Here is a 119,687-nt window from a genome sequence, read left to right on the forward strand (position 1 = left end):
AACTCTCTCCTACATCTGAATGATCTATATAATAATTTTTTTAATGATCATTTAGACTTTGACTTTTAGTGAAAGATAAGGTAACTTTGACTTATATATATATGTAAGCAAAAATCAAAACCCAAAATCGCAAATGTGAAATGCCCAAATCCCTAATTCCCTATCAAAGCAATTTGAAAGGCATAAGCAGCAACGCTGCCACCGGCCACCACCCATCGTCACTGTCGGCATTCGGTATCAATCACCACCCACCGTCACCGTCGCTCGTCGACATCATCTCTTCTCGTTTGCTAACTCGGCTTGGCATTAACTTTGCTCGATTGCTCTATCTCCAGTGCGGCTGTGATAGTGGGTCGTTCGTGCAGCCCCCTCTGGCACCGTCAGTGCCATCGTCTCCAACTCTGCATCGCCACTTCCTCAATTCTCTATAGCCTCTCTAACACATAACTCTACATCAGACATGCATTCTATGAAATATGTCCATACAATTTCTGAGGCGGGTAGATGAGGGATAAATATTAAAGAAAAACTTGAAAGAAAAAGAATAGTTGTGGGCTTAGAAGCCCAGATAAAAAAACCCGAACCGGAGACATGCTGAGCTTGAGTCTAGCTTGCACATGCAAAAGTCGGGTTCTGCCCGGGTCCGAGCATTTGTTTTGTCATCCGATTCGGTCCCAAGCAGCACCAAACCCAGACCGGACCCAGGGTTTTGCCAAGCCTATATGTGAATTAATTAATATTCATCTGAACATTAATAAATTATTGAAATAATAAGCAATAACAAAATTCATTCCTAGGGTATGATCAGAGACTTGTCACAAAACACAAAAGCAATTATAAAGAATTGCATATTTGTCAAACCAAAACACTTCAAAATAAACTAATGCTTCACAAGCTCACTGTCCAGACTAAGCTTTTATTCTATGAATCAATTAAACTTCATCTCAACATCAGCAGTAAAATAATAAGAAATAAGAACATAATTCATTCTTAATATGATCAGAAACAATAGGCGACAACAATAAATTTAAATCAAATTATAATATAATTGGCATTCCAGTAGAAATTAATTTTGAACATTCATTTTCTTAAGCTAAAACACACTCAGCCTTTACAAGTGACAGAAGCACGCCAAAAAATTTACAATAAAGCAACTATTTTTTATAGTATGTTGCTGTAATTAACCCAAGAAAGGCATTTATGACCTATTTTTTGCATTAGTGTAAAAATCTCTACCTTTTAACAAAATTTGAATAAAAAAACACTTAAACCTATATGTTAGGTGAGCAAGAGCTGATACACCATATGTTGATGCTTAGGTATTGCAAAGGCGTGCATCATCTGATTCCCGCAAAAAAAAAAAAAAAATGGGGTTAGATAATGTGCTTTGTCTTCTTATATATTCTTAACTCTATATTCTAGAATCTGTTAGATGCTTTAAGTTTAATGACCAGTATTCATTACTAATTCAAATGACGTACAATCATATTGTAATTAGAATAGAACTATAAAATTAAGATTATTTAATCACTCCATATATTTCTAGCATTAATATTACCATTATCATGGGCAGATGACTGTGTTTGGCTCATTATATTGCTTATATCTGAACTAGTCTGAGCAATCGATGCCTAGCAAAATAAAAATTATTAATTACTTCAGTGATCAGCTGTAATTTTAAGTTAAAATTAAGATTAATTTTAGTAAATTGTTTTACCTTTTTTGTAGCTTTTTTCTTCTCATAACCACTCGTTGTCCTTAAGCAAGTTCTCTTATTATGTCTCAAGTGGTCACAACGAGAGCACCTGACACTTGACCTTCTCTTAAATGTTGAAAAATCTATCTTTCCTTCTCTTAATTTAAGGTCTACCAACTGTTTTTATAGTTGTTGGTGGCTGCAAATTATCATGAAGTATAAGTGGCTACATTTTCTCATCAAGAACTGGTTTAAATTGATGTTTATACGTCCTAATGAAAGTTGTCGTTTTAATATATAGATGTACATAGTCTTCCACAAGATATCTCTTTGCATCTATGCAACAGAAGACATGTTTACAGAGAAGTCCAGAAATGCACTACAATCACATTTCTTCCTCAACAGATCAACAACATTGTTTTTTGTCACATCTTCAAGTATCTCGAATGTCTCATTATGCCAAAAAAATGATAGAGAAAGACATTGTTTTTACTCTTCTCTCAATAATCTTCATTCTCACAACTTGTGGAAGCTCACTATTTCATCCAAGGGCTAGTTCATGCCTTTTATGAATCAAATGCATGGTTTTCCATTGTATCTCCTCAAGCATCCTCACTATTGGAAAACTTCTGTAATTGTTAATCCAATTGTTGAAGGATTCAATCATGTTATTAGTAACATGGCTGCATTTGGTGTAAGGGGGGAACAAATGTTTTGCCCAACACACAGTGAGAATTTTCATCAACCATTCATAGCTATCCAAAGTTATAGTCTTCAATTCTTCTATGTGGGAATTAAAGTCAGCAGTGTTAGAACTCTACATACTCTCTACAACAGTACCTCTTCAATGATAAAGAGAACACTCTATCTAAGGTATTAAGGACACATTTTTCCCTATCACTCATAAAGCAAAAACTTTCACCACCATTGCAGCCCACTTGATCTTATAATTTATCCATAAAATACTACTATGACTCATTATTCTCAAACTCAACCATACACAAAATTAAAGGATAAATCCCATAATTTGCGTCAATGCTCATAGCTGTTAGGAGTACACCTCTATATAGTCTTTTTAAGTAGCAGCCATTAACCTCAATGAATGACCTATACCCTTCAACAAATCCCCTTCTAATACTATTAATACTATTAATACTATCTATACAAAAGAAGAACCTCTTAAATGTGGGAAATTGAGCACCACCAAGCCAATCCTTTTTAAGAGAGGCAATGAAACCAGGATTAGAGTTTAATAAGGCATGCATGTATCTAAACAACTTACTGTAACTAGTCTTATGATCTTCACCAAGTAACTCAAGTGCTTTCTTTTTAGCCCTATATAACCTTTAATTGTTGCATTCAATTCCATACCTCTACATCAAAACAGCCACAAATAACAGAAATTTTCAAGTCAGGATTGGGTTTGAATATATGCAAATGTGGCTGTTATCTAATCTAAAGTTGCCTCATAATTGTCATCAACTCTAGGACATGTGTGCTCTAGGTAGTAAGTCTTAATCTGGAATGACCTTCGGTTCTAATTAGGACTTGTATGGATCTTCATGTGCAATTTAGTGTTTCACACACACATGTTATTATTTTCTTCTCATTTTTCAACATTTTCAATCCGAATCCATTCCTAATTGCGAACACCTTCAAAACTTTTGTAAACTCCGACATATTAACAAACAACTGCCCTAGTCTCAATATTATCTCATCGTTAACATAACTGAACTCAAAGCCACCATCACTTTTTTCATTTCTATTACATGCTCGTTCTTCGAAAATATCATCATCCAACTCATCTCCATAATTATCCTCATATTCGTAGTCTTTAAGATCATCACAACTGTTACATTTATCTCCAAAAGCATCATTTGGATCAAAGCCACTTGGATTAGAGCCATTAGCCTCATAATCATCTTCAAATTCATCTGAAAATGCCTCAGAACAATTTTCATTCTCTTCGTTTCCAATTTCCACATCATTGTTCAACTATTGTGTGCACTTATCTACCGAGATTTCATTTTTCATTCAAATATAGGACAACCTCTGTTGTTATTTCACTTGGTTGGACTATTAAAGAAAAAGGTGGTAAAGAGTCTTCATCAGGCTTGACCACAAATCTTACCCAACTATGCCCCTTAACTATGGAGCTGTTCAAATGCCTCTAGCAAGTCTTTGTCAGTTAGTAATGCTTGCTGCTCAGTCTGCCATGGAAACATCACTTGAACTCTTATCTCATTCCCATCCCTAATAGGGTGACCCCAACAAATATCCCTAATATCATCTCACATTTTGTGCAGGCTATATTGCTATGAAATAGCAAGACCAACTGCAAAAACTTCACCATCTATCACTGCCTCAATGTCAAAGTATATCGAGCTACATAAACAATGACAAAAGTAATTAGCCGTAGTCAATGCCATTTACTCCATCAACAATCTTAAAAATAATTCATTTACTCCATCAACAATTTTAAAAATAACTTCACAAAAAAAATTAGAAAATGCATGAGCTATGACATTATTGAGAAACAAGTTCCTTGTAACCTCTGCAACTAATTTTTGACAAATATCTTAAGTGCAACTTATAAAAACAGTAGCCATTCATCATTTTATTAGCATGAACTATAAACTATTACCTACAAAAAAAAATTCACTAACCATTCTCGGTAGTAACAACTTTGCATTTCCAGCAACAAGTTTGTTTTTTTTTTAATATGATGAGCAAAGCAAGTCAAATTTAGCAGGCACTCAGATCCACACTTTCCTATCTCCTAAAAAATCAACTCTATTATGTATTTTACCTAAAAAAATTTAGTGATTTTTAACTTATTTTGATAACTATTGCAAATTTTTAGAACATTACACATTCTTATCAATTAATTAGAGCAAAACCCAGCACCTATTGAACAAAATGCAAGACAAAAATTAAACCAAAATTAAGCTTCAAGTTTCGATGGAAATACACACCTCGTATGCTCTTCAATGACCGATTGCTCAAACGTCGGCCGTCGACAGAATTTACTTCTTAACATGCTTGATCTTAGAGAGGTTATTTCTTACTATATCACAAGCTTATTTGAGCTGAATCAAGTGGATATTATGTGTTTTCAAGTGAAGCCGATGAGAAGAAGTGGAGATGGGTCGCTACCCCCCAGTTTTCACACGGTTCCATGTTTTGCATCATTGTGCATCATCCAAAATGCACAATGATTTTTCTCACTTAGTCACTGGACATTTTGGATGCACAGTGACTTATTGAAACAGTCAACAAATTCTTTATAGTTAAAAAAATTTAAATTATTGCAATTACATTTATATCCTTAACTATCAAACGACACTCTAATGCTTATATACCTTAGGGGTGCTATGTGTCAATATATCTCAACATTCTCTCTAAGTGTAGCAGGTACAAACCTCGGGGAGGTATCCAAAATTTTCCCTTCAATAATTTTTCGTTGGGCCATGAACGCGTACAGATCTTGACACCTCGGGCCTTAACGAACACAAACAAACGAACTCTGCTGTAATCCTCCAGCGCCACGTCTTCCTCTTCAAGCCTTCCCCACTCAATCCATCAATCAGAAACCGAACCCTAGGAGGACTGACTACTGACTCAACGACTCAAAATCAAAACTGCATCATTTATTCAAAACCCTAAGCGCCGTTTGCATTTTTGAATGCTGGGAATTCCCTTCCGAAATTCGGTTCTTCACTTTTATACGATTCCATTGAAATGGGCGCCAGTCGAAAGCTTCAAGGCGAGATCGATCGAGTGTTGAAGAAAGTGCAAGAAGGCGTCGACGTCTTCGATAGCATCTGGAACAAGGTATTTGTACGCTTATTATACGCACACTTATCCATATCAATAGCAAGCATGAATAAAGGCTGTAAAATTTATCGAAAATTTAAACAATTGTCCTTGCATATTGCTAAATCAATTTTGAGCGGCTTTTATGTTTCATTTTTCAACAATGTATACGTATTGCATTGCTTATTGATGTGTAAAAAGTTATGAATAAAAGAAATTGTGTGTGCATGTGTAAAGTGATTGATTTGACTCTAGTTACTTGTTTCTCTCTTTTCTTTACTGCTTGCACATTCATAAATGATTTGGAATATGTACAAGCTTTTGTTAACTTGTCTGCACAATCTGAGAATTTTAGGCTAGTTGAATTGGATTCCTTACTTTTCTTTGCCTTGTCCTATTAATTGTCTTTTTGGGGAAATTATAAATGGTGTTGTTTTGCATCTTTGAATTTTCTAAAATTCTCTTGTTGAATTTGACTTAGTTTTTGTCATTTAAACTTTGAATTAAGTTTATTCTTTTTATTTTTCTTTCAATGTTCTCTTTTTGGCATTTATAGGATATTGGCAATGCGTTGCTCTTAATTTTTATTTCTGTCAATTTGTTTCTGCGCATGATTTGGTTTTTTTGGTTTTAGGTTTATGATACAGACAATGCGAACCAGAAGGAGAAGTTTGAGGCTGACTTGAAGAAGGAAATCAAGAAGCTGCAGAGGTACCGAGACCAGATCAAGACATGGATTCAGTCAAGTGAGATCAAGGACAAGAAGGTTAGTCTCAGTCTTTTTCATCATGCTTTCCTCCAGTCTCAGTCTTTTTCATCATGCTTTCCTCCATCTTCCATTTGCGTGACTGCATAGTTTTGAGATCAAGAGATGTGCTATTGTCTGGGAATTATTAATTTTAATTGTTTTGGCTTGGTTAAATTCTGCTCATGCATGCTCAAGTACCGTAACCGCATTATTTTAATTAATCTAGTACTTTTGAACTTTAGCTGTGCTGCCATTTTTTGTTTTTGTCTTTGACTAGTATTTTAACTATAAAATTGTGTAGCTTAGATGTGTTTTTGGTACATCAAACTTGAAACATTCCTCAAAACTAAGGAAAACATCATGTGTTACTTATACAGTTTTGCCTCACATGTCTTTGTACGACAGTTGATTTATGCTTCTAGGGAAATAGACAACAGGATTGGTCATGAAAGTATTTTAGTAAGGGAAAGCTATTAAATATATGTCTTATGATTCTACCACAGTTGTTGATGACTTAATTTTACATTGTTGAAATCAATATATTTGCTTTCATGTATTGGTCTAAGGCTTTAATAATTTATCATTGTGTTGTGTGCAACTCCTTGTTGCATAGCTTTATGAGGTTAATAGTTGAGTGAACTGGGTAGTTTGACCTGTGCTTTAATATTATGTTTCTATAAACAACATATACACACTCGAAGAGTGAATGGTGCATCCATCTACATAGGCTTTATGATGCCAAGGATTTTTAGTGTTTTCATTTTTTTCCCTATTTATTTTGTACCTTGGCATGATTCATTTTAAGATCGACTAAAGAGAATAAATGTTTGTGTCACATCTGGTATCCGATGTCTGCTATAGATTTTTCAATTTCTTTAATAGTTGTATTGATTTAGCATATTAGCTATTTTATGGAGTTGGGGTCGGCAGTTAATCTTTTTCTTTTGGTATATGTTGACATAGGTCAGTGCCTCTTATGAGCAGGCTCTGGTGGATGCTCGGAAGCTTATTGAGCGTGAAATGGAAAGATTTAAGATATGTGAAAAGGAGACTAAGACAAAAGCATTTTCTAAAGAAGGATTGGGACAACAACCCAAAACTGTAAGTTTTGCACGCTATGTTCTCTCTCTCTGCTTCTTTTTTAAGAAATTTAACCGGTCAGCCTTGGGCAGATTCATGGTGTTTTGTACAACTCATCCAAAATTAAAGATTCTTTTTTCTTTTTTCTGTTATGAGATTTTTGCTCTGTCTGAAATTTTAGAGGAAGAGAGTGAAGGTCTGGTTTAAAAAAGGTTTTTCTTCCATGCTTATCATACTGCAGTGAAGCTGGCTTCTAATGGCTGTCTCTACTAGAAGAAAATCCTTGCTGTACTGCCCTAGAGAGCATTCTGACAGCTTTTCATGGAATTTGCACTTACCATTTTGCTGTTTTCCTTGTTATCCTCTATTGTCATCTTGCACACCTTGTACATTGCTATACCTTGCTGTTAAATTGATAATTATTTTTTCTAAGAGTATGCTTTGTAATTTCAGTAATCATTTTAGAATGCTTTTGTAATCAAATTACTTATTACACCAGTTTTTTGTTGTAAAATCCTTTTTTAATTTATGAAGGATCCAAAGGAGAAGGCCAAATCAGAGACGAGGGATTGGCTGAACAACTTGGTATGGAACCAGCCCTTTTGCTTCACTTTTATGTCTCTTGTTTCTGTGCTAAACAATGGGTTTAACGTAGTGCAGTTGCATATGCAGAAATTTGTTTTTTAGTAGTACTAATCGTTTGGCTTGTGCCTGATTTAGCTTTTATTGGAAACTTATTTATGCTTCTCCTATGTTGTGCATTTGGGTTGCAGCTGATTTTGTTTTTTCTTTTCATTATTATCCTTTTATACTAAGTGCATTATCATTTGGCATAAAGTGAGAAAGTTATCAAGTAGGCTGATGATCAAGATATTTAGCGAGTGGCACTTAGGGTGTTATTGTCATTCTGTTTCTATGTGCTCTCTCTTTTTGCTTTTTACTTTGTTTCCAATGTCAAGGCTATTAAATCATTGTATAATGCGTTTGTTGCTATTTGATATTGTAACGACGTTTTATTTGATTGAATTAACTGTGCCTTATTTTTCTTTTTCTTTTTTGCAAGAAAAAAAATTGAAATCTCATTACTTCTTAGTATTTAAATTGCTCTATTGTAGTTAGCTATATAACAAGTTCTGTTCTTGAGTAGGTTTCAGAGTTGGAATCCCAGATTGATAGTTTTGAAGCAGAGCTGGAAGGGCTAACTGTGAAGAAAGGAAAGACAAGGCCACCGAGATTGGTCAGACAAAATGGAAAATCATATCCTTTAAAATGACATAATTTCTGTTCACTAATTTGTTGACAATGTCCCACTTTTGTTCTTCAGACGCATTTAGAGACTTCGATTACTCGGCACAAGGCTCACATTATGAAGTTGGAGTTGATCTTGAGGCTACTAGACAATGATGAATTGAGTCCTGAGCAAGTCAATGATGTCAAAGACTTATTGGAAGATTATGTGGAACGTAATCAGGTTTTTATCACTCAAAATTTTATCACATCCTTTTTGCAGCTGCATGTTTTAGTTGCAATATTGAGGAGTTGCAACATTGAGGAGGATCTCTGTAATGAATCTTCAAAATTAATAAATTTTTTAGTTTCTTCTGAAAAGAAAAATATTGGCAAGAATCTGCCTACCATCTCATTTATCTTTTCATTGTTTCTTTTATTTGAATGAGAGGCTATTTACGTGCTAACTTCTGGGTCACTTATAGAAGCTTTGTACTTTCTATATTCTTTCTTGTAGGATGATTTTGAAGAATTTAGTGATGTTGATGAGCTTTACCACTTATTACCCCTGGACAAGGTGGAATCTCTTGAAGATTTGGTTACAATTGGTCCTCCTGGTCTTGTCAAGGTGAAGTCTTTCTGCCATTTCATGTGTACTTTCTAGTTCTTGTATCATGTCAAAGGTTGAAAAATAGCCTTTTTTTTTTAATAAGAAACTATGAGTATTTGTATTAATAAAAAATGGACAAAATACACTTTATTAGTGGACCAGGTATCCATCCAAAATCAATCAAAGCTATGCAAAACAGTATCAATTCCCAAAAGCCTGATTCAAGCCACAAGAGACTGCCTGACCCTATACAAAAATGAGCAGAATACACTCTAAAGCCCTAAAAATCCCCTTTAAATAATGTAGTAATGGACCAGGTTTAAAAATAATTGTTGGTTTTGGAATTTTAAGAATGTTACTCCTCATTGCCATAGGTATGTGGTAAAAGTTTGGAAACCCTGTCAGTGTTTGCACTTCTTGTTGGATGTGGCCTGTCACTGATATTTTGCGCAATCTATGTCAATTCTATGATTCTTTCTTTTTTGCCCCAATTCAGCGACTCAGAAGAGATGACATGTCCAATAAAAGTTTACCACTTACCTTGCAAAAATTGGTTTGAAGAAAGTTTATACTCGATTATCAATTTCCTTGTGGAAAATGTTTTGCTCTTTCTGGGTTCTTGCTATCTGTCTGTGCATTATCGTGCTTCATTTACTACCCTTTAATGAAATATTCTGATAAATATTTCTATCATATCATTGATGCTTCATCTTTTATATTACTGATTGTTCTGGGTATTGTCTTTTTTTGTAAACAGTGCCTTGTTGCTTGATGAATTAACTGATAGGTCTTGGCATATATAAAACGCATTGGGCTACTTTAGTGCAGTATTGGCTTTTAGGTTCATCATTAGGCTTGCTGTGATAAAATAAGAGTTGAGATGGAGCGAAAGAGCAACTTATTTCTAATTAGCCCAACCATTCAACAACAATTATAAAATGGTCTCAATTTGTAAAACTAGGATCAATTCACTAATTTGTCTGTGATTTTGTTTACTTAGGGCTTTGAATATTCATGCATATCATCCAGCTATAATATACTTTTGCCTCTGCAATTGTGGCTCACTTCCTTTCTATGCTTCCTACATGTAAAGGGGGTGAAAAAAATTCTCGGGTAGCTAGCAGTGACTGACTTGATTTTCTGAGCTTTGGGATTCTATTGTGTTCATCTCCCATGATATTTAGCAAATTAAGTCGTCATTCTTCCATTTTAATTTATATGAAAATTTGTAGTAAATAAAATTTAACTTGTTGGCAGGGTGCACCGGCTCTTAGCTTGAAGGCTTCGTTGGCAGCATCAGCATCTCAAATGCCTGTAGTTTTTCATTTTAGTTTGTTTGCTTTTAATGTTATTTGGATTAGCATTATTATGGTGATTTGTGTTTTGAACTTTGGATCTGTCAAAGAAATTGAAAAGGCGATAGAGCATGAGGCCACAGTCCATCTCTATTTTATTTGATTTGTTACCAATTTAAGGATTCTTGATTCCTAAGTGACTGCTGCCTGTGGAACTTTTGGTCCATTGTCCCTTGTTTATTTTCCCCCCAAAAAAATCATGCTAAGGACGGCTTATTGAGTTAAGAGGTTTGATGAAACCAGACTAACATGGTTAGTGTTTTAAATGCCTCCAAATTAAAGAGACCCTTTTCTTAATTTTGTATTATCTGACTTTTTATCTGTGGGGAGTGGCTTGTGTGAGGATCATTCTGTTTATTATTTCCTTGCTGTTATTTGGTTTTTGACTTGTTACATTACATTTTAAGGCAGCATGGCTGTTTTATTGATTATTATTGGTTCTGGAAGTTTTCATTTGATTGAAACGCTTTTTATTTTTATTTTTGGGGTTCTGGGGGTGGGGTTGGAGTTGAATCTTTTCCTCTTCTTTTAAACTTGGACTTCGACAGATGGATTGTTTCAGTTCTAATTTATACTGCAACTTGTTTAACTTATGTTTTTATGCTTCATTAAATTGTTTTTTTCCCTTTCATGTCGCTGTCATGTGTAACATGGTATCTGGTTTCCTTTCTAGGCTACCGTCATTTCCACGCATCAGCAAGTTACCTCTGTCCAGGAGCAAGGCGAAGATACAGCTTCCCAGGATAGCAATTCAGATGTAGCTGCTAGAACTCCCCCAGCAAAAAGCAGTGGAGTTGGTTCTACTGCATCAACACCAGCTGTTGGTCCGGCAACTCCTCTTTCGATCAATGTTCCAGCACAGACTTTGTCCAATGCATCAAACACTTCACCAGTCCTTCCAGGTTCAAGTTCTGTAAGAGGTGTCTTTGATAATACAGGTCCCATTAGTTCCTCACCTCCTGTAAATCTGACAAGTTCTACAAAGGAGGAAGATGTTGGAAACTTCCCTGGTCGTAGATCATCTCCATCTCTCACAGATGTAAGGGTCATGGGTAGAGGTGGTCTCTCCAGCCAACCATCATCTAGCATCCCTCTTAGTTCTGCCACTGCAGTTCCAAGCAATGGTAACATTGGTGCAGTTCCTTTAGCCTCAGATGTGGCAAAGAGAAATATTTTGGGAGCTGATGAGAGACTTGGGAGTAGTGGCATGGTACAGTCTCTGGTTTCCCCACTTAGTAACCGAATGATCTTGTCTCAGGCTGCCAAAGGTAATGATGGAACCGGATCAATTGATTCTAATAATGCTGGAGAGACTGTGGCTATGGCTGGCAGGGTTTTTACCCCTTCTATGGGCATGCAGTGGAGAACTGGAAATTCGTTCCAAAACCAGAATGAACCGGTTTGTCACTTTTTACTGTCTTATTTTGTTCTTTAATATGCAGTTCTGTGTTTGCTATTACATGTACGTGCATCTGCATCTGTGCTCTATAGTAGAAGATGTTCTTTCAACTTTTTCTGGAATCCTTGTAACTCTTGAATATTTCTGAGTTCATAATACTATTGCTTCAGCTGACCTTAACGTAGGATTAATTGGGAATACAATTAGTAGAAACAAGTGGTACTTGTAGAAGTTTGAATCTGTGGAAAATTGAGTTACTAGGCTTCTAAGGTTTTGTAAAAAGAATTAAAGTGAAGTCTATGTAACAATCAGTTAGCACGCTACTAAGATCTTGTAGAAAGAAGTGAAGTAATACCTTTATATGATCAAGTTTGCATAACAGTGAGTTAGCAGGCTGCTAAGATCTTCTAGTGTTTAGTATTGCGGATTCTATTGGGTATTCCTCTGCCTTGAAAGAATATTTTAAATTTGAAAAATGGATAGCTGAAATGCTGGGGATTGAATTAAGATATTTGAAGTTCACATATCGCCATCCATTTTGGTTTACAGATTAGATGAGTTGCGCCTTTGGCATGGAGATCTTTTTTATAGATTTTAAAAGTTTCTTTCCACTGGTCCTGGTTTTTGTGAACATCTTGCTCAATTTTTGTAGTCCCCATATTGATTTCTAATATATTTCAAGTTTCATTTCTTTTTTAAAAAAAGAAAAAAAGAAGTCTTCTAGCCCTTACAATTGGATGATGATAATCTGGAATTTGGTAGAATAGCAGGGTCATGAACCTATAAATGTTCTTAGTTAAAACTTTCTTGATGAACATTATTGTTACTTTTGTTCATTAAACAGCATCCGGTTGTTCACACGTACGCAAAATAATAGAGGAATTGACCATGAGTTAGAATCCAAATTGGATGATAGATGTGTGCCTATTTGAATGTTGCATACACATCCTATCAAATTTTAGAAATGTCACCAGTTAATGTGTCTGCTGGTTGTAAAATTTGAACCATGTGTTACTTTTTCTTTTTTTCAATGAACTGTTTCAGGATCTTAACACAAGAGTTAGTTGAAGATGATTTAGAGTTCTATTTGGAAGTTAGATTGCGTCACCCAAACACTAGCTGTCAAATTTTGGAAATGTGATCAGTTAATGTGTGTTGGTTGTATAATTTGTAGCATATGTGTGCTGTGCATGCTTGAATAGATTAATAGGTTTTCTGTAAATAGTTCATCATTTTCTGTATGCTCTTATTGTATTACTGATAATACATGAAAATACATAAATTATTTTCATTATTGTTATTATTATTTCAAAGAAGCAAGAGAACTTCTATCAAAGTCAAACAAGATTTACAGAAATGCTGTGTAAATTGTCCACAAAAATAAGGACAATCTGTCCTATATATCCCAAAAGGAGGGAAAATAAGACTTAGCAAAAAGTATAACTCAGTTTGAAACTGTGCGTCTATCAAGAGGCACTATTTTATTGTTGGAAGTTAAATTTATGTTTTTTTCAGGGGCAGTTTCGTGGAAGAACTGAAATTGCGCCTGATCAGAGGGAGAAGTTTTTGCAACGACTCCAACAAGTGCAGCAACAAGGTCACAGCAATCTTCTTGGCATGCCTCTTGGAGGAAATAAGCAATTTTCTTCCCAACAGAACCCACTTTTGCAGCAGGTGCGCTTTTGTGCTAGAGATTTTTAGTTGTTTGCCCTGCTTGCTTTGATACAGTCAGTCTAATGAAAAATTGATTGCCAGTAGCATTTTTAGATAGTGAATTTTGTGACATTAATTTGGGATTTTGAACCATACCTTTATAAGTAGTTAGTCCATATCGTGCATGTTATTTCTTATTGTGAGTTGTTGTGAAGCTGGAATGGATCTCATTGTGTTAATGGCAATGGCTCCAACATCACTATCTTCGACATGCAACTGTTGTTGCATGTTGCGTTTGGCAGTATAGGTGCTTTAGACTATTATACTCTCGAATAACCTTGATCTGTACCTGTTATTCTACAAGCATACACAAATTTGAAACTAATTTTTTATGATGTTATGATTTTTTAGTACATCTCCCTTACTTTTTGCTCCTATACCACTCTTGTTAGGAAGAACCCTGAGAGGAAATTTCTAAAAGTCCTTGATTTGGATCGATTATTCTGTTGGTATATGCATATTCTGTAAATGCTGACACAGGTCTAGTCACTTTGTTTATCGTAAATATTCTGGATCAGCAATGAAGTTAGAGTAAATATCTCTGCTCATAGAAATAAACTGAACTCTTAGTCAGAAAGAAGTGTATCTCAAAGTTTACAACACATTTATTTATTTATTTATTTTTACGGTTGCATGAGGTAAATTGAGATGTATGGATAAAAGATAATGATAAATTTAACTTCTTCATTGGGTTATGACTCTCTATGCTTACAATAGTTCTGCTTCATCCCCTGCATTACTTGTTCATTGGTGTCACAGCGCTTTGTTGACCAGTACAATGATTGCTAATTGTTGTATATGCATTTTTTTTTTTTAATCTGCTGGTGCTTAATCTGTTTACATTAAGATATCCACAAGCTAATTCTATTATATCAGATGTGTTATGATTAAAATAATTGTGTGGTACTAAATGATGTAGGGTTACTTTAAACAGTATAAGAAAGCTGAGAAACTGTAATTTTTATGTTGGTGTTGTACGTAGGGGTATGTAATTTATTTGTGCTGTTTTTGAGACGGTCCTTCCATATACACTTTCCTCTGATTTTATAAATTTTATAATTTGTTTAGCAATGATATACAAGTACTTTTTTTTCTTTTTTTTTTCCCTTGTTTTCCATGCGATATTGTATTTGTACAGTTTAATTCTCAAGGCTCATCCATCTCTGCACAAGCTGGTCTAGGACTTGGGGTTCAGGCACCAGGTATGAATTCTGTTACATCTGCCAGCTTGCAACAGCAGCCAAATCCTATCCACCAACAATCTAGTCAGCAGACGTTGATGTCAGGTGGCCAGAAAGATGCTGGTATTTTCTTTCTGGCTTTTCATCATCTTCTATATTCTTCCTCCAGTCTTTGCTTAAAACTACAAATAGACTATGTCCTTTCTTTCTGGATACACTGCTTATTGGATCTTGGAATCTTGGAGACACCTGTACATCTGTTTAACTGAGTTATGCTGTTGTCATAACATCCCCTCTTTATTTGTATTTTCAATTATATCCACTACTTTTCTGCACCCACCTTGTCTTCTTTATCCTTAATAACAAGGTAAGGCTCAAGTTGACACAAATATTACTACCGAGGTACAAAGTTTATCTTTTGAGAAAAATTCTAAAGTGTTAGGAAGTTATCCATTGTTAAATTTGAGTGAATTTGGCGTGAACCAGGGAACGTGAAAGATTTATAAAAGTATGAGAAGCGTGATAGATAGCTTGCTTGAACTGATATTACTTTAGAAACTTAATTGTGTTTGCTTGTTTGTGTATGATGCAGATGTTAGCCATTTGAAAGTAGAGGAGCCACAGCAACCGCAGAATTTACCTGAGGAGTCAACTCCAGAATCTGCTTCTAGTCCTGGGCTCGGCAAGAATCTTATTCATGAGGACGATCTGAAAGCTCCGTATGCAATTGATTCTTCTGTATGTTCATTGACTCTTATTCGTTGTATACTGTTCTGTCTTTACTTAACGATATTTATCGCAACCGGCATGAGCATTGATTGAATTTCGTGTTTTGTGCTGCCTAGCTGATCGTATTTTTCGGTCCATTTGTAAAATTTAGGGCTTGTTTGGTTTAGTTTTCAGATATAATTCCTTGTTTCTGACATGGATTTTTCAATTCCGGAAAAAGCTTTAAAATTATTATATTCTGTGCGTTTTCAACTATCAGAATTACAACTCAAATTTTTGGACTTTTCAGATCGTGAACCAATTGCCACCTTAACCTTAGCCACATTTTTAGAATCTGCTGTCTAATTCAAAAATGTAACATACAATTGTCATAAGATGCTATTTATTTTTCCTAGAACTTTGTTATTATGCTGACTGTAATTGCCTGATGATGAAATATGCCAGATTTGTTTGTTAAATATTTCGGAGCACCCGTTTAGGATGCATCTATTTGCACTGGATTATAAGCTGTTTAACATATTATTATAGCTGTTTGTTTTGGACACAATTCTGGTGTATTGATTAGACGACAGTTTCATGTAAATATTGACAGTTTCATGTAAATATTGTCTTAAATGTGGAATAATCAAAGTTTCTCGTAAACACTTCTTTACTGCAGACGGGAGTATCTGCCTCTTTGACAGAGCCTGCTCAAGTTGTCAGGGACACCGATCTTTCTCCTGGACAACCCTTACAATCCAGTCAGCCTTCCGGTGGCCTCGGTGTTATTGGCCGGCGAAGTGTTTCTGATCTTGGTGCCATTGGTGATAGCCTGAGTGGAGCAACTGTGAGTTCCGGCGGCATGCATGATCAGATGTACAATATGCAGATGCTTGAATCTGCATTTTATAAACTTCCACAGCCAAAGGATTCAGAACGCGCCAGGAGCTACATTCCAGTATGATGCATAGTTTATTCAGTTCATTGAATTTTTTGACTTTGGACTCTGTCTATTATGTGTGGGGTTGAACAATTATAATTTGTTTGTCTTGTACAGAGACACCCTGCTGTAACACCTCCTAGCTATCCTCAAGTCCAGGCACCCATTGTGAGTAACCCTGCTTTCTGGGAACGATTGTCTCTGGACAGCTACGGTACCGATACACTGTTCTTTGCATTTTACTACCAGCAGGTGATTTTTCTTGTTACCTTTCTATGATGTTATTCCTATTTATGCCATGCATTTTTCTTTGATATAATTTAACTAGCGTGTTCTCACATCAACTGTTATACACCAGAATACTTACCAACAATATTTGGCCGCTAAAGAGCTAAAGAAACAATCTTGGAGATACCACAGAAAATACAACACATGGTTCCAACGGCATGAGGAGCCTAAAGTTGCCAATGATGAATTCGAACAGGGAACTTATGTGTACTTTGACTTTCATATCGCCAATGATGATCTCCAACATGGATGGTAAGCTGGATTTGGTATTTTATAATATAGTCAGTTTTTAAATGCGTCTAAATTCTGTTGGTTGGTTGCATGCATGATTTATAGTTGTATGCTTGTTAACTGCCATAATTGGACAGACAGGAAGTGACAGTGAGAATTGTCTTAATAGTTTTGGTTGCAAAACTAATTTGATGGTAATCGTAATCAATCAATATTGGTTTGCAGGTGTCAAAGGATCAAGACCGAGTTCACTTTTGAGTATAACTACCTTGAAGATGAGCTTATTGTATAGCGACTGAGTAGAAGATGCTATAAGATTGACCATGGCCAGCAATAGAATTTGCAGCTGTACAATTTGTATTGATTACACTGTTCCATAATGGTCTATGAATTGTTAGGCTGTGTTTCATATCCAGCTTTTACATGTTAATTGAAGAGACTTTCCTTTTACCATATGACTACTGAAGAATATCAATGCATTTTCTCTTTCCAAACGTAATTAAGTGCTTGCTTTTTAATTGTGCTTGCATAAAAAGAATTTTGTAAAGTTGAGATGAACATAGCAAATCGAGATTATTCGTTAGTCATTAGCAGTAACAATAAACTTAATTTGTTATTGGTGGTTTATAAAATTATAAGTGATTGTGCATATTTGTAATTTACTTTACTCGTACCAAAGATGAAATCAAAGATTATTTAATGGTGCAAGTGTCAAAAATCTAACCGAGAGTCAAATGTTTCAGGGGTGTGTTTATTTGTCAACCACTCAACGTGATGCGTTGTAGCTACTAGCTAAGAGATGAAGCCATTTCTTATTAAACCCAAATTTTAGTTATGAGACAAGTCTAGCTGATTACTTAAAGAGCTTGTAATAAGTAAAATCACTAAACAATGAAATGAGAGAGTTGTTAAAGCATTATGTCTTTCGAAATTGGTGAAATCAAGGTATCAACGACATAACCATGTGGAGTTAAATTAGAAGCGGACAACCTTTCATTTTTTTTTTCTTTTTTTCCCTCTAAAGTAGGAAGAAAAAACTGTGGGTGTGGCACACCCATCAATTTGGACATCCTTGTGTAATTTACAATTAATTGCCATCATTGTATCTTCTTTAAACAACATCCTTTGATCACAAGGGTTGTTATTAAAAAAAATTAAAAATTTAAAACCGTTCATGTTAAGCAATCGGCTTCCTATGAATCCTTCCTAGAAAGTTCATGAAATTTGACTCTACAATTGGTTGGTACAAAAACTCTAGCCCACAGTCCTTTTCGGGGGGAAACAAAAATACAAATCCTTGTTTAAAATGCAATTTGTGCATTCCTTTATTCAAAATTAGACAAACATTAATAAATAAATCTGGAATATTGATATGGTCATAGACATGCAAGCCTCCTTTTCCCCCTACTTGCACAGGAAAAATAAGAAAATTAAGTTGTTACTACATCCCAAATCGACCCATTAAACATTATTTGAAGAGGATTCTATCAAATTACTTCTTTTAACCAAAAGATAACTTAACATTTTAAGTGGAGTAGGATCGATCGAATGTTTATTTACTGGATGTTGGTAAGATTCATAACAATGTGACTTGCATCAACCTAAGAATTGTTAATAAACAATAAATTGATAACTTCTAATTAAATGATTATGACATTAAATTTTTGTTGCAATTAATTTGCAGAGGAAAGTTTTATGCACTGTTTACTGAACAATAATAGGAATCAGAATGAAGGAATTAGAATCAATAAAGTACTTATTTGCTCAAATTGAAGCTGAGAATGAGAATAAGTTGCATGGGACCTATAAAAAATTTGGATTGATTGTTGGGATTCTATTTCTTCATTACATAATTAAAAAGAAATTAAAAATACTAATGGACAGCAAAACAGAAAAAGCAAAGAGATGATGTCTCTATCAAACAACAAACCCTACAACTAATTCCTTATAAAATTAGCCACAACCAAATATCACATTATTATTGAATGATATTATTCTTTATTTCTTTTCTCATTTATAGGTATCTAAAAGCCATCCTCCTTTCAAATAAAATCATTTTTAATTTATGGTTTCGATTTATTATTCTAAGTCAGAATGTTCTATAACATAGAATGTCATAACAATTACAAATAATACTCCCAACATCCAAATTTAATATTTAATTAGTGTGGAGAAGTTTTATTAAAAAACACCTTCTTATTGTAATCCCAAAGATGAATGACTTGCCAACTTTATGCACCATAAAAATTCAACCGGTGATAAAAAGAAGGGTTTTCCTATGAACTTAAATGATCACAAATTTTTTTGTTTTAATATTACAAATTTTCAATTATTAATAGTTTTTTGGCAACCCTTTTCAGGATAAAAATCAGATGACCTGGAAATCATATACACACTTTTGAATTTTGATACCGCTGTGGAAGTTGATGTGGAAGCTAGTCAGAAACTTATCCAAACAAGTGGGGAATGTTTGAAAGAAAACTTGTGTGAAAATCAATTAATGGGAAAAGAAAAATTTTATAATCCCAGTTAAAGTGGATCAAATCAATAATGTATATTTAAGATTTAATTACAATTACGTTTTTATTTATTAATTATCCACGTAAAGTTTATTTCAAAAAGAACACTTTGATTCGAACTGAATTCAAGGCACTTCATTTTAGAATTTCATGTACTTTTTTCATTTCCAAAGCAGGATTTCCAGTCATAACACATCAATAACTTCAAGAAAAGAACTAAAGGAACTTAAGTAAAATAGTGCAATAAATTCAAAAGAATAATAATGACTCATAAAAATTTGTATGGAGTCCTATAATCTCAAAACTCAATTGACCAACCAAGAAGAAGTTGAATTATCAAAAATAAGATGTGGGGAATGAGAGGAAGTTGTGGATAGCTTTTATGGGTCGTTGTAGTGGAGGTCATGCACACTTGCTTATCTTCAGAGTTTGGATTAATTCGGCACTTTCGTCATATGCTTAGTTTCACGACATCTTCTATCTTATTTTCTCGAGAAAGTGACGCATCACCAATCGCCATGTCGGCATTTGCACTTCTACTAAAATTTGGGGAGTCATGAAGTAGCAGTTTAATATAATCACATGCTATATATGATTGAGAAGTAAATGCAACAAAAAAATATGCAATCGCGTTTGAGTTGTGTCACACATAATTCGCACACTTCAATTTCCAAGTTGCTTCTCAATATTTCGAAGAGAAGGTCAAGGACCTTTCTGATTAAATGAAATAAATCAATTCCTTTGTCTGAGAAATTGTAACAAAAAAGGGGATCCGAACGTTATTGATCCTTCAAAAGTTTACAACAGCTGCCAAAATATTGAAACACACGTCAGTTGCCTGCCACCTGTTCAGTCGGTTCTCAATCTCAAAAATGCTGAGTTCATCCAATCCAATCCGAGCAGATCTTGTCGGCGACCGACCGCTTTGAAAAGTGATTTTAAAAATTGACATTAAAGCTATTTAACTTAAAACTTGAATTAATTTAAAAATATCAAATAGTAATACACCAAGGCCCCCCAATTCTAAGTAACAGAGATATTACTTATTAAAACAAATAATGAAATAACACCTATCAACTTTAGGAACTCGAAATAATATAATGAAAATGTACCCATGTATTCATATATAATGTTTTGATTCTTTTGATTATATAATTTTTTTCTTTTGAAAAAAATACAAAAAGCTGAAACTAGATCAAACACTTTATAGTGATTCGACATAGGCCATTGTGCACAAGGCAACATGGGTTGTCAGAGAATGGGCAACGTCATCAAATGTGAGATTTTCATAGCTAATTTTTTTTATTATTTTTATTATTATTTCCCTTCATTTACAAGTAAAATTTGTGTAAAGTCAAAATATTGTAAGAGAGGAATTAAAAGGGAATTTTTCAGGTACCTTCCTCCAACTCTAATTTATTGCAAGTTAAGCAACGTGTTTCATTTAATATTCGTTTACCTCTTGTGCTGTTACAAATACAAAAACCGCGCCATGGCCTTCTGTTAATACGCGTTATTGGTCATTATTCTATTCCTTTTTCTGTAGAGACCATCAACGTCTGCAGCACTTTTGTCAAAATCTAGCCGTTAAAGACCTCTGAAAATCCTCTGTTTTGGTTTCACAGCGCTGATCACTCATCAAATTTTGGCTCCACTTTTTATCGTTTTGTCATTTAATCATTGGCCTTGAGAATCTTCTCTCTCTCGCTCTTGTTTTGTCGTCCCTTCAGATTCAACCCCACTTTTTGAAAAAATAAAAACAAGTAAATTCTCTCATATTTTTTTCTGTATTCCTCATATGATCTCCCCTGTTTCAGCACACGTTTCCATCTTTTGTTGCCTACCGTGCCATTTAGTTTATATTTTGGTTCTTGATTCAAAACCCATCTTCTGAAACTGCTCAATACTCAAATTTGTTAACTCAAATTCGTTTCACAAATTTTTGTGTTCCAAAGGAATAAAAATACTTTTCTTTTTGAGGATGCTGTCTCTGCTCTGCTTCCGTTCCTCCTCTGTCTTAAACCTCTAACTTTTAACGCGTATTTGTGTCTTTGACAACTTACGATTTTATTTTTCTTACTCTCTCCCAAATCTTTGAAAAGATACGAAATACAAAGCAAAATATTGGATTTTTTGTTTTCGTTTGATATTTCGTTGGTTTCTGTTTTCTATTTTTTCTCATCCTCTGTTAGAGGATCTCTTATTTTTCGCTTATCTCTCGTACCCACCTTGCAAAAGCCGTTGCTTTTCCCTCTATTTTTCTGAAGCTCTATCCTTTTCTGTTTAGTATTCACTTGTGCAGAAAACCCACCTAACAAAAACATTTTTTTCCCGGGAAATAAACAATCACAATAATGAGTAATCCCCTGATTCTTAATTTGTTGTTGCTCTTTGTTATTTTGGGGTCTTGCGTTAATGGTCTTGGTGTCAACTGGGGCACTCAGACTACTCACCAGTTGCCTCCAAAAACGATAGTTCAAATGTTAAAGGATAATGGCATATCAAAAGTGAAGCTTTTTGATGCACATCAAGGCACCATGATTGCCCTTGCTGGGTCTGACATTGAAGTCATGGTTGCTATTCCTAATAAAGACCTTCTTGATATGAATAGTTATGATAGAGCCAAACAGTGGGTCAAGAGGAATGTCACTAGATACAATTTCAAAGGCGGTGTTAGCATCAAGTAAGTCGATTTTTTTTCTTTTTTTTTTTTTGGATGAATTGATGATTCTTGAATTTGTGTTCTTAAGCGTGCTATTGTTGAAATTCATGAGTTGATGACGCATTAGAATTGTATATTCATTGAAAACTATGATGATTTTGTTTGTTGATTTGAAAATTTTGCTTTTGTGGAGGATTTGATATGAAGCAAGCCTTTTATTTTTCCTTATATAATATTATGCACGTATTTGAATGCTAATAATTCTAATGCCTTACTGTAGGCTTCTTTTTGTTACAGAGAAGTTGACATAGAGATTAGACGCAGATGCTATTCTCTTACTCAATTTGTACTTTTTGATCGAAACTAGCAATAAGATTGGTTTGTCTTAATTTTTATTACTAGATTCTCTGTTAGCGTTAATCCAATTTTGAGGCAATACTTGATGCTTCAGAAGTTCATACAATTGTATTGTGATAGTATGAGAAGTCACATTAGATGGATTCTTTCTCTTCCTTTTTACCCTTTCTGAAATTCAGGTTTTTTTTTGCTAATCAGCCATAGAATCATAGACACAAAAGATTCCACTTCTGTACCGTACATTGAGTTCATCATTACTGTGTATTGATTTTGGTGAGCAGCTAGGAGTTTTTTTTTGTTAGTTAATTTCCAATTTTTGAATCTGACAGTAGATGGCAGTTTAAGAATTTTTATTAGCAAAATTAATCACTGATCTGGTGTGCACTGAATGGATGCCTGTGACCTTGCTTTAAAATTGTGCCTATTTTTTTTTATTTTTCTTTAACTTTTCCTTGCAACTCTGATTTCAGTCTTTTCTATAGATCATAGCACATTCTGATATCTTTAAAGAAAAGGAAAGAAAATTAGGAAACTTAAGAGAAACAAACTCCAATTTGTTAAAGGTATCAACCTTTTAATTTCTTTTCCCATAGGTAATCAACTGTCAGTTGGGGTATTAGATTCCTTATGTCAAGCTTTTTCTGAGGGTTCTTTCTTCTGGAAAGACAAAGTAATGGCAAGTGGAATATTGTTCACTTTAGAATGCTGACTGCTGCTAAGGTCAGTTACGGGAAAGATATGTATATACTTCACTTATATTTTTTACGAAAAATAGAAAATAATATTCAGCTGAAAGTTGTGGGATATTTTTGATGGATTGTTTACAGTTTATCTCTTCTCGCCAAGCCAATTTGCTGGCTGCTGGAGTAATTTAAAGGAGTGAAATACATGAGGAGTTTCCTTATTCAGCCTCTGATTCTTTTGCTTATGTCCCTTTCATTTTGTGCCTTTTCATCTGTGACTGATTTGTTAGACCTCAACCAAGGATTTATCTATGCCTTTTTAAGGGAAAGCTGATTACGAATTGGAAAGGTTGTTCTTCTGTTTTGTGTGTTAAACACTAACCAAGAAATCTTCTATTTATTTTGAAATGTTACACATAAGTAAAAGAAATGCTGTTAACTAGATTCTCCTTACCCTATGGTCGAATGAATTAACTGATTCTTGTTCACAGTGTTATCGTAAGAAACCATTGTTGAACGATGGACCTGGGAACTTTTTATTGCTTAAGAAAACCTTTGTTGTCAGTAGTGAAAGGAACAAGATTCCAGGCTTGTCTTTGAAAGTGCTAATTATTACAAGATAGAAATATTGTATTATGGTTGTACTTCTAGTTTACTTGTGAAAATAAGGAATATGCTTGATTTATATCACAGTTGCAATAGTTGTTCTTATTCTCAAGACACTTGGTTGAAAAATTTATATTCCTCTATGAAATCATGATTCTTTTGTTGTTTCTATTAATTTCTTAACTTCTTTCTTGGTAAATTAATGGTTACAGTACCCGCATTAAGTGCACAATCTCATTTGTTAATTTCTTTTTTGAAATTTTTGGACAGATACGTTGCAGTTGGGAACGAGCCTTTTCTCAAAGCCTACAACGGCTCATTCTTAAACACCACCTTCCCTGCACTTCAGAACATTCAAAATGCTCTCAATGAAGCTGGGGTTGGAGACTCTATAAAGGCCACTGTGCCGTTGAATGCTGATGTCTATGAATCCCCAGAAAACAATCCTTATCCATCGTTTGGAAGATTCCGAACTGATATCCTTGGACAAATGACCCAGATTGTTGAGTTTCTGGCTAAAAACAATGCACCTTTCACTGTAAACATCTATCCTTTCCTAAGTCTTTATGGAAACGATGACTTCCCTTTTAACTATGCTTTCTTTGATGGGGGTACTCCCATTGTTGATAGCGGAACTGGGATTCAATACACAAATGTTTTTGACGCCAATTTTGACACTTTGGTTTCGGCTCTGAAAGCTGTTGGCCATGGAGACATGCCTATGATTGTAGGAGAGGTGGGTTGGCCAACTGATGGGGACAAGAATGCGAATAATGGTAATGCTTATAGATTCTACAATGGACTTTTACCAAAACTTGCAGCCAATAAAGGCACTCCACTGCGGCCTGGATATATTGAAGTGTACTTGTTTGGGTTAGTTGATGAGGATGCAAAGAGTATTGATCCTGGATATTTTGAGCGTCACTGGGGAATCTTTAGATATGACGGACAGCCTAAATTCACAATGGATCTTTCAGGTCAGGGTCAAAACAAAATGCTTATAGGTGCAAGTGGTGTGAAGTATATGCCAAGCCAATGGTGTATGCTTAATCCGGATGCCAAGGATATGAGCAAACTTGTTGATAACATAAAGTATGCTTGCACCTGGTCAGATTGCACAGCACTTGGATATGGCTCTTCTTGTAATAACTTGGATGCTAACGGGAATGCTTCATACGCATTTAATATGTACTATCAGATAAAGAATCAGGATGAGTTGGCCTGTGGCTTTCAAGGTTTGGGCAAGGTTACCACACAGAATCTTTCACAAGGGCAATGCAGTTTTATCATCCAATTAGATCCTAGCTATTCTCCTCAGTCTTCCTCTTATTCTTCAAGCCCCTCACTCTGGGGTTTAGCATTCATTGTGATCTTAACATTTATGCTATTATAGATTTAGATTTATACCATTTATGTATTTTTCTTTATTTCCTTTTTTTCTAGTTTCTTCTAGATGACTACTTCTTGAGCTATATTATATTTTTTTGGATTATTGATTATTGGATAAAGTTACATTTTACCAATTTTCTCTGGCATCCTATTGTTTGTTTGTGCGTGTTCCATGATGTTTTTGTGATGCTATGATCAAATCAATCCATTTTCTAGAATCCTGATCTATCTCTTTATGCAAAAAGTGGTTATTGCTTTGAGAGAGACTAAAAATTAACAGACAAGAAGCACTTTTAGTTGGTTTGAAAATTTCTTATTTTCTTCTCGCGTGAGTTCTAAAAAGAAAGGGGTGGTTCATAATTTGTGGGTGCCTGAATGTTGCACAAGTCAAGGTTGTTGCTGAATGAGTAATCTCTTCAATCACTCTTGTGTTTAGTTGTTAAAATATTACTTTCACTCATGAACCTGAATCAGGCACCATTAGTATAAGTGCATGTTGGTGGGAGAAAGTAGATTGTCAAATTTATGAGTATTATTGTTCAAAGTGTTTCTTTTGCAAAGACCAAAATACCCTTCTTTTCATAACACGGTCTCAACTTGTTTTGTTTTATTTTTACTTAATTTATTTCTTGAATAGGTTTACATTATTCAAGCATTTGTTTATTTTTTAAAATTAATTTATATATGTTTCCTAATTATGTCTTTTGATAGTCATAATTCAAAGAAAATTTAAATGAAAAAAATTACGTACAATGGATAAATCAAGGGGATAAAAAAGGAGATGACCAACAAATTTTTTTTAAGTGACATTTCATTTATCATGTTTGTTTGGGGCAAATTTGGATATTGACATGAACTAATAACTTGATGACACACGACAAAGAAGGTCAATGAAGTGAAGTTGGTTCGTCTGATCGAATGGCGGTATAGTTCTCAAAGTTTAAAAGATAAACTCTTTGAGGAAAATGACAATTTCTATAAACATGTCTAACATTAATGGGTATTATTGAAACTCAAATTTTGGCAGTTAGAGAAAGCACGTGAACAATGCATGCGATCATGAGAAAGATTAAAGTGTTTTCTTTTTGACTAAGAATAAGGAGCCAATAAGAATAATGATAATTCTTTGAGTATAACAATAAGAGGAGACCACATCAACTGTCTTTTGTTATTCTCTGAAAAGCAATAAGACCAGCAGCCTAAAAGGTTGCCACGTGCCATCTATAGAGGCTAAAAGGAGGTTAAAGGTTTTCTTGCCTTGTATGTCAGTATGTCACAATCAAAGGACAAAAAAAATACTAAAATAATCTCATTTGTGGAAGATAAAATAATAAAAATTCACCCGCTGTCTAAAATTACTAAAACACCTTTACAAACACTCCCATATAAGCTCTACATGTTAAAACCTTGAGGGGATCTTAAGCTCTAACTCTCTCTTTTGGCTCCATCTAACTCTAGGAATTTTTTTCCCCTAAATCTAATTTCTTAAGAGGTTGTTTCATCTTTTTCTTTCTCTATTTTTATACCTTCATGAAAGATCTTGGATAGGATTGGTAAATTGTGAAATTAGACCAGACTTTATATTATTGTTAACAAGCCCAAGACCTTTAAAAGCCCGTCCAATGATTTGAATCGGATCTTAGTAAAAATCCGGTTAACAGTAGCCCATTTCAAATTAAACCCCTGAAAGAAAAAATCAAATAACCAAAAAAAACTGTAAACTTTAATAAATTCCCTCCAAATCCAAGAATTAAGAAAGGGGTACGTGTAAAAATGCATACAAATGTCACATAGCCCATCCATCACTAGACACGTACCGTGCGTGGCCGGAGATGGAGCCCAAGACGGCGCCGGCGAAGTCTTCACTGCGGAACCGCCGGAGACATACGCTGGGAGAAACAGATAGATTCTAATTAAAACATAGAAAAATAAAAGAAATATAAGTTAAGTGATTCTCTCAAAAATTTTGAAAGTTTTTACACACGAAAACATAGAACTAAATTTAGACTAAATATTCCAAATTTATAGTTTCATTTTTATTTATTTGTTTCTATTTGTTGGCGTTTGATACTTTTTAATGGAATATGTTTTTCTATTTTTCCGTTCTCTGTCATAGGATCTCTTGTTTTATGCTGATTTCTCGTACGCAAAAACCGTTGCTTCAGTAAAAGTCGTTGCTTTATATATTGAACATTCACTTGAACCCCAAAGAGCACACCGAGAAAAAATCCCAATATATATATATATATATGTTTTTTCTCAGGAAACAATCACATTGACGATCAAAAAAATGGTGGGCAGTTGCCTGTTTCTCAGAATCATATTGTTTGTTGGTGTATTGGGATGTCGTGTTAATGGCCTTGGTGTCAACTGGGGGACTGTGGCTTCTCACCAATTGCCTCCAAAAACGACTGTGAAATTGTTAAAGGACAATGGCATTTTAAAAGTCAAGCTTTTTGATGCTGATAATACCATCTTGGATGCTCTAGCCGGGACTGATATCGAAGTCATGCTCGCCGTTTCTAATCAAGAACTCAAGACTATGACCGATTTTGATAAAGCCAAAGAGTGGGTTAAGGCCAATGTCACTAAATACACTAACAAAGGTGGTGTTAACATCAAGTAAGTAGTCTTTGTTTTTTTTTTTTTTTGGATGAATTAATGATTCTCTTGGATCGTTGCTCCCGGCGGTCGTAATTCAAGCTGGCCGTGAATGCGCTTTGCTCCTGTGGTCACCTGAGTTCGCCTGGGGCATGTCTTTGGCCAGATGTTTTATTGATCTATTAATTGTCGTAAATTGTTGGACAGGTTTGTTGCAGTTGGGAATGAGCCTTTTCTCAAAGCTTACAATGGCTCACACATAAACACCACTTTCCCGGCACTTAAGAACATCCAAAATGCTCTCAATGACGCAGGGGTTGGAGACACCATCAAGGCCACCGTGCCCTTCAATGCCGATGTGTACGATTCCCCTGATAAAAATCCCTATCCATCAGCTGGAAAATTCCGAACTGATATCTTCGCAACAATGAAAGAAATTGTTGATTTTCTGGCTGAAAACAAAGCCCCTTTCATAGTAAACATCTACCCTTTCCTTAGCCTTTACGGAAACGATGACTTCCCTGTTGATTATGCTTTCTTTGATGGCGGCAAGTCCATTGTTGATAGCGTAACAGGGAACAAGTACACGGATGTTTTCGATGCCAACTATGACACGTGTGTTTCCGCTCTGAAAGCTGCTGGCCACGGCGACATGCCCGTTGTTGTAGGAGAAATTGGTTGGCCTACTGATGGGGACAAAACGGCCAACACCGCTAACGCTTTTAGATACTACAGTGGCCTTTTACCGAAACTCGCAGCTGATAAAGGTACCCCTTTGAGGCCCGGATCATACATTGAGGTGTATATGTTTAGTTTATTCGACGAGGATTCTAAGAGTATTGATCCTGGGAATTTTGAGAAACACTGGGGAATCTTTACATACGATGGTCAGCCGAAATTCCCGATGGATTTCAGTGGCAAGGGTGAAAACAAAACACTCGTTGGCGCAAAAGATGTGAAATATCTCCCTAAGAGATGGTGTACGGTCAATCCCGATGCTACGGATACGAGCAAGCTTGCGGAGAAGATGCAATTTGCTTGCAACAAATCAGATTGCACGAGACTTGGATTTGGTTCTTCTTGTAACAAGCTGGATGGTAATGGGAAAGTTTCGTATGCATTCAATATGTACTACCAGATGAATAATCAGGATGATAGGGCATGTGATTTTCAAGGTTTGGGCAAGGTTACTACTGAGAACATATCACAAGGGACATGCAATTTCCTTATTCAATTAGAGCCTCCCCCTCCTCCCCCTCCTCCTCCTCCTCAGAGTTCATCATCTAGCGGCTCTTCTCCTGACTCTAAATCTTCTCCTTCTTCTTCTTCTTCTCCTTCTTCTCATGCTTACCCTTCTTCAAGCGCCTCACTTGTGGGTTTGGCGTTCATTGCGGTCTTAACATTTATGCTTGTGTAGGTCAATGTACATTTATTTCTTCTTTACATAGTTTTGATAGTTTCTTTTACCTTCCAACTTGCTGAGCTACGTTTATTTCCTCTATTGGCTATTGAATAAAATTGCACTTTTCAAATTCTTTGGCATCTTATATTGTGTGTTTCTATTTTCACCATGATTTGGTGATGCTATGATTAAACTTTTATTCTTCAAATGTTATACGTTTAATATCCCAATTAATTTTTACTGCTATAAATTGCTTATAATTTTTTTAACTATGTGCATATTTGGTAAGACTTATCTAATAATCATAAATACTTATTTAATTCTATAAGTTATTTTTAAATTTTTTACTATTGTTTGAATGTTTTTAGTGGATTTTTTTTAATATTAATTAAGTTATTTAACCTCTATTACTAGCAGCAAAGGCTTAATTTGTAGGCTTCTGGGATAGAGATTGAAAAGTTTTGTTAAAATATTTAAAATATCATTTACTTATTTATTAATCTTATTTTATTTATTTTTTAATATAACTTCAAAACTTATATATTAAAATAATTCTTATAATTCTTAATAAATGCTCATATTGGTAACAAAAAAATTAATTTTTTTTTAAACATAAACTAATAAAAGATCAACTTAAATAAATTTTATTTGAAAAGATATATCAAACGGAGTCCTGCGTACGTATATGTAATTTGTTAATTAGATATTTTCATTTTTATTTCTACTGGTGAAAACATGGTAATCACTTTTACTACTACCATTAGGGCCTAGGGGCCTGCCATTTACGCAAGTTAAATGAGTCCTTCATAGGCACCAACTAATTAACTTTAATGTGATAATTTTAAAAAATAAAAATAAAAAATGAGAATCCTAATTAACTTTAATTTGATGGAATTTTTTGTATAAAAAAAAATAGAGAATCCTATTGTGGGACTCACCAGACCTACCCAAATGGCAGGTTGTGATTAATCAAGCACACCACCTTAGTCTGTTTAAGTATTTTTAATGACCTAATAGAATTATTGATTTAAATGAGCAGCAGAGAATCATCATTTGTCTACGGTTTTTTTTTTTTTTGTCTTACAATATCACATCTTAATGAATTTAACAAGTGTAATGTATAGTTTCAGTGGGAAAAAAAAACCGTATGAAAGAAAACAATAAAATTACAATTAAAACCATTAAAAGTCATAATAGAAATTTTCTTCTGTTCTCTCATTTTCTTTTTATTTTTTTAAACTTTTTAAAAGGTAGAGGAATGGATAAACTCCAAATCACTAACTACAGAAAATATAGATAAATAAGGTTGAAAAGTTGGAGAAAACTAAATAGAATAATGAGTAGTGATATGTAGATTAGAGATGTAACAAAAATATGAATAAAAATGTCTTTAGGGTGTACCTAAACTTTGGATGAATGAAGTTTGCAAAAAGATGAAAGCAATAAAACTACACCCATAAAAAAAATGATATTAACATTTGTTTCCACTTTCAGATGAGGTTAGAATTGCAATGAAATTAAAGAAGTAATATTCCAACCATTATATTGAGAATCCGATGCTGCCCAAATCCAACCAAATCATTATATATTAATAGAAATTTTACCATTAAGAAGAATTATACAAACCTAATAAAATAGGAATTTGCCATCCCTCTTTACCGTGAAATAGAAAATTTAACTAGTAAGAAGAATTATATTTGTATATAATCTGCTCGGCATTTTTTTTTTACACATTTTGTATTAAATACACACTTAACATCATTTTATAATTACTTGTTACGATCTATACAAACGTGACAATTACAAGCAGTACCTATTTATGTATCATAAATAAACATGTAATGGATATTTGATAATTTGACTGAATGATTCTATATTTTGAATTCGACAAACAAAATGTTAACAGTACGAAATATAACCACTCATTCTAAAAATCACAAAATTATAGTAACATATTAGTTCACATAGATCTTGTTTTGGAATTGAGGTGCTGTAACTTTTAAGTTACAGCTGGTGTGGAAAAAAATTGTAATTATGAAACAAAAATTAATATAGTAAATATAACTTTTAAATAATTATTGTGACAAAATTATTAAAGATATAATAAATTTTCTATTATAAATGTGAAAAATTATATTAACATAACTTATAAACTACAGCAGTTAGTGTTTACCAAACATTTTAGTATTGTACCTTAAAAACTACAACTGTTCAACATCAATCCCAAGCGCACCCATAATCAATCAAGGAATGTTGCATAAAATATAATTTGAAGCTTTAAACCTAATACATAAAACCTAAAAATCAAAAGAATCCCAGAAAATCAAAAGTTGCAAATAACAAAAGCTTTTTTTTTTTTTTGGTTTGACCAATAAAGAAGTTGATTCTTCTTCTTTCTTTTTCATTCTATTCTTTTCGGCTTCCATGGAGAGCCATATTTGGGCGGGCATGTTATAGGGTGGGCAGAAAATCAAATTAAGGACGGTACCATCAATAATGGAGCCTCTCAAGTCTCACTTATGTGCCCTCGAAACCCTACCAACACAACAATCCCACATGGATTTCTGAAAATAAAAATTTCTTGATAAGATCAAATTCGTTGTACAATATTTTTAAGTTTCACACATATTTACACTTCAAAAGAAAATAACGTATCTATTCATTTAGAACAGACATTGGTATAATTGCTTCTTATTCTTATCGATGCATTTTCCTTTTCTTCTATTTCATCGTCCTTAATTAGGGCAACTTCAATTATTAATAATATATATATGATCTCCAAAATAAAATTTGATTAGTCAACTTTATTACAAAATTTTTAATTATAATTGATTAGTGGGGTCTAAAAAGTTGTTATTGTCAATAACACAAATATCGTGCACACGAAGATATCGTTTAAAAGGGGTAGTGGCAGGAGTCACTAGTTAATTTAAATTTTGCTTGTTTGTCTCATTTGTTTATTTTTATTTTTTTGTAATTTCTAAAAAGAGTAATGATACAGTCACAAACTCTTGTACAAACTTATTTTGTACAAATTGACGTGGCATTAATTCATTGGTTGAATGAAAATATAAAATAATAAAAATAAATCATGTGGGCCAAGTGATATTTAATTCAACCAATCTTATCATGCCATATCAGTTTGTACAAAATAAGTTTGTACAAGAGTTTATAACTATATCATTACTCTTCTGAAAAAGAGGTCGTGCTGACTTGTTTTACCCTCTTCATAGTTAATTTTTCTATTTGATTCATTAAATATCTACTTTATTTATTTAGTTGAGAAATTTATTAGAAAAAAAATTGATGATCGGGATATTTATTTTTAAAAGCTTAATAATCATGTTTTAAAGATGTTAAACACTTTACAGATTATAAACACTTTAAAGATTAATAACTAGCATTGGCTAATAAAGACTGGTAATGGAAAAGCTTAGATTAAATAAAAACTAGAAAATAGAACCGTGTTTCACGCGACTTTGAAAAAAGAATTTAGTATTATCATTTTTTCTTACTTTACACTTGATGGAACTGATAAAAAATATGAATTGATTTTTTTTAAAGATGAGACAACCTTATAAAAAATAAAAAAAGCTATTAGCCAGCAATACAAATAAAGAAGCAACGCAAGATAAAGAATAAAATAAGGGAATATATTATAGAGTGATTTTATTCATTCCAATTGTGTGTGTACAAAACAAAAAGACGAGCTCTCCTTTTATAGTTACATAATCACTCCATGAAATTAATGAAAAATTATGAATCATAATTCCTTGTGAGATAGTGGGAGTTATAGGGAAGTTAAAAGTTACTAATGGGAGATAGTGGGGAGACTAAGAGATATATGTTATGAACATCTACATTTATTTTAATAAATTCATAACACTCCTCCTTAGATGTTCATTACAAAGAATATGCCTCATTAAAATCTTTACATAATTGTTATTGCGTAATAACAATCAAATTAATTATGAGAAGATAAAAAGCCAAATCTAAAAGAAAATTTCTCTATTTATTAGATAATAGAGAATATACAAAGATGAGAAATGGTGATGTCACATCACCTCCTCAAGTCTCAACTTTATATATATATATATAGATATATATTGGAATGACTTATCGATGAGTTAGTGGGATATGTAAGAACTTGCAAAATTTCAGAGTTTGATTCACTGAAAAAAAAATATTAGTATAATTTTAACTAGGAATAAAACAAAAGAGAACTCATAATAGAAAGAAAGAAATAAAAGAGAAGTAATAATAGAGCTAATAATTGAGATAAAGAGACAGTGTAATTCAGACCCACTCTACTCCTCCACCATGCAATTTGGTCAAACTTGTTTTTAATTTTCGGTCCCAAATTAGTTGACAAAAATGTATTGGAAGCTCTTCATTTTAAGAACCAATTGAAAGCATTTAATTGCATACTCACAAAAAAAAAAAAAAAAAAAATTGATGGCAATCATAACCTAATTGTTTTTCAGTTTCATAATGAAATTGTAACAGTCCATTTTGCATATGATTATATAACCAATTCTGATGTTTTCGAAATTACTCTAAAAAGATTATTATTTTTTTCATTCCAATGTATAATCTTCATAATTAAAAAGTAGTGGATTTTAATATTTAGTCGTCACTTGTTACATAAACTATATGCATCTCATTGCCATCCTAATGGAAGTATACATTTAATATTTATTTTGCTGCAAAATGATGTTATATTGATATGTGTATATTTATTAATTAGGCAGAAGGGTGTAGTTGTCAAACTAAGCAATAAAGAAAAGGACCACCTAGGCCATAACCAATGGTATATATAATATAACTCATAACCACCCACCACCTAAATAATAACTAACCTATTAAATTTATTTTTGTGGAGGTGATTCAAATTTGAAAAGTTGGGAATTGAAAATTTTTTCTAGGGGAAAAAGGGGGTAAGATAAGATTTGCCCCTGCCTACAGCCTACCTGTCAAGCAGATAGAGTCTTCCAGCATAAATGTCATTTATCATAGAACATGGCTTTTTTCTATTCTTATTAGTAAAAGAATAAAATTAAAGTGCACCATCTTTGATTTTGAATAAAAAGGAGGTTTTAATTTTTGTAAAAAAGCAATTTGAAGAAAAAGTTCTTTTCATAGACAAATTTAGATTTAGATGGGATAAAATTAGTAGTTCTGTGAAATTGAGATTTGACAGTATGAAAAAAGTAGATGGTAAAATATAGTAATAACGAAAATCATTGTGTGCAAAAATTCAAAAGAAAGTAAAAAGTTTGCACGGTGTTTTTTAAAAAAAAAAAAAAATGCAAGCAGCGGGCCTATAGTTCAAATTAAATAAAATTTACTCATTACTTCTCCATGATTTGAATTCTGAGTGGTCAACAATCTCCACTCAACTAAATTGATGTGAGATGAGTTGTTAATTAGATATTTTAATTTTTACTTATTTTTAATGTAAAAAATCTAAAATTTAAGCAATCTTTACAAATGGTGGCCAGCCAATTCATTAGTTCAATTAATAAAATTTCTTAAATTAAATAAAAGATTTGAGGTTCAAATTTTATTCATATGGATGAGAATGACATTTAGGACTTATTTGAGATTAAGGTTGAAACTTAATAAACTAATTATTTCATTATCAATGACAAAAATAGTGTTTGGTAAATTTTATAAAAACTGCTTATTTTATATATTTTTTCATTTTAACAGTACCTTTTAAAAGCAGACAAATGTTGCCTTTTATAAGCAATTTATTAAATAAACTACCACATCTTTTTAAAGTTCCTATTATAACCTTAATTAATATTTTAACAAAAATAATAATGTCATATTTTTTCATACACTCTAATATATAAGCCATTTGATATCATATTACCACCACAACTACTATATATTTTCTCCAATATCAAAGTTTTGATATAGTAAATTCGTATTTTTTTCTATTATACTTGTATTTTCTATTATAAGATTAAAAAGACTTGCATATAATTATGTAAACTTTTTTTTTGAACTGTGTACAATTTCACATGAAAATTAACAATAACTTTTAAAATCAACTTCATAACCATGGCTTTTAACATTTAATCTATTTATATGTGTTTCTATAATCATGGTGTTCATTGAAACAAGTTTTATGTGAAAATAGTGCATATTATTTTTTTATTTGATCTAAATTATATATTAGTATGATTTTTATCACATTTTATGTAACAAATTATTAAGTTTTTTCACTAAATATAATTTTACGTGTTTTAAAAAGAAAAGGGCATGTCTAAACATTATTAAACATACTTCAAAAAAATAAAAGGTAATTTAAATTTATGTCTATTTTGGTCATTATATGATAAAATATCATGTTTGTAATAAAATTTATCAAACACATATACACTGTTTTTCAAACTCATAGCAACCACAATAACATAATTTATCAAACATTAAGCTGTTTTTTTTAATCAGTTGATCATTGCATCCTTATTGCATCCACACAGCAAAAGCATATTATTTAATCAACAACTGAAATTCCAAACTGGCCCTTAATTATTAGTTATCATATGCTTTAGTTAAAAGAAAAAATAATAATTAACATATAAATTTTATATTATTTTATGTAGATGGTACAGTTTAGATAGGTTCGGGAGTCATTTATTAAAAATAAAACAAAATCTTCAATTAAATTAAATATGCATAATCTGATGGCGCACATAAGTTTAAGGGATTAAGTTTATTTATATACCGCATGGACCTAATCTAATCTAATATAATTTTGTCAATCAGAAGGACCTAGTCTATGCCGTGCTCTTGCAAGAAATGTTGTTTTTGAGTAGTGCCCGATATTATCAAACATTAATCAATAACACAATTATTTTTGAAAGATTTAATATAACCCAATGGGGTAATGTCAGCTCATCACATTTTATTATATAACTAAGGTCTTAAGGATTTGGTTCACAGGTCATAACTTGTGCATACACGAAACGTTAAACAACTTGATGTTGAATATTTTGTGTTAATAACACACCTTTTCAAAGTTCCCTTTTTCTTTCATTTTCAGACCTCGTATTCTCTGTGGCCAACGGCATCTGGCACACAATTCATCACGATTTTGATCTTGAAAGTTCCATCCGATGCAAGTGTTTTGAAATTCACTTTCTTTAACTATGATGTGGGGATGTTACAATATTTTAAAAAGTATATATCTAACTAAGGTCATGTTTGGAATTAAGGTGTTGTATATTATACAAGAGAAAAATTTTATCAACATAACTTTTAAGGTACAGTAACTAGTGTTTTTACCAAATAATTTAGTGCTATAAACCTAAAACTGCCAAACCTCAACTCCAAACGCACCTTAAATGTTATTAGAGTTTAACGTATCTCGTGTAGTGCTACTGCTGGCTAGAGAGGTCAGAGTTTGGGCTAGCAATAACTCATTTGACCCTTCTGGCCTAGTGCCCATACACCGGCCATTTAATTGAGAGATAAGAATTCGGTGTTGAACTAAATTTTGTATTAGATTAGATTAAAAAATAAAAATTTAAGATAATTATAATCATTAATTAAAATTTAAAAATTCTAATCTTTAAATATGAATACCTAACTAGGACCAAGGGCACACGATTTTGTGTTTTTATTTTTATTTTTAACACTCAATGGTGAGATACCAATTAAAAGGAGTAAGCTGGTTAAATAAGGAGCTAACATTTCCAAATACCAAAACCAGCAACCTTCTAATTATATAAAACGTTTAAGGTTAACCACTTTAGCCCATATTTTAATTTTTTATTTAAAAAAATCTTTAAATATAGGGGCATGGATTGTTGGGAAATGGGAAAGGAATACATTTGAATTTTTTTTTTCCCTAAATTTCTAGTGAATTGAAAATTACCATTAATTATGGTGGGCATGTAAATAACTTACGAAGAGGGGAAACGAAAAGGAAAAGGCAACTGTTCTGTTGAAGATGAAAGAAAAGGACAAGAATCTGTTCAATCTGTAACCCATTTTCGGGAGAATCCATTGGTTCAACTGCTCACGTGCATGCCTTGATTCCATCAACTTTTTTTTCTTCCCAAATTACCCTTCCTTTTTTGTTTAAAAAAAAAATTTCAATATCACCCAATTCAATAATACTATTTCATAATAATAATTGTTCACTGTTCCAAATAATGTCTCCCATATTTATCCTTTCTGGGTCAAAATATTCTTGTACAGCAGCAGCAACATCATTTTAAATGATGTCCTTTTCGCTGCCTTGTAAGTCGTAACATAGAATAATAATAGCATTTCCTTTCTTTCTTGCTATATATAAGTAATCCATATTATTAAATTATATGTTTGTTTCCCAAGAAAATCCAAAACAGAAACCCGGCTGCGACCTGGCTAGTAGTGCTAGTGCTATCCACATCTCTTCTCTCTTTGTTGAAAACATTGGAGGTGCTTTAAGAAAGAAAGAAAGGTTAAAGAACACAAGAAAGAAAAACAGAACATTTTCGAAGTTCTAAAACCTTAATTAATTGATTGATTAATAATACCCATAAAAATTAAATTAAAAGAAAGTTACTACTAGCTACTACCTGCTAGAGTAGAGCAACACTAACTATTAAAAGATTTCTGCATTATATATTTTCTCTTTTGTTGTCTGTCTAATAATAATTACTTGGGAAGTGAAGAAGGAGAAGGCATCAGAGCCATTCTCATCTCCAAGACTTTCTTGTGAGAATTGGAGTGCAAGTAGCTAACAAAAGTAGGGCTCTTGGCCGGCCTATACTCAGGCAGTAACCTCCCAGACTTGTACCTCACCCCACATGCATTACACAGAGTCTTTGGACCCAATGGTCCCGCCCTCCACTGTGGCGTCCTTTGTGATAGACAATGACTGCACCTCCTTCCTTGCTGCTGCTGCTGCTGCTGGACAACTTCAACTTCCTTGCCAATTTCTGTTTCTTCTTCTTTTGCCTCCTCCTCCTCATCACCATCATTAGCTTTCGCTTTCTTGTTGCTGTTGGTGTTGATAGCGTTGGTGTTGGTGGTTTCTTTTTTGGGGAAAATGAGTTGACTATCAGCAAGCCAGAAGGCCTGTTGAACTTGAAGCAGAGGAGGGTCGTCGGAGTGAAAGAGTTGGGTATCTGCCGGGTGGTTGTTATGAGTGGTCGTCCAACAACCAGTTGTTAACGATGATAATGACGTGCTTGTTTGAGTTAATTTAGCAGTGCTTGAGGCTCTCTTTCTTTTGCTTCTTGCCTTGCCCGGAACAACAAATTTTTCCAGGGAAGGTGGCGGGCTTGGGGTGGTGGTGGTACTTGCTTTTTGCTGCTGCTGCTGCTGCAAGGGCTTTGGCGACGGAGCTGCAGTTGTAGCAGCTGCATTATTTTTGGTGGGCAATTCAGAAGCTGGGAGACAAATTCCTGAACTCGATAAACAGTCTTCTACAAATATTGAAAGCCATTCCAAGCTAACATCCACTTCCTGCAAGTTAAAAAAAAAATTGAGACCTTTAACCAAAATAACAAGTGAAAAACTTAAGGCAAGAGCAAAGTAAAGAATTTTGTTTTGGGGGTTTGTCTAGAAGAATAAAAGAAAACCCACAAGAGAGAGAAAGAAGAAGAGAGAATAAAACCCACAGTGGTATGAGCAGGGAAAAGGTCATCAAGAGGGTCAGCAAGAGCAAGATTGGAGGAGGAAGAGGGAGGGATAGATGAAGGCGAGAGGACTTGGTCTTGCTGGTACTGGTCACCGGAAACAGCCACATTCCGGCAAAAGTCCATGCCTTTGATAAAGAGAGGAGAAAGTGAGAGAAGAATGGAGAAAATGAAAGAAGGGTAACGTGATGTGGGTGGGGGTATATTGGCTAAGGTATCTATCTGTCTTTTTGAGCTGTTTACTGTGGCTCTTTATTATTATGGCCTCGGTTTCTGTCGGCAGATAAAGCTGAAGGCTTAAAATGGTACGAAATCAAACAGTGCAAATTTTTCAACATTGAAAAATTTTGAAATTTAAAATTTAAAATACGCCCCCACCCTCTCTGTCTTATTATCCCAAATCTTCCATTTCTCTCTTTATGATTCTTTTTTTATTATTATTACTTTTGAATTTTGCTTTTTCTTTATTGGTTTTGGCAATTACTTTGACATTATCTATTTACTAACGACTACTACTACTATGGTTGTTTTTTTTTTTTTTTTTTTTTTAAATAAAAAACTAAAGAGAAATTCACAAATGATTTATCATAGTAATTATTAAGGAGTTAATTAGGGGATTAGTTATTATTACACGAATCATTAAGGTTTTATTGACATGAAACATTAATGCAAATTGTGGGCCCTTACATATGCATGTATGAGTTTGTCTGTGTGCTCGCACCTGCATGCATGAATATTTTGTTCAAATGCTTGCGGTGTTACTTACTCAAATTATAACTAATTTTAGTATAATAAAATATTTTTAAATATATTTCAATTAGATAAAAATTAGTTAATACAATATAATTAATTAAAAAATTACATTGAGACCTCAAAATCTAAACTTGACACGATTAGTAAATCAGTGATATAAGTTTGACCCATTCAATAATATGTTATTTTAATCAACTCAAACTTCTTTATTCTTTGGTATTTATGTTATGTTGCATACAGCTTAGTAATATCATAATTATTTTTGTATACTTTATAGATCAAGCACTAAAAAAAAAAATTGTTTTGTATCATTTGTCAAAGGCAATTTTCAGCTTTCAGTAAACCAAAAGGATAAAACATGTTTTTGTTAAAAATAATTAATAAAACATGAAAATGTTCTTCTCACTTTTTGTAAAAGAAAATAATTAAAAAAGAAAGAAAGAAAGAAAAAGTTGAAAACATCCAAATGGTGTTTTCAACGTTTCTCATTTTTGTCTCTTGCATTCCTCTTTTCAAATATAATGTATAAAAAGTCTTCTTATTTTCGTTTTTTAATGACTACTTTAAAAAAACTTAATTCAAAGTGTCATTTTAAAAAAATAAGAAAATTATCATTCGTATACTCTAAATTTTTGTTTTTATAAAAAATACTACAATACTTTAAGGATATATCAATCGTCCACCTTAAATTGATAAAAGTTATTTGACGACTACTAAACTGTTAGCTATTATTTGAAAGTTAACAGAACTATAATGGATTGACGATTTTATCCTTAAAAATTATCACTTGTATACGCTTAAAATTTCTTATTATAACTTATATATCCTTAAATTATCAATTGTATCATATGAAAATACTAGAATACTCCTCTGACGTCATCATATTTAAACAGTAATTAACAGTTTGGTGGACGGTAAATATATTTTACTAATTTAGAATGGATGACTGATACACTTTAAAAATATTATAGTAAATTTAATAATAAAGTAAACTAAGGATATACTATTGATGATTTTTTAAAAAATATTAAATTTAAGTTTAAAGTCGAGAGGAAAGGGGGTTTTTTGAGTGAAGAAGAAGTTATGAGTGGGGACAAAAATTACCAGGCCTGTGTTCTGTGCAGCTCGCTGTAAAACTGAACCTACTGCAGCAGCTGCTGTTATAAATCATAATAATCTTTCTTCTTTTTTTTTCTCTGTAAAATCAAACGTCAAAAGAAGAAGGGTTATTTCCACCTAACCCCTAAATCTTTCAATATTTTCTACCGCACACCTAAACTTTTTGATATTTTCCACCGCGCACCTAATTCTGTTAATTTGACTGTTATTTTTAACGGAGCTATTTGAAAGTTAATGAAATATCTGAAATATCCCTTATCTTGAATTAGAAAAGAATTAAATGAGATAAAATATTAATCTAATAATTAATATTTCCATTAAAAATTCTTAATTAAAAGTAATTAATAATAATCTCATAAATTAATTTATCAAATAATTTAATTTTATCATTATCAAATAATATTTAGGACATAAACTTCTAAATTTACCCTTTGATCGTTAGAATAAATGGTCAAATTAACGGATTTAGGTATAGATTGAGCATTGTTGAAATATTTATATGCACGGTGGAATATGTTAAAACATTTAGGGGCAGGACAGAATTAACCCAAAGAAGAATAATGGGAGATTTTATGGGGACCAAAGTAAGCTAAAAAGTACCATTATTGTCAGTCTACTCTCTGCGCAATTTTAACTGCTAGATTCTTTAGATAAAATGTTTAATCAGCTTTATCAGACCAGAAATTGAGTTGATCCTTAATTAATTAATTGCTGCAATACCCAGAGGCTTTGAGTGGGACTTGGAGTTATTTTCTAAGCAGTGATTAAGTTTAATTAACTATACTGCACGTTTCTTATTAATATTGCTCCAGATTACATAGCTAATTAAGCTAGCTTAGCTGCTCAATTTCATGAATTTAATCATTTTGTTTCATGATAAACTATCAGTCAATCTTTCATTATACTTAGGATCTGGAAGTTTGGTGGGTTGATTCCAGCTGTTATTAAATCATGCTAAAAAATGTGAGTACTTAATGCAACGAGTAATCTTTCTTACAAGGGGGATGAGTTGCAAAAATCTTCTGTGAGTCATGATGTCCCAGAACTGCTTTGACGCATTTGTGGTAACCGAAGTGACGGTACAATCGCTGTGAACGGGGATTACAGGTAACAGTCATAATTTTAGACCGTACTGGATTGGACTTGTCTTTGTAATTTTCCCAATACTCCTCTGCTACATGTCTCCATCACACTCAATGCTTCATCATCATCATCGTCACCATTCATGATATATCATGTCATCTTCGTCACTATCATCTTTCTAGCTTGATGCCTAAGTTAACACACTGTTTAATTGATCCAAAACTGTTACATATTAAATTATGAAGCTAACTCGTCTTCATAATATGACTGGAGAGTGGTCAATGTTGCATTTCTGTAAAAGGACGGGGGTTTCAGGTGGGGAGAGAATGACCCCAGCTGCCGGTCTCAATGAAGAAATAAGGAAGCATTGCAAGCAATTATTGTTAAGAGAATCTATATAACAATAATAATAACGTGAGGTGGAGGAAAAATGTGCCCCATGAATGTGATTCTATTCAGTCCAGCTATACACCGTATCTCGTTTAAAACAAGTCCACTAACATAGTTCACAACACCTAATAAACAAAATTGCAGAATATTTCTATCTAGGAATTTCATCTCAATATGCCTACCAAAAGATGAAACCACTTGGCCATTATGTTCAATGAACGGATTAGAGAACAAGTGATCAATATTATACATGTTAGTTAACTTGTTGTATCAACTGCAAAAAATTTCATGTAAAGAAGATAAAAAATTAGGCCTGCAGATGTATAGGAGTAGGATTCAGCAGAAAGTGCATAGGTCAGCAATATCCTCAATAGGAGGCAAGATCAATAAACAATATGAGAAGCATCATGAAGTCACACAAAGAAGAATAAATGAGTAGATAAGAATATATCGTGCTATTTCCAGTTAAGAATTTACAGTAGAATAATTTATTCTCTTTTTAAGGCAGAAGAAAGGAAAATTTACGTGACATAAATCATGGGTTGTCCATGTTTTTTAGGCGCTTTCGAATGACTTGAGCACCAGGAGTGAGCAGATACAATATGTACAAAGCATGGGAATGTACAATGGTCCAATTGATGGATGTCATAACTCCAAAGAGTGCTGCGGCAGATATTGACGCCATTCGACTGGTGTTCCCTTTCTTACCCTCAGCATTCTTATTGCTGCACTTGTAAGGGGTATGGCAAGTATATCGTAGTCTTTTGGTGCCTGCAGGATTAAGAGGCATGAACCATAACTCTTCTGGTAACCAAACACATATTTTCACTGGCATGATTTTCAACAGCATGGTAAAGGTATCTAACTAATACCATGGGAACCCTTAAGAGCTGCATACTTGCTTCCTCCAGAGTTTTTTTACCTTTCCTTGAGTTGCATTTGAAGCATGCTGCAACCTGTCACAAAAATAACATCAGCAAGAATTACAAAGATTCAGAATAAACAGTGGTTATATATCAATAATCTTTATTATCATCCTCCAGCAGGAGTTTCCATGTTTCGTGCATTAGGTATACAAGCTTCTGGGAAAAATCCCTGAGGCTGTTCTGAGGAGTAACATCAAGTCATAATACATTATCTACAACTAATTTACAGTATCACTGTTTTCTCAGTCATTCCCTATCAGTCATAAAAGGGAATCTAATTTATTTTTACATTGTAATGTGATCCTCGTGATTTTTTATATCATTTTATATTGTAATCTTAAAAAGCATATTGAGCTTTATATTGTTCAATTGTGCGATTTTTATGTTCTAAAATACAAGTTCTGCTTTTTATAAACGATTCCAATTGCAATCAAACATAATGCATAGCAGATGGAAACTGCAGTGTGTTAAGCATATGAAAGATTGTGAAGCTCTATGTATGAGTTCAAAATAATCCATAATCAAAGATCGTGAAGCACTATAAGCTTGAAACAATCAACAATGAAAGATAGTGGTAACAAAGTAATGAATCCAGCAAATGTGTCTCAGCAAAATTTTCACACCAGATTTTCCCATTTCCATTCTCCTCCTCTTGAAGCTGGCACAACATGGTCAATTGTCAAGTTCTCACGGGAAGAACAATACCTATCGATATAGGAAATATTATGTTAGTACACAAAACAGTGACAAACACCCTTCGAAGAAATGAAAATTTACTGTTATATTGCACAACTATTTTCCTACAATTTTCTTTAGCACAAGTAAAAACCAAACCCCTATACAATCAAAATGTGAGCAGTGTTTGAACCTCAATCCTCTTTGGCCACTCCAAGAGATCTCACCATTTTATAGCACAGCTAAGTTAAAGTTCCTTTTTCAGCTAAGGTTATAATAAATTTTAATACAAAGCCTTCAAAGCTTAAAAAGCAATTTTTGAAACTTGACTCCATGTGGTCAACATAGTGCTCTCTCTCTCACTTGGAGCTTCCAGCAATTGTGTTAGTTGGTGCCTACTTGTTTGAAGCAATGATGAACAAGTTCAACATGTTCAAAGGGTACTTACTGGCATGTGAAGTTGTCGCGATACATTAAATTTTTACGACTGAGGTTGTTTTTGATTCTTCTCCGCTTAACAACTTGCAGCAGATGTCGCACCTAAAAGAAGGAAGGATATGGTCAATTCAAGCGAGTTGGAATTCAAGTTCAAATTTTAGTCAGAAAGGAGAGTAATGCTTGAAGTAAATAAACAAGGTGAATAAAATCAAACTATAGAAGAACTGCAAGGAAAAATTACAACACAACGAATAGTAAATTCTCCCTAATCACATACCCTTAAAACAGCTGGTATGTAGAAGGATCCATTCGGGGAGTTTATAGTCTGATCATAGTATTCCAGAACATCAGCCTGGGTAGAAGCAATGACAAGAGATTTAAAATGAAAATGAACTATTTATATGAATGTGCTTGTGTACTTGTGTGAATCGAGAAAATAGATAAATCTTGTAATTTTGTATGACTAAGGAGAAGCAACAGGTAATGTTGAGGATTCATTTCTGTCACTATTACAATATCATGCATCAACATCCAGTCTAAATATGCTTTCCTAGGCCTGCCTTGTAACAACTAGATGTGCTAAGGAGAAATATTTCGACTTTTGAGTATTCTCCAACGAATGATTTTCCACATTCTAATATATGATTGCCGAAAGTAAAGTAGAAAACAAAAGCTATAAACCAAGCCATAGATTAATTACTACTGTCCAAACATCTAAAATGGACCAGTAAGCCATGTTAGTCCAACCTTCTCCATGAACTCCAAACAAATTGCTCGTTTCCAGCAGACAACATTGACTGGCCTGGAGAAAGTCAATAAAAAATCAGATCCAGATACATTGAAGTTTTCCTAAAAGATGGTGTACAAAGAAAGAGGGGAAGGGAAAAAAAGAAAGAAATGATCCGAGCACTTTAAGTTCTGCAAATTAACACCAGCTAAGAATTGAACTTCCCTTTTCATCTTTAAAAATTGATTAATATTCAAGTACATGTTATATTGAAATGACATTGGAAAATGAATAGAATGTTCAAGAAATGAAAGTTAGAAGAAAAGGAAAGCAATCAAGTTATAGAGCCATAGGGTATATACTTTGTACGCTGGACTTCAACTAATTCATACTAACCACTGAGATCACTCCAGTCAATATAGATGAAAAAATCAAGTGTCTGAGACATTTTGACAGGTAACTTGGTGCTCCAGAGCAATGATAATTATTTTTGAGAATGAAACTGAGCAACAGATATTCATAACAAATACCCAATTAACAGATCCGATGAGGTTGGCCCATTGGCTTCCAGGAGTAATTTAAGTATGCAAGAAGCCTTAAAACTGAGTTAACTGAAACCACATTACATTACAAAATTTATTATCAACTTTCATATTGATCATAGGTGCTTTCAGTCCATGTTAATATATTTCAGCACCTGGACTCAACCCACATATACTTATAGTACCTGATAACGATTTAATATAGAATCAGGGGGGAAAAAAAGAAATGTAGTAGTTAGTAGTAAAACATTTTGTCTCCTGATCAACTTTATCAACGTCTTAGTAGAAACATCGAACTTTATAGGCTTCACAAGCAACCCATCTGCTATAACAAGTACCGGATCATGTTCCTTTCATTCTTGGTAATTGGGATTCTAGTGCACTGCCTCTAAAACTTGTCCTTCTGTCAAATAATTGACCACACAGAAATAGCTGAATTACCTAAAACCCAGCTGAAATAGACCCATTACACAACCTGTATAACTACAAATCTAGATAAAGCATGCTGCAAAATCTAAACCCAAATCAAAATTTAGCAAAAGTCCACATTGCAAAACAAACCAACTTATCAAAAAACAACAACAAATCATGAATGAAAGAACCAAAGCATAGGAACAATATTTGAACTTGCCTATAAGAGATGTCCAAAACCAAGCCTCTAAAACAAGCCAATTCATCAAACTCCTCATCGCTGTCATACTCTTCACTCTCGCCGCTAATCCCCTTACCACTCACATTAAGGCTTGCATCTACACTAAACTTGCTAGATTTCTTCTTATTCATAGACGACCAAACTCCATTCCGAGGCCTAATGAGCTTCCTCTTATGAACTTCGATTGATCTTAAGCCACTACCAAGCTTGTACTGAAAAGGGTCTCTCGGTTCCACACCAAATGATGATCCATCACCGTTAAAGAGCAAATTTAAGCCACCTTGTGATGTAATTTGAGCCATCAACAGTTTTGCAGAAAGACAGTTAAACGATACTTGTGCTTCAGTTATGTCAGATATTTGTTTACAAGTTTGTACTTTTGTAGTTTGAAGAGGGGAGAGTAAAGAAGAAACTGTCGTTTTGACGTGGAAGAAAGAAAGAAATAAAGCATCACGTAAAAAAACCGTTGCCACATGTTTTCATGTACGCTTTCAGGATATCTTGTAGCCAAAATGACACATTTGCCACGTGATTATTTTCATACAAATATTAACAATTTGTTTCATCAAAAATACAATTTCATTTCTAATGTTTGATGATTCATAAAATTTGTAACTGAACCCCATAACTCATCCTCTTTTAAAAGGTCAAAATTTAGTAGCAATTCTATGCAACAAAAGGTATGCATTTTCACACGTCTTTTATGCAATTTAATTTTCTTTTTCCAAGAGGTCATAAGACACCATTTCGTCAAAATTGGAACAAGAAGTTTGTTATTACTAGAATCCACCAAAAATGTTTCTTCACATTTAAATAAAATCATGAAACAGAGAAGCTCCTTACATCTAAGCCCTTCCCGTCTGAACCAAATAAAAACTAATTACAGAGGAAACACTTCTTGAAGATCACCGTGTACCATTCTTATGGAGGGTAACTTAAATCCAGTTCCGAATGACCGTAACTAACATCCAGTTCCCTAAGGTCCCAAAGCTTTCACATATTCACATTTGAATCCACCACCTTCTTCAACAGCAAAACCCAGAAAGAGAAGCAGTCCTTGAAAATTAATAATACTATCCACATTCCACGGCAAAGTTGGAGCCCCCATTCAAATGTGTATTCATCTTGCTAATTCTGCAATCAAATCAGGAAAATAATATCAGCCAAAAGTTCCATTCATTAAAAGGAAAAAAAAAACTTTTCACAACAAGGTTCTTGTCTTCTTTGGCAAAGAAAAACGGCAGAGGACAGAGAACTTATGCCATACCATTGTTGCACCTTCCTGAACTCTGTAAGGACAGGGTATATGTTTTCGAAGGCTGTGTAGGTCTCATCTCTTACCTACAAATGTTGAACAAAGAAAATTGTCTTGTCAGCCCATCCATATCACAATGGATAGGGCAAATAGGGAAGAAAGCCGAAGTACCTTTGCTCCTGTAATCACAATTTTCCCAGAAACAAAAATAAGAAGCACAATCTTGGGCTGTTTCATGCGGTATATAAGGCCAGGAAAGAGCTCCGGTTCATACTGCATCAAAATAGTCAAAGTAAGCCCTCAACCTTAGAAACATCAGCAAACAAAAACTAAATCAATAAGCAAACTCCTCTTTTAACTTTTGGAACTTAGATAAGAATGAGAACATATGCATGACATATAAAGCCGTCTGTGTAAATAAGTGACATATGGATTTTATCTAATAAACATAAACATGCACATCTAACAGAGACCATATTTAAATAGCAAAATCATAGCAGTGAAATAGTGAAAGGTACCACTCACACTTGAAAAGGCACCATGAGAGTAGGCAAGACCTTCAAGCCTGATAGGGAATTTAACGTCACAGGAGCCAACAATATTCTGAATCTTGAAGTCCTGCATCACAATACCGATGTGAGGGAACCATATAAAAAAAAAATTAAAAAGCAGTCTGCAGCTATGACAAGCACGGCCCTCATGCATTTCATTAGAGGGAGAAAGGGTACCTTGAACTTGGCAGGAAAACCAAGCTTCTGGATGATTCGAGCATACTGAAAAATACAAATTCAACATCATGCAAGGAAAATTATACAAGAAATCCTCCACTGATAAAGATCCATTCAACTGAATTTTATAGGTTAGAATTCAAAGAAAATAAGACGGAAAGCTTATAACCATTCAACGCCCTAAACAACTCTTCACTGGTAAAAGTCAAAATCTTTTAAAATTATTCTACATTGATGCGACACATTTTTTTTATTTAATTTACTACCAGTTTTTTGTTTTGAAGAGAATTACATCCCACTCTCCTATCATGAATATAATTACAAGCTATAAGCCTTTCACAGCCCAAGACACACCTTCCTTGCTGCCAGTTTTGATTGCTGTTCACTCTTGGCACCAGTGCAAACCTGTAACGAGAGAAGTATCTCTTTCAGTAAAAAAGGCAAAGCTGAAACATTAAATCACTTCGGATATGAAGCAGCACCCACCATACACAGATGGCATATTCAACTACAGCTATGAAAATGATTATCCATAATCCTACAATAAAAAACATAAAACAACAGCTTGATATGTCCTGCAGCGTGTGAGAGAACTAATTTATCAATTCTAACACATTTGGAAACTATTTTCATAACAGAAACGTCAACTAGTAGAAGTGGAGGAAATGAAAAAGAAAGCAAAATGAGAGAGCAAGAGAAATTAAACACACTACTTAACCTTGTTTAAAAAATAGAATCCACTGCTTATAAGAGTATAATAACAGGAAAACAAAATTATCAGTATTCAGAACCATGATTTAGGACAGTACAAGAAGACTGACCATCTTGCCCGAAGCAAAAATCAAGGCTGTAGTTTTGGGTTCCCTTATCCTCATTATAACAGCAGCAAAACGCTGTTGTAATATTCAAAAGAAATATTAGGCATAAACTCATAATAACAATGACATGATGCTTAAGCAACTAACCAATACATTCTACATGACAAAAATAAACAAACACAAGTGAGAGAGATGCGTTATGCCGGGTGCCACGACCAACAGACCCAATGATTGGGTGGGCAATCAAACTCCTCCATACCTAGCATTATATTAGAATAAATATTACTGTCAAATTTTTACATACCTTAGGGTTGTACTCTGCATTACGAGCTTGCAGTGCAATTTTTTTAAGATCTAACTTGCAATCCAAGTTGACAGTTGATACAATGTTTCTAGAAAACAATAGCCAATAGAAGTAACAGTAAGATCCCAAATTTTTTATAAAAGATTTCAAATTTTTAATAAACAACTAATATGTCACAGCCAAAATTCCATTTGTACAGGATACTTTAAATTAAAATTTTCTTTAGTTATACAAAAATCACACATACTTGACACTACTGACAGCACCTAGTATTAAATAGCAAATGTAAGGTAACATTTGAAACAATTTTTTTTAGAAGTTGCAATGAACAAATACAATCATGAAAAATCTTCAATTACAATATGACATCATCATCGCATTTTCAAATAAATAGTAGTCCAAGCTGAAATGAGACCTTATCGGTCAAAAAGAGATCTAGTTAAGCAACTGATAGTGCACAACGAGATCATATGGTAGTTGTACAAGTAAATGGAAAACAAAGCTTGTGTGGCACATGGAAATCAACAACCATTATAACTTCAAAAACCAGCTCAAAATAGACACCCGCAACAGGACCAATGCCCATACATACTGAGAATAATAACTACAACTTCCACTGGACTTGTACAAGCCAATCTATTATCTGAGCAAAAATGTCACTTTTTGACGGAAAAAGCATAACAACTATTGAAAGGGACACCTCATAAAGTAAACTCTTATCAATACTGAAAATGGGCCTTGTCAATAATGATTTAAAATAAGGTCAACACAACAGCTTAATATCTTGTACATACAACCCAAAAATCATGACCAGCAACTAAAGATAGTGCAAAAAACAGAACTTGCATTGGCACAATCCAAGAATTTATTAAACCGTGACAAGCAAGTTGAATCTCTGTATTTCTCTTTTCTAAATATCATAACAAAATAGTTGTCCTAAACGTTATTGCATCAGATGCAAACAGGACACACTCATCTTTGCTTCTCGTAGGACATGTTTTCTCACACTCTTTTCCAAAAATGAAAAGATCTATTTAGCATTTGAAAATTTTATGCCAGCTAAAATGATTCATAAACATTTACAGAATACGTAATTCTGCACATGTAGAATTATGTTTACAATTCCACAACTGGAAAATAGTTCATAATTTCACAAATCTTGTCTTCTACATACATGCCAAGGACAGCTTCAATTACATTGAGATTACACATGTTATAATTCCGAGAATAAACACTTAAACACCACAAAGATACAAATACAAGTCGAATAGGGATCATATCAGCAACAAATTCACTCCTGCCATTCTCTCACTTCCTATAAATAACAACCCTTCAACCTTAAATCTATGAACAAAACCTCACTCATCCACCGTTTTATCAAATCCATCATTCTCCAAAACACTTGAATCAGATTGTACACGCCATCAGCAAAACCACCAATCCATTAAATTTCCACTAATAATTTACTGTAGACCTCAATCTCCCTTCTAGATTAAAAAATTCAAAACCCAGACACTGAAGATCTACAAAATCATGAACTCGCATACGCACAAACCCTAATTCCACAAATTCATCATCCACCAACTCACCTTGAAAAACAACAAACATGCATATTTTCACGGAAACAAATCAACACATATACTTTGTATATACAGATCCAAAAAGGGACTTACTGAAGAGTGGGAACAATGCCAGATGGGTGCTTGGAAAGATCAACCGGCTGGCTCCCTTCCGAACCACCTTGCTCAGCCATTTCTATTCTTGTTCCTCACTAATCAATAATTTTCCAAAATTATTCTTTCAAAAAAAATTGTCTTTTTCCACTTCTTTTCCAAAATTTTATTTTTTTTTCAATTTTTATAATCCCGATTAAAGTCAAAAGACAGAAACAATTTATAGGTTTTTCTTTTCACAGCTAAAATATCAAGAACCAGAAAGAAATTTACAGTCTTGATTGAAGAATCGATCTGGTTCAATTTCGATTAAAATTTAAAGAAATCTAGGGTTCTTAAAGCTGATAAGAAAAGAAAAAACCCAAGAATTGGAGGGAAAAACAGAAGAAATTAGAGGCTTATAAAGAGGGAACAAATTTTAAAAGAGAAGTCTTTTATAGGTTTTGATACAAAGGATTTGTTAATAATGCTTTGAACTAGAGGATTTGAGAGGTTCGCGTTTGGTCTGCGGTCTGAACGAATGCGAGAAAGAGAGAGGGATAAAGAGAGAGAGGCGGTCGGCGAAACGGTGATCTTTTGTACCCTAGTTAGGGTTATTTATAGAGGTGACCGGGCTTAGTTTGTGAAGAGCCGGTAATAAGAACTTGTTACCGGATGGTTCCGGTTGCCTTGAAACGATGCGTTTTGATGCATGGTTCTGGAAGAGTAGAATTGGGAGCGTGTTATTTGAGGTCGGTGATATTTTTTGGATTGAGCCTCGAATGTACCATTATAGCCTCGGCACAAAGGTTTTGTTTGTTGACCCTGGAGTCTATGTTTGCGTAAAGTTATGAGAGGGCATAACAGAGAAAGAACATATCGGTAGTTCGATACTGGGCTTTTATCTTTTAAATCCTTGAACTTTCCCTTTTTCAGTTTAAGGAGTTTTTCTCTCTCTTTCCAGAACTAAGATCCAACATTTAATAACTCCTTTAGGCTATGTTTGAGAGTTAGGATTAAGTGTGAGATTATCCCATATTTGGTAACTTTGCTTAGATTAAATTAAGAAGAAATAAATTTAAATTTAGTCCTTAAATTATGGGATTAGCAATCTCAGTTTATGAGTGAGTTTAGATGAGATAATAATAAGAGGAAAAAATCAATCATTTGTAATATTTCTTTCATAACACAAATTTTTATTTATTACTTAAAGTTAATTAATTATTTTATTCATGATTTACTTAAATTTATTTTTTTATTTTATTTTTATAGTCTAATTAAATTGGTACTTTTACCTCAATTAAATTAACTATTTAATAATATATTACTATAATTGATTATATTCAATTTAATATTAAAAATAATCATGAAAATTAATAATACCAACAATTAGCTGATTTTATAAATTTTATTTGCTATTTTTTTGATAAATTAAAATATATCTAAAATATCTAATAAAAAATTAAATAAATAATTAAATAGTTATATTAATTTATATTTGTTTATAATAGTAATGACTACCCCATAACTAATTTACTATATATTTGATGTTCTTATTAATTAGCTTTGATTTAGTTTTAATTATTACTCTTAAATACTCATAAATATTTTTTGTATTTAAATAAAAATTTAAGCTTGTCAAATCTAATAGGAAAAATATTCAACATCCACTCGTTTTTTCCGACTTTATCAAAAATATACAATTCTTTTTTTTTTGTCTGAAATCCACCTAAAGTTATGTTTCGTTTCACTTCTCCACTTCCGTTTGCAGCCCGTTACGAAAACTAACGGAAATTTAGTGAAATGACTATTTTGCCCCCCCAATACAAAAATTATAATTTTACCCTAAAAAAACAAACAAGCATAAGAAATATTAAAAAAAAAATTAACCCACAATCCTCATCACTGAAAGCCAATCACTATCTTCCACAATCCTCAGTCACACACAGAGTCATAGAGAGATGAAGCTGTCTCTGAAACTCCCAGATGATTCCCAAAACACCCAAAACCCACCAATCCTAAAGGTTAAAATACCCATCACCATTTTTAATCAACCTTTCATTTCTTCTCTCACCACCACCAAAACCGTCGCCGCCGGCAATCAACACCTTTCCTTTTCTCTCGGCACCAACTTTCCATCAGGCCCTTCCTTCAAACTCAACTATACACCTCTCTCTACAATGTGCACAAGCACAACCCCTTTCTCTTTCTCTTTGAAATCAGGCCTTGGTTTGTTTGGTTCACCCCAGGACTCTCCTCTTATCTTCTCTGCCCACTTCTCTCTTTCCTACACAAACCCAACCAATTTCACTCATACGTTTTTGCTCTATTTCAAGCCTCAATTTGGCAACTTTTCTCTTCACAAAATTGTGTCGTCTTCAAACCCTAATCTGCAAATTTTTGAGCCCCACTTCAATTATGGGCCCCATTTGCAATCTGGGTCGCCTTCCAATACTGAGTTTGCAAATAGGTCGATTTCGGATGAATCGTCCGGGTGGCAAGATTTGAAATTGGAGCCGCGTAGTGGCAATGAGAATGATAGTTTCTTTAATGTGGTTGATTCAATTCGTAGTGATGGAATTGAGTTTGTTAGAGATAGAACATTGTTGTTGAAAGATGATGATAAAAAAAAGTGGCTTTTTAGGTGGGATTGCTGTAACAGCAAAACAGTATTGCCAGTGACTAAAAGGGTAATGATGAATTTGAGGTGGGGAGTGAATTTGCCTGCGGATTCTGAGGTTAAAATGCCTTATTTGACCATGAACAAGATTGGGACTGAGAGGGTTGAGAAAGTGGAGGAAGTGAAAAGGGAGAAGAATATCGAGAGTGATGTGGGTGATTTAGAGTTGTTCAAAGGAATGCTCTGTTGAAATGGCTAATTTACCCCTACGACATCAGTAATGTTATAACGGACTGCCAACAGAAGTGGAGAAGTGAAATGAAACGTAATTTGAGGGGGATTCTAGACAAAAAAATAAAGAATTGTGTATTTTTTATAAAGTCAGAAAAAACGGGTGGACAGTAGATATTTTTCCAATCTAATATTGTACCAAACATAAGACAGTATTGCATAAATCTAATTTAATCCAATCTAATTCAGTCCAATCATAATATTTAATCCAATGTAATCTTGTTTGCCAAACGCAATCTTAATTATTAACGATTTACAAATAGAGGCAAAATAGAAAATTTAATTGAAAATAACATTATGCAACTATCAATTTACAAAAGCTAAATTGTAAATCATAGAATTCCAATTTGAAAAAATAAATATTATTGGCTAGGATTAAACTTATTTGTAAATGCATAATTTTCCCCCCTAAAATATAAGGTAGACAGAGCTCAAACATATTTTTTTAGCCCCCAATCTTTCCGTGATTTAAATTCAAGTGGTCAATTAAAGGCAGCAATTTGAAAATCACTCAGTCAATCAAGCGTTTGGGGTGAGAAACTCGAAATTTTTTTAAACTCCTACAAAAATATAAACACGCATGAACAATTGAAAAAAACAATTCTTAAAAACCACTCAACCAGAAAGGCTTTTGAAATGCATTGATCATCTTTACTAATAAACCAAATAATAGCAAGAACTAAATTTATTGTTAAATAGATATACCATATACCTTTACTAATATATTTCCATCCATTTTAGAGTTTAAAAAGAAAACAAAGCAAAAACAATCAACAGTAACATTTCACGTCTTACTTACTATAAAAATCTTCTCTACGCCAGGTCACAACTCAGTAGGCATAATTTTATTAAATGGATCTATGTTACACAATATACAGAAAATGCTCCTTTTAAACAATGAGAGAGTCCAAATAAGATGAATTTTTACATCATATATGTAAGATAAAATACTTATTATGGTTTGAATTACTCCATTAACAAATTTAATGAACATGATTTTTATTTGACTACTAGCCACCACTAGCACCAATAATTTGCCATAAACCCATTCCCTATTATCGCTTGCCAAAAACCCAACAATTTTAGCCACATCCATGGTCACACCCAATCTCCCCATTGGGCAAGCCTCAATCAAACCCATAATATTATCCTGACTCCTTTCAGAAAACAACATATATGTTGCAATAGGCCCTGGAGCCACACAATTCACAGTAATGCTTGTTCTTCTGAGCTCTTTTGCTAATATTTTTGCCATTATCTCCATTGCTGCGTATGATGCTGCGTATGATGCATACTTTGGCCTCAATGAAACAACCACCGATGATGATAGAAGTATTATTCTGCCCCTACCTCCTTTTTTTAGCTTATTTGCTGTCTCTTTGCAACATAAGAATGTTCCTCTAATATTGACCCTGAAACCAGAATTTGCCTAGTGAATGTGTGAATACTATAACGTCATGTCCAAAATTGACCATATTCATTTTCATTGTACTGCATCGCCTAGGAGCCATAGGTTTAACAAGCACTAGCAATAAACAACTCATTAAGGGTGCCATTGTCATAGGATTCATTGCAATTCTATTAAGGGGTCTAAGCCTATAACTTTTAGAAATCCAACCCAAAAGACTAATTTATTCAGTAGAGTGATCTACCCTAACTATAAACCCAAGCAACTCCTTTTTATTAACCAACGTAGGATGCAACTCAACAATCCTTCTCAGACAAAATCATCGTCGGACCCAGTCCTTTGATCTGATACTAGTGTTTGGGTCTAGTACCACTTTTTAGGGCGTTTAGGCTTAGGATCTCTAGGCATTCAACGTAAAAGACTAACTCATTAGATAGAGTGACTTATCTTAAAGTATAAATCCAAGCAACTCCCCTTTACTAACTAATGTAAGACACAAATCAACACATTCATTTAGGGTCCATTCATTCAGTTGTAAATATCAAGGTAATGGATAAAATTTCCTTACTCTCTTTTCTTTCACTTTTCATTATTTTTCTCAATAACCAAACACCTTAAATTCTCAAGAGAACAATGAAAGAAAAATCAGAACTTCTTCATGATGAATCACATATGATATATATGTATAGATTAATTAAAATCATGTAATGCGTAGATTAACAATGACAGAGCCAGAATATTCAAATAATGGAAGTAAGTTGATTTACTTAAAATATTTGATTTTTTTTCATTTTAGTATATTTTCATTTAATTTTGATTCTCGGATACTCATCTAATGTAATTCTGGGACTAATTATGGACACAATATAAATTAGCATGTTTGTTAAATAAGTGACACAAATATAATGAGATCAATAAAAATGAGTGACAAAAGTATGATAAAATCAATAAACTGGTCAGAATATTTGAGTTTGAAATATTTAACATAATTAACAAACTGGCTAAATCATGTTGGTCTAAATTTGACACGAGCCAACAAATTCATAAGTAACCGTAACTACCTGAAGATTTGATCAAAATCTTCAACAGAGAATTTAGCTATAGAAAGGAAACTTATCGTCTACAATCCCAACTGAGTTGACCAACACATGAACCTAAGAATTAAACTTTGTTTCAGCAATGTCGAAGAGTGCTTTCACCTGGCTTTCATCGGACACATTTGCCTTGAAGGTGATTGCTAGTGGGGTGCTTTTTTTTCAGGACAAGCTGAATTGATCTCCTCAGCCACAACTTCAGCTTAGACTGAATTGGAGCTGTAGTTGATCACAACTTTTGCTCCAAGTGAGGCTAAGTGCAGGGCTATCCCGCGGCCGATGCCACGAAAGGCACCGGTGACTATGGCTACTTGGTCTTGCAGCGGAAGAGATTCAAGAGAAGGTTTGGTACTTGTTGCAGTTGCCATGAGTTGATCATGAAGAAAATTAATAAGGCTTGTGTATTAGAAAAATGCTAAGTATCAAGGAGAACAAGAGAAAGACGAGAGAATGAAGCATGTGTTGAGAGATGAGAGAGAGAGAAAGCTGACAAGAGAGAGAGAGAGAGGAGACAAAAAGACAGCTTGAATTTTAGTTTCTCTCATTTTTCTATTGTTCTTCTTGATATTTAGCACCACTCCGTGTAATAAATACTACGAGGCCCGAGTTAGAAAATAACATGAAGTAGCTTTCTTTAATCTTTAAGGATTGGGGGAGTCAATTGGTTGGCTAATAATTTCATGTCGTACGTCAAGGTTTCATCATGCATTGCAAAACATCACTAAAACCCCTGAGGTTACGGAAATGTCAAACGAATGAGAAATTATGTAAAAATTGAATAATTGATTACCCCATAATTTCATTAAGGCCATGTTTATTAGTACGTAAATGTTTTTTACTTTTAAGCGAAAACTACTGCTAAGAAAAATCTATATTTATGAAATAAATCTTAATAATATGATAATTTTAATTTAAATAATAGTATTATTGATAAAAATAAGAAGATAGATATATTTTTTTTAATCGTACAACTAAAAATTAAATCACATCAACTTCGAAGTTATTGTAACTTAAAAATTGTATCTATCCACCGAAAATACCAAACAGCGCCGAAGACAATGCTAAAAGAGCATCTCTCCACCTAATTATTTAATGGGAAATTTACACTCGTCCACCTGTTTATTTTGTCTTTTTCAAAAATACACAAACACTTTTTTTTTTTTCAGCGCGCCACCTAAAGTTTACTTTTTGTTGCACTCTTCCACTTTCATCTAATTTCCGTTAGTGAATTTAACAGAATGTTAACGAAATGACCTTTTTACCCCTCAAAATTACAATTTAACCCAAAATAAATAGAAATTGGAGATAAATTGGATGGATTTAATTTTTTTCAAAGGTGGATGCTAGAAATTGGAGGAAAATAATGTTTGTTGCTTGCTAAATTTAGAAAATTTGTATTTATTTTTTTGAAAGAGAAAAAATAAATACAAATTTTCTAAATCTACCAAGTAACAAACACTATTTTCCTCCAAAAAAATAAATACAAATTTTCTAAATTTAGCAAGCAACAAACATTATTTTCCTCCAATTTCTAGCACCCACCTTTGAAAAAAATTAAATCCTTTCAATTTATCTCAAATTTCTATTTATTTTTGGTTAAATTGTAATTTTGAGGGGTAAAAAGGTCATTCCGTTAAATTTGCTAACGGAAATTAGATGGAAGTGGAAGAATGCAACAAAAAGTAAACTTCAGGTGGCGCACTGAAAAAAAAAAAATATTTGTATATTTTTGAAAAAGACAAAACAAACAGGTGGACGATTGTAAATTTTCCTTATTTAATTCTAAGCATAGCCACCATCAACACAAATGACTTGCCCACTGACCCACTCACTATCATCACTAGCCAAAAACCCAACAACTTTAGCCACATCAATTGTCTCTCCCAATCTACCCATTGGGCAGTCTTCAATAACCTTTTTCACAAACTCCTCACTCACTCCAGCATAGAACATATCTGTTGCTACAGGCCCTGGAGCGACACAGTTCACAGTAATGCTAGTTCCTTTGAGCTCTTTTGCTAATATCTTTGCCATTGTCTCTATTGCTGCCTTTGATGCAGTGTACGCTCCAAAGTTCGGCTTCAATGAATGCACCAATGATGTTGATAACACTATGATTCTGCCTCCACCACCTCTGTTTACCCTGTTTGATGCCTCTCTGCAACATAAGAATGTTCCTCTTGTATTGACTCTGAATATAAAAAATAACACTGTTAATAATTGAATGTTTAAAGATTATTTACGTTCAACGATTTGAATAAATTGAGCAAACTTTAATTATCATAACCGTACCTGAAATTTTTATCAAAATCTTCCACAGAAGTATTAGCTATTGCTTGATGCTTAGCATCCATAACTCCAGCTGGGATGACGCAGATGGAAGCCTACGAGTTAAACTCAGTTTCAGCAATGCCAAAGAGTAATTTGACCTGGCTTTCATCAGATACATCAGCCTGGACCGTTATGGCTCGTGGAGTGGTTTCAGGACAAGCTGAATTTATCTCTGCAGCTACAAGATCAGCCTGGACTGAATTAGAGGCATAGTTGATGACAAGTTTTGCACCAAGTGACGCCAAATGGAGGGCTATGCCACGGCCGATGCCCCGAGAGGCGCCTGTGACTATGGCTACTCGATCTTCAAGAGGAAGAGAAGGCGGCACTTGGTTGGCTCTGGTGATGGTGCTTGTAGCCATGATGAACTAGAAAATAGTGGGAAACTTGCGACAAATGAAATAGGTTCATTCGATATCAAGATCGGAGATGAGCAGCTATATATATGTTTTACGCCAACTTCATTTAATGGCATCGCATGAATCGTCAAAAGTTGCTGATAAAATATGCATGCAAAAGACAAATAGATATTTTTTCCTCTTGTATAAGAGTTCGGTACATGGCTGCACTCCATTGGCCGATAAAGATGTCAAAAAAGGGGGGATACAAATTTGGTCAATAATACTTGATGCAAATTTGGTCAAGTCAATAAACCCACGTACAATATTCCCACCTTGTAAATAACAGTCCTACCAATTGCTGTTATATGACAAGTTGTGTGACACAATTGGACGATACGCAGTAGATGTACTCCTCTGGAGAATCGTAATATCTACAATTCTCCAACTCCTTTAAATATTCTATGAGGAATACTTACTAAAACCTAGACATACCCACCATTAACACGAATTACTTGCCCATTAACCCACTCACTAGCATCAGTGGCCAAGAATCCAACAACAGGAGCAACATCCTTGCTCTGGCCAAGCCGATTATGGGGGCACTCTTCAATCACCTTCTTCACCATCTCCTCACTCTTCCCATCAAAGAACATCTCAGTTGCAATCGGCCCTGGAGCTACGCAATTTGCTGTTATTCCAGTTCCCTTGAGCTCCTTTGCTAGTATCTTCGCCATTGTCTCCACTGCTGCCTTGGATGCTGTGTACGCGGCATACCCTGGCTTCAATGCGCCAACCAGTGATGTTGATATCAGAATAATCCTACCCCCGCCACCGCGTTTTAGCCTATTTGCTGCCTCTTTGCAACATAAGAATGCACCCCTTGCATTGACACTGCAAAATAAATATCCGGATTGAACAGGACAGTTGATAGCTTGAAAGCAACAATATTGATTTTGCTTCATAATGAAAGTACTACTAGTTGTATAGCAGCTTCAATGTTCAATCACAATTGTCTCTAGCGCTCTGGTCCTGGAATGCAATTCATTCACTCTTTATACAAATATGCAAACGAGCAAACAGAGACACAAAGTACCTTAACTACAGGCAAAGATGTTTTTGTAACTTTTTCATCTTTTTTTTACAAATAAATAAATACTATATTTACCAAAACAATTCATAAACAAACCAACCACTATGGATATGTTTGTAGGCTTGATTTTGAAACTACAAGAACTAAAATTAAAGTGTTCATAAACGCTAGCTTTTACTTCACAACTAAAGTTTACAATCTACAACCGACTTAAAAACACACATCTCAAACCCAAGCATACCCAGTACTACTTTTCCCCCCTTCAAGTTACTGATTCGAAGCAACCAAAAAAAAATGAAAAAATTCATTTTTTCCTTAATTTTTAACATGACCATAGGAATACATCAGACCTACCATTTACAGTTGAATAAAAATTAGTGAAGCCAACATTTGTTTTGAGTCCTTTTAATATGTATATAAATAATTTTTTACATCAATATTTCATTTTTATCATAATCTAAAAAAAATAAAAATCATATTTTCCCATCATAGATTACCTGAAAATACGATCAAAGTCATCCAAGGAAGTGTTTGCAATAGTGGGGTACTTCGGATCAAGCAACCCAGCGGAGTTAACCAGGACATGAACCGGCGAGTCAAAAGCCTGCTCAGCGGAGTCAAAGAGAGACTTGACCTGGGCCGGATCCGAAACGTCGGCTTTGACAGTAATGGCTCGTGGCGGACATGTGGCAGGGGAAGCCGACGAGTTAATCTCGGCGGCTACGACGTCGGCTTGAGCCGAGTTGGAGGTGTAGTTGATGACGAGTTTGGCTCCGAGTTGGGCAAGGTGAATCGCGATTTCTCGGCCGATTCCCCGAGATGAGCCGGTCACTATTACAACTCGATCTTTGAGTGGTAGTGGGAGTGAAAGCGATGGGGTATCGGTGCTGGTAGCCATTGGGTTAGATTAAAAAATTATCTAAGGAGATTGGGTAATCCCTAAGTTACGTTCAACGTAACATATGACCAGTTAATTTTTAACCGTCAGATATCTTGAATTTGGATCTAACGGATATTGTTAAATTTATGCAAAAATAGTTGGAATGGCAAACCGGCTGAATTGGTTAATTGAAGATATGGGCTACCGGATGAAAGGTTTGAATGCTTTTTGGCAAACCCAGGCGATTGATTGCTCTGCTGCCATTGAATTACAGAAGGGCTCTACTGCCGCCGTTGAATTACAGAAGGGCAGGAAAGGCAAAGAAGAGGAGAAGAGGAGAAGAGTGAGAGGGGGATGCAATTACAAGGGTAGAAAGTGGAAGAATTGTCGATAGCAGGCCACGAGACTTGCATTATTTTCCCCTCTCTCGATTTATCATTCGATATTGGACAATGCCATTCTCGAGCTATCTCTCAAAATTTCCTCTTTGTCTCCCACGCCTCGCGCCTCATGGCCAGCTTGTTAAGATTACTGGGATGAGCTCTCCTTTCGTTTCTTTATCTTTTAATTCAAATTAGCAATATATTTCTTTTTTACTTTCCCAGCACTGGTATCATTTCTTTAATTTTTTAACCAATCAACCCATCTGCCACTTGTTTGGGTAAAATATTTCTTTAATTTAATTTTAGGACTATGGATTTGGCTATATATGCTTACTACGCCCTTGTGCAACAAGGTTTTGCTGTGGACTCACTCTATTTCTCTTAATTGCTGTTATGTTACTGAAATCTATGTATATATCATGTGACTTTGGATTTCGAATCCATCTGTTCTGTTGCACTATAATAGTCTATAATCATCTACACCATTCACAGGCCTCAGATACCAAATTAAATTCTGTCAATATTATTGATAGTTTGATTGAGAAATCATACTGCAGCAGTGAAACTCGAAATCAGCTTAAACTTGGCTTATTACATTTTGAAGAAATCCATTATGCTGCTTTGTCTCTGTCTATAACTATGAATGGTGCATCTTGCTTACTTGTCTTTGTTTAACCTTTGCTCTCATTAGTGAATGCATGATATGCTAATTATTAAGTCAGTGATATAAATGGAATGCCAACCACATTTCTTGCTCTGGTAATTTCAGTTAGCATCATGTGGGAGTGTCTCCCTGGAATCTTCATATGAAAAGGCTACCCGATGTATCTATACGTCAACTCTTTTGTATGAAAATAGAAGATTGGGTCTCAAGCCTGTGAACGTTAACAAATCTTGCTGTCAGTGGAGTCTAGCATATTGCGAGGTTTGTAAGTTCTTCGACTACAACTTTGAACTCTACACCACACATAGCATCAACAATCCCTCATGTTTCTTCAATTTTTTTTCCATGTCTGTTGCAAACACGAGTCATCCAATTTCTTGGCCTAGGTTAGTGGTTTTGTGGCTGCATCAACCATTATAGCTGATGTTGTTATTTTATTGATAGCCTCAGTGGATGTAATAACCTCCCGTGTTATGAAAATGCCAAAATAACTTCATGTGTTGTACATTTTACTCATCTATTAGTATTTTCAAAAAGTTATTAGCGAGAATTAGTCGTAAGTTAAGCATTTAAATTGAAATTTTGCTTTCTTATTGAAATTTCAGGTTTTGCAGACCTTCATGCTCGGAGTAAGATGGCTGGATGCCTTGTGTTTTGCTAAATTTTTTTTTTAACTTTTCTTGATATCAAAGCTGTTATTAGGTGGTTGAGCATGTATTCAATTTGATTTTATTGAAGATAGAACCTTGTAACATCTTCAAAAAGATGACAATGTTGCAGATTTTGATTTGTTACTATAAAGGTTGCTGGTTGCAGATCGGATTTTTGTATGGAAACAGTCAGTTAATTTCCTAAGCATAAATATTTGTACAAGTGTATAATGTCAATTTCAAATGCCATTATTATTTCATTCTTATGCAAACATTAATTCTGGCTTTGCAACAGTTAGCAGCCTGAAAAGAGTACATCTATTAGCTTTAATTGAATCAAGGTTTGATACACCAACAAAATTGCGCAACTACTACAAGGAATACTTCACATTGGCATAATCAAAAAATCAAAATAGCATTGCTAACTGAAGTAGCCATTTAACTACGATTAATGTTATATAAGGGACTTTTATCAAGTTGCGAGTTAAAGCTCAAAAATTCCATCAAAGTGCATCATTTTTCTGCATGAGAAGGAACTCATTTTCCTCGTTTACTGATGTGCAGTAAGGTGATCCCGGTTCCTGTCATAAAAAGAATAATAGATTCACTTTTATGAAATAAAAAACTGATTACTGCTAAGGAAAACTATTATGCCTGATTTGTGCATAATGGATGTAAGAAGTTAAAAAAGTTTCTTGGATAAAACAAGAAATTAAATGGGGCAATAAAACTGTTGCGATTTATGCAGGAAACCAACCAAACAAGGCATAATGAATGCTCTATGTCCTCATTTCATTCATTACTACTTTTATAAAAGAATAACCGAAAATTTTATTCATGCCATGAAAATTTAAATGAAATGCACAAAGTTTAAATATCATATGCAAGGATCTGATCCAAGTCAAGACCACTGAATGAATGAAAGAAGTCAACCTCCTTCATTTGGTGGTTTCTTCTGTTTTCTGATCAAATGGGTTCTTTCAGTCTTGAGAGATGACCGCTCCAAGCTTCAAAGATTTGATTTTGCTTCTACGGAATGCTGCAAAATGAGCAAACCAAAATTATAAGAATCAAATTTAAGCGAAAGGGTCATTGAAAAGCACCAAGAATAGTTTTTTGAAAAATCCCTTACCTTGTGCTAATGGCTTTCAAATTCAACACTTCAATCTCTCCGAAAACCTCTTTTTTATTTCAAAGTTTGCAACTTTAACACCAATAAGAGAAAACCCTTTTACCATTTGCCATAACATCTGATAACAACATAACAGCTCTTCAAATATTCAAAACACAGCTTCAATATAAGCAGAAGAAAACAAGAAAGAGAGCCTGAAATGCAAATTAAAACTTGTAGATTTTGTTTGAAACAGGGCTCTCTCTGTTAACTGTTATTAATTTCCCATGCAAGGACAAGTGCAGCGAGAGACTTTGTTTCGCTGATCAGATAGATGATAGCGAATGGTATGGAATCTGGTACGGAGCTGTCCACTGCATCATCTTTGTTACAGACTTTTATATCACTCTGATTCACTGACACTATTTTTCATTTTTTTTTAATATTTTGTTTTTGTTTTGTGTTCAGATCTCAATTAACAACAAAACAAATAAAGAAATCTTAAACCAAACCAAAAAGGATGTGATTAGTTTATTAGACAAAAAAACAAGGGAATTTATGGCTGGCCAAATTAAAATATCGCGATTTTCACACACAGAACACACAGAACAGAGCCTGCTCGATAAAATGCCGCAGTTACTTTATCGCAAATATAAAGCATGAAGACAACATAACACTAGATCTGATGCTATAACTCTACACTCAACAATCTAAAATAGTTCGCAAGCAGACAATAACCAGTCAATTTTCTTTTCCTCTCTCTCGGTAGACAATAACTACAACCAGAATTGGCTAAAATTTCGTTAATATTAAACTGAAATCATTTCAGCCATATGGAGAGAAGGGAAAAAAAATAAAAGAATGAGAAGGGCATAGATTATAAGAAAAATGTTTCTTCAAAAAATGGTATCTGCACCATTTGCATTCACCACCTCATTGTTGTAATTTACCAATACCTATCGCTTGACTATTTATGTATCGAAAAACATATAATTATTAAGCTTCACAATCATGAAGGTCAATTCCCAAGTTTGATTCATCCAATCAATTTGTTACTCTCAAGTAACCAAAGAACATCAGCGTTACAACCAACCAAAAAGGGAGAAAGAAAATAGTTTCTGAAAATAAGTAGAAAATTTAACCAAGCATCAGGATCATGGGTTAAATATGGAAATTTTAACTAAAATAAACAGATAATAAGAAGAATAACAACAGGAGGAAGAGGGATTACGCAATGTTGTGATTGAGTTCTCGCGGGCTGGTGAAACTACCGATGCAAGAGTCAGTCACGTTTCTTGTCTTGTGAGCCGTAACGACTTCGGTGGTGGAGGATTGAATTTTGACGACGATTAAGTTGGAAGCGATGGGTAATTTGAAGGTGAAAACGACGTCGTTACGCCAGTCAAGACCGGCTGTAGAAGGGAGTATCTCGCGTTGCTTGTTTTTGGTGACTGGTTTCAACCGCTTAAACCAGTTTAATTTTATCACTTATGTATCCACTCGGCAAGCATTTATTGACCAACCGGTCTTTTCACTGAGTGTATGTTACAATAAACGTAACTTAGAGGGATCCAGGAGATTGAAGTATTAAAAAACTGATATAAGCTGAAGGATTGTTAGTTTCTAGTTAATTTCGCCTTGCCCCTTTGAATTATTAATAAACATCAAGTCTCCCACATATATTTTAAAGTTATCAACTCACCCCCCCAACGGTTACTTCTACTGTTTTGAATTTGACGGTTGCCCTGTTTTCAACAAATTACATTTTGTGTCATGGTAATAAGTTAAAAACAAAGAGAAATGAAAATTTGACTTCATTCTGTGTCTTTTTTCTACTCAACATAATATACTAAAAACAGTTGGATCATGGATCATGTTGTCAGCCATGACGATTCAAATTTCTACAGTCAACAGTACCCATCACTTTATGTATCCATAAAGTTATATAATGAATTATTTTATTATTATTATTATTTTAACAATGAAGAAAGGAAAGCTTAAACAACAAATCCACCATTAGCCCTAATAATTTGGCCATTGATCCACTCTCCATCATCACGAGCTAGAAATCCCACAACCTTACTCACATCCTTGGGCTCTCCAAGCCGGCCAAGAGGGCAAGCCTCCACTACTCTATTGATCATTTCTTCGGTTTTACCAGCAAAGAACATCTCTGTCGCTACAGGCCCTGGAGCAACACAATTAACAGTAATTCCTGTACCCTTCAGCTCCTTTGCCAGTGTCTTTGCCATTGTTTCAGTGGCTGCCTTGGAGGCAGCGTAGGCTGCATAACCTGGCATGGGAAAACCAGCCACTGACGTTGATGTCAGAATGATCCTTCCTCCGCCTCAGTGTGCCAGCCGGTTAGCGGCTTCCTTGCAACACAAGAAAGCTCCTCTGGTATTGACATTGAATGTCATATCCCAGTCATCTACTGGTGTATTTGCCAAAGTTGGATACTTTGGATCCATCACCCCGGCACAATTTACAAGGATGTGGACTTTTGAGCTAAATTCTTGTTCAGCTCTGTCAAAGAGGCGCTTGACCTGATCAGGGTCTGAAATATCAGATTTAATAGCAATTGCTCAAGGATAAGAAGAGATACCTGATGCATTGAGCTCCGATGCTATGAGGTCTGCTTGAGTGGAATTTGAAGCATAGTTGATAGCAACCTTTGCACCAAGGGAGTGGAGGTGAATGGCAACGGCTTTTCCTATGCCACGAGAAGCACCAGTTATTATTGCTATTCGGCCATCAAGAGGAAGAGAAGCTGCCATGATGGAGATTCAATTAGTATGGAAATAATGATGAGAAGAGAGCTATAAGGATCTAAATGGGGTATAGTGACTGCCGTATTTATAGATATGTGTGTGCATACAAGAGGAACCTTTACATAAGTGGTGACGTAAGAAACTGAAGTGGTTCAAGGATCCCAATTAACAAATTATGATCTTCTGTAGGAAGATGCTTCCTCACATACCCAATGTCTGACAATGCCAGCATTGCCCTTCATTGCTAATATAAAAACATAGCTTAATAGAAAAACTTAAATCATTGTACCTGACAAACAATTAAACATTGAAGTCAGATCTCTGTGGCAAAGTTTGAACAAACTTAATTACCATAAACCTTTTGTATCCATTTTCTTATTATTATTTTAACAATTAAGTAATTTAATTTGTAATTACAAAATAAATGCATTAATTAAATAATCTTTCAAGTTAAATAACTAAGAAAGCTTATCCTAACTTATCCCATGGTCTCATATCACAATTTAACTTGTCACCTATTGTCCTATCCCTATATGAACCAAACATAAGATAGGACAATTTTTTATTCAACCTAGGTTTTTGTACCGCAACCAAACATGCAGATCAGACTGAAGAGTAAAATTTTAAAAAAATCAGAAAAGTTGAACACCAAAATGCATTCAACAAGTATAGGGTTTCTCAAAAAATCAGTAGACAATTATGATGAGGATGAAAATGCACATTAATCTGGGCTTAGCATGGAGCATAGGATGCTCTTTTCCCAGACTGACAACTCCATGGGAGGCACTGGGGAGGGTCTCTTTAGTAAGCTTAGATGTAAAACTTCTAGTAGTAGAGTTGAGTTAATATGATAAGAATAAGAGGTTCTCATCATAACCACATCAGCTGGCATTGAATCTATCTTCCTACACAGATAAAAAGAGAGTGAGAAACAGCAACTAAAATTGGGCTCTCCAAAGAGCAACTCTTCTCAAAATCTTAAAATGTATAATGAAAATATGACTGGGAACAGGCAAACATGAAATTTTTAACAAAAAGAATGGAATACTAGAACTAACAATTTCAAAGCTCCGGCAGTATAAAGGAAAAGGAAAATTCAGCTAAATCACTAACTCACAACTCACAAAGCCACCAAGTGTTTTTGAAGCATTGTCGAATCCAGAAAGCAGTGATTTCTAGACTGCAATACAATGGACTGGAAGAAAAATTTATTATAGCCCTTGATTTGTCCAAATGTCTTAGTAGATGCAGCGGAAATAAGAACTTGAAAAGATTTAACATCATCACAAGGATTTGTTGATTTCTTCACCCTGCAAAAGATAAGAGAAATGCAAACTATGAGAAAATAAAGTAATCGCTCTAATTTTGAGAAACAGAAAGAAATTTATTTAAATACACTTTGCAGACATACTGGATAATACAAAAAGGAAATAAAAAATCACCAGTTATCTATATTTGAAGAAACTCATATACAAAAAAGAGGCTAAAACCCTAAAGGAAGGTTTCAGATGGAAGACACAGCAAAATGGAGAAAAAGTTAATATACAGTTTGAACAAAAAATGACCAAATCACATAAGAAACAATCCCACACAATCTAACAAACAAAGTGAAGGCTCTTATTACCACACTCTTCAAACTGAGCAGAAAGCATGACCATCTTTGGAGCCTCAAGAGTATTTTGCGCGGTCCATGAAATAAGTATTCTGCAATTACCTTTATATGCTTACATTTACCAATAATCTCTACATGAACAAACACCACCTTCAAAATGATGAAAGCGGTTGGCATCTCGTACTACAATAGTGCGATTCGATATCTTTGACACAAACTTAATCCAATTATGGCAATCATTACATACACGTAGATTCTTAATAACAAGTATGGGCATCGAGTCAGACAAACTAAGGAGACCAAAAGCAATAGCCAATTTCTCACTATGTATATAAACACATGGGTCCTTCTGCTCTTGCTCTAAATCACTCCAAAGGCTATAACGGCCTTGCACATAACCAATTTCAGCCACCCTTCGATTCAGATTCCCCAAATAATCATAAATCTTATCTGCTAGTGGATGAAGTCGATCACCAACAAAGAATGCATGAATCGAGTTTTTAACCTCAATCCAGCTTTGACCAGGCTCTTTCTTCACACCTCTGTCTTTCATAATTTGCCTTATCTGATCTCTACAATCCCATTTCCCCGCCGCTGCATAAATATTGGATAAAAGAACGTAAGTTGCTGAGTCTTCAGGTTCCAATTCTAGAAGATGATTGGCAGCATACTCTCCAATTTCCATGTTCTTATGAACTCTACAAGCACTTAAAAGGGTTCTCCAAACCATTGCATCTGGTTCAATAGGCATCTGCTCTGTAAATTCCCTTGCACGGCTCAAACAGCCTGCTCGACCAAGAAGATCCACAACACAAGCATAGTGTTCAGGTTTAGGCACTAAGCCATATTCTGTGCTCATGGACTCAAAGTAGCGCAGGCCCTCATTCACTAAACCCACATGGCTACAAGCTGATAAAACTCCTACAAATGTCACATGATTTGGCATGACATCATGCTTTTTCATCTTCTCAAAAAGGTTAATTGCCTCCAGAGCATATCCATGCTGAGAAAAGCCCGTGATCATGGCGTTCCAAGAAACTTCATTTTTCTCAGGCATTTCAAGAAACTCTCTCTTGGCGTCATCAATGCTACCACATTTAGCATATAAGGTGATCAAAGAATTAGAAGCTTCAGTTTCTGAATCATAACCTGTTTTTATAATCATTGCATGAACCTGCTTCCCTTGTTTTATATTTGCTAAGTTGGCAGCAGCACTAACTACAGAACCAAAAGTGTATAAATTAGCTTGTACTCCTACTTGGGTCATCTGAGAAAAGACCTGCAGTGCTCCCTCACAGTATCCACTTTGTGCAAATCCTGATATCAGTCCATTCCATGATATATTATCTTTAGCATCAATTTTACTAAAAACTAAGTACGCCTCTTGGATCCTACCACATCTAGCATAGAGACTAATAAGGGCATTTCCAATCGAAAGATCATCTGAAAAACCAGAGATATAGGATTGAGCATGTATTTGTCGTCCTTGATTGAGTGCTTGAATACCAGCACATGCGCTAATTGCACTAGAAAATCCTATGTTATCGGATTGAATCCCTTGGTTTTCCATTTCTTCAAAAAGTTCAAGTGCTTCACCAAACATACCATGCTGTACAAACCCAACAATCATAGCTGTCCAAGAAACTACATCATCCTCGGGGAGTCTTCTCAGTATTTCCTGAGCAGTATTTAGATTTCCAAGCTTAGCATACATATCTATAAGCACACTACAGACATACACATTAAACTGAAAACCAGTCTTAATGACTTGAGTATGAATCTGCTCTCCTAGACTGAGAGCTCCTAGCGAGGTACAAGTTCTCAAAATAGTGGGATAGGTGTATTGATTAGGCGTTAGACCTTCAGTCTGCATCTGCTTAAATATCTGAAAAGACTCACTGAGGTCATTTAACTGCCCATAAGCCACCAGCATCACATTCCACAGAACAACATTTTCTGTCTCTGTTGTTAGAAAAAATTTATAGGCAGTTTCTACATCAGAGCATTTCACATAAAGATCGAGCAAGGAACCTTCAACGATGATGTCTTTAGAAATCCCCACTTTTATTGCATAAGAGTGGAGCTGTTCTCCCGTACGAAAAGCTCCAACTGATGCACAGGCACTCACGAGACTAGCAACTGTAACACAGTCTGGTTTCAAGCAGTCAAGCTGCATTTTCTCAAACAATTCCAAAGCTTTATCACTATATCCACACTGAGCTAGCCCGGAGATGAGCGAGTTATATGTAACACCATCCCTCTGCTGCATTTTGCTAAAGATTTGTTCAGCAGATGTCAAATTCCCCGATCGGGAATACAATGTCACAAGGGCATTACACACATATGTCTCTGAAGAAAACCCCCACTTGAAAATAAGCCCATGAAACTGCTCTCCAATCTGAAATAACTCTATCTTAGTGCAAGCACTTAAAGCACTTGATATTGCATAAGGTGTAGGTACAGTTCCCAGTATGTGCATCTGGCAGAAAAGAAGAATAGCTTCTCGTTCATAGCCATTTTGAGAGAAGCCAGAGATCATAGCCACCCAAGATACACTGTCTTTGAAACATAGATTGTTGAAAACCTTTTTAGCGGAGTCTATGAAGCCATTTTTGGCATACAAATCAATCAAAGGATTAGAAATAAGTGGACTACCCCCAAAACCATGAGAAATAATCAAACCATGAATCTGATTCACACACTGAACAGCAACATTACCACTTCCGATGCAGGCCCTCAAAACACCCACAAAAGTTGCTTCATTTGGAATCACGTCATCATCGATCATTTGTAAAAACAAACCCAGTACTCTACCACTCAACTTCTTTGCAACAAACCCAGAAATCAACTTATTCCAAGAAAACACAGTTCTCTTAGACATATCATCAAAAATCTTCATCGCACTATCCAAATCACCACTAGTTAGATAAATATTAAAAAATTTATCACACAAAACTTGCTCTCCATCAAAACCCAACTTCAAGATCTTCCCGTGAATCTTTTTAGCCTCCAATAAAGATCCATAACTCAAACAACCCTCTAAAAGCCAAACAAATGTCTGACTATTAGCCTGAATCCCTCGCTCTTCCATCACACGTAAAAGCTCTATCCCCTTTGATTGCCATTCAGTTTCTTGATCATTTAATTCATCACAAGCACGACAAACTGCAGGGCTACTATAACAATTAAAACTCAACCTCCTCCAATTCCCACAAAAACACTGTTAAAAAAATAAAACCAAAATTAGTTCTTTTTAATAAACAGAAAATGGGCTTATGTAAAAGCTGTTAAAGGGATGATTAAATAAGTCATTAAGAGTTACCTTTTGAAATTTTTGACTGGTGTAATTTGAAGAGATTCGGGCTTTGAGTTTATGATAAGAGATTGGAAATGAGAGAGACCCACGAAAAGAGATTGGCTTCAGAAACATGAATTCTTGTATTTGAATAAGCATTGGAGTGATGCAAGAATTTGAGAGGTGTGTGTTTATGGATTTCAAAAGGTGTTAAAGCTGTTCTTGTTTTGAGTCATATTGGCGCGCCTCAGAAATTAGAGACTGAAAGAAAGGTTAGATGTTACGACATGTCGTTATAATCCGATAATTCTTGCCCAGTTGTCGTATGTTTCTGGGTATATGTCTATATAATTTTTTTTTTTTATGATGCAAAGAAATTGTAAGTGACTTTTTAGGTCCCACTACGGTGCAACGATGGTACCGTGTTATTATTGCATTCAGTTATTGGATTCATTTGAATAGATAGATCTATTAGGATCTAACGATTGGGTGTAACAGTGGCACGATGCACCATTACACCATAATTTTTTTCTTTTATTTATTTATTTGTTAATGTGACAAAATTTATCAGGTTTATTTGTATTTCATAAGTAACTTTGAAAGTCTTTATGAATGGGTTTTAACTTGTTAATCTTATTTTTAAATATTTTTATGAAATATTACGATTTATTTTTTAATATTGTAATCTAAAATTTAAGAGGTATAATCATTAATAAAAAGTAAAATTATTATAAATTGTCTGAAGTTATTTAATTGCATTGATCTATATATCCTTCTTTTTTATTCTTCCTGTATATTTTTCTACGTTGGTCATTGTGCACTTCAGAATTCAAATCTCCAAAATGTTTGTAAAAATGAAAAAAAAAATAAATTCTGTTACATGTGGAATTTTTTTTTTTTTTTTTCAAAATAGCAAATACTTCTCGGGAATAAAAGTTAGTTACTGACCTTCCCATTACCTCCCCGCGTTTTCAACAGTCAAAACTCTCAACACAAAACGACATCGTTGCAGTTTTATCTCGCTCGCTTAAGCCAGCCCTGCAAAAACCGAAAGGAAACCGCACCAAAACCCTAGAAACCAAACACCGTACAATCCAGGAATGGCTATTGCGCGAACGGGAGTGTACGTCGACGACTATTTAGAGTGTAATTTTCACGGAACTTCTTTAAATTCATATCAATCTTTTTTTTATTTTTTCAATTTTCTTTCGATTTTAATTTCAATTTGAAATTTGATTTTAATTACAGATGCTAGTACATTGCCAGCTGAGCTTCAGAGGCTGCTTAATACCATCAGAGAACTCGATGAACGGTCCCACTGTAAGGCCCCTTTCAAAAGATTTCACCTTTACATTTTTGTGTATGGATGCATGCATGCACGAGTTATTACATTTTAGATATTTTAGTTCATTTTTGTAGAGTTATTGTTTGACATGGAAACATGTTTATAAACTTGTGTAAAATTTGGTGAAAATAGAACCATATATAATAACACATTGATACATATTGTTGTGTTTTGTGAAAGTGTTGTGGGTTTTTTAATTTTAAGTTTCTGTACTTTTTTTTTTTTTTTTTTTGTTCGGATATTTCTAATATACTGGCAAGTTATACTGCTCTGCACAATTGTATTTTTCCCAAATTTTCTTATCAAGTGATTTGATAATTGATCTTAGACTGTTTTATGGATGGCAAGATGAATTGGATATGGTATTGCCAAATTAAATGTCATGTTACTTGGGATTAATTTTTTTGCATACAAGGCAAAATGGTATTACTCATACTGTATATGTATATTTGAATGCGTGTTTTGAAATGTTGGTGATCTGTTGAAAGGGGGGAAAAAAAAACAGTAAGCAGAACACTAGGTGTGGGCATATGATTATTGATGTCCATATATTTTATTATATGTACACATTGATTTGTTTACATATTGACATTAGGGTTCCTTTAATTTTAATTTTATTTTTTAATTTTTTTAATATGGTGTTAATTTGTTGGTTGGTTGGACTTTGGGATGGAAGCAATGATAAACCAGACGAGGCAACAGACAAAGTACTGCCTGGGATTGGCATCACAGGGTAACAAGAAAGGCAATGGTAATGAAGAAGATGAGGCAATTGAGAAAATGCGAAAAGAAATTGAGGTGAATCAGGATAATGCCTTGAGTTTATGCACGGAGAAGGTTTTGTTGGCTCGGCAAGCTTATGACATTGTAAGCTTCTTTCTAATCAATAGTTTTTAAAGGCCTTTTTTTACACACTTTTTTTTTTAATACCTATTACATCGATATTATGCCATTTCTTGGAGTTCTTTTGCTGACAAAATATTGATATAAAAGTAATGAGCTTCATCTACTTGAAGTGTACAACATAATAATTGGCAGATATGCCTCTTCTGAAGTACTGTACTTTTGTGAATCTATAGTTTATCAATATCTTAATAATTGGTAGATATGCCTCTTCTGAAGTGCTGTACTTTTGTGAATCTATAGTTTATCAAACTGAATTATTCCAAAACATTCATGAAGTCCTATGTGGAAAAACAAGATTTGTACTGACAAGTGTAACACACATGTGATTCCTCATGTCAAACATCAATTGGTGAACGGTGATGCAAGACAGAAAATTATTGATATAAAAGTAATGAGCTTCATCCACTTGAAGTGTACATCATAATAATCGGCAGATATGCCTCTTCTGAAGTGCTGTACTTTTGTGAATCTATAGTTTATCAAAATCTTAAGTATACGATTCAAGATCAGGATAGTGTTTGAGGTCAAATTAGAAACATTCAAAAAAATTTGGCTGCTTAAGTGAGGGAAAAAAAACTGGATTCCTTGGCATCATGCTATCTAATATCACTTCTAAAAACCCATGGCATAATAAAACCTGAGGATAAGATTAGATCTTAATTCATTCATTTTCCCAAAAGTGAACTGATAATCCTATTTGTTTTGCTGTAATGCAGCTTTGACACCGTCCTAAAGACTAATAATATGATCCAACTTTGGAGCTAATGGAATGTCTTGTATCTTACATTTTTTCAGATAGATAGCCATATTAAACGACTTGATGAGGATCTGAACAACTTTGCAGAAGATCTAAAGCAAGGTATGGTGTATTGTGTATGGCTATATGCTGTTCAGGATGTTCAACTTCGCTGTTCTTTTCCTTGTTGTATCTACAGTATTTAAAAGTTTGCAAAACCTGAAACAATCCCAATCAATAAAGCTTAGTGTGATTGGGTGGTAGTCTGTATTATTCTAGAACCAAATTTATCATTCTGATTGAATGAAATAAATATGACCTGGCACAATAAAGTAGGTAATAAAGTACATTATTGAAGACACTATTATCGCACTTATGCCTGAGCTATACATTCACCTTTCTCATATTTTTTGTATTTATCCTGGCTGCTTTTTCAACATTATCAGAGGGTAAGATACCAGCAGATGAGCCAGCAATCCTTCCACCTTTACCAATAATCCCTAAGATTGAAAAACGTAAACCATTTTATGGAACACCTCAACCAAAGAGGCTCGATTTCAGGGATAGGGATTGGGATCGAGAGCGTGATAGGGATTTTGAGCTCATGCCACCTCCAGGAAGCCAGAAAAGGGAGTTCACCACTCCTATGGATGTTGATCAGCCCATTGATCCAAATGAACCTACCTACTGTGTCTGTCATCAGGTTCTGCTCTCTTTAACTTTGTTACTTTTCCAAAATCAAGTGCTTTTGGGCATTTTTGATATTTTTTTCAGCTACATTTCAAAAGTTCTGTATCATAACTGAATATTGCATTACGATCACTTAGGTGTCATTTGGAGATATGATTGCCTGTGATAATGAAAACGTAAGTTCCTCTTCTTTGCAATTATTTTCCTTTTCTGTTATCCGGTCGGGTTTCTTTACCTTGTTTCTTTATGTTTAGCTAGCATTTATGCATTATACACATAAATTATCTGGCAATATAACATTTAGCACTAGAGTACAAGAAGATTTTTCTGACAATTTTAGGATTGGTGTAGTAATACAATGTATTTGCATAGGGTATATATAACATATTTGCCAAAATGTACTTGCATTCTTGATGCTTAATTCATGGAGTAAATGGCATATGTAGCATTGCTTATTGCATTTTTTGGCACTGGGAAGGCTGCTGGCAGTATATATTTATTGTGAATCATCCGCAAGTAAAGAAGCTAATATCAATCAAAGTCTATTGACATCACTGAAAAAACGACCACTAAATTCTCCTTTAGCAAAGCTCTTCTTGCTTGAATGTTGGTGCATGTTTTAGTTGAAGAAGTTAGAACAGGTTTACTTTTTCTTATAGTCTTTTTACCTTTATTTAGAAATATACTCCATTTCTAATTTTCACTTGGCAGAGAAAAAGAAAGTTCATTGTAACCATTCATCTACCTTTTACATACTTGGCTACATGTTTCCCTTAATAATCCTCATAACATCTTTATTTTCTTTTTGACAGTGCCAAGGAGGTGAATGGTTCCATTATGCATGCGTTGGACTGACACCGGAGACAAGATTCAAAGGAAAATGGTATTGTCCAACCTGCAGACTTTTACCCCAGTGTCAATGATTCTACATATTCAGAATTTTAAAATCCTCAGGTGAATCATTTATTCATGTTCTCTCAGCATCTCTTTCACAGAGAAAGAGGCTGAGAGAAATTCTTGTCCCTGTAGATTTGATCAATAGAATTAAGTTTGCTAGCACAAAGTTGTCTTTAGCTGAAGCTGGCTTAAAGAGAAAAATCAAATTGGTATAAGATTCCTTCATCTCATTTCACTTGTTTGTGCTAGGCTTTCAAAATTTATCAATCAAAGCTAATATACTATAACTTAAGAAATGTTAATCTGAATGAAGCACAAAGGAAAAGAAAAAAGAAGGATGAGAATAGAATTATTGGATTAATGGAAAGGGTAAGCTAGGTGTGCAGTTCTGCACCCAAACTTTGATTCCATGATTTCTTTTGCTGATCTTATAGTAGCCTTATCTTTCTTTTTGGCAGTCAGTTTACATGTAGCTTTTGTTGTATTATAAAACCATAATGTGCAACCTAGTGAATTGTTGTTCTTCTCATTGTCCACAATGACTTAGTCTCTTTATAAATGACCTTTGTACGTCTATTATTATTCCAATCTTATCAGAGATTCCAAATGAAATGTGTTTGAATGTGCCTGAGTAGTTAAGGCAGTTGTACCACACAGCTTTATGTTATGTTTATGCCTTCAGAATAATAGGTATATGAGCATTTCTATTAGCATTTGAAATGGCATCGTTACCCTACTAGTGGAAAGTTAAGGGGTTGATGTAAAAATTTTCTTGAAGAAACTGTTTTGTAAATGAACTTGAGAGATTGAATTGTGTGCTTCACAATATTCCTAATTTTTGTTTAGAATGAATTATTTTGTTTTTGAAATGTCAACCGACACTTTAAAAAAAATAAATGAAAAAAAAGTTTTGTTGAAAGCTGAGGAAATAGCCCTAAATTAGGGACAATTTATAATAGTCTAACTACCATTTTTCTTAGTTTTGTAGTAAAAAAATTAGCATTTTGGACATGAATACTCCTACGTAATTTGTTGCACTTGAATGACAGTCGATATGATGATCTCTAAAAAATTGGGTATTTAGCACGTTGATTATTTGTTGACAGTCTATTTAATGAGTAATCACTTAGGGACATTTATATTTGAAATGTGTATTTTTTTCGTATTGAAATAAGAAAATGGGGTGAGTTATTAGAGTACTGATAAACTTTCTAAATTTTATCTTAAATTATATTTTAAATGATGTATTATTCATTGGGTGACTGATAATTTTTATAATGACTAAGTAAATTAATTATATTATCTCATCATTCAATTGATAAATGCCACATCATTTGAAATAAAATTTGAAGACAAAATTTTGGGATAATTTTTATAATGACTAAGTAAATTAATTATATTATCTCATCATTCAATTGATAAATGCCACATCATTTGAAATAAAATTTGAAGACAAAATTTTGGGATGTATTTTATTTTACTAAATTGATCCCTAAGTTTAGTCTATTTTAGTGAATCTTCCACGGGGTTTGAAATATAACTAAACGGAAAATACTTTTTTTGGGCTTCAATTGTTGGGCCGTTGATGACCCAACGAGGAATGGCCATTGATGGTCATTTTGCGTTTAGGCTTCTTAATTATCTTTTTTTTTTTTTTAAATTACGAATTTTGGCTCTTCTGAGCTTTGACTTGTAGGTCTGTGTCCTCTTTCAAATCAAAAAAAGGGGCGGGAGTCCTTTCCCTCCACAAAACTGCAACGTTGGAATCTGGAAAGTGTATTGAATTGACCAAACAGCCCTTGCTTACTTGCAGAATTATGTTGTGGCACGCAATCCGATGACCGACTGTTTTGTGGATTTTTTGTCCCATTTCTAGAAAAAAAATAATTTAAAGAGGAATAAATTCTAACTTTATATTTGTCCTTTTATAGAGGTGTAAAATTCTAACAGAATTCTAATTTACTTAAATGAAAATGAATTTGTTCAAATGTTCGTAAACAATGTTATAATACTTTGCACTTCGCTTGTTCATTGATGGTTTTTTTTTTTTAAATTTCTTTTCCGGTTTCTTTAAATAGTATTTTAATGTATCTGATTCATCTAATAAAAGAATAAATAAAGGCATTATTCTGATGTCATTTTGACACTAAAAGCACTATCTTGTAATGGAGATTGCTTGTATTAAGAACCCAAATCCTCAATCATTAACAATTTAACAGTGAGGATATTGGGGTCCATCAACCTTGACACTTGGGGGCACACCATTGTTCTATATACTTTAGCAATAATAAAAATTAATTTTGGCCCCTAATTATAATGATGTTGTTGAATCACAAACTCACGCTTTAGAGGTATGGTTATGAAAAGTGAAAACAACTATTTAAAGTGTAATTTTAGTATAATAAACACATAATTTGCGCTTAGAAATTATTATATGGGTATAACTTATAACATAAAAAATTATGTCTATTTGATATATCTCAATATTAATCTAACATTCATCAAATAATAATTCTTTAATAGGCCGTTATAAATATTAGACTATTACTGCTAGGGAAAAAAAGGGTAAATGGAAATATATATTTTTTTAATAAAAAAAAAGGCAGGAATGGTATTTTTGTCCAACTAAAGAAGCATACGGTGGGCCTGACAACAGTAGGGATAGCGGTGGGATTATAAGGAAATATTTGAATTTCAACGTAACTTTGATTTGATTCAATTGCTAAATAAGCCAGAAAAAGGAAAAAAAGAAGCTCGTCGGACAAGAAAAGCGAAAAATACGGAAATTAAGCATTAAATTTCCAAATGAAAACAAAGAAAAATTATCAAATCTTAAATACTATATTGAGTGGGAGAGAGCAAGGGAAGATATTGAAATTGAAAAACCCTAACTACCTCCTTCTACCCTCTTGAATTCCTTTAAAAACTTGAAAAAAAAAAAAAAAAAACACATTTCCCCGCTCTATTCATTTTGTATTCTTTGTTTCTGTTTCCAAGTTCTTGAATTTGGAATATAGACTCCTTTTTTTTACCTTGACTAATGGTGACAGAGTGAAGTGTCAGCGGAAGAAGAGTTGAAACAAGAGATTTTTTTCTTGAAAAGGTGGGTTCATTTGTTTTTGCAGTTCTTCTTCTTGATTTTTTTTTTTTTTTTTTTGGTTCCTTTAGCAGTGAATCTGAGATACCCATTTGGTGCTTTGAGTTCTTGTTTTTTATTTCAATGACCAAAAAAAAAAAAACTTTTTTTTCCTTTTATTCAGGTTATCGTTATATTGTCCGGTAGAATCAAGGTTCTTTGTGAGTTCTTGGTAAGTACAAACTGTTCTTGCGTTTTTGGTTTTGCTTTTCTTTTTTTTCCTTTTAAGCATTTCCGTGTTGTTCTAAAACATAATATGAAACCCCACTTGTTGTTTTTTGCTCTTGTTTTGTTGTTTTGTTCTCGAAAAGTTAAACCCTTTTCAGTTCTAATTTTGTAGTTAATGTGCATTTTGATTTACTCATAGTGTGTTAACACAATATATGAGATTGCCGCTTAGTATTTTACTTCTTCTGAGTTCATTTCAATGAAAGGAAATTTTTTTTCTACTTCTAAAGGGCGTTTTTTTTTTTTTAATTCTGTTTGGTTTGATCCAGCTGCTAACACATGTTTTAAGCATAGTTTTTCTTTCTCACTCAGTGAAGATGTGACCTTGTTACAATTTATGTATAATTTATGATTTATTGAAGAACCTGCATTGAAGTCCATACTGAGTTAATGACCCATTTTTTTATTGGTGTTAGGTATAAATGGGTAGATGTCTGAGTCCAATTCTCCGCCAAGAATTAGCAAATCTTGACAAAGATGCTGATAGTCGTAAATCAGCAATGAAAGCACTGAAATCTTATGTGAAAGACTTAGATTCCAAGGCAATTCCGCTGTTTCTTGCCCAAGTCTCTGAAACCAAAGAAAATGGGTCAGTGTCTGGGGAGTACACAATTTCTCTTTATGAAGTCCTTGCTCGTGTTCATGGTGCCAATATTGTTCCTCAGATAGATAGCATCATGACAACTATTACCAAGACATTGGCTTCAAGTGCAGGCTCTTTCCCACTTCAACAGGCATGCTCAAGGGTGGTGCCAGCAATTGCAAGATATGGAATTGACCCTACTACCCCAGAAGACAAGAAGAGGCACATCATTCACTCCCTTTGCAAGCCTCTCTCAGATTCTCTCTTGGGTTCACAAGAGAGCCTAACTGCAGGTGCTGCGCTTTGCTTAAAGGCTCTTGTGGACTCAGATAATTGGCGATTTGCTTCTGATGAGATGGTGAATAAGGTTTGTCAGAATGTGGCCGGGGCTTTGGAGGAGAAGTCAACTCAGACCAATTCACATATGGGCTTGGTTATGGCTCTGGCCAAGCATAATGCTCTAATTGTTGAAGCATATGCCAGATTGTTAATACAGTCTGGATTGAGAATACTGAATGCTGGGCCTGGGGAGGCCAATTCTCAAAAACGATTGTTAGCTATACAAATGTTGAACTTCTTAATGAAGAGTTTGGATCCTAGGAGCATATTCTCAGAACTTGAGTTGATTATTGAGGGGATGGAGAAGTGTCAATCTGATCAGATGGCTTACGTTAAAGGGGCTTCTCTCGAAGCTTTGCAAACTGCAAAGAGAATAGCTGCTGAGAATGGACCAAAGTTTGAGAAGGGTTCTGGTTCAGTTATTGGGTCAAATTTTGGGAGAGACCATAATCGTCGGAGAAATTTATTGAATGGAGATAATAGGTCTCCCTCCTCCATGTCACCAGAATCACAGACTCTAAATTCCTTTGCTGAATATGATTCTTTCATAGAGTCACCAGTTTCCATGTCTCAGCTTTCTTGTGACACAGAATATGACTGTAGGAGTGTGAATAGGAATGTGAATAGGAAGCTGTGGAGCTTTGAGAATGGTGGGGTTGATGTATCTCTTAAGGATGGTTTGTATTCAGTAGTCCAGGGAAGTCCCATTCGTAGTATTTCATATTCCAGTCATCATGAAATCAATGATAGTGGTGGAGATTACACAGATGAGTTTACCGGGTTCTTTCAGAGAAGTCCTCGAGACAGAGCAACTAGAAGCACTACTCCCAGTCCTCAGGTTAAATGCTCCCACATTCTTGAAATTGCATCCTCAAATATGCATTTTTGTCTAAAAAAATTAAATCATAAATTTAGTCAGCATCGGATGGTTGTTGAAGATAAATAACCATATCTAAAGTAAATTGCTCATGCTATTTTGCAATTTCTCTTTCTTATCACAGAGCAAAAACCATCAAATAAGTAGAGAAAGTAAAAAAGTGAAAAAACTGCTAGCAGATTCTCCAGATGTAAGATTGAAACACTAGTGCTAGAAAAGGAGTTTTATAGAATTTTTATCTATCACAATTAGGTGCAAAATCAGTTTGGAACACCAAGAAGCCTGCCACTCTCAAGATTGAAGTTTTCTTCATTATCTGTTAACTCTAGTTTCCTAAAGACCTGGCTGCCTATTTCAGGATAGTTGATTTGATATGCTTAGTTTGAATAATCAACTCTTCATCATCATTATTATTGTTATTATTTTCTTTCTGTTTGCTTGTGCTGTTAATTGCTAATATCAGAACATGGTTGCTAGTGTATTTGTGCTGTTAGATTCTAATTGCTGCTGATATAATTGCATTGCCCCACTCTCTTTTGTGTTTCAGAGGTCACATTCTCACATCAATGTTGACAACATTGGCATCTTTACAACTCCAAGGAGGCTGATTCGCTCCCTTCAAGATGTTAACTCAGACTTCTCTGAGAAACAATCCAGAAGGTTCAGAAGTCCATCCTCAATCAAGTATGAACAGAGCCCAACTCCAAGGAGAAATGGTTTTTCACGTGAGGTGTTCTATGATGTGAAAAGGAATGGGAACTTACACAACGAGGATGAGCAACTTCAAGGTGTCTCTGAATCAGTGTCATCGACAGATGATGGTCCAATTAGTGATGATATGCAAGTGACTCAACAAGTGGTTTCTGGAAATAAGACTGAAATTCAGAAGTTGTGTGCCAAGGAAACCCCTCCAAAGACTGCATTTAAATTGGTATTTGGCCTCTTTTTCATTCTAGTTGCAATTTTCACTTCGTTATTCTTGATTGACGGTCAGGAGAATGGCCATCATCTTGTTCCAACCTAATCCAGTCATTCCATTGTACCAAAATGTTTTAATTGTAATGAATTAGGATTAGTTGAACCTTTCTCAAACTGTTCAGAACGATAATCTTGTTTGTTTTTTTGTAACAATGTTTAGTATTCAGTGATTTCAACCGTGAGTTGGATGTTTAGTACTAAACAGGAGTTAAGTTAGTCTTTTCAGAAGGTTGTCTCTTCCCTAATGTGATTGTTATTGTCATTTCAGCAAAAATAAATCCTTAAGCAAGACTCGAACAACGTCATTGCTTGTATGATTCTGTCTTTTGTTCATGTACATAGTTTGCCCTATTTTGTGCGGCCACTGTTTCCAAGAAACAAATATGAAATAACTGCAACAATTTCAAATAAGACAGTCAAAGACGAGTTACCTTGGCTTTAGATTTTTGAACTGGTTCTTGGAAATGTTGTATTGAAGTATTGTTTTGAAAACACTAGCCAAGCAGGTATGTTTTAAGTTTTTCAAATCAAGAACAACTATGTAGATTGCAAAACAAACAGACTCTTTATTTACAGGGAATAGTGTTTTCTGAACATGAAATCTTATGCATCATGGTTACAGGATTTGTTAATCTTTAATAAAGTAAAGAGTATTAAAGTTGCATTTTCTCGCACCCGCTGGCACTATGAATAATAGAAGTAAAGATGTACCAATCTCAGAGTCAGAGATTTGGGTTGTGTAATTGCTGTCCTCCTCTCCACACGTCTCCTGGTCTCAGCATAATTGGCTTAAGCATGGCTGATGCACCTACGCATACATAAGAATACTTGCTATAGAATTCATGACTTGAACCGGGACTGAAAAGGTACAGTTCATCGAATCCGTTTCGTCCTGCTACAACTGAGTTTCTCCTGCCCTGTTAAACAAAATTCAAGACGTACATAACAAAGTGATTTTATGTAATGTTTCAGTTTCTTCGTTTTTCCCCTTCCCCATCCCCATCCCCATCATACAACAAGCCTCCTGAAAAACGCTAGACCCTAGAGGAGCCCTTCATGAGTACATTATTTCGGGTATACAAAAGATGATATTTTACTCTCTCTAATAGTCTCACCGCCCCCGGTCTTACTTTTTAATTTATTTTATTATTTTTTATAATTATCCTCATTAAAAATTAAAAAAATTAATTTTTATTTTATTTTATTCTCTTCTCCCCCTACCCACCTCTCTGTAGCATAACTATCTTCACCCCACCACCTACCTTTATCAACAACAAGTTTATCATTGTCACCATCACCACCAATTTATCTTCTCCAACAACATATGTTGAGTTGAGTTTTGTTAAATTTTATGAACAAATAGTAGATTTTGTTGTTATTGATAATATGGATTATATTATATATTAATTTTATTTCTTACATGAGATTGCATTATGTCATTAATAACAAATAAAATAAGCTTCACCAAACCTCCATATACCACACTGCCCAATTTATTTACATTTTTCAGTTTTTAAGCCAATAAATCTATGAAAATTAAAAGATAAAAAGATTCATAGATTATGTAATTAACTCAACTCATTGAGGACAACATTATCATAATACATACAAAATATTTCATTTTCATGTATGTTAACAGTTTATAAAAATAACTTATATTGATTATAATTTAATAAAAAAGTGTGATGTTTTCAAATTTAAATGGGTAAGTGTTGCAGCCAATTTGAGTCTTGGGTGTAAGCATTGCTTTTAATTTTAAAATGATAAAATCTCCTTTTAATTTTAAAATGTCCCAGTTTAAGAAAGAGGGATTAATTAGATAGTTTACTCGATAACTCCTTTTAATTTTAAAATGATAAAATCTTTTAAGTTAAAAATAAAGAGGTCTAGGATTCGATTCCTTGAGAAAGAGGTTATTAAATGGTCCTGAAATTTATTAAACAATGATGATGATTGATGATGATAATAATAATAGAAATCAGGTATTGTACTCAATTTCTCGCTTTTAATTTTAAAATGATAAAATCTTTCAAGTTGAAAATAAGAAGTATAGAGTCCAATCCAATCAGGCACCTATATGAGTAAAAAAAGATTTGAGTTTTATAGAGGAAATAAGGGCCCTCAAGAAATGGGAACGTACGTGGGAGGGGAGCAGGTAGTTAAGAAACCACAAAGGTAAGATTCCAGTGGGTTGTAGATGGGACTTTGGTCTGATGGATCAATTGAGAGGTACAAGGCGAGGTCGGTTCAACTCAGACTTAAAAGGAGCTATTTACCTGAAACGTTTCGGGGTCTTTTATCGATCGTTCGCTGCCAACCTGGAACACGCTAAACTTTATGGAGATCTTGCAGAGGAACTTTACATGGAGTTGCCACCAGGAGTTGATATGGAGGCAGGAAGTGGACTGGAGCAGCCACCGATAGCTTAGTTTGATAGATTCTCTAGAGCTATTCGACAGCAAGGATACAGACAAGCACTAAAAGACTACACGTTATTTTATATAGTCACAATGATGGTAAGATCATAATTCTCATAATTTACGTTGATGATATAATCTTTGACCATATGGTGGAGATGTAGAGGTTGAAAAGATTTCTTGCAGCGGAGTTTGAAATAAATAAAAGATCTTGGGTCCCTAAGATTCTTTCAAGGGATCAAGGTGACAAGAAACAATGCTGGGATCTCTGTTTATGGAAGAAAATTTATTTTAGACCTTTTGAAAGAACATGGGATGGCGGGTTGTAAGGCTATAGACACACCACTGGGTTCATATTTAAACTGGGATATTTTGAGGGCAGTAAGCAATCCGGTTGAATAAGGGAGATATCAGCAACTAGTTTGCAAACTCATTTATCTTTTCCACACTAAACCTGATATTGTTTTTGCAGTCAGTGTTGTTAGCCAATTCATGCATGCACCATGTGAGGAACATTTAGAAGTTGTTTATCGCATCCTAAGATATTTTAGAGAAACGCCAGGAAAGGTCTGTTCTTCAAGAAGAATAAGGCAAGAAGTGTTGAGGCCTTCGCAGGTGATGGTCGGGCAGGACCAGTTAAGGATAGAAGACCAGCTTAGGCTGTTGCACATTTGCATGGGGAAATTTGGTGACTTGGAGTAGTAAAAAACAATCGGTCATGTATGAAGCAGTGCTGAAGCAGAGTTTAGAGCAGTGGTTGAAGCCTTGACAAGATGTTATTAGAGGAGCTAAAAATTGCGGGTATTCAACCTATGAAGATCTACTGTGACAATAAGGCTGTCATAGATATTTCTCATAATCATGTACATCATGATAGAACAAACCGCATTGAGGTTGACCCACATTTCACCAAGAAGAAAATGGGGATTGAGTAATTTCTATGACCTATATATCTACTTCAGAGCGAGTTGCAGACCGGCTTACTAAAGGATTAGTCAAACTAGTGTTCGAAAAGTTGGTAGACAAGCTGGGGATGTTCAATGTTTTCTGATTAGTATAGTTTGGTTGTTATGTTTTTGAAGTCACTCTTATCTGTTCCTACGTGCTAGAAATCTGTTAGTTTGATAATTGGATTAGAATTTGCTATGTTTATTGTTTCCTGCCTATGCCTTGTTTCACATTTATCTCCTCTTTTTTTTTTAACCTTGCAATAAGTGGAAAATGCAACAATAATATTGGCCTTCATGGATTCATCCACATGCATTCTTAAAATCCTAGATGCATGTATTCTGAATATGCAAGACTTGGATAAAAGTGACATTTTTTTGAGAAAATTACCCGGTCGATGATTGTAAAGTTGGTTGGTGCACTGGTGTAAATCCTGCTCATTTTCTCTTTTAGTTGCTTGTAGCTATCATTCTCTTCACCCTGCATTTCTTCATCACTTTCTGAGAAGCTGCTGTGTGCTGCATCAGCAACTTTCTCATTTCTTGCACCCAAGGCAGACAGAAATCTCATAGGACTCCATATAAAGTTATTTTGCTCCGAATTTTCTGGAGGAATTATAACAAAATTTGACGAAACTGGTGACATGTTGAAAAAATCTGATCCTTCCAATCCGACAGCATAATTTGCTTCTGGCGTGCTTACTGTTAGATGGCTTATAATGGATCCTGCCAGTTGAAGTGATGAAGATCTGAAATTTGAGACCACTAGTTCCGAGCTTACGGAAGCTTCATTAAGAGTGACAATGCATCTTATTTCAACCATGTCCACCGTATCACTGCTAATAAGTTCAACCTGCAGTTTCATCAGTTAAAACACTTATGGAACCTGTAGTTGCAGACCCCAGAACTAACAGAAAATATGTCAATAGTAATAACCGACAGAATCATAGTAAGACCTGAATGAATTCCTGAGGATTTCCACTAATGTCATGTAGTGTCCAATTACATGGAGACCAAACCTCACCATCACTGCCACAGCTGAAGGCTGAGGATAACCCTCCTTGTATAGCAGGAGTGCCATCCTTCCCCTCAGAGACTATTGTGTGCAGCAGCTCAACTGTACCTCCATGCCACATGTGAGCTTTATATGATGTAATCAATCCACTTGGTAGCATCAGAGTTGCCGTGCTTCCATTTTCTAATCCCATCTTGGCAACGCAACTGCCATCAATATCTTCAAATGTGACTCCATGGCCACTGAATTCTTCCTCTAAGTAGTCCACATTGATAGGCTGATATGGGATTGAAGCCACTGATGCCAGTGGGAATACTTTCTTTTTGGCTGTGTCGTACTGAGGAGAACTAAAGGCAAGATTATTAGGTTGATAAGATATTTGAAGTCTACTTGGTCTGGTGGTGAAATTAGGTAAGGAGTTTGGTGAGAAGAGTGAACTGCATGCCATGCTCAGTCTTTCCTCACATTGAAGGGAGATGATGAATCACTTTTCTACCATACAATATTTGGACAGAGAGATAGGGTCCACTTATCCTTGTCTTCTATTGTCTTTGAAAACTTTTGAAGATATTTTAAAGTATCCATCTTATGCCTTTCGGAAATTTGTGAAAACTCCACCTTGTTTTGCTGCGATAATTGAATACCAAATTGTTGGCCAAGAATTAAGCCTTATCTTTTCAGATTGTAGAGAAAGTGAGAAACTCTTGCCCTTTTTGGCATTATTATCATTGTAAATGTGTTAATCTTAACGTATGGATAAAAAATGAAGGAGTCTTGCTACTTTGCGACAAAGTGTGCCTTCTATATTGAATATGGCTCCTTTTCTGTTTAAGCAGCAAGTTGCTGGGCTGGAGAAATGAAAATGGTATTTGGTGACAGCTCCAAATACATTGTTACACCCTTCTTACTAGCATAAGCCATAGAGATCTCCACGTGACATTCAGTATATAATTCAACTTTTTATTACAGTATTGATTTTATCCGAAAGGGAGAAGGAAAAAAAAAAAATTCTCTGAGAAAATTGAGAAGAAAAAAATAGAAATAATTATTGATGTAGCTGAAAATTGTAATTACAGGTTATCGTGTTCAATAACTTGTGCCCCTTTCCACTTTTCACCAGCTTGTACAACCACAGGCACCAGCATTGCCGCAGGACCAGTGCATATAAAATAGTCCTTCCCATACTTTTCTGAGAAGGAACCAGGGCTGCCCAAGTATATGTCTTCAAAACCAATCCGAATTATTCTGAAGAAGAGCTCGCGTCCCTGAACCAAAACAGCAAGAAATAAGGAAACCATAAACGTAAATAACGTAAAGATAGTAACCCGTTTAGTTTGGTATCCAAATAATTAAAAGCACGGCATCGAAGCCTTGGGACCAAACTTACTACAGTGACAAACTTTGAAGCTCTTTGTGTTTGCTAAATTTAGACTAACGCTAGTAAAAGCACTAATTACGGCCTTTTCCATTAGTATCCTAATTATAAAGATCAAAGCAATGAAGAATTGATAAGTTCAAACCATAGTGTTGACTAAATTTACTGAATGTAGAAGCCTACTGATCCGTAACTCGAAATAACAGTAACAGTGTCGATGTTACCTGATCAAGTGTTTCAAATTTTGAAGGTGGGGTGTAATAAAATGCCTTTGATCTTTCTGCTGGAGGAGCAGCATACACCCTACTGAGCTTATCCTTCAATACTGTTATGGGAACATCTTGCACATTCCAAATGCCTTGTTTTTCGTCATTCTTCATTGCTTCGGATGGAGGCAAAAGCTCAAAAGGTGAAGACAAAGGAGGGTGTTTGCAGTAAGAACAGCCCTTAAGTCCTCGGATCCCGGTCCCATTTCGTCTCTTAAACAATAAATGGCTGAGTATGGCACTGGTTAGAGTCACAGCCTTTCGGCCATTGTTCTTCACTATAACTGCTGTTGCCATGCTCAATGGATACAGTGACACAACATAAGTTATGTCAAGAGCTCCACTGGTGCAGCTCAATTCAACCTGCATCAAAAAAAAAAAAAATTATCGGTACAAGTTTTACCATGTTATAAACTATTCCTTTTTTTGCTTCATCCCATTCATGTTATGACATTTAACAATCCTACTATTATTAAAACCAACAGCAAATATACCAATAATTGATCCTTGAACTTATCCATACCATGCAGAATTCAATGTTAAAGTTCAGAAGACTAATATTGTCTCCGAATTTTACGCATCTTTTCTTGCCAAATGATAGTAAGACCTGAACTAGTTTCAAGAAAAAATTCTGACAGATACCTGAAGTGCATCAATAGTATCAGAATCAACATCCTTGACAGTCCATTGAGAGGAAGAGATAAGAGACCCTTTAGAGCCAGCTTCAGAAGCATCATTGATGGCTAAACCAATCCCACCTCTGGCCTTAGCACCAGAGTCTGCTCCTCCAACTGTGTAAAGAACTTCCTCAAAGCCATCATCTTTCCACTCAACTTTTGGCTTATACGAAGTGACATGAGCGTCAGGAATACTCAGCCTTACAGAGCTCCCATTTCTGACTGTCAACACCACAATTGGAATGTTGTTGGACTCCGAGAACTTGATGCCTTTTCTTCCGAACTTTTCATCAAGATTCTCTGGAATGACAACTGTTGTTGCAGCAGAAGCCGAGGAAGCCTTGATTATGTTTGGCTTGGGAAGAGAGAAAGAAAAAAGAGAAGCCATTGATGGGTTGAAGAAAACTTTAACAGCTTCCACACAGATAGTCATCGGTAAGCTCATCCTTGGTTTCACCATCAGCTTTTGTTTGCATGTGTAATTTGGCTTCATACTACCACTTTTTTCTTTTTTTCTTTTTTTTTCTGTAAAAAGTTTACTCATCAATTACCACCACTTTCACGTCTCTCTCAATAAGGCAATTTTTCAACCGGCTAAGTAAACAAATCAGTAATGAGAAAATTTGAGGCAATGCGTCACCCATGTAACAATCCGATTAAGCTATACCCATCTATGGAACATCATGAATATTAATATTACAAATAATATATATATATATATATATATATATATATATATATATATATATATATATATATATATATATATATATATATACATACATACATACATACATACATACATACATACATACATACATACATACATACGTACGTACATATATACATACATACATCCTAGGACTAAATTGTTATATTAAACTGATTCTAGTTTCTTCGCAGTAGTAATGCAACCTCACTCTTGACGCAGTAGACACCGGAATATTCATTTAAATATGAAGTATAAAGCAAAAATGACTAAAATTAAAAAAAATCATTGAGATTAATGCAGAAAGTAGCTGAAGCCTGAAAGGAGAGCATCGCGATATTCTCCGTTCAAAACTAAATTGACACAAGAAATCACAGATCACGGCCCAACTTCAACAACAATCTTCACACAGAAAATGTGGCATATACAGGCATTGTTAGCATTTCTTCAGCTGTGAACAAAACTTTTCTGGCCAAAATTTTGGCAATTAAGAAAGAACTAAAGCTCCCGAATCAAGTTCGAGGAACCTGCCCAAAGGGATTACACAAGGTACAGAAATAATCAATTGCTATCAGTAGTACTAGTCCTCATCCATCCCCCCTCCAGGCTGCTGATCTCTCCTTGGACCACCTGCTGGTTTTGCCATTATAATCTGCAATAGAAAATAATGATACACATTCAGCCTGATTAAGTTAATGAAAAGTGTGAAGCAGATTCAATACAGATTTACATTGATGTTTATAATTCATTGAAGTCATTAATACTGTGATTTCGCATGCAGAGAGGTGTGTGTCTGAAGTCCAAACACCGATGCAGCATGAAGTACAGAAGCTCATGAATTCAGGCAAATTAACTAACAAAAACTTCCAGTCCTAATAATCACAACAGGTTTGTCCACATGATAAGACAATTAGGGGAAACCAATGAGGGGCACCAACATTCATTTAGTTGTTCTTAATGAAACATTCATTAGTCCTTTCAGTCTTCATCTGTTACATCACAAATTTCTCAATCCCTCTATCAACTACTTTGGTTAAATGAAGACATGCCTCAAGTTGAGATGCTATGGCAACTTGAAGTTTAGTAACTACCCTTTGAGCTATTGGTCCTCTAAAACTGTCAACGACCAGCCCCATTTATTATACAAGTTTCACTTCAGCAACATTTTAAAAAGCATGTTGTTAATAAGAATTTTATCACAACATTCTCTTATTTGTTGTCATTTGACTGTAAAATACTTTGCCACAACTTATAAATGCATGTTGTTGATTATATTTGTAACCTTTGTTATGTCTACAGAAATAACAAAGCAACTAAATTTAAATAATAATTGATTTTACCAAACCAGGTCATTTATTTATTTTTATATAAATTTTAAATAATTATTTTTTATCAATCAAAAATAATTTTGGGACTAAATATTATACAAGAGAAAGTGTAACTAAAAGTACTTTAACATGCTGTCTGCTAAAATAGTCAGTTTACGACTAAAGATTGAGCATAACCACTTATATGAGAAAGAACAATTTAAGCAACGGGTAAACAAGCAATCTCGATTAATGATCAAATCTTTTAGTACCTGGTCTACCCTTAACACAGTGCAGGCAGCATCTGCAGCATATTTGAGAGCAAAGAACCTGTGAAACAATCAAAGAAAACAATTACAACCATTTCATCTATAATGAGAACAATGTTTGGTAGGCATATAAAATACTGACCATCAAACTAACCCTGAACCTTCAGAATTTTAACCCACTTAAATGTTAACCATAACAGAGGATAATGAAGTGAAAAGATCATAATCGGAGGGCAGGGGAGTGGGGGAAGTTCTCAATCCAAAAAGGTGGGACAAGACATCACTGAATTTACAAATTATAATCACAAATCATGGAAACACACACAATCTGGTGCCGACTGCAGACAGCTTCCTCTCAATTTTTCCTTCTATCTACTTTCAAAATAGTAGTTGCTACCAATTTTTCCTTCTCTCTACCTTCAACTTGTAGCTGCTAGCCATGAAAGAACCTACCTACATTAACTTATCCCCTCCAACCACAGTTTCCACCAAAAGCAGACTCAAATTAAGCTAGTATAGATGCATAGCAAAACACTTGCATGTACACACATACAAACACACAAGATACACACCAAATGTGATGCAAAAAGAAGAATCAGCAAACCTGATAACTCAGGATTCCATTCAACCCTTTTTCCCCTTGGGATTCAACATATCCCATTTTAAGTACTTTCTTAATAAGAATATCCCATTTCAAGTGTCATGAAAGAAGCATCTCTAGAACATAATACAATAGGCATCACAGATGAGAGAAAGAGCAATAAAAGTTGCACTGCACCACAAGAAGAACCAGAAGACAGAAAAGGCAGCTTACTTGGTGACATAGAGATCCCAGACATTCATGGTTGAAATATCTGCGCAAACACCATTCTCCAAGTCAATGCCCACTTTGGTTTTGCCAGACGCATGTTCAGCATATAGAGAAGATATTATCTCCATTGCATTCAGCCCAGCATTTTCAGCAAGAGTCTTAGGTACCATCTCAAAACTTTCAGCAAATTTAGCAATTGCATACTGATCCAATCTGCACAGCCATTTAAAATTAAATATCAATAAATTCTCAAAGTTCATATCAATTCAAACAAAACAAAATGGATCACAACAATATGTGAACAGTGAACCAGCCTATGGGCTTAGGCCGGGGATGTATGATGTGCCAGATCCCACTGAAATTCAGCTAATACAACCCTTTTTTAATTAATAGTTGACGAAGAAAATTTATATTTTTAATACCAAAGAAAAGCAAATAGTACATAAGCCACAAATATTTTTAATACCAAAGAAAAGCAAATAGAACTGATTAGATGAAATATTCAAATTAGGCAGTATAAGCTACAGCCAAATAAACTTGTGTTTCATAGAATCTGCACCCATACGATTTTGTGTCCAACATAGGATATTCTATGAAACAACAAGACTTATCATGATTCAACCCAACAGACTAACAATTTTATGAACCCAAAGTCTCAGGAAACTACTGTATGCAGCTTGCAGTAAGAATTAAAATTTCTAAGTCAAGCACAAACATTCCAGACTAGCATCATCTACCTCATCATTGACATCCAACATTTTTGGAAACACCCCCCAACCTCCCCCAAAAAAAAAAGAAAAGGACAAACATGTCAGAACATCTGGGGGTTTAATAGATTCAAAATCTTTTATTTATTTCGTATGAAGAATTAAGATTCAAAACCCATAAACTTCACATAGATTAAGAGTCAATGCCCATAAGCTTCACTCCACGAGTACTCATTGACATACAATGACGTACATGAGGAATGGGTAGAGAGGGAGACATGTCTTTCTCTTTGCTATTGCATTCTTTTACATTCAATTGAATAGAAATGAAGAGTTCATTGATGGCCATCGTTCTTTTCTCCCACAAATGGTAAAGCTTCAACCAAATCTAATTATGTATACTACTAAAATTAACAAAAATAAAAAAAATAAACTACCCCGTTTCTTTGAAAGAGAATTCCTTCAATCTTCTAGCCAACTCGATTTCCGTAGCTGCAGCTCCAGGTACAATGCGACTGTCCCTGCACATTGCCTGACAGAAAACACTAAACGCTGACGTCATCGTTCTCAACTTCAATTCCAGATGAACAATTCAACGAACACTACAAAAACATCAGAATGGTAGGAAAAAAAGGTCAAGCAATCTACAAAACCCACCTTATATGTATTTACTCCATCATCAACAGCTCTTTCAAGGTCATCCAATATACTATCAGTACTTCCTCGCAAAACCACAGTGGAAACAGAGTTTCCTCCTCCTTCATTTCTTACAATAGTTACCTACATAACACAATCATTCATAAAAAAGCTAGGCCAACATAATCAAAATTAATAGATACAACGGAAATAGATCAAACTATGACTAAATTGAGCTCTTTGAAACATACCCTAGCTCCACCAATTTCTTCAACTGAAACAGAATCAACATATCCCAAATCATCTGGGTTTGGTTGACAAAGCTTCAACTGTTGGAGGAAAAACAAAAAAGTTAGGGAACAATCAAAATGGTTTTATCGCACAATCAAGAGGGACTGTGAATTATGCTTACCATAGCAACAGCACCTGTTGTACGACAAAATCGTCGCAATTCAAACTTTGAGCTGATTTTCAAAACCATGAGCCTTCAATCGAGAACATGAAAATAAGAATGGAGACACTTAAGGAGGCTCCAGAATAAAATCGAAAAAGCGACTGAAAAGTTGCATTATGTAATAAAAATAAATAGACAAATAGATAGTATTATGGAGCAACTTTGTGCAATGAAGACCAAATTAAACTCTTATGCACAGATGAAGACAAATAAGGGCAAAAATGGAAACTTCAAATACTTGTAACGTTCACAGAAATGTAATGCCATTTCTCCAACTGCTGCTCCACTAACAATTACTTCGGCACCCGATTCTGCAACAGCTTTGATGAGTCCTTCAACTTTAGCTTCTTCAGTTTTAGCATAATTCTCAAGCTAAAAACAGCACCAAGAGAAACAGTTTAGCATTATAGCATGAAATGGAGCTTTACAAATAATTTCTAAAACCAGGAAAGCAACTGTAGTTCCAAGTGAATATAGACAATTACTACCGAAATTATTGTGCTACATAAAAACAATCATATAAGCACATGATACTACAAATTTGAAGGTGAAAAATGAGAAAATATAGCTTATTCCCAGTGAATATCTCATGTAACCGTTATAAAAAATAAAAAATGTCAATTTGCAATAAATTTATGTTTATTACTTATATACAGAACTGTTTAGAGTGTATCATAAGAAAAGAACTAGTTCATGTAATAGTGCCCATCAACAGTAACACATAAATTAATGGCTTTCACCAAGTAAATAAAGAAAAGACAGCCTGAAATGAGATAAACATACATACATACATATGTCCCACAATGTCATAAAGGAAAGAATCGAAAAGCATCGAAAATAGATGTTTCTCTATATTTACCTGCTCAGCATTGTGAATAAGAACAGTTCCTTTAGTTTCAGTCGCAGAGGTATCAACACCACCAGCAAACACCGCAACCTGAAAAAGTTCCAAACTCAAACAAACAAAACCACGATGAAAATGAATTCCACTTTACACCTACACTCTTAACTAACAAGCGAATAAAGTACAAGAATAACCAGAAATTAACAGAACTTGAAAAGAAACACACACACACACACCCCAAAAAAAAAAAAAAACAGCTGAAGCACATTGATATAATGAAATGAAATCAACACGGGATCACTTTATATATGATCTTCCAGAAATATATTAACTTCTCCCAAAATTTCAAATTCCTTCTTCAGAACTATAAAATAATTTCATTATAAATCTATTAATGATGATGGCTCCTTTACGTCAGATTGCTTCCCACTACAACTATTTCTAATATCTCTTGCTATTATCCTGCAACAAAAATCTCTAGTATGTATCACTACTATCCTGTAATATCTCAATTGACCTACCCTTTACATCCGATGACTTCCCACTACAACTATATCTAATATCTCTTGCTATTATCCTGCAACAAAAAGCTCTAGTATGTATCACTACTATCCTGTAATATCTCAACTGACCTACCCTTGACCTTATCTTCTGGTAATATCATTGAACACCTTAGTTAAAAGACAAAAATCCTTGAGATAATATTTACATCATGAGCTGAAAACACTGACATAATTATAGCTGTAACTCCACTCATCAAGTCACATCTGCTAAATAGGTGTTTTTGGTTGGGGGGGTGGGGGAGGATGGGAATAAAAAAACTATTCTGACAATGGCCTCAGCTCCCTGAGATGTACACCTTAAATGAAAACAAAAGCCAAAGAATGATTACTCACCAGACTACCAAACTCAAGCCCTATCACGTAACAAAAGGATGACAGCATGCACCAACTTTAATAGACAGTGAGAGGGAGAAAGAAATATAAAAAGCAACCGCAGAGATTCATTAGGATACTTAAATCAAACAGAAGAGAGAAAAGGAGAAGAAAATAAGGACTAATGACCTTTGCCTTCTCCATGTTCTTGATACTTCCAACAGCATCACTCTTCAAAACCATACCACGAACAATTGTAGAATTGTGCAAACCTCCTCCCAGAAGTTTTGCAACACGAACATTGTCAACGTTAAAGTTGGCTGGGTTCTTGGGGCAAACTTGGATGCATGCCTGTAGTGCAACTAAAATAATAAGTACAACTTTCACACAAGAAAAGAGAAAGAGCTAACTATCCAATAAACAACAAGGTACACTCAAATAATTACATCAGCAATAAGCGGACACAAAATCTCCTCTTGGCCAAATTGCTTGCTAGCAACAGCAGCCTTCATTCGATAAATAACTTCCTCCGTATTTCTAACATCCATATTTTCAGAACCTTCCTCCACCAGTTCTTCTAAGACTTCAATGGTCTGCAATTATTTCAAAAAAATAAATCAGAAACTGCATTGGTAAGTTATTCCGCCTAAGAAATGGTATTCCGAGTGAGGCAAGGCACTCGAAAACCTTATTGATCGCCTTAGTGTATCCACTGATGATCTCACTAGGGTGTAGGCCCATCCTTATAAGCTCCTCTGCACCCTGTAGAATTTCCCCAGCAAACGAGATTGTCAAATTGGCCCCATCACCAATTTCTTCCTGTTGAGCCTTTCCGGCTAAGACCAAAAGCTTGGCAGCAGGATGCTGAACCTCAAGTTCATTGACAATAGTCGCAGCATCATTTGTGACAAAAAGTTTGTCTAAATGATTGATAACCATCTTATTCATACCTGAGGATAAAATACATAAGAAATTAATCTACATAAACTTTATCTAATGTTTTTATAACTCCAAAGAGCATTGAATGTAGGTCTATCCATAATATACAAGTTAGTATGATTTTCAGCAATTGAAACCTAATAACAATAAAAGATAGGGCAAATGACTCCTCCAAAATATTACTCCCATTCATACATCATTCATATCCAATTCATCGCCTGGAGATCTCTGAGTTTTCCCAACAAGTTCAAAACAATCAGAACCGCAATTCATTTCCTTAATCCTTCCTCGACCACCGCCCCTTCTTTCCCCTCTCCAAAAAAATATATACATATTACCACCCCAATATCAGCACAAATGAACATTTGTCATGAAATTCATTAGATATTTTTTATCTTCAGATAATATATAAACATATTTTGCAACTACTTATTTTGATGCAACAGCAGTGATGAGTCGTTTTCGTTATAATGTGATCATTTTGTGAATATATATGACACCATTTCTGGCTTATTACAGGTTTTATGCCAATCATAAAACAGATCCCTCTGATACGCTTTCCAAAGTAGCAACAAATCAACACTATCACCGAAATCTAGTCACACAAAAGCCAAAAATGACCCACTGGTCCACATTCATCAGCACGGTAAAGTAAGCAAAAAAAGTTCAAACCTTTACAAAAACTAGAAGTTAAAAACACAAACACAAAAACACCTAGTTCAAAAAACAGCAAAAGGAAAAGAATGAAGTGATCCGGAAGTAGTAGTACCATTGGGTCCAAGAGAAGTGCGAGTGATAGTAGAAAGCTGTTTGCAAGCATCGATGTTTTTTAGCACAGCTTCGTCGAGACCTGACATATGCTTGTGCCCTTCTTTGAGCATTGCCTGTATCCCATACGGTTGCATTGAAAATCCCATTTTTTTTTCTCTTCGTCACTTGATTTTTTCTTTTTTCTTTTTTCTTTTCAAAGGTTTTGATTCAGAGAGATGAGAAATAAGCCCTAAATCCCCAGAAGCTATATCGGGTTTTTTCTTTGAGTGAGAGAGTGTGCGCTTTGTTTTGTTTATTTGAACTTCTGAAAAAGAGTGCCCTAGAACTTTTCAGTGTAAAGGGGGAGGGGGGGAAGCTCGAAACCCGACCCGCATACTTTGGACTGGACCGGAACTCCAAATTAGAAGAGAGGCCCAAAACCAGGACCCAACAATGATAATAATTAATTTTGGGAGATTATTATCCAAATTCCAAACATCTAAGTTTTGACAAAAGTTCCGGTTATTTCCACGAATGTCAAAAGCTATCTCTAATTCCCTATTACGATCAAGCAGTTTTTTCTCGGTTGATACCCGAGTTCGAATCCTTCTAACCCCAATAAAAAAAAACAATCCTTCTAACCAATCACGCGTCTTAAATCATCAATAACTTGTCGTTGATAATTACACTTGCCACCTTTAGATATGATATTATTTATCAAAAAAAGTTATACAATTTTCAAATTATTTAATGGAGTACAAATAAAACTTTTTTCTTAAATGAAAAATTATCATCCGAATATCTACTTCAACTTTGAGACTATTAATAAAAAAAAAGAATGGATTATAAAACTTTTTTCTTAAATAAAAAATTATCATCCAAATATCTGCTTCAACTTAATGATTTTTTTTTTATACCCCAATATGAAAATTTTCTTCGACTGTAATATAATACTTGTAAAATGAAAAATAGATCAACTCTCAATGCACTATATTTTGGAATAAACTTTTGAAGGATTTTGGTCAGAAGGAGAAGAACCTTAGATTGATGCATTTATGTAGTGTCCTGGAGCGGGAGCGAGTAGTTTGGATTTCTCTCCCTTCAATGTTTATTTACTAATTTCAAGGAAGGAGTAGGAATCTCACTCTGTAGGGTTTACTTTTTTTTGGAGTGGAGAGTGAAATTCTCACTCTTATGGGGGGAGGTGGGAGTGAGAATCCACTCCCTCTCTTTCTTTTTTACACTTATATTTAATAAAATAAATATAATATTATTATATTTATTAAAAATAATAATTTACATTAATTATAAGTTAAAATTACTTAAAAACAATATTATTATACTCATTGAGAATTAATAATATTATTATATACTATTTTTATTTGAAAATATAATAATATTATATTTATTTAATATTAGTAATTAATAATAATCAATAGTTTATTCTAAGAAAATATTAATTTTGTATTATATTATTAATAATAATGGTTCATTTGTGTTGCTCTTAATAATAACTTTTTATTTACATAATTAAAATTAAAATTAATAAAATTTTGTTATTTACATAATTAAGAATATTATTAATTATTATTAATTTATAAACATAATAAAATAAATATTTTATTTTTAAATATATATTTTTATTAATTTTGTATAAATTACAATTCTTTAAATAAGATAAAACTGTAATTTAAAATTATTTACTCCCAATTCAATACTATGTAAACACATAAATTGAATTATAATTTCAATTCCATACTCTCGTTCCAATGTAAGTAAACAACTCACTCTCACTCCCACTCTATACTCTCAATCTCGTGATTTACATTCCAATCCAAAATGTAAACGCTACTTTAGAAGATACTTGTAAAAATATGACGTTTTTAGTATACGATTTCGGTAGGCAATAAACAGTTATATAAGTTAACAGAACAATAACAATTAGATACAAAAATATCACACGACCCATGTAATTTTTTATTCTATTTTCATCCACTAATATTATTGTGTCGCAATAGTTTGTACAAAGTGTATACAAAACTCAAAATACTCATTAACATAAAACAGCTCCCGCCATTTATTAGCATGGTACAGGGAAGGACCATGGACTGAGGTATTTAGAAGATAGTTGTTATATGCTCGGGCGTGCAGCATGCTTGTGTTTTAGAAGAAGCTAAACAAGAATGCTTATTCCAGAAAATGTGCATCATTTTTCAAGTAAATATGATTGCATAATTACTAGTTAGCGCAAACACAAGAATTAAAAGGACTGCATCCTAACTTTATTTGAAAATATGATGGTAAATTGCGCATTTTACTGAAGAGGATTAAAGAACCCAACAAGCAAACAATGAAAATGGAGAATATGATGTATCCATCCTTAGCTGATATGGAAAAGAGCAGTACAGTGTCTTGCAAAAATACAAGAGAGAACAATGAAAATGGGTTAATGGGAGGACAAAGAGGAAGCAAAGAAACGTGTTTTCCATCAAAACTAAGAATCAAAATAGAAGCAACTAAACGGGTATTGGAACAGAAGACATTTCAAGTAATCTTTTAGGTTTCGAGCAGTGATCCTGTCTCGCAAACAACTACGTATAAGAAAGCTGAGACGGCTCCCGTCCCCTACACACCTTATGGAATAGCTAAACTTGTAAGATGAAACCTAATGTCATCAAACTAACCAACTTCAATTCTATTCTAAATCAAAGAAAGAGGGGAAATAAAAAATAGAAGACAACAGAACACAAAAAATTAGCATGCGCTTGCAACCCCATTAGAAGTACCCTTCTTCCCAGACGATACAGCTGATTTGGCACCTTTTACAGCATCTTCTACTGTTGCAGCTGATCCATTCTCCTCCAACTTCTTCACATCTCCAATTGTCTCAGTCAGTGCTAGTTCCTTTACCAAAGTTTCTTCTTGCGATTTTTGCACTCTATCTTTTGCTAAAGCCACGTCTTTGTCTTTATCATCAATTATAACGTCACTAGGCTTCCCATCCGATACCTGTTTAGGAAGATTGAAGTTTCAGGGAGATGAGGAAACATAAAAGAAAAATATACCCCTTCAGGCTCGAATAGCATATAAAAAGCACTAGAGGTAGAATCTATAAAAAAATTAGAAATAAAACGCAACTCAAGTCTTCCATAAAGAAAGGTCAGGAAAAACACAAAGGGACATTATACCAAACAAATTTGGATCTAAATAGTAGAAAGGGGCACGTCTTGCCTGTCTCTGTAACTGGTGTTGCTTCGCCTTCTTTTGCTGCATTATCCTCTCACGAGCCTCATAAAACCCAAAATCATCTAGGATGCATCTCTTGCTTGAATGACTCTTAAAAATTTTTAGAATCTGAATGCCTATCTCAAAATTAACCTACAATGACCTAAAAACATTTATGCTTCTGGGTAACAAAACAAAGAAGCAACAGAATGAAAATCAAAGACAAAAACAAAAATGCACAAACCTCCTGGGTATCCCTACTATTAGTGACGGGCTTGTTTTCATTGTTTTCAAGTGTTATATGCCTCAATGAACTATTTGGTACATCCTTAATAATATGCCACTTTAAAGGAAAGCAGCCAACCCACTTGTCCTGTTGCCAGTATTCCACAGTTTTGTCAAAGTCAACAGGGCCAACCATCTCTGCTACACCAACAAATTGCCCACTGGCATTGACCTGAAATAGAATGGGTAAAGCACAATTTAGAAGAACATCATAATTTGCACAATAGCTAACTGATCATAGCAGAGGAGTCCAAAGTAATTGTACTCACAGAAAATAACAGAAATACAGGACAGTCGCTGGACTTCTCCTTGGCTTCACGATATGCAGCATCAAGCTTCTTATTGCCATTAGGCGTGCTGGTCCACATATTATATTTAACACTTTTATGAACATCATCCTCACTGTAGGATTTTATGATGAAAAACTTTGCATCTGAGTAACTCTCGGGAAAATCTTCGCCGCCGTACTTCTCCTTATCTGGAATAAGAGGTAGATTATCCTCAGGAGTGCTCTCACTAGATTTAAGGTTCTGTCCTTTAGCTGCTACAGTGACAGGATCAAACCCCTCTTGGTTTTTGAAACCCTTGGCCCTTGGTCCTTTATTCAGCTCATTCAAGCCATCCACATTTTCCTTGCCAGAGCCAGAAGCACCATAGCCACGACCCCTGGGTTTGTACTTACTATCAACAGGATACCATCCACGCCCACTTATCCAGGAATCATAACCAAATGATCCATAGCCAGGACCAGCTCGAAATGTGTTTCCATAGTGGCCATACATTGGGTTGTTTGCATACATCTGACTCATATAACCAAAAGCGTCGCTTGTGGGTCTTGTGTGGTGAAAATTCTGCACAAATTGTCAAACTTGGAGATCAATAAATTTATCTCAAAAAGTTCACTGGATTAGGATACATTTATATTATTTGGAGAAAAAAAAACAAAAGAAAAGAAAACAGCTTTAGTTGATTTCCACCACATATCAGAAACAAACAGTCCCAACGTACCGCAAGATGGGGACGATGATTCTGATTCCTCCCAGATGGAAAATTATTGGAATGCGATATCGGTGAAGTATATCCTGCATTTACATTATGTTTGGACTGCCCACCACCAAATATTGAGGTATCTAACCAAGTAATTGGTGAATGAATACCATCAAAACTATATCCAGGATCTTGATAACTAGGAGAAGGAACCACTGTTGACAAGCCTCCTCTTCCATGAGAACTGTTTGGGTCTAAATATGGGTACTGATAATTTGGTCTTTGCAGCTTCGACCTACCATTTCCACTCACACCAGGACCATTAGCCATGGGGTTGTCTTTATTTGATTCAACAGACAAAGACACTTTGTCTGCTATGACAGAAGTTGAACCCCCACCTTGAGGAGCACTGCCTTGGTCAAGCTGGTAATAAGGACTTGGATAATGGTATTGTTGTAGCCCTTGCAGTTGAACATCACCAGTAGAAGGATATATTCCATATGGTGTATAACCATAGTTTTGGGAGTACATGACAGATCCATTATCACCAAGGCCCTATCAGTAAAGAAGAAAGCATCAACTCAGCAAGAAATATAACAGAAAATATTTATCCAGAAAAATTCCAAACTGCAGACCTAGCTAGAATGGAAAACTAATGACCCAGTATAAGAACTAAATTCTTGTTAAATTAAGTGGTCAAAGCTCCACTGAAAATTATTGATGAGTCAGAAAGCAACCACTTGGAAGACTCAATTGTAACTGACTGTTGAACAAAGACAATGCACAAAGCTTTTCAAAAATTTACAGATCCTCACTCAGTTAAAAAGCTTCAACAACTGTTTCTGCTGACAAATAACAACTACAACAATCTTTTACTGTAAAAAGGACATCAAAATGGAAAATGATAGATTGATAGGGTTGGGGCGAGAAAACTGAGTCATTCTAATTTCTTCTTCAAGCTAAGTAGCATAATCATAAACATATAGGAGTAAAAAGGTAGACTCATAAGCCAACTGAAGCTTGGCAGGAATTACATCTCCAGAAAAGCCATTCCACTGATTACCTACGCACCATAACCTCAGGAAGGGTGAGTACTACAACAGAATGATACTTCCCCTGTTAAACCCATAAAACTGAATGCTGTGATGCAGTGTGAACAATTTCTCTCTTCAAATCTAGAAAGCTTATGCCTATATATAAACCATATAATAAAGATATCCTCACTGCCCACCTCATTGATTGTATGAACTTCACAGAAACAAGCAAGGACAACAGCTTACATTTGAGTTTACCTATAAGTTGTTTTCATCTTTTTTTTTTCTTTTCTTTTTTTTGGGATAAGAAACTACAGTTCACCCATAAGGGTTTGTAGACCAACAGATGGCTTGATTACACTACCAGCCAAGTCATTCGCATTAATAGGTCAATGCTTTAATTGCAAAAGCTACAACAACAAATTAAGCAAATAAATTGCTCAACCATTCTAGTTTAACACATCTACTGTTCAAACAATAATGTAATCATGTAAGAATCAAAGAATACCTTGTTTGCATACTCATGACCTGCAACTGCATTGGTCTCAGAATCCAATGACAAATTCTGCAGTATATCAGCAGCTTCTGTGACAATAAGAGTGAAGGAAAACAAGTACAACAACCATGATTTAATAATTAACTACGGGACTTTCATATTTATAAAAGGGTAAACTAGAATCTACGCTATCCAGACAAAACACTAAATATACAAGAAAACATCTCATAACATAATCCCAATAAGAATTATAAAACAATAATTTCTTGTTTCATCCACATATCAACAGCATCAGAAAGAAGCAAATTACATAACAATGATTTGACTTTCATGATTGTTTGTTTTCTATTTGCGTGGGATTTCAATAACTTAATGGAGGCACTTAGGTTTCTTTCTTCCCTTCCACCATCATATAATCCAAAGAAAAGCCTATGCTAATTTTGAGAAATATAGAAATCCTAGTCTCAAAAAAATTTATCCGCCAATATCTTCTTTTCTCCATTTCTCTTACTTTCCGTTCTTTCCCCAAAACATGTAGACTCAAAGAAAAATAATACCTAAATGTAAATAACTGAGCATCTCATGACCAAATATACAATGTCTTCACAAGCAAAAAGAAATCCTCTGATCTAGGCACCAAAAATTAAAAAACCCCATTAAGAAGAAGTGACTGTATTCAAACATATCATATAGAATGAACACAAAAATCAAGTCTTTTACCTAAGCAAAAATCCACACATGTGAACTCACCCAGCACAAAGATTACAATCAACAAAACATATCCATCCACTAATCGCATAAAATAACAAACAGATACTCCAAAACATGTGTGTATACAGAAACCCTACCAAAGCCCAGATACATGAGTTCATCCAAAACACAAACCAGTATCCAGGAACCAATAATCAAAACTCAACAACCAAGATAACACACGGACACTCGAGATAAGTCTATATACATAAACCCTACCAACACCCCATAATCTAACCCATTCAATACATAATTTACAGACCAAGAAAAAAATTTCATCCACTTGAGACGCAAAATAACGAAAAGATATTTCCAAGAAGTCATCTTTACACATGAATCCCAAAACCCCAAATAAGGGGAAAAAAAAACCCACTCACCATAGAATTTACTATTCAAGAAACATTATTTAAACGTTGAATACAGAATCAAATACACGTACTTCAAAGGAAAAAAAGAAAAAAGAAAAAAAACTTATTTTTACACATAAACAAAGGAAAGCCCACATAAAAGAGCTCATTCAATATAGAATTTAAGACTCAGAAACCAATATTCAATCATTAAACAACTGAAAAGACAACAAAAGAAGCTAAAAAAACTAGTATGACTACGCATGTATGTGCAAAGTGAGTACATATTTACAAAAAACAAAGAAGTTCCCAGATGAGGAAACCGAGAAAGGATACGATCAGAGGAAGAAGCAACGGTAGCCATGATGAAATTTACGGTGTCGATGAAGAGAGAGAAAGTGAGGTCTTGATGAAGAGAGAGAGAAACCCTAGAAAGAGAAGATTTTTGTGTGTATAGGAAAGAAGAGGTGCTTGGAGAAGAGGTAGCCGCCAAAACCCAATTCTTGGGGTTTAAGAGACAGCCAATTTATTTTTATTTATTTATATGCAATAAAAACTAAATTAATTCGATGTACTTTTCTTAGGTTGTTTCATTTGAGTGAAAATGGTGATTCAAGTAGCTCCACGGGGCTCCATAAATATAAAGATCTTTTTATTTTTCTTTTCTTCTTCCATTTTGTATTTTTCTTTTATTTTTCTGTGATTTTTTTTTCTTTGGCATTCGATTTTAGTCAATTTTTTAACTCGTGTTGTGGTTTGTGACCACTTTATTAAATATAGAATAAGGGCTTTTCATCTTTTTTTTTTTATAAAATTTTTAAAAAATGGATTTTTATAAATATAGTGATGACGTAGGTTTTCTAGTTTCTTCTTGCACCGGGCGTGTCTCTTTCATGCTGCTTGATTGAGAATTTGGGCCTACGTGATTTGTGTTTGGCCCTCTAGCTTGCGATCTTCCCTTTTGTCTTTTTAATTGAATAGTGAATATGAAAACTTCAATGTACAAAATTTGGAGTTTTTTTTATTAAATTTTACATTTATCTATCTAAAACTCTTTTGAGTAAATATTTTCATCTTTCCAAAAAAACAGAAAAAAGAAAAAGAGAGTTTCCTAGTGAAATTGAAATTTTTTTGGTTAAATTGATAAGACTCGAAGGCTTTGTTTGGTATTTTTTTTAAATAGAGATTATTTAAGTACAATTTTTATTAGTAAAGCCTTCACTAAAAGAATTTACTTATTTGGTTGTTAATAAGAGTTTTTAATAGACTATTTTTTTTAAAATTATGTTACGATAAACACTCTATTTAATATAACTTTTTCAATAGAGTTTATTTAAGTAGAGCTTCTATTGGTATAGCTTTTATAAGCAAAGTTTTCACAAAAAATATAAAAAAATTAGTTGTTTGGTTGTCAATGAAAATTTTTATTAAAAATTATAAAATTAATTATATAGGCAAGTTTTTTAAAGTTATATTATGAGATGAATGAAATAAGATTGTTAATTAAGTAAATAATATTTTAGACATTTTAACATTTAAAATCTTTTTAACATTTAAAATCTTTTCAACATTTACTCCTAAGTCCAAATTTTAAGTTTTCACTAATAGAGGTAAAATAATTTATTTAATCTTCGAAAACTCAAAAAAAAAAAAATAAACAGCAACAACAAAATTTAAAAAGTACTTATAGTATTAAATAAACACTTATGTTATAGTTTATTTACTATGTCAAACCAGTCATAAAGTAAGATTGTCAAATAAGTAAAAAATATTTTAGATCATTTTAATATTTAAAAAAAACTTAACATCTATTCTCAAAAGTTCAAAATTTGAGGTATTACTAATAGAAGCAAATAGCTTATTTACTAAATAGCCACAAAAAGTTTCCTAATAGATCAATTCACTAGCAAGGTTTTCTGACAAATACATTATACAACCTAATGTTTCGGCTATTATCATTTACCACCAAAACCTTAATAATGTCAAAAACATTCTAAGGTCATAAAGGTGTCTAAGGAATTTTTAAATGAAGTTATTTTCTTAGTTTTTATCCATATTTTTATTTTTTTTTCTCTAGACATCTGATTTATAAGCCCTTTTTTTTCTTTATTTCAGTTATTAGAATTTTATTATATTAAAATATTATCATAATAAAATATAAGTATTCTAACAAAGTGATAGTAATTGAAAATTTTTTGTGCATCCATAGACAAAATAATTCATGATATTATTTCATATTACTATATTTAATTGGTTTAATAATTATTAAGCTTAATATGGTGATATGTATTTGTAATATAACTGAGTTTAATATGGTGAAATTTGATTGTATAAATGAAAATAATATTATGAATTAGTTTGTTTATGGATGCATGAAAAAAAATCAATTACCATTACTCTATAGGAAAATCCAAAATTCTGTTTTGAGGATATTGTAATATAATAAAATTCTAATAATTGAAATAAAGAAAAAAAAGACTCATAAATTAGATGTTTGGGAAAAAAAATAAAAATTTGTAAAAGAATTAGAAAATAGTTTCAGTTTGAAATTCCTGAAATATCTCTTATGACCTAAGAAATTTTTTTAACAATATTAAGATTTTAGTGGTAAAATAAGAGTTAGACTATTGGCACTCCTCTAAAAAAATCCATTTAAAATCCCTCTTCTATTACAATTACATTTAACGACAATACTCTAATATATCTCACATCTATTTTATCTCACTTCAAACTATATTATTATTTCTCTCTAAAAAGAAAGAAAGAAAGAAAAAAAAAAAAGGTCTTGTATTTCCTCTCTTATCAAACTCACACACTTCATTTTTTCTCAAATTCTCTATTTGTTGATTATGAACAAAACACATCTTGAAAATATCATCTGGCTTTTTTCTTTTATGCTCATACTAAAACTTTTACATCATAATCCTAAAAATATTCTATTTAATTCATTGATTTTTATAAAGAAGTTTATTACCCATAGATTTTTTTTTTGAGGAGCAAGAAAATAATAAAAAAATTGAAAGATTCACAAATTAAATGCTATTTTGGTGGCAAAATATAATTGTCGAAAAATATTGGTTGTAAATTAATATGTCATGAAACTTATAGTGGGTACTTGATAAAATTTGCAAAATAAAAAAAATACAGGATTAAATAAACACTGATAGTGATTAGATAATCCATACTAAGCAAGCATTAAAATAAATAATTAACTACCCTATTTATTGAATGAGATTGGCAACACAGCCTTTATCATTTGCCACCGCATTTAATCCACAGTGTAATTGTAATGTGCTTTACACTGATAATGACCCGAGCTAAAGTTGGTTTTTTACACGTGAAATTCCTCATCCCTATCTAAACTTAAAAAAATAATAATAATCATTTATTATCAAATATAAAATTAATTTGCGGGTAGCAAAAGCACTTGTAAATGCTATGTTTTAAAAATGAGTCAACCTAGCATGCAGCGCTGTATCTCGTACAGCACATGCATGCAACGGGTACAACCGGTTTTTAACCGGATAATATAATGAAAATTATATTTTTATTTATTTTTAATGTGAAAAAATTATGAAAAAATTTGGAAAAAAAGACTAAAATTGTAATTAAATGAGGAGAAAGATTGTAATAATTTAAAATTTAAAAATAGTACAAAAAATATAAACATATCACAAAATAGTTACATTCCTACTTATTTTGTTACATTCCAATATTTATAATGCATATTTCAAGTTTACTTTTTAAATTCTTATTTCTAGTAATGATTTATCTACATTTTTGTAAGTTGTTTCAACTCATTTTCCCACTAGCTTTTGGTTCTATATTTCCACTCTTTTCATTAACTTCCAGCTTTTTGGATAGATATTTCAAGTTTATTTTTATATCTCTACAATTTGTTAAACTTTATCTAGTTTTTGGTAAATTATTTCGATTTATTTTTCCACCACTTTTTGGTTCTACATTCCTACTTGTTTTATTGAATTCCAACATTTTGTTTAGAAATTTCAAGTTCAATTTTTAGATCTCTATTTTCTATTAAAATTTATCAAATTCTTGTTAAATTATTTCAACCTTCGGGCTAACTTCTTCTACTGTTGTTTCCACTACTTTTTGGTTCTTTATTCCAATTCTTTTAATTAATTTCTAATATTTTGGTTAAATATTTCAAGTTCATTTTATAGATCTCAACTTATTGTTAAACTTTATCATATTCTTGTTAATTTCTTCGAACTTTTAGGTTATGCTCCTCAACTCTTGTTTCCACCATTTTTTTTGTTCTATATTTCTACTCTTTTCATTGAATTTAAGTATTTTTCGTGAATGTTTCAAGTTTATTTTTTGATCCCTAATTATTGTTGGATTTATCATATTCTTGGTAACTCTTTCTGAATTTTAGGTTAACCTCTTCAACTCTTTTTTCCACCACTTTTTGGTTCTATATTCCTACTCTTTTTATTGAATTCCCACTTTTTGTTTGAATATTTCAAGTTAAATTTCTAAATTCCCACTTTCAATTAAAATTTATCAAATTCTTAGTAAGTTGTTTTAATTCATTTTTCCACCGGTTATTCGTTCTATATTTCCACTCTTCTTATTGAATTCCAAATTTTTAGGTTGATATTTCAAGTTTATTTTTTATATTTCTATATCCTGTTAGACTTTATCTAGTTATCGTTAAGTTGTTCCAACTTATTTTTCCACCACTTTGTGGTTCAATATTTCCACTCTTTTTATACTTTTTAGATCCCTACTTCGTGTTGGAATTTATCAAATCCTTGTTAAGTTATTTCAACTTTTAAGTAACTTCTTCCACTCTTGTTCCCACTACTTTTTGTTTTTGTATTCCAATTCTTTTAATTAATTTCTAATATTTTGGTTAAATATTTCAAGTTCATTTTATAGATCTCAACTTATTGTTAAACTTTATCATATTCTTGTTAAGTTCTTCGAACTTTTAGGTTATGCTCCTCAACTTTTGTTTCCACCATTTTTTTTTTGTTCTATATTTCTACTCTTTTCATTGAATTTAAGTATTTTTCGTAAATGTTTCAAGTTTATTTTTTGATCCCTAATTATTGTTGGATTTATCATATTCTTGGTAACTCTTTCCGAATTTTAGGTTAATCTCTTCAACTTTTTTTCCACCACTTTTTGGTTCTATATTCCTACTCTTTTTATTGAATTCCCACTTTTTGTTTGGAAATTTCAAGTTTAATTTTTAGATCCCCACTTTCCGTTAAAATTTATCAAATTCTTGGTAAATTATTTCAATTCATTTTTCCACCAGTTATTTGTTCTATATTTCCACTCTTCTTATTAAATTTCAAATTTTTAAGTTAACATTTCAAGTTTATTTTTTATATCTCTATATCCTGTTAGACTTTATCTAGTTATCGCTAAGTTGTTCCAACTTATTTTTCACCACTTTTTGGTTCAATATTTCTACTTTTTTTATTGAATTTCAAATTTTAGGTAAATATGTCAAATTTACTTTGCAGATCCTTACTTCGCGTTTGAATTTATCAAATTCATGGTAAGTTATTTCAACTTTTAGGTTAACTTTTTCTACTTTTGTTCCCACTACTTTTTGGTTCTGTATTCCAACTCTTTTCATTGATTTCTAACATTTTACTTAAATATTTCAAGTTCATTTTTTAGATCTCGACTTATTATTAAACTTTATCAGATTTTTGTTAAGTTCTTCAAACTTTTAAGTTATGCTCCTCAACTCTTGTTAAACTCTGATAATGGTTTTATGTTCCTATTATTTTTATTATATTCCAACACTACCAGTACATGTTTCAGGTCCTTTTTTTACTAATAATAAATTACTTGTTGAAAATAACAATAATATCAATAAGGCAAATTATGGTTGACCCCTTACTATTTTAACAAATATCAATTTACCACATAATACTAAGAATTTTTTTATTGCAACCCTTCATCATTTTCAACATTTTGAGTCCATAATCTAAGTCCTTTTTTTTTTCATCTTCATTACTTCATGCAATCTTTTGAATTTGATTGTATGTATACTTGAGCTTTTAATTTTTATACATATCTATTCTCATTATAATCATTTTAATTAATAGCGTTTAATTATATTAAAAATAAATCTATGCATTTATTTTCATCTTTCTCTTTACTTTTCAAATTAATTGCTTTAGTTTTTCATAACATCAACGGTAAATAAATAAATAACAAGTAAGAAGGATTGCAATTGCTATGCTTCTAAAGCTATGATGATATAAGTTCAGTTACAAAAATACTTTAATTTACAAGATTAAAGCTTAGTTAATCTATTTTAGTTGAACATCTCTATTTTTTTTTCTGTGTGCTTGTTGGATATTACTACAGTTATTATTATTAATATCATATCCTGTGGGATTTATAATTAAATATAATAAGAATGTACATATGTCCTACACTATTTTTGCACTCCTTTAGATTATTAAGATATCATTAACATTTTGATTATGCAATTGATTTTTGCAAGTTACAAAACTTTAAGTGTTGAAATATCATTTTTTGGTTGAAATCATTACTCAACATCTCGCAAGATTCGATCATGAGTTTCATCATGTATATTTGAAATTTTGACCTTTGTTCACATTTATGCTCATTTATCACTTAAATAATTATAATTTGTTAACATCATTTTTGTTTCAACGAGTACCACCCTCTTTTAAATAATTTTTCAAATTTTCAGGACTTAACTAAAATAATTTTTCAATGTTTAATATGACTAATGTATGGCATTATGAAAATATAACGATATAGTAACAACATTTATGATTATGATCTAGGCGTGTTTAATTTTTTTTTAAATGGTTTATTGACATTTGTTTGTAAATGAAATTATAATGCACTATTAATTTATCCAGTGCTCTAAAAAGTAAAGGAAATCAAAATTTCCATTCATCTAAACATGTTTTAAAATTTTTTTACATCAAATAAAACCAATACAAAACTAAATCAATTTACAACTTCCGAAAGCTAGACTTCAAATGCTACTATATTTCAAGAGTCTCTGCATACAAAAAAAGAAAATAATAATAAATAAATAAATGATATTAGAAAACAAGGTTGGGAAAAAATAAATAATATTTAGAATTTCCAATGCATGTCCTAACTTCTTGGGTAAGATCAAATAAGTTTTATTTTCAATAGGAAAAAAATCAGCATACTTGTTTTATGCAACCTTTATGTCAATTTCAGTTTAATGACAGAGTTATCTTTGGAAGATAAATGGAGAATACATCTACAATGAACAAGAACAAACTTGATTGCATGAATAATATAAATCATCAAATAGCATCATCTAATATTAATATCCCTTTTATCATTTGTATCAGAAACTACACACACTACAAGAAAAAAGATATTTTATTACAAAAATTTTAGTCACTAAAGATGACAAGTTAGTCACTTTATATTTTCTACGACGAAAAATAGATTGTCATACGTTAGTCGTTGAAAGACTGTTTTAAAAGGTTCTAGCGACCACAATTATTTTTGTCATTTAAAACTATTGTTTTGTGACAAAAATCATTGTCTTAAAGTTCAATTAAAATCGTCACAAATGGTATTCAAAATAGTCAAATTAGAGATACAAAAATGCAATCAATGACACTTGACATTTGTCACGATAGATGATTTATAGTGACTATAATATTTGTCTCAAGAGTATGTAAATACAGTCACAATAATTACTAAAATCCGTCATTTTAAAGGTTTGAAGATGCAATTAGCAACGTTATTTTTCTGTCATTGAAGTTTATATACCGCTACATTACATAGTCATCTCAAGTAGTTGTCATTTGTGACAATTTTTGTAGATACAGTTGGTAATTAATTTAGTCTTAAATTTGTATTATGAACAATTTATTTTGTTATTTCATGACTAGTTACATTGTATCAAAACATTTTATAAGACCATCATCTCTTATCATACAAGGTAACCATTTGCCACAACTATATTTAGTCGTAAAAATTAACATTTTGTGACGGATCCATTCATTACAAAAATATGTAATATAGTCTCACATTATTTTTAACCATGATATATTTTATTATTTGACGACTATTTGTATCGTATCCAAAAAATTAAAGTGATTATTCATCATTAAAAAAAAAAGCATCCACAAGAACATATTGTAGTCACATAAATTGATATCTACTGATCAAAAAATTGTAGTCACATAAAAAGGAACTTAAAATATTTAATTATAATCCAAAAGATTCAAATACAAAGCATGACATTGAAATCCAAATAAGTATGGTTCCTTGCAAAGAAATGTAAATATAAGAGTCATAAAACAAAGTCTCTATTGTTTCAAGTACTATTTCATTCACATGTTGCACATGAGACTTGAGCAACCACGATGTGCAGAAGACACTTTACAATGATTTTGCTTATTTTTTCCTGATCATTTCTGTAATTGATTTTGTTAGAAAATGTTAGTAAGGATTAAATTACTCTAAAAACACACACACACACATCTTAAGTCTAAAGGTTCAGAAAATATATCGATAAAGGTCAGAAGTATCTGATAAAAGTTGGCCATAAACTTCAATATCCAAAATTGCTTTAATAAAGTAGTCGCAATAAACAAAAGTCAGCAACCATAGGCGACAATAAATCACAATCAGCAACTCTAATGATCCAAAACCAACATAGAAAGACCTGGAAATATTAAAAAATATTGCACGAAATTAAGAGAAATAGTGCCAAAAAAAGCAAAACTCAGTAAATAAAAAAAAATTAAACAAGAATACAACAATATATTAAAGAAGATTAATTCATTATAACTATGTTAATAAGGTTTTTTAGTAGCAATGTTACCTCCACTTGATTTTGTAGGGAGTGCACATAATTGATAATTTCATCCAACATGAGACCTTTCCAATTACTTAATTTTATACCAAACAATATGAAGTTTATAAGAATTATTATAAACATGAAAACTCATTATTTGTTTTAAGATAGGAAAAGGTGAATAAAAAAACACAAAAAAGGATCTCAAATTACTTAATTACCATAGCTATGAACAAGTTTTTGCAAAATTTTCATGCTCTCACTAACTTTCTCACTTCTTACCTGAAACCAAATAATGACAAGACAACTGCCCATTAGACTATGACAAAAGTTGGAAATTAAAATAATATAGTAGGTTATTTTGCATAAAATTGGAAAAAGAAAGTTTGAATTTGTACTAATATACTCACCCTTTATGTTAACCCCTACTTGAAAGGCCGAAAGAGTAGTAACAGTAGCAAAAAATTAAAATAATATAAATCAGAGTGCCCACTACATATAAATGGATCTAAAGAATAGATTATATAATAGCTTGTTTCTTATGAATGATACATGGGATTCCACAGATAAAAAGAAAATAAAAATCAAGTATGTGAATTAAAAAAATACCTAACCAATAGGGGTTAGTAAGATATTTTAGCTAATTATCAGTTGACAGAATCTAACCCACAATAAAAATTGCTATCTTATCACAATGGGAATCTGAATTATAAAATTACTGAACAAAACTTTTAACACCTACAAGTCCAAATAACATCAAATAAAATGCCTAAACAGCTATTAAATATAAAATGTCCTTGTAGGACTAAAGCCCTGTGGCCAATCCTTCAAAGTTCCAAGAAACAATATGATAAAAACATAATGCATAATATATAAGGAGCTTATCTGTAAAACTTCCATACAGTACTTATCATATTAAACAATGTACCTAATGAAATATTGGCTTATTTCTACCGAATATTACAATCTAAGTACACCAATTTCTCAAGCAATACCATATAGAAAGATATATGGGACCCCGAAGAAAAAATAAAAATAAAAAATCGAAGTATGTTAGTTATGATTTCAACTTTTGAACTCAAAGTCTGTGACAAATTTTGCTTCGGGAAATACTAACAAACACTTGAGAAAAACTAAAGTGTATCACACTTGAACCGTATATAAAGCACAAGAATAAAAACAACAAGGGGCAAAAAGAGGCTAGATGTATCATCTTTATTTAAACATTATAAATAGAATCAAAATATTAATGCATACACCAAAACCTTCAAAATTCTCTAAACATTCAAGTTTTTTCAGATTAAGAAAATAAATTTATAAGAAAATCGAGAATCCGTATTTGTTGCGGTATTTTATCAAGCAATTGGCATGCAGCAATGTAAATGACAATTAAAACATGTAAATCTCTGTACTTTGAAAGCTCACCTTCGTTATTCATCCAAAGAGAGATATATAGGACATGTAAGCTCCTTCTTTGATATTTATCCCCATCGTTCAATTATTGTCATGATCTCCATCCAAACCACGAAACACAGCAAAAGTGAATTGCGAATAGGTTTGGGGATTCGGCCTTCACTGTTTTTGCCTTTTTTTTTATAAGTTATACCCGATCGGTTTTAATGAATTTGATCCCCAACCTTCTCCGTGCTTTGGCAACGCAGGAGATGATGGCTCTTTCAAACGGTCAACGACGGCCTTTGATTGAAATCCACCACTTGATTTAGCTCGCAGGTCTAGGATTTGCATACAGAGAAAGTGAGATGCGGTGACAACTAGTGGCTGATGGAAACGAACGTAACGAGCATAGGATGAAGACGACGATAACTGCTTGCTTGCTGGCTTGTGAGGGTTTGACGTGAGTGAGTGTGTTTGACGATTTGAGAAGAGCGGCTAGGGTTTCCAAAACAAAAATGTCACAATGTGAGTATTTATATTTTCGGTAGAAATTAGAAAAAAATGTGAAAGTTTTCGAATTAATAAAAAGGATAACAAAAGAGTGATGATGTATGACAAAACTTTCACGGATAAATTTGTTGTGACCATTCAAAATCTAAAAATTCATTTTTGTAATTTGTAAATAATATTTTCATTGAGGCGGTAGTTTTACCTGCCAAGATGAAATTTTTCTATGTCTAAATTTTACATAAAAAAGATTATTTTAAACTTTTGTGCTAATATAAAATTAATTTTCTACAAATATATTGATAATTTAATATAGATGAGATATATTACTTTGTAAGTATATTAATAATCACGTTGTGGCTACTAATTAATGCAGTTGTAAATCATTTGAATTAAAAACAAAATAGTTGATGTTTGAATCCATGGGAGTAAATTTAGTTGTTATTAAGCTAAAATAGCCACTTAGGCTTTAGCCCAGTAGTGAACCATTGACCTTATGGTGCGTTTACGTCATGGAATGAGAATGTGGTAGAATAGGAATGGGCTGGGAATGAGAATGAATTGGAATGGGAATGCGATTTTAATGTTTACTCAGCAAAAATAAATGAGAATGAGAATATGCTAAAATGTCATTGATGTATTTACTTGACAAAATAAATGGGAATGAGGAATGGGAATGAAAATCAATTTACCAAAATACTTATAGTATTAATAATTAATAAAAATAATTAATTTATCATTATTAACAATATTATCATTATTGTTGTTGTTATTATTATTATTATTATTATTATTAAAAATAATATTAACAATAATTAATAATAACCAAAATAATAAAGTCAATAAAATTTAATAGTAATAATAATATTATATCAGATGCATCAGTTTCAACAATTTTAGGTAATGCAGGATTTGCAAGAAATAAGCATGGAATATTTTTCACAGATTGCTTTATTAATCTAACAACTTTGGTATGTTCTTCTGACCAAGCAACATGATTCTTTTTCAACCTATCATGCAAAGGTTTAGACATTCTATTGATATTATGGCAAAAATCGAGAACATAATTTAAACTACCAAGAAATCTTTGTAATTGGGTTTTGTCCAGAATTTTGTCTGGGAATTTATCTGCAAACAAAAGTGATCTGTCTATTGGAGTGATAGTTCCTTTGGAAATATGATGACCAAGGAACCGGACCTTTGTTTGGAATAAAGAAATTTTTGAACTAGAAAGGGCTAATCCAGTCTTTTTTGTAACAAGATAAAAAGTCTTTAAATGTTTGAAATGTTGATCAATACTTCGAGAAAAAATGCTGATTATTATTATTACTATTAAATTTTATTGACTTTATTATTTTGGTTATTATTAATTATTGTTAATATTATTTTTAATAATATTATCATTATTAACATTTATTATTATTAAATGTTATTGACTTTATTATTTTAGTTATTATTAATTATTGTTATTATTATTTTTATTAATATTATCATTATTAACATTTATTATTATTATTATTAAATTTTATTAACTTTATTATTTTAATTATTATTAATTATTGTTAATATTATTATTATTATTATTTTAATTAATATCATTTCTATATCTAGATAATGAAAATTAGATTATTATTACTATTAAATTTTATTAACTTTATTATTTTAGTTATTATTAATTATTGTTATTATTATTTTTATTAATAATAATAATAACAACAATAATGATAAATTAATTATTTTTATCATTATTTTTATTGTTAATAATGATAATATTAATAATAAAAATAAAAATAATTAATAATAACTAAAATAATAAAGTTAATAAAATTTATTAATTATTATTATTATTATTATTATTATTAATGACATTTAAAATAATAATAATAATTTTGATAAATTAAAATAATAAAATTAATTGTGATTTGAATAAGGGTAATTTGGAAAATATGAAAAAATTAGAGGAATACAAAAGTAAACATATATTTCATTCACATTCCCAACCCCCGGGAATGGGATTCCTAGGGGTGGGCATATTTTAACCGAACCGATCCAAACCGATCCAAACCGACCTTTTGGATCGGTTTGGATCGGTTTCATTAGTAAAAAAACTGGTTTCGATTTATTGGATTGCAAACCGACATCACTCGGTTTGGAAGGATTGCAAACCGATTCAAACCGATCCAATCCAGAAATATTATATAATTACATTATATTTTAAGTTAAGCAATCTAACTAATTATATTTATCATTTTATGCAGATTTTGGCAAATGAAAAGTAATTGGGCTATAAATTTTGACGGACAAGATGCACAATATTTTAATTGTCAAATGTTGTTCAAGTTTATTTTAATTTTGTGAGTTTGTTTTGAATGAACAGGTTAAGAACTTGTTTATTAGGATGTATTATGCTGTAAACTTGTATGGATGTATTTTTGAATTGTTATGTAGATATCAAAGTAGATGTGAATAATATAAAAGAGGTATCAATTTAGATTACAGACACAAAATAATAACAAATAATTTAGGTAAAATAATATAAAAGAAGTGAAATTTTAGCTAATAAGTTCAAACCGGATCCAAACCGATCCAGTCAGTTTGGATCGGTTCGGTTTGAAAAAATTTTAGGTTGATATCGGTTTGAAAATATTTCAAACCGATTAGTTTGGATCAGTTTGAGAATATGTCCCAAACCGATCCAAACCGAATTTGCCCACCCCTAGGGATTCCCATTCCTTATTCTCAAATTATGTGGGACCCACATATTTTATTCTCATTCCCAAATTACATTTTGTCAAGTAAACATAGGTTTCATTCTTATTCCTTCATTCTCATTCCCCATTTCATGAAGTAAACACACCATTAAAGTAAAACATGACTATGAGGGCAATAGTTCGAGTCCCCATATACTCAAACTGTTAGCCTAAAGGGCTACACATAATGTAATTTTGATGATAACAAACATGTGTCTTAAGTAAAAATAATAAATATTGTATTTCACATTTACACTAGTTTTTGAAGGATAATATTTATGCAAGTGAATCAAGTGAAATCAAGATTGAAGACACTCAACGGACAACGGCGAAATCAAGAATAAAGCTTAGAGCTCAACGGACGAATTATTGCGAAAAATTCTTGTAAAGCCGGTATGATTTAATTGATGCATGATTTAGCATTTGAGAAGCTCAAGAAATTAATTTAATTAAATACTTTTCATAAATAAAAATATTTTATTTTTATCATCCCAGCTATTGGAGGGATGATAGCTGGCATAAAGATCAAAGAACCAAAAAGGTTACGGAACTTGCTCCTTCAGATCATCGTTTCTTTAACGATGTCCGTCCCCCACACTTGCTTCGTGATCTTAGTGCTCCATATCTCTCAAATCCTCCACCTTCCGAGGGTCCTTCCCACTCTACTTCAGCTGACTCTGAGGATCCGTTGCAGCAGCTGTTAACTAAAGTGGATTCACTTTCTGAGCGGCAAGACAGACTCCAGTCTATGCTTGAAGCTTTTCAACTTCAGTCCATTTCCGAGCGAGAGCGTCTCTTTGCTCAACAGCAGCAGCTTCTTGATGGCCAGCAGCAACTTTTTGCAGCCCTTGGATTTCCATCCCCATCCTCTTCCTCACATCCACCATCTCCTTAGTACTTTATTTTATTTTGTTATTTGTCACTCTGCACTACATTTATTCATGCATTGTTGTTTTTTTTTTTTTCATTTGCGGATGATATCTTGTTATTTGATTTTCGGAAATGCTATATTTGGATGATGTTTTATGCTTAATTCTTATGTGTTGCTTGATGACTTGGTGGAGTTGTTGGTTTGTTTCTTAAGCTTATATGGAAGTGTTTTTAATTACATTGTGTATTTGAAGATTTGTTCATTTTTAAGGGGAGACTCTGCCGAAATTTTTGCTCGCACACAATTGGTAATATCTTTCTTGAATCATTTTTTATGATCTTTTTTTTCAATTGCATGTTTCTATTTTTTTTAAGAGGGTAATAAACATGATGGGTTTTTTTTTTTTCTAATGATATTTTGGTTAAATATTTTCGGTCTTAGCATGAATTACTAGTAATTTTGATGATGAAGGGGGAGAAGTCATGTATTTTGAATATGAAGACATGTAATACATATTTTTTGTATTTCAAGCATTTATGCATGTTTTTGAAATATTAAGGGGGAGCTTTCAAATTATATAAATCAAATATTCAGGGGGAGTTTTTGATTTATGTGTTTAATCATGTATGCCATGTATTAAGGGGAAGTTTAATATCAAAATACATGAGATGTTTGTCATCATCAAAAAGGGGGAGATTGTTAGCCTAAAGGGCTACACATAATGTAATTTTGATGATAACAAACATGTGTCTTAAGTAAAAATAATAAATATTGTATTTCACATTTACACTAGTTTTTGAAGGATAATATTTATGCAAGTGAATCAAGTGAAATCAAGATTGAAGACACTCAACGGACAACGGCGAAATCAAGAATAAAGCTTAGAGCTCAACGGACGAATTATTGCGAAAAATTCTTGTAAAGCCGGTATGATTTAATTGATGCATGATTTAGCATTTGAGAAGCTCAAGAAATTAATTTAATTAAATACTTTTCATAAACTAAAATATTTTATTTTTATAAAGTAAAGTATTTTGTGGATTTAAGTAAA

The 119,687-nt window shown here is 33.4% G+C and overlaps 17 protein-coding genes, 3 long non-coding RNA genes and 2 pseudogenes across 34 annotated transcripts; 7 read left to right on the top strand and 15 right to left on the bottom strand.

Moving 5' to 3' along the window:
- The first annotated feature begins 5,203 nt into the window (after window positions 1-5,203).
- On the top strand, window positions 5,204-17,491 carry LOC102613279 (general negative regulator of transcription subunit 3). Of its 3 annotated transcripts, none has more exons than XM_006479021.4 (16): window positions 5,204-5,530; window positions 6,147-6,278; window positions 7,224-7,361; window positions 7,875-7,925; window positions 8,488-8,577; window positions 8,665-8,811; window positions 9,085-9,195; window positions 10,435-10,491; window positions 11,206-11,931; window positions 13,447-13,605; window positions 14,783-14,948; window positions 15,418-15,563; window positions 16,213-16,491; window positions 16,591-16,725; window positions 16,832-17,013; window positions 17,218-17,491. In XM_006479021.4, exons 1-16 carry the CDS (start codon window positions 5,438-5,440, stop codon window positions 17,282-17,284), a joined length of 2,679 nt encoding a protein of 892 aa, XP_006479084.2. In that variant the 5' UTR covers window positions 5,204-5,437; the 3' UTR covers window positions 17,285-17,491. The 3 variants fall into 3 exon arrangements, with proteins under 3 accessions (XP_006479084.2, XP_006479085.2, XP_006479086.2); XM_006479022.4 differs by having other exon boundaries at window positions 7,245-7,361; XM_006479023.4 differs by lacking the exon at window positions 10,435-10,491.
- A 3,561-nt stretch (window positions 17,492-21,052) lies between these two features.
- LOC102613963 (glucan endo-1,3-beta-glucosidase 8-like) lies at window positions 21,053-25,342 on the top strand. Its single transcript, XM_006479024.4, has 2 exons — window positions 21,053-22,194; window positions 24,090-25,342. The coding sequence occupies exons 1-2, from the start codon at window positions 21,866-21,868 to the stop codon at window positions 25,210-25,212; spliced, it is 1,452 nt and encodes a 483-aa protein (XP_006479087.2). The 5' UTR covers window positions 21,053-21,865; the 3' UTR covers window positions 25,213-25,342.
- A 1,657-nt stretch (window positions 25,343-26,999) lies between these two features.
- On the top strand, window positions 27,000-29,332 carry LOC102631372 (glucan endo-1,3-beta-glucosidase 8-like). The gene is made up of 2 exons (XM_006479264.4): window positions 27,000-27,830; window positions 28,017-29,332. Exons 1-2 carry the CDS (start codon window positions 27,499-27,501, stop codon window positions 29,224-29,226), a joined length of 1,542 nt encoding a protein of 513 aa, XP_006479327.2. The 5' UTR covers window positions 27,000-27,498; the 3' UTR covers window positions 29,227-29,332.
- Window positions 29,333-37,709: 8,377 nt separating this feature from the next.
- LOC102614260 (GATA transcription factor 5-like) lies at window positions 37,710-39,102 on the bottom strand. The gene is made up of 2 exons (XM_006479025.4): window positions 38,835-39,102; window positions 37,710-38,679 (listed from the first exon to the last, which is right to left on the bottom strand). The coding sequence occupies exons 1-2, from the start codon at window positions 38,976-38,978 to the stop codon at window positions 37,867-37,869; spliced, it is 957 nt and encodes a 318-aa protein (XP_006479088.2). The 5' UTR covers window positions 38,979-39,102; the 3' UTR covers window positions 37,710-37,866.
- Window positions 39,103-42,605: 3,503 nt separating this feature from the next.
- Window positions 42,606-46,611, bottom strand: LOC102614552 (uncharacterized). Its single transcript, XM_006479026.4, has 7 exons — window positions 46,137-46,611; window positions 44,984-45,038; window positions 44,514-44,588; window positions 44,247-44,338; window positions 43,747-43,828; window positions 43,070-43,153; window positions 42,606-42,968 (listed from the first exon to the last, which is right to left on the bottom strand). The coding sequence occupies exons 1-7, from the start codon at window positions 46,457-46,459 to the stop codon at window positions 42,843-42,845; spliced, it is 837 nt and encodes a 278-aa protein (XP_006479089.2). The 5' UTR covers window positions 46,460-46,611; the 3' UTR covers window positions 42,606-42,842.
- A 291-nt stretch (window positions 46,612-46,902) lies between these two features.
- Window positions 46,903-51,504, bottom strand: LOC102614840 (TATA-box-binding protein 2). Of its 2 annotated transcripts, XM_006479028.3 has the most exons (9): window positions 50,936-51,504; window positions 49,263-49,350; window positions 48,962-49,033; window positions 48,495-48,545; window positions 48,141-48,185; window positions 47,938-48,030; window positions 47,584-47,685; window positions 47,425-47,498; window positions 46,903-47,291 (listed from the first exon to the last, which is right to left on the bottom strand). In XM_006479028.3, coding segments are annotated over exons 1-9 (606 nt in total). In that variant the 5' UTR covers window positions 51,016-51,504; the 3' UTR covers window positions 46,903-47,290. The 2 variants fall into 2 exon arrangements, with proteins under 2 accessions (XP_006479091.2, XP_015386158.2); XM_015530672.2 differs by lacking the exon at window positions 48,962-49,033.
- Window positions 51,505-52,875: 1,371 nt separating this feature from the next.
- LOC127900829 (uncharacterized) lies at window positions 52,876-53,784 on the top strand. The gene has a single exon (XM_052436081.1). It carries the CDS (start codon window positions 52,876-52,878, stop codon window positions 53,782-53,784), a length of 909 nt encoding a protein of 302 aa, XP_052292041.1.
- A 556-nt stretch (window positions 53,785-54,340) lies between these two features.
- LOC102615507 (NADPH-dependent aldehyde reductase-like protein, chloroplastic) lies at window positions 54,341-56,695 on the bottom strand (annotated as a pseudogene).
- Window positions 56,696-58,031: 1,336 nt separating this feature from the next.
- LOC102616110 (NADPH-dependent aldehyde reductase-like protein, chloroplastic) lies at window positions 58,032-58,766 on the bottom strand. Its single transcript, XM_015530673.3, has 2 exons — window positions 58,620-58,766; window positions 58,032-58,518 (listed from the first exon to the last, which is right to left on the bottom strand). Exons 1-2 carry the CDS (start codon window positions 58,679-58,681, stop codon window positions 58,110-58,112), a joined length of 471 nt encoding a protein of 156 aa, XP_015386159.2. The 5' UTR covers window positions 58,682-58,766; the 3' UTR covers window positions 58,032-58,109.
- Window positions 58,712-59,020, bottom strand: LOC107174263 (NADPH-dependent aldehyde reductase-like protein, chloroplastic). Its single transcript, XM_015530674.3, has one exon. It carries the CDS (start codon window positions 59,018-59,020, stop codon window positions 58,712-58,714), a length of 309 nt encoding a protein of 102 aa, XP_015386160.2.
- Window positions 59,021-59,163: 143 nt separating this feature from the next.
- On the bottom strand, window positions 59,164-60,987 carry LOC102615814 (NADPH-dependent aldehyde reductase-like protein, chloroplastic). The gene is made up of 2 exons (XM_006479030.3): window positions 60,587-60,987; window positions 59,164-59,890 (listed from the first exon to the last, which is right to left on the bottom strand). Exons 1-2 carry the CDS (start codon window positions 60,985-60,987, stop codon window positions 59,482-59,484), a joined length of 810 nt encoding a protein of 269 aa, XP_006479093.2. The 3' UTR covers window positions 59,164-59,481.
- On the top strand, window positions 60,876-62,835 carry LOC102628889 (uncharacterized). The gene is made up of 3 exons (XR_008053229.1): window positions 60,876-61,021; window positions 61,128-62,277; window positions 62,622-62,835. It is a non-coding gene; the product is annotated as an uncharacterized LOC102628889 (long non-coding RNA).
- Window positions 62,836-62,961: 126 nt separating this feature from the next.
- Window positions 62,962-65,298, bottom strand: LOC102629261 (uncharacterized). Its single transcript, XR_008053228.1, has 4 exons — window positions 65,009-65,298; window positions 63,799-63,916; window positions 63,600-63,705; window positions 62,962-63,247 (listed from the first exon to the last, which is right to left on the bottom strand). It is a non-coding gene; the product is annotated as an uncharacterized LOC102629261 (long non-coding RNA).
- A 277-nt stretch (window positions 65,299-65,575) lies between these two features.
- LOC102606774 (NADPH-dependent aldehyde reductase-like protein, chloroplastic) lies at window positions 65,576-66,790 on the bottom strand (annotated as a pseudogene).
- LOC102616396 (pentatricopeptide repeat-containing protein At4g13650) lies at window positions 66,398-71,776 on the bottom strand. 11 transcript variants are annotated; one of them, XM_052437957.1, is made up of 5 exons: window positions 71,483-71,776; window positions 68,173-71,380; window positions 67,673-67,858; window positions 66,758-66,837; window positions 66,398-66,547 (listed from the first exon to the last, which is right to left on the bottom strand). In XM_052437957.1, the coding sequence occupies exons 1-2, from the start codon at window positions 71,612-71,614 to the stop codon at window positions 68,279-68,281; spliced, it is 3,234 nt and encodes a 1,077-aa protein (XP_052293917.1). In that variant the 5' UTR covers window positions 71,615-71,776; the 3' UTR covers window positions 66,398-66,547; window positions 66,758-66,837; window positions 67,673-67,858; window positions 68,173-68,278. The 11 variants fall into 11 exon arrangements, with proteins under 11 accessions (XP_052293917.1, XP_052293915.1, XP_052293913.1 ...); XM_052437955.1 differs by having other exon boundaries at window positions 67,666-67,858; XM_052437953.1 differs by having other exon boundaries at window positions 66,758-67,453; window positions 67,607-67,858.
- Window positions 71,777-72,405: 629 nt separating this feature from the next.
- On the top strand, window positions 72,406-76,611 carry LOC102617090 (PHD finger protein ING2). The gene is made up of 7 exons (XM_006479034.3): window positions 72,406-72,601; window positions 72,704-72,775; window positions 73,477-73,667; window positions 74,502-74,565; window positions 74,889-75,145; window positions 75,270-75,308; window positions 75,945-76,611. The coding sequence occupies exons 1-7, from the start codon at window positions 72,556-72,558 to the stop codon at window positions 76,053-76,055; spliced, it is 780 nt and encodes a 259-aa protein (XP_006479097.1). The 5' UTR covers window positions 72,406-72,555; the 3' UTR covers window positions 76,056-76,611.
- A 2,131-nt stretch (window positions 76,612-78,742) lies between these two features.
- Window positions 78,743-82,352, top strand: LOC102617389 (protein SINE1). 2 transcript variants are annotated; one of them, XM_015530608.3, is made up of 4 exons: window positions 78,743-79,132; window positions 79,290-79,337; window positions 79,810-81,153; window positions 81,740-82,352. In XM_015530608.3, exons 3-4 carry the CDS (start codon window positions 79,816-79,818, stop codon window positions 82,214-82,216), a joined length of 1,815 nt encoding a protein of 604 aa, XP_015386094.2. In that variant the 5' UTR covers window positions 78,743-79,132; window positions 79,290-79,337; window positions 79,810-79,815; the 3' UTR covers window positions 82,217-82,352. The 2 variants fall into 2 exon arrangements, with proteins under 2 accessions (XP_015386094.2, XP_006479098.2); XM_006479035.4 differs by lacking the exon at window positions 79,290-79,337 and having other exon boundaries at window positions 78,744-79,132.
- Window positions 82,353-82,712: 360 nt separating this feature from the next.
- Window positions 82,713-87,059, bottom strand: LOC102617687 (protein NDH-DEPENDENT CYCLIC ELECTRON FLOW 5). Its single transcript, XM_006479036.4, has 3 exons — window positions 86,491-87,059; window positions 85,926-86,387; window positions 82,713-83,087 (listed from the first exon to the last, which is right to left on the bottom strand). Exons 1-3 carry the CDS (start codon window positions 86,995-86,997, stop codon window positions 82,893-82,895), a joined length of 1,164 nt encoding a protein of 387 aa, XP_006479099.2. The 5' UTR covers window positions 86,998-87,059; the 3' UTR covers window positions 82,713-82,892.
- Window positions 87,060-87,570: 511 nt separating this feature from the next.
- LOC102617967 (photosynthetic NDH subunit of subcomplex B 2, chloroplastic) lies at window positions 87,571-89,349 on the bottom strand. The gene is made up of 3 exons (XM_006479037.4): window positions 88,833-89,349; window positions 88,149-88,553; window positions 87,571-87,814 (listed from the first exon to the last, which is right to left on the bottom strand). The coding sequence occupies exons 1-3, from the start codon at window positions 89,325-89,327 to the stop codon at window positions 87,620-87,622; spliced, it is 1,095 nt and encodes a 364-aa protein (XP_006479100.2). The 5' UTR covers window positions 89,328-89,349; the 3' UTR covers window positions 87,571-87,619.
- Window positions 89,350-89,846: 497 nt separating this feature from the next.
- On the bottom strand, window positions 89,847-97,497 carry LOC102618246 (T-complex protein 1 subunit theta). The gene is made up of 13 exons (XM_006479038.4): window positions 97,188-97,497; window positions 96,167-96,429; window positions 95,926-96,072; window positions 95,669-95,830; window positions 94,620-94,697; window positions 93,999-94,132; window positions 93,719-93,791; window positions 93,558-93,635; window positions 93,328-93,450; window positions 93,108-93,202; window positions 91,967-92,176; window positions 91,156-91,213; window positions 89,847-90,228 (listed from the first exon to the last, which is right to left on the bottom strand). Exons 1-13 carry the CDS (start codon window positions 97,333-97,335, stop codon window positions 90,157-90,159), a joined length of 1,641 nt encoding a protein of 546 aa, XP_006479101.2. The 5' UTR covers window positions 97,336-97,497; the 3' UTR covers window positions 89,847-90,156.
- A 2,138-nt stretch (window positions 97,498-99,635) lies between these two features.
- On the bottom strand, window positions 99,636-104,855 carry LOC102618530 (YTH domain-containing protein ECT1). The gene is made up of 7 exons (XM_006479039.4): window positions 104,629-104,855; window positions 103,208-103,284; window positions 101,687-102,220; window positions 100,948-101,529; window positions 100,638-100,850; window positions 100,400-100,546; window positions 99,636-100,177 (listed from the first exon to the last, which is right to left on the bottom strand). The coding sequence occupies exons 1-7, from the start codon at window positions 104,654-104,656 to the stop codon at window positions 99,923-99,925; spliced, it is 1,836 nt and encodes a 611-aa protein (XP_006479102.2). The 5' UTR covers window positions 104,657-104,855; the 3' UTR covers window positions 99,636-99,922.
- A 7,637-nt stretch (window positions 104,856-112,492) lies between these two features.
- Window positions 112,493-115,029, bottom strand: LOC127898695 (uncharacterized). Its single transcript, XR_008052834.1, has 3 exons — window positions 114,539-115,029; window positions 113,335-113,395; window positions 112,493-112,981 (listed from the first exon to the last, which is right to left on the bottom strand). It is a non-coding gene; the product is annotated as an uncharacterized LOC127898695 (long non-coding RNA).
- Between the last annotated feature and the right edge of the window lie 4,658 nt (window positions 115,030-119,687).

Source organism: Citrus sinensis, chromosome 3 (assembly GCF_022201045.2).
Source record: "Citrus sinensis cultivar Valencia sweet orange chromosome 3, DVS_A1.0, whole genome shotgun sequence".
Lineage (NCBI taxonomy): Eukaryota > Viridiplantae > Streptophyta > Magnoliopsida > Sapindales > Rutaceae > Citrus > Citrus sinensis.

Excerpts from the sequence above, each read along its gene's own strand:
- LOC102613279 (XM_006479021.4), top strand. The coding sequence starts at position 5,438 with ATGGGCGCCAGTCGAAAGCTTCAAGGCGAGATCGATCGAGTGTTGAAG. Across the intron at positions 16,492-16,590 it reads GCGCCAGGAGCTACATTCCA|AGACACCCTGCTGTAACACC; the intron begins GTATGATGCATA and ends TGTCTTGTACAG. Across the intron at positions 17,014-17,217 it reads GATGATCTCCAACATGGATG|GTGTCAAAGGATCAAGACCG; the intron begins GTAAGCTGGATT and ends ATTGGTTTGCAG.
- LOC102613963 (XM_006479024.4), top strand. The coding sequence starts at position 21,866 with ATGAGTAATCCCCTGATTCTTAATTTGTTGTTGCTCTTTGTTATTTTG. Across the intron at positions 22,195-24,089 it reads AAAGGCGGTGTTAGCATCAA|ATACGTTGCAGTTGGGAACG; the intron begins GTAAGTCGATTT and ends ATTTTTGGACAG.
- LOC102631372 (XM_006479264.4), top strand. The coding sequence starts at position 27,499 with ATGGTGGGCAGTTGCCTGTTTCTCAGAATCATATTGTTTGTTGGTGTA. Across the intron at positions 27,831-28,016 it reads AAAGGTGGTGTTAACATCAA|GTTTGTTGCAGTTGGGAATG; the intron begins GTAAGTAGTCTT and ends ATTGTTGGACAG.
- LOC102614260 (XM_006479025.4), bottom strand. The coding sequence starts at position 38,978 with ATGGACTTTTGCCGGAATGTGGCTGTTTCCGGTGACCAGTACCAGCAA. Across the intron at positions 38,680-38,834 it reads TTTTCCCTGCTCATACCACT|GAAGTGGATGTTAGCTTGGA; the intron begins GTGGGTTTTATT and ends TTTAACTTGCAG.
- LOC102614552 (XM_006479026.4), bottom strand. The coding sequence starts at position 46,459 with ATGGCTCAAATTACATCACAAGGTGGCTTAAATTTGCTCTTTAACGGT. Across the intron at positions 45,039-46,136 it reads GTTTTGGACATCTCTTATAG|GCCAGTCAATGTTGTCTGCT; the intron begins GCAAGTTCAAAT and ends GACTTTCTCCAG. Across the intron at positions 44,339-44,513 it reads ACATACCAGCTGTTTTAAGG|GTGCGACATCTGCTGCAAGT; the intron begins GTATGTGATTAG and ends TCCTTCTTTTAG.
- LOC102614840 (XM_006479028.3), bottom strand. The coding sequence starts at position 51,015 with ATGGCTGAGCAAGGTGGTTCGGAAGGGAGCCAGCCGGTTGATCTTTCC. Across the intron at positions 48,186-48,494 it reads CAAAACTGGCAGCAAGGAAG|TATGCTCGAATCATCCAGAA; the intron begins GTGTGTCTTGGG and ends TGTATTTTTCAG. Across the intron at positions 48,031-48,140 it reads GTTTTCCTGCCAAGTTCAAG|GACTTCAAGATTCAGAATAT; the intron begins GTACCCTTTCTC and ends ATTGTGATGCAG.
- LOC127900829 (XM_052436081.1), top strand. The coding sequence starts at position 52,876 with ATGAAGCTGTCTCTGAAACTCCCAGATGATTCCCAAAACACCCAAAAC.
- LOC102616110 (XM_015530673.3), bottom strand. The coding sequence starts at position 58,681 with ATGGATGCTAAGCATCAAGCAATAGCTAATACTTCTGTGGAAGATTTT. Across the intron at positions 58,519-58,619 it reads GATTTTGATAAAAATTTCAG|AGTCAATACAAGAGGAACAT; the intron begins GTACGGTTATGA and ends TTTTATATTCAG.
- LOC107174263 (XM_015530674.3), bottom strand. The coding sequence starts at position 59,020 with ATGGCTACAAGCACCATCACCAGAGCCAACCAAGTGCCGCCTTCTCTT.
- LOC102615814 (XM_006479030.3), bottom strand. The coding sequence starts at position 60,987 with ATGGCTACCAGCACCGATACCCCATCGCTTTCACTCCCACTACCACTC. Across the intron at positions 59,891-60,586 it reads GACTTTGATCGTATTTTCAG|TGTCAATGCAAGGGGTGCAT; the intron begins GTAATCTATGAT and ends TTTATTTTGCAG.
- LOC102616396 (XM_052437957.1), bottom strand. The coding sequence starts at position 71,614 with ATGCTTATTCAAATACAAGAATTCATGTTTCTGAAGCCAATCTCTTTT. Across the intron at positions 71,381-71,482 it reads CCAGTCAAAAATTTCAAAAG|TGTTTTTGTGGGAATTGGAG; the intron begins GTAACTCTTAAT and ends TTTTTTTAACAG.
- LOC102617090 (XM_006479034.3), top strand. The coding sequence starts at position 72,556 with ATGGCTATTGCGCGAACGGGAGTGTACGTCGACGACTATTTAGAGT. Across the intron at positions 72,602-72,703 it reads CGTCGACGACTATTTAGAGT|ATGCTAGTACATTGCCAGCT; the intron begins GTAATTTTCACG and ends TTTTAATTACAG. Across the intron at positions 75,309-75,944 it reads TTGCCTGTGATAATGAAAAC|TGCCAAGGAGGTGAATGGTT; the intron begins GTAAGTTCCTCT and ends TCTTTTTGACAG.
- LOC102617389 (XM_015530608.3), top strand. The coding sequence starts at position 79,816 with ATGGGTAGATGTCTGAGTCCAATTCTCCGCCAAGAATTAGCAAATCTT. Across the intron at positions 81,154-81,739 it reads GCACTACTCCCAGTCCTCAG|AGGTCACATTCTCACATCAA; the intron begins GTTAAATGCTCC and ends TTTGTGTTTCAG.
- LOC102617687 (XM_006479036.4), bottom strand. The coding sequence starts at position 86,997 with ATGGCATGCAGTTCACTCTTCTCACCAAACTCCTTACCTAATTTCACC. Across the intron at positions 86,388-86,490 it reads ATCCTCAGGAATTCATTCAG|GTTGAACTTATTAGCAGTGA; the intron begins GTCTTACTATGA and ends ATGAAACTGCAG. Across the intron at positions 83,088-85,925 it reads ACTTTACAATCATCGACCGG|GGCAGGAGAAACTCAGTTGT; the intron begins GTAATTTTCTCA and ends TTTGTTTAACAG.
- LOC102617967 (XM_006479037.4), bottom strand. The coding sequence starts at position 89,327 with ATGGTGAAACCAAGGATGAGCTTACCGATGACTATCTGTGTGGAAGCT. Across the intron at positions 88,554-88,832 it reads ATACTATTGATGCACTTCAG|GTTGAATTGAGCTGCACCAG; the intron begins GTATCTGTCAGA and ends TTTTTGATGCAG. Across the intron at positions 87,815-88,148 it reads AATTTGAAACACTTGATCAG|GGACGCGAGCTCTTCTTCAG; the intron begins GTAACATCGACA and ends GTTTTGGTTCAG.
- LOC102618246 (XM_006479038.4), bottom strand. The coding sequence starts at position 97,335 with ATGGGATTTTCAATGCAACCGTATGGGATACAGGCAATGCTCAAAGAA. Across the intron at positions 96,430-97,187 it reads CACTTCTCTTGGACCCAATG|GTATGAATAAGATGGTTATC; the intron begins GTACTACTACTT and ends TTTTATCCTCAG. Across the intron at positions 95,831-95,925 it reads TGTGTCCGCTTATTGCTGAT|GCATGCATCCAAGTTTGCCC; the intron begins GTAATTATTTGA and ends GTTGCACTACAG.
- LOC102618530 (XM_006479039.4), bottom strand. The coding sequence starts at position 104,656 with ATGGCTACCGTTGCTTCTTCCTCTGATC. Across the intron at positions 103,285-104,628 it reads CGTTGCTTCTTCCTCTGATC|AAGCTGCTGATATACTGCAG; the intron begins GTATCCTTTCTC and ends TTATTGTCACAG. Across the intron at positions 100,851-100,947 it reads CTGTATTTCTGTTATTTTCT|GTCAATGCCAGTGGGCAATT; the intron begins GTGAGTACAATT and ends ATTCTATTTCAG.